At 48.9% G+C, this 132635-nt stretch overlaps 3 protein-coding genes across 5 annotated transcripts; 2 read left to right on the top strand and 1 right to left on the bottom strand.

The window, feature by feature from the left end:
* The first annotated feature begins 46671 nt into the window (after positions 1 to 46671).
* EDEM2 (ER degradation enhancing alpha-mannosidase like protein 2) lies at positions 46672 to 55697 on the top strand. Its single transcript, XM_031047648.2, has 11 exons — positions 46672 to 46799; positions 46877 to 46987; positions 47084 to 47123; positions 47915 to 48020; positions 49174 to 49299; positions 49994 to 50205; positions 51279 to 51420; positions 51825 to 51949; positions 52624 to 52768; positions 54128 to 54249; positions 55043 to 55697. Exons 1-11 carry the CDS (start codon positions 46681 to 46683, stop codon positions 55532 to 55534), a joined length of 1740 nt encoding a protein of 579 aa, XP_030903508.2. The 5' UTR covers positions 46672 to 46680; the 3' UTR covers positions 55535 to 55697.
* Positions 55698 to 59354: 3657 nt separating this feature from the next.
* Positions 59355 to 96017, top strand: TRPC4AP (transient receptor potential cation channel subfamily C member 4 associated protein). 3 transcript variants are annotated; one of them, XM_034066685.1, is made up of 19 exons: positions 59355 to 59543; positions 70378 to 70506; positions 70741 to 70857; positions 73863 to 73920; positions 74999 to 75054; positions 76475 to 76603; positions 77085 to 77286; positions 79230 to 79304; positions 81930 to 82072; positions 85288 to 85419; positions 85953 to 86011; positions 88249 to 88350; positions 90188 to 90271; positions 90582 to 90672; positions 91082 to 91222; positions 92773 to 92881; positions 93380 to 93492; positions 93733 to 93939; positions 94863 to 95259. In XM_034066685.1, exons 1-19 carry the CDS (start codon positions 59415 to 59417, stop codon positions 94998 to 95000), a joined length of 2214 nt encoding a protein of 737 aa, XP_033922576.1. In that variant the 5' UTR covers positions 59355 to 59414; the 3' UTR covers positions 95001 to 95259. The 3 variants fall into 3 exon arrangements, with proteins under 3 accessions (XP_033922576.1, XP_033922575.1, XP_033922577.1); XM_034066684.1 differs by having other exon boundaries at positions 59356 to 59543; positions 79230 to 79424; positions 94863 to 96017; XM_034066686.1 differs by having other exon boundaries at positions 59404 to 59500; positions 79230 to 79424.
* Positions 96018 to 97920: 1903 nt separating this feature from the next.
* MYH7B (myosin heavy chain 7B) lies at positions 97921 to 124279 on the bottom strand. Its single transcript, XM_005147581.3, has 42 exons — positions 124183 to 124279; positions 123424 to 123527; positions 121655 to 121798; positions 121396 to 121552; positions 121268 to 121295; positions 120212 to 120308; positions 119328 to 119351; positions 117467 to 117559; positions 116363 to 116426; positions 116147 to 116245; positions 115064 to 115167; positions 114407 to 114545; positions 113131 to 113249; positions 112846 to 112995; positions 112361 to 112531; positions 111490 to 111669; positions 111274 to 111406; positions 110730 to 110806; positions 109258 to 109345; positions 108679 to 108796; positions 108009 to 108132; positions 107128 to 107264; positions 106460 to 106715; positions 105669 to 105911; positions 105317 to 105493; positions 104844 to 104989; positions 104435 to 104525; positions 103359 to 103748; positions 102667 to 102793; positions 102097 to 102215; positions 101693 to 101889; positions 101201 to 101550; positions 100606 to 100730; positions 100266 to 100381; positions 99984 to 100176; positions 99706 to 99909; positions 99482 to 99607; positions 99203 to 99373; positions 98862 to 98966; positions 98394 to 98489; positions 98143 to 98280; positions 97921 to 98025 (listed from the first exon to the last, which is right to left on the bottom strand). Exons 1-42 carry the CDS (start codon positions 124277 to 124279, stop codon positions 98017 to 98019), a joined length of 5826 nt encoding a protein of 1941 aa, XP_005147638.2. The 3' UTR covers positions 97921 to 98016.
* Positions 124280 to 132635: the final 8356 nt, after the last annotated feature.

The following is a 132635-nucleotide window of genomic DNA, read 5'->3' as shown; positions in this document are numbered from 1 at the left end:
GGGTTCCTGTGCATGCTCACACCAGCTGGTGAAGCCACAGGGCAGGAACTGTGGCTGCCCAGAGGAAGTTGTGCCTTTCCCTCCAGCCTCATGGCATGAGCCAAGGGCCAGGCCACACCACTGCCATGGTACCTGGGAGCAGCCCTGCATGAGGAGGGTCTGTAGGGCCCAGGCTGGGGAACAGGACCAGCTGCACCCCACAACAGCCCCACAGCATGTCCAGAGGAAGGAGGCAAAAGGGTTGTGACTTGCAGATGCCCAACCACAAAGGGGTTGCCAGCTCCATGGAGAACTGGGGAAGGGGCTTGGCAGGGAGAGGGCCTGAGCTGGAGGAAGCCGACAGGATGTGGGAACCTCGAGCTGGCAGGATAATTACTTTTTTAATCAAGTCTTTTCAAAACATCTAATTTTATTACTTTATTCTTCCATTTCAATAGCAGGACGATTAAGATGGAATCTTCAAGGAATTCTTCACAACAGTAATAATGTCTCTTATCGCAAGAGGCAGTCTGTGCTCTGTCCTGCAAATTCTCAGCATTTGAATATTAAATATATTCAATATATCAAAAAACTCCATTTCATTCCAGAAAAATAATAATCAAAAAACCCTACATATGACATCAATTTTCCTTTCTTTCTGCTCAAAAATAAATATTTAACTAATACCCAACTCTTTTACTCTCTTCCTGGGGAGGGAGCCAGGATAGTTGGGGGAAAATCCTTGCTAGCCTCCAGGCCAGGCACTAGCTCAGATGGAAAACTGAGCTTCCCAGGGCTCTGATGCTACAGATCCCACTCAAGATGAGCTGCTTGGTCTGGAGGAGGTGTGGGCTGGGCTGGTGACTCCCAGCGTGGTTGCTTAGAGGAAGCATCTCCATCAGATTTGGAGGCTGATGAAGGGAGGAAGATGCCAGCCCTGGTCCCCAGCACAGTGCTGGGACCCCAGCTGGGCTGCACTATCCCTGCCTGCAGTGCTTCAGCCCATTTCAGTAATGCCCATGTGAATGCTTGTTTTGATCACAAGAAGAGACAATGTCACCTAAATTTGGGGGTCATCAGAGTGCTCCCAAACAGCACAGCCTGTGTTTCATCCATGTTCTTTTCCAGGACTGTAAATGGTGAAAGAGAAAGTCATTGTGGAAGGGGACAGGAGAAGAGAGCGGCAGTGGCAGAGAGGGAGGAATGCGTTTGCTGTGTGATTCGGGTTGTTTACGACAGCTCAATGCTAAGCCTCCCTTGCAGAGCTCAGGCTGCTGGGCATGCAGGCTGAATGAAAGGGAAAGGAAAAAACCCAAAAGCCTTGTTTTGAAAAAGTGCACAAGGAAATAAGATAAAATGTTGGAAATAAACACAGATGACCCTGAGCTACTGTCTCATTCCAAAAGCATGCATGTAATTTCCTAGCTTGTTTTGCTTTGCTTTGCTTTGCTTTTTAAAGGAAAGAGGTAAAAACAAATTGCACTGTGTCAAACATCCTTTGGATTATTTCCCTTCCTGCCCTGATTCTGTCTGGATCTGCCACAGAAGCTGCTGTGTAACAGACCTGAGTCTTCCTCAGGACAAAGCCCAGATCTCCATTGTCTGGTGCCTGTGATTAAGGATCTAAGGCTCTTGAAGGGTGAAGGATAACACAGGTGTTGGGCTGCAGGAGCAATCCTTAGGACAGGTGTGTTTATTCCTGTGGTCTCCCACAGATAGGTTAACCTCGGGGATTTTGCTCTGCCTCAGTTTCCCTATTAGCAGGATGGCATCTTCATTCCTCCCTTGGGTACCACTTCCCTGGACTGGCTGCAAAACCAGCTGTGGGGAGCATAGAGGTGCACATCTGGTCTGTGGATGCCCATTTGCCATCAGGCTCCCAAACTCATCCCCATATACAGAATTAACTTTCAAGGCATGATGACCTGGACAGAAATACCCTGCTTTCAGCAGTTAACACAAGAAGGAGTATGCAATACCATTTAGTTTTTAAGGTGAGCCCTGAACTGGGATCAGTTATCTAATGACATGCTTCTCTACTCTGTAATGGTTTCTCCTCTGCATTGATACTCCCTTAAGATGAGTAATGTCAAATTGATGTCTATCTCTAACAGACTTTCCTCAGGCTCTCCTCACACTTGCTGCCTGAGCTGCTGGTTAAAGATGAGAAACTACCCAAGCCTGCCCAGAACCAGCAGTTCATCAGCAACAGTTATTTCATTAGTTGATGCAAACCCACTCAAAATACATTCTAATTAAACCAGAAACTGAAAACCATACATTTTTGGAGCACTCCTATGCTGGTGGCACACTCTCCTCTGCGCTTTGCTTCCAGACCTGTTATTACTCAGTCCCCCGCCTTGTCACTGTAGATGTGGCATCAGACGACGCTAAATAAATAGCATTTTCATTAAAGTCTTTGGCAATCTAGCAGCAGATTGGATTAGCTGTTCCTCGAGGTTCTCTGTGCACATGAATAAGAGGGGAAAAGGGAAAAGAGGGAAAAAGCTGTGACCTGCTCCTCTGCCATGGATGGTGTGTTCCCATCCTGACAAAGCTGGAGCCAGGATCTCTCCTCTCCCAGCTGGGTGCAGACTGGGATGCCTGAAAAAGGGATTTAGAGGGATCAGGGCCCTTGGGGAGCTGCTGGTGATGGAGAATGTGTGCTGCTGGCACCGCTCCTCTGCTGGCTTCTTCTCCCAGGAAGGGTTGGCACTTGAGGGCTCACTGCCTCGAGCCAAGCAAGCTTTTTGCAAGCAGATATCTTACAGCTCCTATTCAAACAATGCAGGCTTGAGGCAGAAAAGTGGTAGAAACAACAAAATAAACTCCCCAGGGAGAAAATCTTTCCTGATCCAGCTCCCGTGCTGTTCCCAGTTTTCTGATCCCAATTTCTTCCCCTTGTTCCCCAGGTTTTCCTCTGGGCTGAGGCAAGGCTCATGTGAGTGGGGCTTGTTCCTCAGGTGTCCCCATCCCACAGGAAATACTGCAGAGGTTGGATGAGAGGCCACTTTCACACAACACATCCAAGTACCTGCCATTGCCAGAAATTCCCTTTGAGGTTCACTCCTATTGATGGATTTGTTTGTACCACACAAGTAAAAGGCAGCTCTTCAGCTGTTAGTCCATGCAAACAGCTGGGCACCCCCAAACACCCTTGGGCTAATGGTGAGTGATCTCTAAAGTGGGTCAGGCCTGCCCAATGTTCCTGCAGGGCCCCTGCTATTGCCTCCAATTTGGGATGCTCCAGATGTCCAAGAGCATCTACAGGCAGTGGCTTGGAGGTTACAGGGATCACATGGAGTTTAGCAGTAAAGAAATCAGTGCTGCCTGATGTGGAAGGACTGATGGTACCAGTGTCCGGTGGCAGGGGTGGCAATAGGGGACCCGCAGGGTGCTGCCAGGGTGGCTTGTGTGTCCTTCATCCACCACCTCCACTTTGATCAGCTCCTGTGCCTTCTTTCCCTTGCCAGCCCCAAAGTCCTCACTTCATTCATCCCCTGCCACGTAACACTGCAGCAAGGACCTGAGACACAGCCTCGACACCCTGTTATTTTATTTTTCCTTTAGGAATAGTTCCACAGCACAGGATTTTAGAAATGCAAATGGAGTTGCAGATTTTGAGGCAGGTGCCAGGGAAGGAAAGAGACAGAGAGGAATGCTCTGATTTTATCAAAATCACTTTTCCTGCCCAGGGGAGGATGGAAAGCAGCTACTCTACCTTAGGAAGATGATTCTATTTAAACCACAGGATCATGTTGTAGCTACTTCTTATTTACCAGACTGGAAAGTTACATTAAGAAGTTATCACTTATCTTGCAGGAGAACCGATTAAGAGTGAAGGACCGTTCCCTGGTTTGCATACAGCTGCACTTCACAGGTTACTAAAAAGACAATTGATGTACCAGTTCAGGAAGAAATATGATTTTCATTATGATACGCAGGCATCAGGGATTGTATTTTAATGGTCCCCTGTCACCAGTGAAGAGCAAAATGGCCTGTGACCACTGTAATGGAAAAAAGGTTTCTGTGATATTTTGCATACCATGGAGGGCTTTTTGTGTTTGGGGTCGGGTTTGGTGTGGTTTTGTTCTGGCTTGTGTCATCGTGATGGCAGTCTTAAAGGGAACGACACCTATTTTTTCTAGACAGATAATTTTTGGTTTTACAGTGAGAAATTTTTCCCCCACTCCTGGAAGAATATTTGTATTTGAAATGAACCTTTAAGTTATCTCTAAGGAAAACAGTGGGTTGTACTTTAGTGGTTTAGGGCATCACCTGGCCTCCTGCTCTCCACACACACCTATTTGGGCAGGTAAAATAAGATGATTGTATGGAGTTACCTGATGGTACACCTCTCTTTTGGGGTCCCTTCAAGCGTTTCTCACAATGTTTTGATGCTTTGAGCCTGTAGGAAGCATCAAGGAGCAAAAAATGATGGTTGGGATTTAACCAGTGTCTGCCTTCCCTGTGAAACATGCTTGGTTGGCAGGAATTCCATCCAAGACGTGTGAGCACCACAACCGGTCCCACTACTCCACTGACCCTTTCCTCTTCTTTTGCTACAATGCTCAGTCACTTAACAGTAAGAAAATATGAGAAGGGACACTTCACCAGGAGCAGAGATGTGTTTTATCACGCTAAGTGGAATGCTCCATCCCAATCTTCACGCCTCATTGGCTGGGTACCAGAACCAGCCAGTCTAGAGGCAGGAACACACAGATGGCTCACACCACCCATGTGAACCAATAGCAATACCAGAATATCAGCTATTCCACACAAACTACTCAGGAATCATTCCCAGGGTGAGGGGAGGGAAGAATTCCTAACTGCATTTGTGAATCACAGAAATCCTTAAGTATTTTACTATTAACTTCAGCATCACCAAAAGGAAGATGTGGAGGATGCAGCAGTAAGTGGTTCGCTGAGATTTTCTTCCTCCTGTTTAATTACTTGACTGGTGTAAAAACTAAGACAAGTTTCAAAGGTAACTCCAGTTCCTCCAGCACTAGACAGCACAGAGCCCTTCCCATCCTGTGAACTTCCAGACAGCTGGGCTGAGCAGCTTCCCTTTAAACCCACCTCAGTTAAAGACAAACAATTTAGGGCCATTGATCTGTAGCTGCGGAGCCTCCTGTTTAAACTCAGGGAGATGGAAGAAGCATAAAGCTAGTGCATAGGGTTTTCTTTGCATTGCTTAGATTAAAGGATATCAGGATGAGTGGTTTGTGTGATGATCAAAAGATTTAACACACTCCACACCTGTCACAGGTACAAGCTCAATTCCTTATAGATAAAACCAGAGTGGAGCTGGCAGAGCATGAGAGACTTACAGAAAAGGATGTGTAGGGAGTATATTTAAAGCAAGCTGCATGAATGTAGAATTAAATGTTAGTATTATATAATAAAATGTTAATTTTGCTTAATTAGGCCATCCCTAGCATGGAGTTCCTCTAGATCAGAGCACTCCCGAGCAGATAAGTAGGGTGATAAATTGTCTTCATAGAAATAGGGAAAGTTTCTGAATTGTGAGAGAAAAACCCCAGTAAATGTCTGCAAGGATTGATGCCATTTGCAGTCAGGCTCCATGGCCTGACTAGGATGGAGTAGATAGAAAACTCTGACCTCAGTTTGATAATTTACTCTCTCTCCAGAGGTGCTGTCTTGCCAATGGGAATGTGGAGTCCCTCCACCTTCACCAGTCCTAAAATCAGGTTTGGAATCTCGAGACTGTAGGGACTCAAACAGTGCTGATAGTCCTGGGATAAAGGTTGGACTGGATGATATTAAAGTTCTTTCCCAGCCTGGTTGATTTTGTCATTCTATGACTCTATGACGTGCCCTCCCTGGGGCTGGTGGGGACGTGTGCTTGCATGGGCAGAGATCGATACCCCACAAGAGCTGAACTCAGCTCAAGAGGTTGACATGATGTTCCTCGAGGATTCTGTTTTAGTTTTTATCAATCAAACAAGCTGGGGCCGCAGAGTCCCCCTCCACAGCCTGGGCTGCTCTCTGATGCTTGGCTCTTCCCACTCTTGTATCTGCAAGCAGCCCCAAGCTGAGCAATGGTGCATACAGGGGAGGGAGAGGAGCCTGATGCCTACCCCCATGTACGAGACCCACTCCAACCACCATTCTTGCTGCACAGTTTTAACCACCATCTGCCAGGGGCTGGCTGGAATTGACACAGCTGGAACCTAAAATGTTCACATCCAGGCAAAAGATATGAGAAGTGAACCCCTCTGAAAAGGCTTCCTTTGTAAGTGATCTAATGCTACATCTACAGTTCTACATGCTCACAGCAAGTTAGAAAAAAGAAATAAAGTACAACAATTAGGCAATTAAACACTGCCCAGATAAAGACGGAACCCGGCAGGATGCCAAGGAACAGGCAGTTGGGTGATGTTAATTTTGTGATACATTGCAGTTTATACTAATTCTTTGTCATTACACATGTCACATCAGTCTCACTGGCCTGCCGTATCACCAGCTCCCATATGCATCAAAAAGTGCTAGGGGAGAGGAGAAGGAAGAGCTGACAAGGAGACAAGGTGTAGTGCCTTGTCCTTAGACTATGGCTAGTGGTTTTCTTTTCTACTCAAGGACACTAAGATCATCTCCAAAGTTTTTGTTTCTCTAAGAATTACCTCCTTAACTTCCAAATCCTTTACTTGACATAAAACCTATCTCAAGAGCCAGGGAGATTTCAGCAGGAAGGTGCAGAAAGAGCTGCGTGAAACACAGGCATGAAGCAGAGGTCTCAGGCTGACCTGGCATCCTGTGGACCAAGCAGACATGCTTCTTGAGCTTTCACCTGCATGGAGCATCCCATGTCATTGCCACTCTGTGCACCTACCCAACCACCCCTGCTGCCATGGGGGTGTCACATGGTCCTGAAGGCAATGCCCACACTTGGATTTTCAAGTTATCCAAGTTATCCAAAAGGATAAATGGCTCAATGACACCTTTTGGAAAACCCAGCACCAACCTCGGAGGAGACTGTGGCTACTAAGCAGTTTGACTCTTTGTCTAGAGTTCTGAACTGCCTCAGATAATCAAGTATCCTGAATTCAGGACCAACTCAGCATTCAGAGAATTCAGTTTGCCCTGAATGTAACTTGTCCTTTCATGGTATTTACGAAGCTGCATTTAAATCCACTCTGCCAGTCAGTCATCCTCTGCTATATATCCCTCCTGTGATCATTGCTGGTTGTACCAAGCCAGCCTGGCACAGCAAGCACAGTGCCATAAGAACCTCAAGAAGGGGATCAAGGCAGCAACACCTTGCTCACCCCGTACAGAGGGTTGTTTCCCACCCAGGGGTAAAGGCAACCTCTGTCTATAACAGCACGCACTGATCCCTTTTCTGCAGCAGCCAAAGATGCTATTTCTGGTCCCAGGCTGTGGACCTCTGTTGAAGAGGTGGCTGAGCCATAACTCACTGCAATGAGCAGGTTTCTCTGTTCTGATTTCACCAGTGCTTCACTGAAGAAACAAAGTTCAAGCAGAAATTCTGCCCCTGCACAACTCCGACTTATAGCATCAGATAATCTGATCAACATTCCCAGAAGTGTCTCTTTAAACCTCTCCAGTGGCCAGATAATCTCTTCCTGGGTCTAGCCCTCTGCAAAAGCATCTCTCATTCCCAATGGCTGACATTCAGAGGTGACATGGAAACAGCCACTCCTCTGCCCCACTGCAAGCACCAGAACATGGCACTGAGCTGGCTGGTAGGCATGGGTAGCCCTCACTCATCACTGGGAAATAAAACCATCCCAATACTGAGTGTGGAAAGGGTTATTTTTCTTACAAGAATATTTAAGACTGCAAAACTTCTTTTGACAGGGTTGTCTTTTAATTACCCTGTGGAATGATAAAATCCCAGCACTGAAAATGTGTCTTTACAAATCTCTAGCTGGAGTAATTAGTCCCATGCCTGGCTCTCCTGAGAGATTATTGCTGCCTTCCTTCCAGATTACATACCCAAATAGAAGTGGAATCGTTGCTATGTTTGACAGTGAGATATAAAATATCAGATAAAGCTGTTAAAATACTGTTTCACACGCTGTGTTTCTGCAGAGTAAGGAAGCATCTGCTCTCCCGGTATCAGCAGCAAAGCTGAGCAGAACATTCACAGCCCAGGGCTGAGACGATGAATCTCACTTCTTTTTTTGTTCCTGGTCATTCCTGGAGAGATACAAGTATTTAGTCATTAAAATGACTCAAACAATGTTGTTTGCAGCTTGTGTCCATTTTAAAGCTTGAATGTGCTCATAGGGTTTTAAGTCTGGTGGGTCCCCTGCTATGGTCTGAGGAATTCAACTGGAATACACATGTGACAAAAGCAATGATATTCAGTAGTGGTAGCGCTTAACCCAGAAACATCCAAGTCCTGTTACACCGCGCAGATATTCTAGGTGGACTCTTCTAAAGGTCTCTCTATAGGGGATGCAAAATGTAGGTAACATCCCTTGTAGGTAACATCCTTCCTCTTCTATACTTACAGTATGAGCTCATAAGGAAGTTTCCTATTAGATACAGCATGGATCTGTGGTGAAATTACCCTCAAAGAAGTTATGTTGTTATTTATTGCTTTCTAGGGAGGGAAATACCTTTCTCTGGGAATTAAAGTACTTGCTCCATGTCAGGCTGTTAAGCTTACAGTGTTCAAAAAATGCATTACTGACAATCCTCATCAGTTGCCGAGCTGTTGTACAGATCACACCCTGGTTATTTCATTCTTTTCTTATCCACAGGACAAATTTATCCCCCTGCATGAGCATTTCCCAGGCCTGGTGTAACTGATGCTGCAGGGGCAGGGAGCGCACTGTTGAAGCAGCAGCTCCACCAGGAAGCAGTGTCCCAGTCTTGAGTCCTTGATAGTCTGTTCCTTGCCATCTCAAATACATGTTTTGGTGTAATTCTCACTCCATTCAAGGCAGATTTTGCATCTCACTGTCTTCTAATGTAACCCAGCATCACAACAGAGCCATCCCCTGGGTCACCAGAGAGATAAAGAGAACTCAGGCTAGGATGAGGAACCACCACATATCTTGTCCCCAGGAAAATGAAAACCATCCTAACATCTTCCAAGAATGCACCTCATGGGTCAGAAGTGTGCTCTGAAGGTTTTTAGTCCAGCCTATATGATCCAGTAAGTTCAGCTGCAGCAAGTCCTTCAGGGCCTTGTCCAGTCAAGTTCCAAATACCTCTGGGAACAGAGACTCCACAGTGTTCTTGAGCCCCACTTCCAGTGTTTCATCACCATATGGAGATAAAATCATTCTTCGTATCTAAAGAGAATTTCCCTTGTTCCAGCTGGTGCCTTTCATCTTCCCACTGTGTGCCATTGGGAAGAGCCTGGGCCTGTCTTCCATGTGCATTTTCATCAAGCAGCAATGAAATCTTCCCCTCACCTTCCTCGTGGGCTGAACAGACCCAGATCTGTCCCTCAGCCTCCCTTCATCTGCCCCATGCTCCAGCAGCCCAGCCTCTCCCTTGTCCTGGAGAGCCCCAAACCAGACACAATGTGAAATACCACTGTCTTCCCACACCAGGAGTGAAGCCTGGGCTGCCTAGGTGAAAACCAGGAATTCTGACCACTAGACCATGTGGGACCACAGCTGCCTCTGCCACCTGCCTGGCTCTGGACCCACAGGGACAGCTAGACCTGGGCTCACAGACCCACAGCCATCCCTAGCACAGAATCATCAAATCCCAGAGTCGTTTGGGTTAAAGGGATCTTAAAGCTCATCCAGCTCCAACCCCTGCCACAGGCAGGGACACCTTCCACTGGAGCAACTTGCTCCAAGCTCCTGTGTCCAACCTGGCCTTCAACACTGCCAGGGATGGGGCAGCCACAGCTTCTCTGGGCACCCTGTGCCAGCGACTCAGCACCCTCACAGGGAAGAGCTTCTTCCTTATCTCTAACCTGAACTTCCCCTGTTTCAGTTTGAACCTTGTCCTGTTGCTACAATCCTGAGTGAAGAGTCCCTCCCGACATCCCCATCTTTTTATTTCCTGGTGCATCTCACAGCATGGAGGGGGAAAACACAGCAACATAAGAAAGGCAACAGCCTGAGCCCTTTGCTCCAGCTGGGGCTCTGCTGGGATTCTCTTGAAGCTCCATTTCAGAGCTCATGGTGGACAGGCAGAGTTCATGCCAGCCCAGCCCCACAGGAGTATTGCAGGACTGAGCATCCCTGATCACAATCCCACACATCTGCCCCCATACAACCCTTGCACCCATCTCTCAGGCAGTTGTGCTGCTGTGGAGCTGATGGCAAGGTCACACATGGGGCCACACAGCATTATCAACGATAATTGGTGGCAGAGCATTGTAGGAGCTAATTCCACCCAGCATGAAGGCGAGTGCATAAGCTGCTTCCCCTTTATTTCATTTGATCACCTTTTTTTGCCTTTCACAGAATCCCAAGGGTTCGAAGGGACCTTGAAAGATCATCTAGTCCAATCCCCCTGCAAGAGCAGGGTAACCTAGAGTACATCACACAGGAACTTGTCCAGGCAGACCTTGAATATCTCCAACGTAGGAGACCTTGAATATCTCCAACCCCCCTGGGAAACCTGTCCCAGTGCTCTGTCACTCTTACAGTAAAGAAGTTCTTCCTGATGTTAACATGGAACCTCCTATGCTCCAGTTTACACCCATTGTCCCTTCTCCTGTCACTGGATATCACTGAAAAAAGCCTAGCTCCATCATCCTGACACCCACCCTTTACATATTTGTAAACACTGATGAGGTCACCCCTCAGACTCCTCCAAGCTAAAGAGGCCCAGCTCCCTCAGCCTCTCCTCATAAGGGAGGTGTTCCACTCCCTTAATCATCTTTGGCTCTGCGCTGGACTCTTTCAAGCAATTCCCTGTCCTTCTTGAACTGAGGGGCCCAGAACTGGATGCAATATTCCAGATGCGGCCTCACGAAGGCAGAGTAGAGGGGGAGGAGAACCTCTCTTGCCCTACTAACCACACCCTTTCTAATGCATCCTAGGATGCCATTTGCCTTCTTGGCCACAAGGGCACATTGCTGGCTCATGGTCATCCTCCTATCCACCAGGACCCCCAGGTCCCTTTCCCCTTCACTCCTTTCCAGCAGGTCAACCCCCAACCTGTACTGGTACATGGGGTTGTTCTTCCCCAGACGCAAGACTCTACACTTGCCCTTGTTGAATTTCATCAAGTTTCTCCCTGCCCAACTCTCCAGCCCGTCCAGGTCTCGCTGAATGGCAACACAGCCTTTTGGTTTGTCAGCCACTCCTCCCAGTTCAGTGTCATCAGTGAACTTGCTGAGGGTACACTCAGTTCCCTCATCCAGGTCATTGATGAAAATATTAAACAGCACTGGTCCCAGCACTGACCCCTGAGGGACTCCACTAGTCACAGACCTCCAGCTAGATTCTGTGCCATTGACCACAACTCTCTGCCTTCTTCCTTTTAACCAGTTCTTGATCCACCTCACTACCTGATCGTCAAGCCCACACTTCCTTAGCTTATCTATGAGAATGCTGTGGGAGACAGTATCAAATGCCTTACTGAAATCAAGAAAAAACACATCTACCTCTCTACCATCATCCCTCCACCTAGTCACTTCCTCATAGAAGGCTATAAGTCTTTGCATGATTCCCTGCAGTAGGTAGCTCATAATTAACAGAGGATGAAGAACATTTCTGCCACTCTGCCCATTGAGTTTCCTCACAACACACAAAAACATAATTGCCATTACACAGCACCCTTATCTGAGGGAACATGCTGCTGCTGGGGTGATGGAGATTCGCTGATAGGCACACACTTCTTCAGCTACTTAGAGATGAAAACAAAACGGCTGTGGCTGAGGGGCTGGAGCTGCTCAAACACTGAATCGGCTTCACCTCCACCACAGGCTCACAGCCAGGCCCTCAGGAGACAGCTCAATGGGCTTCTGTGGAGCAAAGGACAGCACAATGATGCATGGGTGATGCATGGGACATGGTCCCTCCTTCCCCTGCCCAAGGAAACTCCCCAAACCAATGGGGTGAGGCAGGTCTGAATGGTTTATGGGGAACTCTGAGTAGCCACTAAGGGTGGTAAGTGCAGACACTCCTTAGGGCAATGATAATCTGTCTAATGAGCCAGAGGTGCTGCTTCAAAGCATGGTCACCATAGGGCTCTGCACCAGGCTGGAGATTTCTATAGCAATATTAATGCTCCATCTCCTGCACACAGCCAGCAGCTCACTGTGGACGCCAGAAAACATGACTAGAAAACCTTTCTTCTCCCATCAGAATATTCTTAGTTATCAGGAAAAAGTAACAGCTAACCCCCCTGGCATTAACCCCACAAGCTTCTCTAAAGCTGCCAAAGCATGAGGAAAGAGGCTCTTCTAGTGCCTGGGGATGACACTGCAGAGACATCTGCCCAGATTAGGGACATTTCCTAAGGACATGGTATAGGGATGTCCAGGCAGGCCTTGCTCCAGGGGAGGTCAGTAGGTGTGAAGACACACATACCTAAAAGGACCATGGCTTGCCCAGACAGGGATCAAAACCTGTGGTCTCCAGCTCTGAAGCTCCAGCTCCTGATGAGCACAGGGAAGCACCTTTCAGGGCCACAGAGGAACCCTTCTGGGGTTCTCCTGGGCTGTATGGCTGCACAACTGGGATGTGCAACGACCACCACTTGTGTGCAGATGGGCAGGACAAGTGCTGTGTGCCTCTTCCCACCACACACGGGAGAAGATGCTGAGTAGGGCTGGACCTGAAGACCTTGAGCTGCCTTCTTCGGCCTTCAAAGTGAAGCCAGGTTTGCCAATCCCTCCCTATCTGGAAGCATGGAAGAGTACATGATTCAGGTGTATGATGCTCACAGCATGCTCCTATTGCTCTTCTAGAGCTCTTGTCCAGCATTGGAAGAGCAGGATTCTCCATAATTATTCTCAGACATCACACAGTATTGCCTTGCTCTGTGCAGTTTCTTCTTCCTCCTCCTCTTCTCCTGCTGCTGCTGTGATGCTTTCTTGGAAAGGCTGGTGTGGTTTGTGTTCTTGCTTCTTCAGTAGGTTCATGTAAAATTCAGACTCTCCAGCTATGTCAGTTCTGCTTTGCCCAAACCTCAGCTCTCTTTAAGTACATTTGGAAAGTGATAGTTTTCTCTCAGAGAGAACAACCTGGAGCACTCCATGCTGTGCCATTCTGGTTTGCTCATGTAAAAACCTCAGCTTCTTGGTCATTGTCATGATGCTGTTGTACCATGGCAGACAACATGTTTAGGGAGGATATAATTGCTTGTTGCTTCATGCGTTGCCTCCCAGCATCTTATCTGAAGCCTTTGAAAATGAGTTCTTATCACAGAATAAGAGAAATAATGAGTTTCTGAGAAGAGACGATGACCTGGCTCTACTTTCCAAGAAAAGAGGGGGCACAGAACACAGCCAGGGCAGAAAACACTGAACTGTACTGATGCGCTTCAGGCAAGAGCCTCATTACCCATGTGCTGGGTGTAATTAGTACTCATTAGAGCTGCTCATTACACAGACACTCCCAGAGGCCCTGCCAGGATTTCTGCTGGGCACTGAGCATATCCAGAGAGACTTTCCCTGCTCCCAAGCCCCCATACCTGAAAAGCAAATCTCCCAAGGCCAAGGAATTAAACACATTTTGAGGAGGAGCTTGATCACCGAAGTGACGCACAACAGGGTTCCCTGCACAATGGAGGGCAGGACTGGGTGTCCCAGGAGCTCCTTTGTTCCAGTCCTCCTCCATACCCAATAGATTGATCACTTGGTTGGGTACTTTCCTACATCCAGGCCAAAAGATATTCCTTTTCACAAGAGCTGCTGCCCAATGCATCCAGCTCCAAGTGCTCCATAAGAGTAAAGCTGGGCTCTGATGTCTCACCCTTGGAGCAGTGTTACTGGAGATCCTGCACTCATGGAGGATGTACCATTGCATCCATGGCTGCAGTGAGCCCCCCCCACCATGCTCTATGTGCAGGGCTTCCCTGCTCCTGCTGTTTCCTTGCAATTACAGGAAAATAACCATTCATTTGACATTCTGGAAGCTTTGCTGGAATCCCATTGACATCTCTCAAGCAGAGCCAGCTGCACGCTTATATACTCACAAGTTTTAGGCTGGATTAGAAATAAACAGCAAGTTATCAAAATAAACTTGAGGGCTCTCAGCACGTTACTCCAGTGTGATCTACATACTCCTGGTGATGCCCGTATATAACTACACCAGCTCAGCCAAACACACTGGATTAGGAGGTGCCAGCCCCCTACCAAAGGCTATTTCATTTTTATTTGTCAACCACAAGTGATGAGCTGGAATCCAAATAAGACACAAATGAAAACCATTCCTCCCAAGGGGATTTGCAGCCTTTCAAAGATTTAAACCAGACCTTCCAAAACATTTCCAGGGCTGGGAGCTGAATGGTTTCCTTCTCACACAAACTCTGAGGATTAACACAGTATTATCATGGGCTGCAGAGGGAGCAGCAGATCTTTGGCAAGAGCCTTTCAAATGATGCTGGGGTACACCCTGTTCCCTGCAACTTGCATGTGGATGTCACAGAAAGGCTGTCACCACACGTCAGTGATGTAACAGCCTCAATATGTTGAGCACGTCACAATCAAGTCGTTTTTCTAATTAAAAAATAGATCTCTCTATGTTTTCTGAATGTTACAGGAGTACCTACAAGCCAGAAGCAAAAAAGACACCCAAGATCTTTTGAAAAGGAAGAATTCTCTTGCTAAATACATCTCTAAATGAAACACAAGCAATTAAACTAAAAGCCCTATCAAATGCTGCTTGTCACTCCACACATTGACATTTAATTGAATTTTTTTTCCCTTCCCTGGTCCCTTTTCCCTGATAAACAAATTCATTCACAACGGATGAGGTTTCACTAACCCAGAAACCAGATGATAGTCAATCAACTAATTGACACAACAAAGACTTTTGTATGAGGAAAAAAACTGTCTAATGAAAGCTCAAATGCAATTTAATGATACACAGACATCTTATAGTAATGAACAGCCTTACGTGAATTACTCTGGCTTTAACCCTTTCCTTTCTTCCAGTGACCTAAATTGTGAAAGGTTGATGGGAGCAGAGGCAGTGCCCACCGGAGCTGATGCGTCTGTCCAAGTGATCGCACCATCTCCGCTGGAGATGATCCAGATGGAGCCCGGTGTGCACAGGTGACCCAAGGGCCTTTTGGCTGCTCCAGGTTAAATCGGCTGTTGCCATTTCTACCACGTTGAGAGGAACTGTCCCCTGCTTGCGCCATGCAACCAGGGTGTTCAAGGCTGTGTAGGGAAGGACTCTGAAGAGGGTGGCCCAGGGTGGATGGATGGATGGATTCATGGATGAATGGGTGGACTGGCAGACTCTGCTCTCTCACTGTGGGACATCACCACCACAGTGCCCTTGGGAACTGCACCCAGCACCACAAAAAAACATGGTCAGAGACACTGCCCCCCATCATGCCTTCAGTGACAGCTTTGCTGAGAGTTTGGGCAGGACAAAGGAGCAGCCCACCCCCTGGCCTTGAGATTTACCAAATTACTGGGAACTCTTGGGATCCTATTTGATGCTTAAGAGTTTTCCTGAGTAAAGCTAAGGTTAAGGATGTGGTTAAAGCTCATCAGGTGACCGAATGTTTTATTGAATCAGTGCTTTGGTCCATCACAAACCTGAGCCAACTCAGAGAAAAACTGAAAACCTTTCCCCATGCCTTTCAGTGTCTAAAGTGAAAACTGCAGAAGCCAAACACATGAAGTGAAGCACAGCAGATGCTTTATACCTACTGCACTTAAAATGTTAAATACATTTGTAAAATCATGGAGAGGTCAAGGAGAGATTCTCAGAGTGAATATCTCAGTGACTGCGGCAGAGCAGTGGCACATACCCCAGGGAAGGCTTCATCCACACTGACTCAGTGCTCCCATGCTATCTATAATCAGACCTGATCAAAGGAGGATGGAAAAACATTCCAAAAATAACTACCAATTTGAGCCAAGCAGAAGGACAAGAGAAAAGCTCACCAAAGGGAATAGGAGTTAAGTTTCTAAAATGTTTAATTGTTCATGCAAGCTGAACTAAAAGAGATGTCAAGTGCCTTTTCCATCCAGCTCCCCTTGCACACAGCGCTCTGGCCCGTGCTGGCTGCTCTTTGCTCCTTCATTAACAAGTAGCTCTTCCTTTCACAATGATTTTGTAGTGCAGTTTATGCCATGAACAGAGCAAGCTGTGGTGAATGGTCATTTTGTTTCCAAGCAAGTTTGGACACAAACAGCATAGAGCTCTTTCACCAGCTCAAAATACCCCGGGCTCCTCTCCCTGGGCGAGGGGTTGGATACCCATGGAGCTTGTCAAGTACCCAGGGCAATCCTGAAGCACGCTGCTCGCTGGGGCATGCCAGTGCAGTGAGAACTCAATTGTGCTAAACAAAAGCTAATAGAGCACCAGAGGAAAGAGGGAAGGGGAATTAGCCCCCCTGTCAGACTCCTTCAGGTAATGATGGGGTTTCTATCTAAAAATTACAACTGCTTTGGGAACGCTGTTTCATTTTGCTGGAGCATTTGGCATAAACATGAATGGAAAAGGCAGAAAACTTTTCAAACAGGTTTTTCACAGGTGAAATTACTGCAGAATTGGTTGTGATCAGGAAGAAATCAGCTTCTGGGTACTGCCAGACTCAAGAGATTTAAAGATGTGCAAGCACACAAAGGGTTTGAACAGCCAGAGGAAATCCTCCCCCATCATCCCAAAGGGGAGATCCCCCATCTGCACTCCCTGAGGAGCTCAAAGCCATGTAGTTTGTATAGGAGGTAACTGGGAAAGAAATGAGACTGCTGGAGAGGAGGAAGACCTGATGCAGGGAGAGCATCCCCTGAAAGAGGCTTCTTTCACAGAGCTCTCAGGAATGGAGACAGCTTGTCCTGGGACCACGTGCTCCCAGCCCTCTCCCACACATAGCCCACCAAAGTGCCCTCCCTACCAGAGTTTTCTGAGCCTGACCATCACCCTTCTAAAGGCAGAGAGACCAAGGTGTCACTGGGACATGTCAGGAGAGGGATGCTGCAGGGCCCCATCCCACAGAGCAGAGACGTGCAGCCAAGGCGAGAGTCTGAGCACAGTGGGACCAAAAAGGACCCCAGACACATACAGCACTGGGGGACCCTCAGGGGCTGTTTCTGCCTTCCATGGGAGGGGGAAACCCCAGGGAGAGGGGCTGCAGGGCTTGTCTGCAATGCAGTTGAATTTTCCCTGGTATACTGAAACATATTCTTGGCATTCGCAGAGGTGGCAGTCCGACAAGTGCCAGTACTTGAAGGGTTAAGCTCTTTTAAATGTCTTGGGAGTTATTTGTAAAGCTATTACTTCTAAGTTTGTTAATAAATCAGGATTTAATACACCTGAGTTATATTATCTCCCTGTTCTAATGTATAAATCCTGTCACTAAACCTTCAGGCCCAAGAGCTGAGTGCTTTTAGTCTAAGGTTTAGCTACCTGGTTTCTGAAAGGTTAGATTGTCTTGCAAGTCAAGAGATAGATTTTTAAAGCCCCCCAGTCTCACTGGCAGTGTACAAATCTGTTACAAATCCCATCAGGAGCTTTGTAAATCCTACAAAAGATTTATTTGAAGAAGTTTTCATTTACAAATTCTCACTTTGCCCTTGGGACATGTGAGTGACTTATTTGCAAAGGAGGATTCAGCAGACCTGGGTTAGATTGAGAAATCCTTCCCTTCACTCGTCACACACAACACAAGATAAATCGCCCACCTCATGAAGTTTAACCATGCCAAGTGCAAGGTCCTACACCTGGGTCAGAGCAATCCCAGGCACAGCTACAGGTTGGGCAAAAAGGAAATTCAGTGCAGCCCTGCAGAGAAGGACTTGGGAGTGTTGGTCAATGAGAAAATGAACATGAGCCAGCAGTGTGCACTCACAGCCCAGAAAGCCAAATGTGTCCTGGGCTGCATCAAGAGGAGCGTGACCAGCAGGTCAAAAGAGGTGATCCTGCCCCTCTACTCTGCTCTTGTGAGACCTCACCTGGAGTATTGTGTGCAGTTCTGGTGTCCTCAGCATAAAAAGGACACAGAGTTGTTGGAGCAAGTCCAGAGGAGGCCACGAGGATGATCAGGGGACTGGAGCACCTCCCATATGAAGACAGGCTGAGAAAGTTGGGGCTGTTCAGCCTGGAGAAGAGAAGGCTGCATGGAGACCTCAGAGCAGCCTTCCAGTATCTGAAGGGGGCCTACAGGGATGCTGGTGAGGGACTCTTCATTAGAGACTGTAGTGATAGGACAAGGGGTAACGGGTTGAAACTTAAACAGCAGAGGTTTAGATTGGATATAAGGAAGAAATTCTTTACTGTTAGGGTGGTGAGGCACTGGAATGGGTTGCCCAGGGAGGTAGTGAATGCTCCATCCCTGGCAGTGTTCAAGACCAGGTTGGATGAAGCCTTGGGTGATATGGTTTAGTGTGAGGTGTCCCTGCCCATGGCAGGGGGGTTGGAACTAGATGATCTTGAGGTCCTTTCCAATCCTAACTATTCTATGATTCTATAAATCCTCATCCAGTCTGTGTCTGTCTCCCAAATGAAGGTTGAGGTTAGTAGGGAGCTCCAGAAAAGTCAATGGGGAGGAGTGGATGCTCTGAGGGGTGTCAACCTCTCTGTTTTCACACTGTCTTAGGATCCTTGTGCTCCTCCTCTCCCCAGTGAGCACAGAGAGGGGGACACAGCTCAGAGGAAAGGCTCCACAGTGAAAGAGCTTGGGTGAGGTGCACCCTGGCCTAGGATCACCAGCACCTTCAGACGTTTGGTCTGAGGAGGCCAGTGAGGGGCAGGAGTGGTAAAGCCATGTGAGGCCACCCCCACTTGTCCCAGTCCTTTTGCTGCTCTTCCTCCCAGTGGTGGGTCTAGTTGGGTCCCACCAGCCATGGGTACACTTGGCATCACTAAACAGAAGATGCCACCACTGGTAATGACTTCACCATCCCTGGATGCTTCAGGACAGTGAGGGCAGCAGCAGCTGGCCACAGCCAGCACCGCTCCAGCAAGATCCCATCCTAGATCCTACTCAGGTCCAGCCAAGGCAGGACAAAGCTGGAACAAAGTTGGGCAAGGCCACCAGGTTTTCCCCTGGAAAGTAAGGCTTCCAGCATGGTTCGTCTTCTGCCAGGAAGACGCAGCCGTGCAGGTAACGTAAGGATGGGTATGGATGTGCAGGGAAAGCAGCTGAGCTGCAGCAACACAGGAGGTTACTGCTCCAGAACTTACTGCACCTCGACTGCAAAGTCAAAATCTTCAGCCTAAAGCACTAACACACTTTGAGTCAGTCCCTGTGGCCCTATCATTTCTACAGGTGCTCTGATAAGCACTAACAGGACAGTTAAAGAAATCAGGCAGATCAGTTTAGGTTGTCTGAAATACTAGAGGATTTGGGGAGTGTGTGTTTATAGTTGTTTTCTAAGCTGCTTCACCTTCTGATTTCAGGCCCTTCCATTCATCTCATTTTACTGAGAGAAAGACCTCTGAGGACATGGAGGCAAATAAAAAATGGGAAGAAAAAAGTCAGCAAGGTTTTATCAAAAGTAGATCACATTAGGCCAATTTAGTATCATTTTAATAGGAAAACAGAGAGGAGCAGAGGAACTAATCTATCTAGGTTTAAACAAAAGATTGCATTCAGAGCCTGATGGGAAATCAGTCTTCCTGGAAGAACCTTTGTTGAAGGAGTTACAAAGAGGATGTGGATCCAGTTAAAGGGAAGGTTGTACAGAGCACTAGAGAGCAGGGCTGAACGGTGCTGCTCGGGCAGCAGCCTTGCTGTCTTCATGCAAAAGTTTGGTGTATGCTAACGGAATAAGGGCTATCAGGAGGTTAGAAGGTATTGACAGTGCTGAGGGAGTCCAGATTTCTATGCTGGAAATGCTGAAATGGATACATAGATAAAGCAAGGTCTGGCCACACCAGCTTCTGCCTCGCTTGCTTGTTCTGGTCTAAACCCATGATTAGATTTGGGATCAGGAATGAGAAACCCAGAGGGGTTTTCTCTGTAGCATGGGAAATGGTCTGGTCTCCAGACTATGTGGACGTGATGGGACAAGACACCAGCAATGCCAAGGGCAGTCAATGCTTTGGGATTCTCTGCTTCTCCCACAGTGCTTTGGACTCATCTGCTGGGTGATGGCTGCACAGACCTGTGTGGTTGAGCACAGAAGGATACACCGCCCTGCAGTGGCCCACCAGGCAAGAATCCCAGGTCCATGGGCTCTGAGCTATAGGAGACTGGATCCATCCGTCCCAGGGATGCTGGAGATGCAGCTTGCCCTGGGGTACTGGCTCCCCATGCTCTGGGCTGGGTGTGCTGTTTGAATCCAGCTTGACTGCACCCCATCCCTTGCACCACAACAGTAAAGGTGGACTAACATGATATGGCACTTTTTAATTATGACCTCAAATAAAAGACATATTAAACCTTCCAGGAACAGACCCAGCTTTAAACTCTGCCTGTAAATAAAGACGAAAACAAAAAATCCCCCAAACCAGTTCAGTGCTGCTTCTCTGTGCGCTCGAAAATCAGAAATGGCTTTGCCATCTCATACTGCTTCTGTTTGTCCATTCTTCCTGTCTCTGTTTTCATGTTTTCATTTTTCTATGGCTATGTGGAACACATTTCTCAGTTAAGTACTTGCTTTTGAGAGTTGTTGCCATAACAACCGTTTCATTCCATGATATGCACACTATCTCTGAAATACAGAATTTCTCCTTAAAGGAGCATGTGCCACACACATCAAAGAGGGATATGGACTCATTATTTTTACATTATTTTGTGGGCAAATAGATGTTTTCCAATGCAGTTTTTTTCTAACTGGATTTTCTTGTTCAGTGGAACTATGTTTTTTTAAGCATTCCTATCTTACAGTATAATTTTTGCCTGAAACCCAGAACATTAGGAGACAAGAATCTTTATTGTAGTTTCTTTTCTCCAAAGGTCTGAGAGAACTATGCTGCAGTTAATGCATTTAAACCCCATCTTATTAGACAGAAAAATTATGTAAATAAAATCTATTAAAAATGCATACTTTTTGAAGTAAAACCTCTATTTTACTGTAGAAATTGGTGGTGGAAGGAGGGAGTAAGCCAAGAATAGTCAGGTTGCTTTGTTTTCTTCACTATCATTCTTCACTATGAGGGTGCTGAGGCGCTGGCACAGGGTGCCCAGAGAAGCTGTGGCTGCCCCATCCCTGGCAGTGTTCAAGGCCAGGTTGGACACAGGGGCTTGGAGCAAGCTGCTCCAGTGGAAGGTGTCCCTGCCTGTGGCAGGGACTGGATGAGCTTTAAGGTCCCTTCCAACACAAATCAGGGCTGGGATTCTGTGACTTTTTAGTATGTTGCTTTTTGTGAATTCACCAAAGGGAATTTTAATTTGCATATTAATTTCTAGGTTCTTTAGACTACAAACTCAGAGATATCACAGCCATAAGAGCTCTGCAGGGCACACATGCCATGTCTTGTGCTGGAGAGCTGGTGTTAGTGGATAGCCCAAGCTCCTCCAAGTAAACTCAGTATGGATGTTGTCCTATGGCCCCACCACTTGCTGGCCACTGGAACCATGCCCATGGTTGCAGTGAGGTCATTGATGGAGGGGATTGGTCCCCACAACTCAATATACCTGTTAAATCCATTCCTTCACCCACCACAGATGGCAGACACTGCTTGGCACCGCACTGCCATCACACTCATGTGGCAGAGCTCTCCAGTCACTGCTGCCAGACCCTGTGAAGGAGCCATCACAGCCCATCACCTTGTTGCCACAATGATCTCATGTCCCACAGCATCACCGTCATGATGCAGTGAGGCCTCTGACCCAGTGCACACCCACTGCATGGTTACACCCCCGAGGCCAAGTCACAGTCACAGCCTCTTGCCATGACAGGGCCATCAGCCTGCATTACAATCAGTGGGGGGAAAGCTTGATTGCAGCTCATGCTCCATGACCCAGCACCATGGAGAAAGCAGCATTTCCCAGGATCCTGAAGCCATTTACCTTGCTGTGGCACTGAAACCTCTCTCAAGCCACGAGCACAGCCTGTTCCCAGCCTTGTTCCGCCTTGGAGCGGAGCATTCAGAAGATGCAGGCAGGAAGGAACAGGGAGCTGCAGCTCACACGAGTGCATACTTGAACTCACATTTACAGGCTGCAAATCCCAGGAGTGGAAAGATGCAGTAGGTAAAAGTGCTGCCAGGACAGGAGCTCTTCAGCAGCACAGAGACATGCTTTAAAGGTTCCTTGCTCTGCAAGTGGTGCATCTTGTGGGTGAGAGGGCAGCCAAAACACCTTTATTTCTGACCTTGTCTGGTGCTGCTTCCTGCTCATGCATGCACAGATCCATGGATCAGTACCCCATGCTACTGCCCTGTAGAACGAGTTGGTCCTTTCACCACTTATGGTCTCTCCCTCCAAAAGCAGCTCTAGACAGAGATACTGGATTTTACATAAATCTCTTATTACAAAAGAGGCTGGACTGGAGACCTCTGTAAGAGGCCGGTGGAGATCTCCTTTGCAACGGATACAGGATGGAAGAGATGGATTTACTCTTTGAAATCACTTACGGGGTGCAAGGTCCAACAGTGCAGCAATGAGCCCCAGCCCTGCAGGTAGATCCCTCGCTACACAATTAGGACTCTGCAGCATCTTGCCCCTGACAGACCCCAGCACCACCATCCTGTGTGACTGCTTCTCACTGGAGACTCTGTTGTTCTTGAGCATCCATTGGTCACTACCCCTGTGGAGGCACAGCCACCTCCTCCAGCACACGGATACAGCACTGGGATACAGCTGCCTCCTCCAGCACACGGATACAGCACTGGGATACAGCTGCCTCCTCCAGCACAGGGATACAGCACTGGGATACAGCTGCCTCCTCCAGCACAGGGATACAGCACTGGGATACAGCTGCCTCCTCCAGCACAGGGATACAGCACTGGGATACAGCTGCCTCCTCCAGCACTGGGGTACAGCACTGGGGTACAGCTGCCTCCTCCAGCACTGGGATACAGCAATGGGATAGAGCCACTTCCTCCAGCAGCTCACCAAAAGCTGCTTTGAACCCTCTGCCAACATGAGCATCTCATTGATTTATTAATGAAGGGTGTTCAAAAACACATGTTCATGAGCTCTATGAAATAGCCTTTAGCTTCTGCTGATTACTCATGTTTTACATCAGGCTGATGTTTTCTAGATGCATTTCAATCAATACAATAGCTTTTTAGCACACATTACTGCTCGCCTTTGGCCAACCAACCATCACAGCTCTTTTCAAGTGCCCATTTGCATCAAACTAACCCCAAAGATGCATCACATCTCCTTTGACTGTCACCTGAGCTTACACCAACGTTCCCATTTAGGTTTCAAAATGCCTTGCACACTCAAGCTTCATTTCTGAGTGCTTCAGACAAGATGCTGGATGTGTTGTGTCATTCATGTCAGTTATTCTGTCGCAAGCACAGCATCAATATTCAGGCTTACTCTTTTCCCCAGCCTCGGTGCAAGCCTACGCTACAAGTCCAGCATTAAGGCAGCTCAACAAGGTAAACACAAGCAGTAAGCTGGAAGCAGAGGAAATGTTTCGGGTGAGCACATGTGCGGCTGTGCACTGCTGTGGTTTCACTGCTGCTGTGGTCTTACATGGTGGCTGTTTCCAGGTCAGCTCAAATTTGGCCCCAAGACCTACTTTCATCTCCTTCCCTCAGCACAGGCATGCTAACCTATGCTCATCTATTGCATGCAAGGTTTCCACTGTGAAGTAACTGTTATGGTATCTACATGACCTTTAGAAAAACAGTAGCAGTAGAGATATGTTATTTCACTGTGGATCACTTCTTTAGATATCCACCAGTCCTTACGTTTTGCATTACAGTGATATGTGGCAAATGGCTCTGCTCCTGAAGCAGCATAATCGCCCTTTGGATCATCATGCCAATTAGTCAAGCCAAACCCAGCCATCCTTGCCACCAACTGTGGTTTTAATGCTCCAGCTGCACTTTTAGTATGTAGGTCATCCTGTCCAAACCTGCAATTCCACTTCTCACTGGAAGGGCACCCAGCGTTCTGCACGTTTTAAAGGACCATTCTTTGTTGGTAGTAAAACACACACTGTTAAATAACACAGCTGTTGTCTTCATTTGTTCAGTAGTAAAATGAAAGCGAATGTTAATGTTAAGAAGGGAGGGGGAAGGGACCTTCTTCTGCTGACGTTGCTTCCACTCACATACTACGAACCAGCTTTCCAAGTCCAGTATTTCTGTGTTCAGATGCTGACTTGGGTGAATTCCTCTGGGCATACCCCAGCCACAGCTTTGGAGCCTGTTGGCACATATTCAAATACAGCAACCCACTCTGACAGAGTGATGACAGTCCAAGGCCAGGGGCATTCCTCCTTCTCCCATACATCCTTACCCACACAGGCCAGCCCAGCCCACACGGATTTTCCCACCAAGCTGCTTTGCTGCACCCTCTGGTCCCAGCCAGGTGGGACACATGGACCCTCCACATCTAAGTGCCTTTGAGCCTTGCTGAGCTCTCGATGTAAAGGACCAGGGATGAGATGGAAGGGTGCTTTGCCAGCAGGAACAGCTTAGTGAGATCTGGTGCTTTCAACCAGTACCTGTGCCACCAGGTCTTATGACACAGAGGGAAGAAGACCTTCTACCTTTGCACAGCACATGGACAATATGGGGGATATTTTAACTATACCTTTACTCCATGAAGACAGTGGAAAGCAAATCCATCTCCATTGTTGCTGGGGGGCTCTCAGCGTGGGGGAAGCTCCATTGCCCCAGACCTGCTGAGGGTGTGAGCTGCAGCATGCGGTACTTGCCTTTACCCATCCCTGTGTTCTGCTCAGCGGCTGCCTGTGCCTGCTGCAGTGAAGCAGCAGGCTCCTATGGGCCTTTTCTCCTGCATTTGTTCTGCTCTCCATGCAGGCTCTGGCTTCATTTCCTTGGTCGGTGCTGTACAAGGCTCCTCGCTGGGACAGCAATAGCTGTGCATTAGCAGCTCCTACCTCCCAGCCAGGACTACCTGCTGCCACCATCATTGCTCACCTGGCCTGGGAGAGGGTTTGAGGGGGGATGTAAGAGGGGAGAGGAGAGGGTCAAAGGTAGTGTCTGTGCTTAACACAAGACATCTCTTCTTTCTAGAGGCAACACGTCAAGCTAAATTGAAGATACTACATGTAATTGCAGTTTGCTTTAGCAAAACACACTCTCAGGTGTCTGTGAGAGACATTTAAGCACTGAGTGTTCCTGATCCAAAGATTAGCACATCTGTGGGATTAGAGCTTCATCCCACCCCTGATGTGAGCTTTTCCACTAGCTTCAATGGGCACTCCAGGGCTGGGAACTGGATCCATAACCTGGAATCCCCATGGTGGGGTTAACCCATTTTTGGAGACGCAGGTGAACAGAATGGCAGCACAGTCCCTCCAAGGGGAACAGGGTGATCAAGAAGGTCTCTCCAAGACACGAGCACTTGCTGTTAGCCTCTGCACCACACAAACCATTGGCTTCAATGGGAATGACCTGGTCAGTTAAATGGTCAGATCTCCTGCAAACCCAACCAGAGTCTCTGTCAGCAGGGAGGAAAGAGATGGCTGCCAGAAAATGGGTTGGAGGTGAGGTGAAATTAAGAAACAGAAAGCACAAAATGAGTAGCAGGAAGCATTTTCCAGGGTGAGATCTGTCTGGAATAATCCCTCCAGGTCCAACCCCTCAGAAATGTAGACTAAATAAAGCACAAGACAATGCAGAGGAATGTATCTGCAGTGCCTTTTCCAGCGTGATGAGGAAGGGAGCCTGGAGGAGGACATTTCTCCTCCACTGCCTTCTGCAACACTGAAGGAAACCTGCGGTTCAGATTTGCACTAGACTGCCACAGGTCAAGAGGGAATTGGAGCTGATGGCTGTGTTGGGACACAGATCTGTCCCCTGTGTGGGACACAGGGTGCTCTGTCCCTACAGTGTCCATGCACAGGCTGGGCTTTGCCTCTTTCTTCACCTCAGCTCCAGAGGCGTCCGATGGTCTCCAGCACAGTGTGAGGAGCCAGGGAGCAGGGTCCAAGCACAGCAGGGAGCCCATGGTGCAGAGGCAGCAAGGGGACACAGGGTCACCAACACCGGTGAACTGCTGACCTGGAGGGTACGGACTCACCAGGGGGGATCACTTATGGGCCCTGAGAAGCTTATGAACATGGCAGAGACCCAGCCTGGCCTGGTGGCATGGAGTGTGATGGGCAGACAGAAACCAGCTCAGATTTTAGCACAGACGGATGAGGTGCTGAGGGAGCAAGGAAATGGTGGCATGAGCAGGAACCAGGACCACGAGTGTGCCTCAGCTGTGGTGATCTACAGGCTGGCAATGCAGGCAAGGGCCAAAGGAAACTGCCTGGTCTCTGCCCAGATCTGCAGTCCTGGGAAGAGAGAGGATCCAGCCTGTTTCACCAGCCAGTCCTTGTGCTGGTTTGAGGCTCTGGGCCCAGAAGGAGCAGAACTGAAGCACCAGCGATGGCTGGCACAGCTTCTTGATCTTTCCCACTTCTATTCCAGCTCTTCTTGTCGAGGGAGAGTGAAAAGACATCAAGATGAGCATTGCTGAACTTTCAAACTCTTAGGGGCCTTAACACAAACTGTTTCACCTGCCCAACATATAGCCTGAACCCATGTTTCCAGTTAGAGCAAAGAATTTACTTTGGCATTGGTTATTTGTTGAAAATAAAACTGAGCTGAGGGCAGGATGCTGTCTTTAACTAGTCTGAGATGACTAATTGTTAAACTCATTTTCTAAAGGTTACCGTACACAGAAAAGCAATTAAAGATCAAAACAAGTTCAGAAACCTGATTCATTCTGAAACTATGGCAAACCCAAATCTTGTACAATTTCTGATTTTTAATGACCGCAGGAACGTTGTATTTACTTAGATGTCAAACGCAATTCTGAAATGAAAGATTAAATAGATTCTATGTTTTTTTTTTAATTTTTATTTATGTTTTTTAGCATAGTACAATGCACAAATCTCAGTGCTGATTCCATTAGTGGAGCTGTGCATGGAGACAGGATCCTGGTTAACCACTGTGTGCCTGCGCTCCTTGGAGACACCCAGCTCCTGCCTGCAGCACTGGCACAGCCCTGGATGTGGGCAGGAACCAGAGCAGTGGTGCCCATGAGACACTGCAAGGGCACAGGGACCCTCCATGAGAACCTGCCCAGCAGCAGCTGTGCTCTGTGGTTCAGGGGCAGGTGAGGAGGGGCTGAGAGCACTGCTGCTTCTCAGGGCTGCTTGTTCTGGCCCCAGCACAACCCCGAGTCCTGCCCTGGGAGCTTTTCTCACATGGGCTGCAGGATGGGGTTACAGCTCCATTGGCTCCTGTGCTGGCCCCAGGCTCCAGTGCTCCCAGGCTAGAGGGATCCCGAGGAGTGTGGACCATGGCAGGACTCTGGAGGAGGATGAGGAGGCAATTGCCATGCTGGTTCTCCTGTGATAACGCAGCTGTTTGCTCCATCCATGTGACACAGGGATGATCAGAAGCTCTTTGCTCACAGAAGCATCACCATGACAGGTCCTGCAAGAGGATGGACATTAATTAAGGTGTTACAAGCATTCTCCATGTGCTGCTTGGGCTCCTGCCCCCCTGCCAGAGCAGCAGATGTCCCTGGGACCCAGTGGATCTCCCCCAAAGCTGTGCACTGGTCAGCACAGGAGCCCTGCGTGGTGCCCAGTAAAGCTCCATTGAGAGATAGAGCCATGGGAGGACCCAGCCATGGGGATGCCAGGATGGCCGTGCCATGTACCATGAGCTGCCCAGAGCACAGGGCAGTGGTTTTCCTTCCTCCTTGATCCTCCTCTCTTTGCACTGAATGGAAATCCCACAGAAAACAGCAGCTCATTCAGCCTCACATTCCCAGCTGAGCATCCCGGGTTAAACAAACCACCTGCTCCCATGAGGACTGACCAGCAGATCTGCAGGCACTGGCCTGGCACCGGACCTGTCCTGTTCCAACCTACATCAGACTTCAACAAGACTCAGGGTTCCAGCCAGCTCAGAGCCTGTCACCCTTCTGGTGATGGCTCAGTGCTCCAGAGACACAGCAAGGGGGGGTCTCCTGCTCAGCCCTCCTGAGTGGCTTTTTCTGCTGCTTTTCAGCAGTTTCTCTTGTCCCAGGTCACTTGGGGTGGTTCTGACCAAGTAGTGCTGGCACTGGGGTACATCAAATCCCTGGTCAGCTTTGCCAGTAGCTGCTCTGGAGAATGGGACAAGTGAAAATGTTCATCTGCAAGCAAGCAGGAGAATCCCCAGTTTGAAAACAGATGGAAGTTCCACGTGGGATATTATGCACACTTGCCTCATTCTTGATTTTTTGGTGTCTGCCTGTGACCACAGGGATGGATTCTCAGTCTCAGCCTGAAGTGAACATTCCTGGGACCTCAACCTGCTTCAGGTCATGTTGAGGGAGATCTCAGCTTCTCCACGTTGAGAACAGGAGTGCAAGTATTACCTACAGGGGAAAAAGAAAAGATTTTGGAAGGATGCTGGGGAAAACATCTCCTTGGTTTTGTTTCTTGTTTTCACTTCTTCTCCACAGGGAAAAAAAACCCAAGAAAAGAGAAAAAGAATACTTGAGACTGAGTATTTGGGTTTGGGCTTCTAACGGGACCTGAAGCCATCCCTACTCCTGAATCTCACTGCCTGCCCTGGCCCAGCCAAAGCAGGGAGGCTGTTACACCCAGGAGGAGCACTCTGCTCTCATTCTCCATCTCCAAAAGATAAAAGCAGCCAAGCAATAAACAAGGTTTTTAAAAACATCACCTGTACAAGAAGAGATCCAAAACACAGCTGCATTATCGAGGAGCTCTCACAGCAAAGCGCTCCCTCCTCACTGCTCTTCCAGACTCCTCCAACCCAGAGCCCTCCCCAGCTCTACCCCATTTCTCCCCTCATCTCCCTGTTGCTACCCTGATTGATCTGGTGCTTGCAAACAATTGGAGCTAAAATGGACCCATTTCAGAACTGATTTCAACTTCATTTTGACATGCACCAAGCAAAGGTACTGCTGTTATTGAACCAAAATGATCTGGAATGGTCAAAGGTGTCTCAATCTGCTGCTGCTACGGTAGACATCAAGGTGAAAACTTCTGCACAATACCAAGCACTCCATCTTTAGTTAAACGAAGCATTGCAATGGTCTATTTTGCTCAGAAATTGATTTTACTTTCCAGGGCCATCCCAAACTCACCATCTGCAGCTCAGACAGAGGAGCAGGCAGGCAGCTGTTCGCCATTCCCAGCCTGCAGCTCTGCTGCTGCATCAGCCTGGTGTCCAGTGGCAGTGGCATGGGGAGGAGAAGCTGTGGGACCTGCTCTGCCACCGCAGTGTCCCAGCAGTCCCCTAGGACAGGGCTGGCTCCCGGTGGGTGGGAGGGATGTGCTTCCTGGAGAAGCTGCACTGCACCCTGGACACACAACAGGTCCCAGGCAGGACCATGTCCAATCCATCACAGTGCAGCAGGATTTGGGAAGAAGTTGACAGGATTGCGCAGGACCCCTCCCTGGAAAGGGTTCACCCATCCCTGCGGGATGCCAGCAGTGAGCAGCCGTCCCCCTGCCCTGGCCAGCATCCTCTGTGCATCCAGACCTGATCCCACGGGAAGCGTTGTGCTCCCAACAGGCGGTTATCAATCAGCGCACCGGCCTCTTTAATTCAAGGTGCACACTGGCCTCTAGTGGTGCACGACCAAATCCTTGTGACATGAACTCGAGCTGACACACAGGAATGGGTGACAGCATGGACGTTATAGGTGATACCTATATATATATACACACATATATATGTCTGTTTGTCATGTACTTATATATACACACATATATATGACCTGCTATTCTACATATGTCATACTTAACACCCTCGCGTGCAATCTCTCATCACTTCAAGTGCCTGAGTTTCCTCATTGCTCCTATCTGGCAGAAACAAAACAGTTCCCTGTGAAATGGAGCAGTGGAAGAAAAAGGAAAAGAAAAAGGAAAATTAGAAAAAGAAAAAGAAAAAGGAAAAAAGAAAAGAAGAAAAGAAAAGATAAAAGAAAAAAAAAGAGAAAAAAAGGAAAAGAAAAGAAGATAAAAAGGGCAAAAAAAAGAAAAAGGAAAAAAGAAGAAAGAAAAGGAAAAAGAGATAAAAAAGAGATAAAAAGGGATAAAAAGAAGAGGAAAAGAACCTTTAAGGTCCCTTCAGCCCAAACTACTCTGGGATTCTGTGCTTCCCTTTCCACCCACCCTTCAAGGGCTCTGTGCAAGGGTTGGGTTGTCACTCCAAAACAAAGCTGAGTCACTGCAGCTGTGCACACATCCAGCCCAGGGCTGGGGGGCTCAGCCAGGGACACCCCACGGCTGCTGATTTCCACCTTTCCACCATGCAGTGAATTAGGAACAGAAACACAGCCCTGGCCCTTCTGCTATGCAGGCACCACAGACCCACCAGCCTGGCTTACTTAGGGCTCATGTCTGCAGCACCGTTGTACTGAGCATGGACAGTTTACACAGCCAAAAACATTGGTCTTGGAATAGTTCTGTTTCATCTCCATGTGAGCAGGACCAGAAGAGCCACAAAGCCTTGGAGGTGCCACCAAGAGGCACAACACCAGAGATGCCCCTGGCCCCGCTCCCAGCTGCTGTTGTGCTTGTAGGCACTTCCCACCTTGGAGCCTTTGGGCAAGTGTGCTTGAAATTAGTTCTCAGCTCTCACAGCTCTGTGGGGGCTCACAGGCAGGTAGCACAAACAGGCAGCTGGCATGACTGCAGCACGAAACCAGGCAAGAATGGGATGTGTGGTGCCTGAGAGCTTTACAGAAGGGGCTCAGTGCAGCCACACTAAGGAGAGACATGGACCATGGCCCCAGGCTGGTCTCCTACCAGTGGTGTTCAGGATGGGCTGATGGAGATGAGAGGACAGGAGGACTAGGGCCAGGCAGACAGATACATCAGGAAATAGGCCCTGGAAAACACAAAGAAATTATAGCTTCACTGCAGAGAGCCATTGGGTCTTCAGAGCAGGGCATGGGCTGGAGCAGACACAGGGAAGAGATTTTCTCTGGCCCTGGAAGCATAGGGGCTTAGAAACCGAAGTGGCAGAGAGAGGGTCACCATGGAGGATCTGACCCCACCATTCATTCGCTTTCTTATGCAAGAAGCAGATTTGAGCTCCCACCAGCCACATGTTGTCATAAACATTTCTACTTAGCAGCCAACACAAAGTCCTTGCTCCAGGCTCACAAGAACACGTTTCCCCCCACTCCAAATGAAACAGGGTCAAAAAATCCAATCAGAAAATGTTTTGACTCCCTTTGAAACACTTTGACTTCCACTGCAGAAACTCCCACGGGTGGCTGGCCAGTATTTGCTATTGTAAACAGCTTCTGTGCCTTTGTAGTTTGAATTCTGGCAGGCAGGTGCTATCTCAGAACAGCAATGGGAAGGTTTTGCTTTGGAGATTCTGAACTGATTTTTTCCCCCTCTTTCTTTTCTCTTTTTTTGTCAACCACCAAGTGAAGCATTTTGTTTAAAAAATGCCTAAACAAAATATTTTGACATTTTCAAAATGTTCTCCTGTTCCCTTTAGCCAAAACATGTTGCTATATTCAAAGTAAATTCACAGATCCCTCCAGCCCTTCCAAAACACCCTGGGTTTGCTGAATTCCATGTGAATGAACGGATGCTCATCCAGCCACACAGGTTGAATGAGGGGTAGGGAGGAAGGGGGGAATCGAGATGGGGTTTCAGGAGTAAGAGAGGGAAAAGTGAGGAGGGCAGAGACTTGTGGAGTACCAGGAGGATGGGGAGAAGCTGAGAGAGGGCGATGGATTCCTGGCATGGAGAGGAGCTGGGGAGCTGGGGAGCTGAGCAGCTTCATGGATGCAGGTGATGGGTACCAAAAGGGAGCACAGAGGGAGCATCGTGGATGCTGTTGGGCAGAGAAACATGTCCAAAACAGGACCAGACACCGCTTTTGTGCCCATTGCCTACTGGATGGCTGCTGGGTGGCAGAGGAAGGCCCATCTCTATTGCCTACTGTGCCATGCAGACACTAGGATGCACGCCATGGGCTGTGAGCCCCTTTCTCCTGACACATCAACACCACTGGCAGGGAGCTCTGTGGAGAAGATGGGAGAAAAACAAACTACCCACATCTGGGAGGCTGCAGGTACACTGTCGGTAAGACAGCATGCCCTGTGCTGGCACAGGAGCCATGTCAGCAGCAGCAGCCAGGCAGGGAACAGGACCTGGCCACCAGCACTGTTGGAAGCTGCTCCCACTCCTCACCATGCCTATGGGGGTACAAGTGGGGCTGGAGGGAGGTTTTCTGCTCACGGCAAGCAGAGGTGCAGCAGGCTGCAAGCTGTGGGGCTGCTGGTGTGGGGCCCAGAGGAGGCAAAGCTGCAGCCTGAATTCAACAGAGAGGCAGCTGCAATGCATTTACCCTTCTGGGTCCGATCCAAACCTGCTTCAGCAAAGGCACAGGCACGGTACATATTATTGGCATAGCCAGCAGTGGGGTGATGGCTCATTTTGCCTGTATTTCCTGTTGTTTTACTGGAGTTACCTGTGGATTTATAGGTGATTCACAGGGCTTATGGCCTTCTCGGACACTGCATTACTGGGGACACCAGGTGGCTGCTATAATTAGTGATTAATTTCTTGAATCCAGTAGCACAACCATCATGTTACTCTGCCAAACTAGGTTCCAGCCAGCCATGAACAGACCATGGTTGGCCAGAGGAAAAGATGCATCTTTCACATTCCCTTGCAAGTGTCCCTGGTTTGCAGAACACTGTAAAGACACATGATGGGAGGCTGCTGGAGGACCACCAGATGCCCCATGTTCAAACCCATGACAGTCTTTCCAAGCTGTACCATAGCTGATGGTATCCTGCCCCAACACACAGCACACAGCACACTCCTCCTCCCAGAAGAGGCCACGAGGATGCTCAGGAGCTGGAGCAGCTCCTGTATGGAGACAGGCTGAGAACACTGGGGCTGTTCAGCCTGGAGAAGAGAAGCTTCGTGGAGACCTCAGAGCAGCTTCCAGTGTCTGAAGGGGTCTACAAGGATGCTGGAGAGGGACTCTTCATCAGGGACTGTAGCGATGGGACAAGGGGTGATGGGTACAAACTGAAACAGGGGAAGTTCAAGTTAGATATAGAAGCTCTTCTCTGTGAGGGTGCTGAGGGCCCACAGGGTGCCCAGAGAAGCTGTGGCTGCCCCATCCCTGGCAGTGTTCAAGGCCAGGTTGGACACAGGGGCTTGGAGCAAGCTGCTCCAGTGGAAGATGTCCCTGCCCGTGGCAGGGGTTGGATCTGGATGATCTTAAGGTCCTTTCCAACCCAAACCATTCTCTGATTCTATGACTCTGTAACAACCTACATGTGACCAACATCCCCCACAAAAAATCAGTCCCTGGATCCCCATGACAGAGAAAACCCTGTGTGAACAGCAGAAAAAAGAGGATGCTGAGAGGAAGGCAGACAAAGGACTTTGATGTTTTCAGCATCACCAGCAGCAGATGATTTGGAAGCCCAGCATTTGGGGCTGACCTCATCTCAGGATGGCTACAAGGATAACCCAGACTGACAGTAACCAAGAAAAGATTTGGAGAAACATGATGACATGCCTCAGACTGTTACCATCTCCTGAAGCATGGGGAAAGCTCCCTGGTGCCTAAACTAGATAAAGGCTCTGCAGAAAGCTCTTGGCCTTCCTCTGAGACTGATCATGAAGGAAGACACAACCAGGTGCTCACCCTCAGAGACTTTAAATGGACCGAGGTTTCAAACCCATGCAGAACATCCTCTACCCCCTTCTTCAACCACCTTTCTGGGGTTATCTGGCATTATTGGTGCCTTCCATGTAACCTAACATGGTGTGGGATCTGCTGGGGAGAACTCCGCAGCTCTCCATCTCGGCCATGCCATCACAACACCAGTTCCCCAACAGTTTATCCTCACATCGACAGCCCAAAGCTGTACAGATGGAAGATTTCAAGGGGAAATGATTTAGATAAGAGATTATCAGGTATACTTGGATGCCAGCTGAGCTTATGGGCTTAATGCAGAATGATGAATCACCCATCCAAATACATATCATTTTCCCTGGAGGCACTGTCCTGTGAAATTTATTTCCCTCTGAAGGGCCTTGTAAATCATTTGTAACAAATAATCCACAGTATTGCCAACCGCACGTGTGCTGAAGTCTGGAGTCGTGTCAGGAGATGGCCTAAAAGTCACGAGAGCTTTCCTTTCTGGCAGTTTGAGGTGGATCTTTGCTTTCTGACCCTTGCTTGTTCACTCACCCATTTCCAAGCTTCTCCCCACTCCTGCTCTGTGTTGTACACACACATTGTAAAAGGGAGCTGGTGTTCCCCTGACATCTCTTGACTCCCACACCTGAACCTTCCAACCATGAGCAGCAAGCTGATTATCTGCTTCTCCTGCTCTCATGGTGCTGGAGAACACAGCCTGACCCATGGATGACATTTGCCATCCAAACCCAGGCATCAAACTCCCTCACTGTATCTCTCCCACTCACTACACTGCTCCTTCTCACCCAAAACTTGGTGGTCCCCTCTCTTTCTGCCTCTCCCAGCTTCATTGCTGGGCAGCCCCTTTCCGTGCTCTCTTCAGTTGTCTGCACCAGACGCATCTTCCCCCCCACCTCAGAGACAACCATGAACAAAGCCTGATAGGCAGAAGATTAGAGACTGGACTGACAGTCACCAGAGGTGCCTTCCAGTGCAACAGATCCTTTGGCCATGTCCATGGCCAGCCCATGCTTTTGGAGCATCAACATCCATCTGTCCTTGAAACCAGGTTGATAGAGGAGACTCTCGTCAGCAGCTCTCTCTGGAGCAAGACAAGCTGAAGCAGCAGGAGCTGTCATGGGAAGTGGGCCAAGTGTGGAACAGGACAAAACTCTGTACTTTCACTATGACACCTTCTGGTAATGAGCTATTTATTAAGGTTCATTTCTCCTTAAAGGAAACAAACCAAACCCAATCCCTTATCTCTCCCTCAGTGTTTAAGTTATGAGTAACACAGGAAGCTATTAGGCCATGAGACAGCAAATACACCCTGCTCAGGAGCCTGTGGGAGTAGGAGATACAGTGATAAAACCAAGATAGATCAAATCACTCCCATTTACCTAGAGCTTTCTGCAACTCTTGAAATGATGTAGGGATCTAAAGCTGCTTTGTCTTTTTTTATGAGAAAAGCAGCTATGATTTAGCAGTTTAATCACTTTTGTCACAAAGAAATGCAAAACAAAGCCCATCACCAGGATACAGATTTTTCAAAGCGGTGTTTTTTTCTCAGCAGTAAGGAATGATTTTATCTCTAATGGCAGGCTGAGATAGACATTGCTGATACAGTGGCCAGGCTTCCGTCAGCTCTCTGTCCCACTAAAGGCTTAGCAATGGTGCTCATGGCCAAAACCTGCTGACTTTGGATGCTCAGCAGGTCTTCATAGGCAGCTTGGCTTGACAGTGGTTTGGGATTAGCCATGTAACAAAGAGCTGCTTTAGCAGCAGGCAGGGTTTGGCTCACAGGGTTTTGTCTACAGTGAATTCTGAATGACCATGTTCAACCTGGAGGACTCGAGCCCTGGCTGCTGTAGCTCTCCTGCTCTTCTGCACTCCCAAGCAGCACAGAGGACCTGGCAGTTGGGATTCACCCCCATGTTCTGGCCTTGCAGACTCTTCACTGCTCTGCTCACAGGCACTGGGCTGCAATGAATTTCTTAGGAAGAAAATGCAATGAAGTGATTATTTCCTTTGTCATTACAACCACAGCCCTGATTAAGCTCCTCACAAACTTCAGGATCTTTGTCTTAGACCCTTTCCCGTGCCTCTTCCTTGCTGGTTCCCCTCAGCACTTGAGAAAAGGCCATGGAACACATAGGGGAATCCACCTTCTGGCCTTGGCCAGTGTGGATGGGAGGTGCAAAGCTATTACTGAGTGTATGTTGAGATTTCTCCAACAGTTGTGATACAGCTAAACTGGAACAAAAACCTCCTCATGGCAAAATGGCCATCCCTTCCCAGGCTCCAAAGCCTTCCCAAAGAAAGGGCCACCAGTTCATTATGATTTCCAAATGCATCTTTCTATCCTATGCCTTGAAAATTGTAGTCACAGGATTCAAATGCTGCCAGCCCAGGTCAGAGGGGTTATACCAGACCTGGAAGCTTTGTTTCCTCAGTAGCCTTTTTAAGCCCCATTTTTCACATCAGATTTGCTGGCTTTGACGTATGACCACATTCCCCAGTGTCAGGCCACGGCAGGGCGCTAAAAGCTCTTGCTATGCTGGATGCTGGACTCATGGCCAGCAAGACTCAAGACAAAGACTGAAAAGGAAAAGGCCTTCACTGGGCTTTTGAGACAAAGTCTCCCTCTGCCACTCCTCCTTAGGGAGCAATGGGGTTTCCCACCTGGGCACTGGCTTGGGTGGTCATCAGCTCCCAAATCACTTAGGTAGAGGTCTGCATAGTCCTCAGGAGACTATAGACTATGGAAAGAGGCCCTTTCACAGAGCCTGCACTAGCATCCAGCCAGCCTTCACCAGGACACATGCAGGTGCAGTGTCCCCATGTCCTACAATGGCTGCACACCTTCCCCTGCTCCTGAGGTGGGGAAGGAGAGGCTGCTAAAAAACATATGCAGGAGCCAGGGAGCTGATGAAAGTTCTCCAAAACCTTTTTTTGGTGTATCCCACACCTCCCTCAATGACAGCAGAGTAATCTGGTTGTCATTTCCACTGAAAATCCATAGAAACCCATGGGAAATCCCACCCTCTGGTACCAGTGTGGCAGAATGAACATCTCTGCCATCCTGTCACACCCTGTATCTACTGAGGGTACAAGTATATGGCTTGTTCATGGGCTGGTGGTGTCCGTAGCCAAGGGGACTTCTGCCCTGCCCTCTGCCCCATGTCCCAAAACACCCCTGATCTCACAGGAGCAGAGCTCTCACAGACCATAGCAAAGTCTGGAAATCACAGAATCCCAGCCTGGTTTGTGTTGGCAGGGACCTTAAAGCTCATCCAGCTCCAACCCCTGCCACAGGCAGGGACACCTTCCACTGGAGCAGCTTGCTCCAAGCCCCTGTGTCCAACCTGGCCTTGAACACTGTCACGGATGGGGCAGCCACAGCTTCAAATGAGCCCCAAAGGCAGGTTTCTGTAGCCATGAAGAGCTTACGAACATGTCATGTGAATGAAGAGGTGCTTCACTGCAGACAAGACATCCCTTTCTTCTTCCCTAACCTCTTCTGTCCTCTTTTGACGGTAATCAGTGACATTGATTATATGTACCTTGGTATGTACAGCAAGATCCACAGGGCCTGATCATATGTCACATTGAGACAGGAAAACAAGAGTGGTTGATTGTACCGTTAAAAATGAAGCTCAGCAGTGGGTCATGGCATCAGGCCCTGCATCACCATCATCCAGAGACAGCTGGTGGCACAGCAGCAAACTGAGGTTGGAGGAGCCTGGCAGCAGCCATGCTTTTGATGAGGGAAGCATGCAGAATCAGGGCTATTTTAGTCAGATCAGGCCAGGTGGAGCCAAATAAAAAGTCCTAATTCCTCTGGTTTGGCACCAACATGTCAAACTTGGCAACTTTCCTGTACTTTAAAAAGTGCAGATTTGTCAAAACTGGAATTTTTCCCTGCAATGTGCTAGGTTTTCTGAAATTTGGGTTGAAAAAGGTTTCTCTGGTCTGGGAAGAAGAGCTGGTTAAAATTGGAGATGAAACAAAACCACCAGTGCTCAGGGACTCCTAGTAAGGAGGCTGAAGGAGGCCTACAAGGATGCAGGAGAGTTTCTCATCAGAGACTGTAGTGACAGGACAAGGGGTGATGGGTTCAAATTGAAACAGGGGAAGTTCAAGTTAGATCTAAGGAAGTTCTTCCCTGGGAGGATGCTGAGGCACTGGCACAGGGTGCCCAGAGAAGCTGTGGCTGCCCCATCCCTGGCAGTGTTCAAGGCCAGGCTGGGCAAAGCCTTGGGTGACGTGGTCTAGTATGAGGTGTCCCTGGTCAAGGTAGGGGTAGGAACTGGATGATCTTAAGGTCCTTTCCAACCCAAACCAGTCTATGATTCTATGATGACCAAGCTTGAGTTGGCTGCTCCAGTAAATGAGCATTTACTCCCTCTAGTCACTCAGATAGAGACCAGTGAGAGACTGGGAGATCCTCACCACCATGTGGGCTGGATGGGAGTGAGTTCCCCAGGGATGTGGGGAAGGACCACAGGTGGGTCTGGAAGGAGGCAGGACACAGCATGGGTGTGAAGGGAAGAGCTGGCCTGGCTACCGGCTGTGCTCAGGATTGAGAGAGACAAGTCTCACTTCTCATGAGAAATGTCATGAAGCCGCATTTCCATCGCAGCCCATAGCAGGAACGTGGCTGTGCTCACAACCAGCACTGCCGAGCAGAGGAACCGCTCCTCACCCACTGCTGGTGGTGTGTGCCTGGAGCATGAGCACCTCTGATCGCTATCGCTGCATGCTCCGCTTCTCAACAGCACACTGCGATGACAGCAGTTACGAGATGAGCTGGCCCATTCCCCTCCATGGCACCCACAGCAGCTCCTGCAAGCACCCTAGAGAGCCACAGGGCACTTCAGGGGCAAGGTGGGTGCTCAGGTGATGCCAGCAGCCACCTTGAAGTTGAGACTGCAGCTCCCTTGTGGTGGCCAGATCCACAAGGCATGGCAAGACTCCAGGCTGGGCTGCTGCTCCCTTCAGCTGGTGCTCCCTGCCTGTAATGCTGCTCTACATCCACCCCGACAAGCCCCAGCTGGTGTGCAGGCAGTGCAGGCAGCACGGGTGTTCATGCCCATGATGCTCAAGCACAACCAACCTTGTCCAAAAAGAAGAGCTAAGCACCATGGCAGTGCCTGGAGAAGGCTATGATGTAACCTCAGTTCCATTTGGCCAATCCTGAATTTGGCCAAGACACAAGAGATTTGCTTTGCTTCTTAAAACCTCAGCTTGACACAATGCAGATCAGTTAAAAATCTCAGCTCTGAGCAAGAAAAATGTTGTGTTTTGAACACCAAGGTAGCAAGAGGAAGTTTGAAAAGGTCTTTGACCCACTAACTCCCTGAACTAAGGAGGCAAACAGGTGGAGATAACACATTTTAAACCTCCTAATTTTGCAACACGGATTGCAGAGTCCTGCTGAGTCTTCAAACCTAATACAGGAATCATTTGTCATCTGCTCTAGGGACTAGTAAGGACTTTGGGTAGGGACTAGTGAGGACTCTTGCAGAAGCCAGTTTGATCTTCTCTTGACTGTAGGTTAAAAGATCCCTCCCTAATGTGCAAAAGAAATCTCTGAGTGTTTCTCACTGGATTTTTTTCTATATTCAGAGAGCAGGGGGAAGTTTCATATTTTCCCTTTCCAGCTATGAAAATAGCCCTTTCACCTGTACATGTGTACAAATGCAGAAAGTTATTACCCACAAGGACCTGTTAGATTAAAATCTATATAAGCTCCATCACCTGAATTTTACCTACATTTTACTTGGGTCTCTACGTTTTTTGAGGGAGTGATACAAGAAGATGTTTTCAAAATGCCTTTAAAACATCACGCATGGTTCAGTAAAGTCCTAACCCATTTCTAATGCTTACCTCACAATGTTGTGCTACACCACAAAAAGAAAACAAGAAAGGGGAAAAGACAGGAAACGAGCCCCAACAACCAGGTCTCACAATGAGCAAAAGTCAGCTCAGATCTGTTGGCAGAATCCCATCAAACCCGGTCCCAAAGCTGCAGTGTGGTTCTGTGGCAGGGTGGGACCTTGTTGTCGTTATTTGCTGGTTGGTACTCATCCAATTTTTGAGAAATCACAACTGAAAACATGAGATGCCCAAGCCACAGCACTGCTACGTTTGACACTGAAAAGGAGATGGGGCACAAGCTGAAATGAGGACTCGTGAGGACAACAACAAACCCGTTACAAATGCACTGCACCCTCAAAATTCTGTAGGAAGGATACAAGAGAAGGTTCTGTCTATCTGTGGCATCCCCTGTGGACTGTGGCATCCCCTACCCACTCTGAGCTGCAGGTAACCATGCCCTGATGGATGAGTGGCTGGGGTGTCCCATTGCACCACTGCTGGTTTCTTCTTTGTACACCACCAAACAAACCAGTTGGGTTTACCAAGGACAAGAAGCTTGGAGGTAGGAGGTGTTTTTGTCCTCTCAGTCACTCCCAGAGTGGATGTCCACCTCTGGAGCTCAGCTCTCCTGCCATGCTGACATCAGTGAGAACCTGCTTTTGTTTTGGTGGATCTGGAAGGTCATTGGAGGGAGTTTTGCACTGCTGGCCCATTGTCTTCCCACCTGGAAGCCTGTCCTTTCGGAGTCATTGCCACTGTGTCACCTCGCTGCCTTAAAGGAGCTTCCCAGCTGGAGCAGTGAAGATTGCCTCAATACATGCATTTTGCCCCATGAAAGCAGAGCCAGCACTTGTCTTCCAGGCTCTCTAAAACATTAACAGAGGAGAAATAAATATCATCTTCAAATAGGGGAGGAAGGAGCCCTGCAGCCTGACTGATGCTGACATTTGAGGGTTCAGACAGCAGCAGCAGAACTGCCAGGAAAACAGTCCTCTGGTGACAGATGCTGTTTGACCACTCAGAATAATTGTTAACAAAAAAGACACGGAGATTTCCTTAAGAGTAATTCCCATGTTGGCAGCTTTCTCACCTGCCTGACTCCTCTGCAGTGCTGTGGTCACTCACCTGCCTTCAGCCAGCAGCAGAATGGGTTTTTCCCTGTAAAGAGAGAAGACCAGAACATCACAAGGGCACAGTGAAAGCAGTTGCCCTGCAGGGGCTCCCATGGAGCTACCTGGGTCTCACAGCACTGTCCACAGGGATAGGAGCTTTCTGGAGACACAGACCAGCAACTCGGGTGCAAAACTGGTCTCTTCTCCCAAGTAACAAGTGACAGGACAAGAGGAAACAGCCTCAAGCTGCACCAAGGAAGGTTTAGACTGGATATTAGGAACAATTCCTTCCCCAAAGGGTGCTCAGGCATTGGAACAGGCTGCCCAGGGCAGCGCTGGATTCACAATCCCTGCAAGTGTTCACACGCCGTGGAGACAAGGCCCTCAGGGCCGTGGGTCAGTGGTGGCCTTGGAAGGGCTTGAGAATGGCTGGATTTGATGATCTTAAAGGTCTTTTCTAGCCTGGTTCATTCTATGATTCTAAAACTACCTTCGAAACAGCTCTGGTTGACCGCGGTGGTTAGCCACCAAACCCTGCTCTGAAAACTCAATGCCACTGAAAACATGCTTGATTTTTATCAATAATCCCAAACAACTGAAAACTGAAAGTTTAGTTTTTAAAGCAAAGTTTTCATTCTTTCTGTTCTCTACAAACCACCAAATGTTTGCCAGAGAGGTTTCAACACAAAGATCTTTGCCAGCCCCTCGCTTTCTGTCTGGCATCTCTGTCCAGGCTGCCGCAGAAGTGGCCAGCTCCAGGCTGGTTCTCCCCATCAAAAGCTGTCCTTGTTCATGGCTTTGCCAGGCAGCAAAGGGGATGTTAAAACATCCCTATGGTCCTGCTGGGAGCTGCAGAGCTGAGGCCTTACAGAAGTCCTTCAGGTGACAGCCTGTGAATGTGGAAACAGCACGCAGATGCCACAGGGTGCTGGGATGCAGGATGCTAGCCCCTGCCAGCTTGCTCCCCCTCACAGATCACCACAGTCCATAGGAGACTATTCTTTAGTGACTAAAGGAGTTATATAGGAGCAGCCTCCAGCCAGCACAGCACCAAGCCCCAGAGAGCAGCCACAGCCTTACCAGAGACCTTTGAGCAAGTTTCGGGCACTGGGTTTCTTTTCTCCTTAAAGACTCATTCCTTGAATCTGTGGGTCTCCACGAATAGGCTGGGCTGTTTTCATGGTGATTTCTGTGTCAGAAATTAGTATTATCAAATATCAGTGTAATTTCTACGGAGTCTTTGAGAGTTTGCCAATTACACCAAGCAGATTGAAACAACACTACCAGGGAGCAGCTTACTACTTACCCCTGTCAAAAAGTAAGTCTAGGGACAGAAGGTAGCCACCAGGGCTGTCACCTGCCTGCCTTAATGCATAGCATATATATGACATACTTTGTGTAGCAGCAGTAAAATAGCTTTAGGTTGAAAGCAAACAGAAAAAGGCAAAAAGGAGGTGAATGCTGGAGAGAACCAGAATCACAGAACCACAGAATCAACCGGGTTGGAAAAGGTCTTTAAGATCCCCAGCACTGCCAAGGCCACCACTAAAAAGTGACTTCTCAGATCTGCTCTGATGCATCTCTGCATAGTTCAAAATTCCCTTTTCCCAAACACAAGGGAAATCCCTACAGAAGATCCAAAACCCACCGGCCCCTATTCCTGCACCCCTCTGGCAGTGGTTACCAGTGCAGTTACACTCTCCTGGTCTCCTGCTTTGAGAAACAAACTCATCTCTGCTCTGACCTTTACTAACAGCAGGAGATCCTTGTGCAGTGGCAAGTTTCAGTGAATTTGTTTTACATGATCATGAACTAAGGAATAAAGTGTCTCTGCCTCCTCTGTTTCCAGAGGGAGAGATTTCTCCTTGTTTCTCCCCAGCTGTAAAACCAGACCTTCTCACCACATTCACTGTGAGTGTGAAAGATGGGGATTCTCCCAGACATACAAGTGTTTTGAACATTGTCCTGGGTTCAGCAGTAGCAGTTAATTTTTCTCCTTCTTAGTAGCTGGTGCAGCACTGTTTTGACTTTCAGCCTGGGAACAGAGCTGATAGCACCGATGTTTTTAGTTACTGCTCAGTAATGTTTACTCTGACCAAGAACCTCGTGAGTCTCATGTTCTGCCAGGAAGGAGGGGAGGCCAGGAGGAAGCAGAGACAGGACACCTGACCCAAACTAGCCAAAGAGGTATTCCATACCATAGCACATCATGCCCGGGGAAGTAACTGGGGTTACCCGGAAGGGCTAGCTCTCTTCGGGGTTGGGCTCATTTTGGCGGGTGGTATTGTATTCTCTTCCCTTGTTATTTCCCTTATCATCATTAGTATTGGTGGTAGCAGCAGTGATTTGTGTTATACCTTAGTTACGGGGCTGTTCTTATCTCAACCCGTGGGAGTTACATTCTTTCCATTCTCCTCCCCATCCCTCCAGGAATGTGTGCTACTAAAATTAAGAATGGATGTTGGGCTCCAAAGTAAAATGATTTCAAGAGAACCACCTTAGCAACAGTTTTCAGTGTTCATAAACCGCCTGCTCACGGTTCCTCGCATCACAAACTCTCACGTTCCACCCCAAATTAGAAATATTAATGGGCAATCCTCATTTACATACAGTTTCCATCTTAATGGCCATCAAAACTGCAAGCAGGGACACAGAACCACTTATGGCAATAGCAAGTAGTAAACAAGTCCTCAGCCTAAAGATGTCATAAACCAAGTGTTGAACGCCTCTGTAATTACAACCTCTCCCACAACCAAATGAAACTTCCTATTATTCTGCCAGTACAGACACCCTGATAAGCTGGAGTGAGGCAGATAAAGCTGCACTTGATTCTGATGCAGCCTAAAACATGCTCTGTCCCTGCATCTTCCATGATTTATTGCATCAAAGCCTATGTAACTTGTATATTATATGCACACCACAGTAATATTCCTCTAGTATGTGCCACAGCCACACTGAGAACCACCCTTTCTCCCAAACAATTTCCATGCCACCAGTTGTATTTGTGTTTATTAATGAACACACAGGTGGTTACCACACCACTACCTGGAAGCTGCTGCATCTCCTATGCTTAGGGACCTTGTAGCAGCCGCGGCAGCACAGACAGGGTGCTCTCCCCTGTGGACACAGGACAGACAGTTCCCCAGCCCTTAGTGATGGGGCTTCTGGTGGCAACACAAAGTTACCTTGTTTCAGTGGGGCTTGCAATAAACCTGTGGCTATGTCAGGAGGCAGAGCAGCCTTGATTGGGAGGAGGCAGCCCCGGCTGCCTCCCCAGTCCAGCCCAGGGTGCTCAACAAGAGCTGCCTGAAGTGCTCTCACAAACTGCACCCAGAAACTGCACCAAACACAACCAACACAGTTCTGATCCTCTTGGCTATCCCAGGCACTGCTCACTCCCTGCAGAAACAATTCCTAGAATCCCAGCCTGGTTTGTGTTGGAAATGACCCTAAAGCTCATCCAGCTCCAACCCCTGCCACAGGCAGGGACACCTTCCACTAGAGCAGCTTGCTCCAAGCCCCTGTGTCCAACCTGGCCTTGAACACTGCCAGGGATGGGGCAGCCACAGCTTCTCTGGGCACCCTGTGCCAGTGCCTCGGCACCCTCACAGGGAAGAGCTTCTGCCTAAGAGCTCATCTCAGTCTCCCCTGTTCTGGCAGGTTAAAACCATTCCCTTTGGCCCATCCCTACAGGCCCTTGTCCCAAGCCCCTCTCCAGGTTTCCTGCAGCCCCTTTAGGCACTGGACTTGCTCTAAGGTCTCCCCTTAAGGAGCCTTCTCTTCTGCAGGCTGAACCAGCCCAGTTCTCTCAGCCTGGCTCCATAGGAGATAAACAATATTAAGAAAGATAAAAAGATAAATTCAGTTCCATTTACATCATCCTCTGCTCATCCCTTGGTTTGGTCTTTGCTATTCCTGTCCCTTGCAGGCTGACAAGAAGCTGTTTCATGATGAACAGCTGATTCTGTTACACTTTCCTACATTCTTCTACATGAAAATGTTTTTCAAATGCTTAGAGGGTGCAGGCACTAATGACCGTGCTTCAATTAGTGCAGTTCGTGTCTGTGATGTTGCCTCTGTGGAGTCCCCTTCCTCCAATGCCATGATGCCAGGGAACAGACACTGTAGGGCTCTGTCTCTGTCTTGTCCTGGGTTTCTTTCCACTCATGCACTTTATCTGGTTAAAAATACTTGAGTCAACTTTTAGAATGCAGTAAGTGACTTTGATGGAGCAGTTGCTGTTCCAGCCAATGGTAAATGACAGTGGTCTAGAACACCGTTAAATATCAGTCTGGAAAATAAACTTTCATAAAAAGCACTCCAGTAATGTACTGTGACAGCTTTTAATGAAATCAGCTTCAAGAGGCTGATTTTCCTAGGAACACAGTGAGATATACTCCAGCAGCCTTGAGCCATGGAATAAGCAAGCAGATAGCCTTATGACATATGGCCCCAGGAACCTAAATTACAGCTGCAGCAAACGAACAATATGCTGAAATTACTCGGTGGTTGTTTATTGCTGCACGGAGCAGAGCTGTGGGCACACACGGGAACACGAGTGTGCACTGACACCTAGTGGGACAGCCCCGGGAGAGGAGCCGTGGGGCAAAAAGTAGGTTTTATCATTAAAGAACATCAACAGCCAGCCCTCCCAGTGCCAAATGCCAGCATGAAATGACAAAGCATTGGGTTATTTGGATCCCTTCCTCACCTGTGAGCGAGCTGCTTTAGTACTGATTTCTATAAGCTGCACCTTTGCCACACAAGAGGACTGGCTTATTACTTCTTGTTTCTGCTCTCCATGATTCAGTCCCACCTCACTCTTCTTCCCCTACAGGCATGCATGGAGAGAAAAGAAAGGATTCACTGTGGATCAGTTGAAGTCTATAGGTGCAGGTGTAGCAAGGGATGGGCCAATCACTCTGATGTTAAAACGGGACCTGCTGGTTCAAGAGCAGGGTGCTAAAATCAGTGTAATCACATGGGGAGTGTGAGCACGGAAATCCTCCCTGGTCTGAGTCACAGCACTGATATCCCTGTGAACTCACTGCTTTTACAGGGAACAGGGCTGTTGCGAGCCAGGCAGCCTTAGAGCCTGTCCTGCTGTGACACTGAGGATGTGCAGCTCACCAGCGCTGCAGAGGGTGACAGCACCGCACACCTCCATGGGGCAGGCTCACTGTGTTTTCTAAAGCAGGTCTGGATGCACCACACAAAACTGGATTTAAGAGCGGAAAAAGACCACGAGGATGGTTTGTCAGGAGGGCAACCCACAGGCCAGAAACCTCCCAGCTGCTCCTCCAATATCCTGTGCCCTTTCCTGCCCCACTGCCCCAGAGGAATGCACAGGGATGGTGCCAGGAACCATCTCCTCTTCCCTGGCAGCAGGCACCACCTCTGGTACCATGTCATTACCACATACATCACAGCTACAAGAGCTCAGGTACTTGTTGTATCTACTCCCAGGTCCCGGAGCTGCTGTCACCTCCGCTGCTGCCAGCGCCTCAACGCCCGCGCAGGATGCCCCTTGCTGCCCCTTGCTGCCCACTGCTGCCTACTGCTGCCCATTGCTGCCCATTGCTGCCCATTGCTGCTCACTGCTGCCCACTGCTGCCCATTACTGCCCACTGCTGCCCATTGCTGCCCACTGCTGCCCACTGCTGTTCGCAGGCGCTCCCCGTGCCTGCGATGGGGAGTCCCGGCCGTGCGCATCCGGTAACACCGACACCACAACCGCTCCACCTCCTACAGCTCGGGACGCGCCGGAAGAGGGCTCCCTACGTGAAGGTACTTCCGGCGGCGTGCGCACGCGCTGCCTGTCCCTAGCGCTGCCATTGGCTGCGGCCGGCGGTGCCGTCATGGCGGCGCCTGTGCTGCGCTCGCTCGGGTCCCTGCTGTGTCTGTGGGCGCTGCGGCTCCCGGGGCCGTCGGCGGGGCCCGGCGCGGCCGCTCGCGGGCTGGATGTGGCGTCCTACCGGTGAGTGCGGGGCCGGGAGATGAGGCCGGGCGGCACCGAGCCGCAGCGGGGCTGAGCGCTCTGTGCTTGCGCCGCAGGGAGCGGGTGCGCGCCATGTTCTACCACGCCTACGAGCACTACCTGGAGAGCGCCTTCCCCTACGACGAGCTGCGGCCGCTCACCTGCGATGGGCAGGACACCTGGGGCAGGTAGGGGCCGGGCCGGGGCATCCCCCACGGCCGCCCGCCGCGGGGCGGGGCCTGGGCGCTGCCGCCGGGCCTCACCGCTCCTCTCTCCTCGCGCAGCTTCTCCCTCACGCTGATCGATGCCCTGGATACGCTGCTGGTGAGTGCGGGCTGTGCCCAGCCCCGGGGCCCAGCCTTGTGCGTGCCGGTGGCTCCGCCCGGGCCTTCAGCCGCTCAAGGCCTCTGTCAGTCTCCTTCACACCTGTGTTTCACACGGTAGCACCAGGTCAGTCACTGATTGACCAGGGAGCCTTCACATCTCACTGTGCTCTGGCCCTGGGCCCCACACCTTCAGACTCAGGGATAAAGACCTACAGTGTGTGTGGAGAAAGCGTTTTGGAATGAGATCAAAGAATCAGCTGGGTTGGAAAAGACCTTTAAGATCATGAAGTCCGACTCTTCCCCAGCACTGTCAAAGCCACCAGTAAACCATGGCACTGAGGGCCTCATCCGCATAGTTTGTGAACCAGGGACGGTGACTGCAGTCCTGCCCTGGGCAGCCTGTTCCAATGCCTGAGCACCCTTTGGGGAAGGAATTGTTCCTCAGCTCCATCTAAACCTGCCCTGGTGCAGCTTGAAGCTGTTTCTTCTTGTCCCATCCGTTGTCCCATCCCAGCACCTCAAGGTCTCTCTTGTAGTGAGGGGCCCAGAGCTGAGCACAGGATTTGAGGTGCAGCAGTGCCCAGTACAGGGGGTCAGTCACTGCCCTGGTCCTGCTGCCACACTGGTGTTGGTACCGGCCAGATGAGGCTGATTATTACTTTTTAAAATACTCTTTGTAATTAATGTTTTCACAAAATTATCAAAGAAACAAACAATTAGTCCCTAACACTGACTTGCACCTTTGTTTTCCTGTGAGCTCTAAGCCTTGTTCCCTGTTATTCCCTGCAGATCTTGGGAAATGTTTCTGAGTTCCAGCGAGTTGTTGGTGTGCTGCAGGAAGGGGTGGATTTTGATATTGATGTCAATGCATCTGTCTTTGAAACTAACATTCGAGGTGAGGTGGCCTTTTTCCACAGTGTTCCTGTAGGAGCCTCTGAACTGTACCCAGAGGTCATGTGAGGTAGGGGACAGAGTGAGTTTGTAAATGCAGTGTAAGAGGACACATACACCAACAGAAAAATTCCAAACAGATGTCACTTCCTTTTGGTCTTTGCACATCAGCTCTTTGCTTCCTGCCTCAGTGCAAACAGAAGCAAGCGTGCGGATCTCGGTGTGCTGGTGCCAGGTCTGCAGCTCTGAAATAAACATCCACTGAAACGCTGCAAATTACGTGAGGATTTTCCATACTGATTTGAAATAGAGGTTATTAATGCTTTAGTGTCATACCTGAAACTTGACTGTCTTTATTGAAAATCACAGGTCTTGTACCCAGTTGAATGCTGAACTCCTTCAGGGCCATCCAACTAAAAGATACTGTCAGGGAGCAAAACTGTTGGTTCTGCTTTTTGTGTTACTCCTGTCAAATATTGCTGAGGCGGTTTTTGCAACAGTGTGATTTCTCTGTGCTAACTCTGGCCTGGATACTTTCCTCCAAGGAATTTAAGATTGTATTACATAAGATGTAAAGTAATACAGGGCACTGTGTCACTTTACACATAGTATTAAACTGTCTGGAAGAAATTAAATTCCTCTCTTAGAGGTTCATGCTCATTATACTGTTAGCTCTCTGATGGTCTGCAGGGCAGTGCAGGTATAGTAGGGCTAGAAGGATCTGATGCTTCTAAACTAATGGAAGAAATAAATCTGCTACCTGTTGTAAACAGGCAGGAAGAAGCAAGCCACTCTTTTGTGGCAAGTTGAATCAGGCTGTGTCCTGGCTGTTAGCGATGAGCCATCTCATTTTTCTTCTCCCAAACACTGCCCCTGCATCGTGATAAATACAGTGGGTACCAGATTTGACTCCTGTCCCAGCTTCTTTAATGGGATTCTTCACCATGAGGGTGGTGAGACAATGAAACAGATTGCCCAGAGAAATGGTAAATATTCCATTCCTGGCAGTGATCAAGGCCAGGCTGGACAGAGGCTTGGGCAGCATGGTCTTGGGGGAGGTGTGCCTCCTCGTGGCAGGGGATTGGAACTGGATGGTCTTAAGGTACTTTCCAACCCAAACCACTCTGATTTTGTGATTGTTACTGTGCTTCTTCCAGTGGTGGGTGGCCTCCTCTCAGCTCACATGCTGTCCAAGAAGGCTGGTGTTGAGGTGGAAGTGGGCTGGCCATGCTCTGGGCCTCTCCTGAGGATGGCAGAGGAAGCAGCTCGCAAGCTCCTACCAGGTGAGAACTCCTGTGTCTGTGTCAGTGTGCCGTGGCTCATGAGGTGATTGGTGTGTTTGGTGAAGGTGGTGCTGCTTGATGAGCATACTCAAAGGGTTGTGTTCCCTGAGCTCAAAGCAAGTTTAGTTTTCTGGGAGAACATTGTGAAGTGCAGGATACCAGTTGGATAAATGCATGCCAAGTGTTACATGTGCTTAAAACACCAGTTTGTTGCTTGTTGAGGGAAAATATATTAAGGATAAATAATAAATAAAGGCTGTGAAACAGCAGCTTGTAAAGACAATAAGATGCAGCCTTATCTACCCCTTTTTGAGCTGCTGCTGGGATGTGTCCCTGATAGCATGGCACTGTTTCCTTGTGTGGTGGGCACCTGGGGCTACCACTCAGCAATCACAAGCTCAGTGTTTGCACTTTGCTTTCCAGTGGGTTTAGTTCATTTTGACTACCCTGCTTGTGCTGTAAGCAGTAAAGGTAGGGATGCAGTCTGCTGCTCTGGGCAGGCTGGAAGGGATCTGCAGTACCTTCCCAGGGGAGCCCCCTCTGCCCCTCCCAGGATCACATCCTACTTCTCGTTTCATTCTTTGCAGTTACTGCAGTTGCTGCAGTTGCTGCTTCTTGCCTGCGTGCAGTGGAATGTGAGTCACATGATTGAGAGTGTCAGACATAAGAGGGAACCACAAATCTTATGTTTCAGCTTTTCAGACTCCAACTGGGATGCCATATGGAACAGTGAACTTGCTGCATGGTGTAAACCCTGGGGAGACCCCAGTTACCTGTACTGCTGGAATTGGGACATTTATAGTGGAATTTGCCACTTTAAGCCACCTCACTGGTGATCCAGTGTTTGAGGATGTTGCCAGGAAGGCTTTGAAGGCACTGTGGAAGAATCGCTCTGATATTGGGCTGGTGAGTGAAGAATGGACTTTGAATTTGCTGGCTTCCTTTTTGTGTAGCTTTGTGGATGCAGCTCTAAGCATAAAAAAAAGGCATAAAGAGAGAGGAGATGGAACTAGATAAATAATCAGTGCTAGGAACTGGGTGGAAGTCTTGCATTTCACATTGTTCCTGAACACCTGCAGCATCCACATCTCTGCCCAACATTATGTCATTGTTCTGCTCCAGAACAGATCAACACCTCCCACTGGGTGTTGCTGTTTTGTAACAGCAGCTCTAAGAGATTAAATGAAAGGTCTGTGTGATGCCTGCTGGGACAGTGGCCTACAGAAGAGAATACAAGTATGGGAAGTGCAACGGGATGTTACCAGCCTCTACAGCTTTGGTTGTTTAGGATTAGCCAGAGCTAGAAGTGTTATCTCTGTGTTCAGTCTTCAGCTAATTCTGTAGCTGCTTTTTGAAGCCATGTGAACTCCTAGTGTTGTGTATGTAAAGAGGAACAGATTTGTTACATACTGTATGAAGAAGTGTTTCCTTCTGCTTGCTTTAGCATCTGTTTAGTTTTGGTTTATACCCCTAAACCTTGTTCAGGAAAGAAACTCAGTAGCTGGTTTTTTTCATGCCAAGCAAGTCATGATTGTGTATTTTATACTGCATCAGCTGGGTCTGTTTCTACGCTGAAGAGTCCCAGGTTTGAAGGATCTTTTTAAATATCAGCATGGTAGCTCTCTTGCCTTTGACATCCTTGTTTTCTGTTTCTGGACCTCTTCATCCTTCTTTACTCTCTTGTAAGATCAGAATTAGGACCAGTCACATCATGTTGAAATTGTGCCTTTTTACAGTAGCATAATGGTGCTTTGGTTTGGCCAGTGCAGTGTTCATACTGGAAGCTTGAAATGGTAAAATAACATTTTCTACAGTTTGTACTTCTCTGATATTGATAAATCCATCTTGCAATGGAGAAAATTCTAGTTGGAATGGACACTGAATCTGTGAAATAGACAGTGTAAAGAAAGCTCAAAGGTGTCTTGTGTGGTGGTGGTGTGGGCACTTTTAACTCCTGTTTTTGTCCTTCCTTCTTCCAGGTTGGCAACCACATTGATGTGATAACTGCCAAGTGGGTGGCCCAAGATGCTGGCATTGGGGCAGGAGTGGACTCCTACTTTGAATACCTTGTCAAAGGAGCCATTCTCCTGCAGGACGAGGAGCTGATGTCTATGTTTCTCGGTGAGCAGTTTGAGGCCTGAGTGAAAAGTCCCAGGAATGGCTCATTGTACAAACTTTGCATGTGGGATTATGGAAGATGTAGACTCTAATAGGGTACATTGCCAAGTTGGACAGGGCCTTGGGTGACATGGTCTGGTATAAGGCGTCCCTGCCCATGGCAGGGGGTTTGGAACTGAATTGTCTTGAGGTTCTTTCCAATCCAAACCATTCAGTGATTCTATGATTCAAAACTGTTCCTGAAGCCTTTGTTGTAATAATTTTGAACAGTCTGTGATGACAAAGAGTAACCAAAGGGAGCATCCTGAGAAGTCAGTCATTTATCATGGTTCAAGTGAAAAAGGGGCTTCTCTTGCTCTTAAGAGTTTTTTTGTTGTTGTTACCAACCCCTCTGTGTTTCTCTGTAGAATATAACAAAGCTATCAAAAATTACACAAAGTTTGATGACTGGTACCTCTGGGTTCAGATGTACAAAGGAACAGTGTCCATGCCTGTGTTTCAGTCCCTAGAGGCCTACTGGCCAGGCCTACAGGTAGGAGCTATAATACCATGTGGTGATTTTGTTCATATGTTTTTAATACAGAAGTTCTGAATAGAACCCTCATCTGTGCTGCTTTAAAAGTTTGGTTTGCTCTCTGGTGAAATCTGCTCTAGTCTGAGCCTGTGGAAGAGCAGATGTTGACTTTATGGTCTATAAAAACTCCCATTAAGCATGACAGAGTAGTTTTGTTGTAGCAAACTCCACTGACAGTGGGCTCACAATCTAGGTGGGAATGTAATGAAAAAGAAAATCACACCTCTTTTTCCACCACCTCATAAATACTTTATTTGTATGAATCCTTTCCTGTTCATGGTTTGCTTTCTGATCAGACCAAAGGTCTGGGACTTTATCCCCACTGAAATAGACTGGATGCTGTGATTGACTAAAAGAAATGTTGACTGAATAAACACAACCTTCTAGAACTGAAAATCATAGAGACTTCCTATAGTTTCAGGTGTGTGGATTGTGATCCAACAGAAAAGCAACATCTGTCTCCTCGTCAGTTTCAAGACATCATGCCCAAGTATTAGTTACACCCGTCAGACCTGAACAACCTATTTCTGTCACTATCTCTTGCTTTGACTCTAGCAGTGTTATTGCATTGCTTCCTGTGCTGTTTCTTCTTAACCCAGATGTTGCTTTGCTAATTGTTCCCTCTCTCTCAGAGCCTAATTGGGGATGTAGATAATGCCATGAGAACTTTCCTCAACTACTACACTGTCTGGAAGCAGTTTGGTGGGCTGCCAGAGTTCTACAACATTCCCCAGGGCTACACAGTGGACAAGAGGGAAGGATATCCACTCAGGCCTGGTAAGCAGAAGTGAAATCAAAAGGAACATAGAATGCTGCTCTTGCTCTGGTGGTACAATCAAATGTTACCTACCCCCTAAACATTCCTCCCTAGTTTTGCTTTGACTTAGCTCCTGCATGTGTTTTACCAGTGATCTCCATAGTCAAAGCCCTTCACACCTTTAGAGGAAACAAACCCCATAGTGTTACTATATAAATGGGGCATGTTAATGAGCTGGGTTCCCAATGTAGGTTTTGACATGTATAAGTGTTAGACTGTCCAACATGGGTTGTTTTAAAGTCATGCAAAATGTTGATGTGACTGCTTGTGTTCTTTATATTTAGGAAGTGAAAGCGAGTATGGACAGACCACTAGTTCTGCTCAGTTCCTGAAATAGACCAATTCTACTTGCATCAGTAAAGCTCAGCTTAATATATATATAGTTAATATATATTACATTATTAATAAAACTAATTATAATTATATATTATACTATATTAATATATGGTATGAAATATTATTAATGTATTTTATATATATGTTAATATCTATAATAGGATTGTATGTTGTCTGTGATACTACAGTGACATAATCTGAATAATTAGAATAATTAATTTCCTTTAGAGCTGAGTGTTCAGGTGGCATCTACATTCATGGAATCACAGACTGGTTTGTGTTAGAAGGGTCCTCGAAGCTCATGCAGTTCCAACCCCCTGCCACAGGCAGGGACTCCTCCACTAGGCCAGGTTGCTCCAAGCCCCTTCCAGCCTGGCCTTGAACACTGTCAGAGATCAGGCATTCACCCTCCTTTAAACAAAGATGTTTTTTAATTGAACACCTGTACCAAAAATACTCATCAGCATTAACGTTTAATGTCTTATAGCATCCCAAAATGTCTTAAAGCATCCCAGTTTCCTTAGTAAATAAACTCATCACAGTGCGTACATTGCGTATAATAGAGTATTTCCACAGTGCTTGCTCAGTGGTGGTTTAGATACCCCAGTTTGAAGCTTACAGTATTAAAAATTGCATTTTGGGGGTTGAATTTCTTCGTAATTCTTTCTAGAAGCATCCTTCTTTTCTTCCTTTGTCATCTGAGTTCTAATCTTACTCTCTTTTACTAGCCTCCCACTCCCTGCATGTGGGAGGGGAGCATTATTCGCTCTTACCTGAGCTGATGCAGTCTGGTTACAGTGAATTTCTCTGTAGCACATCCTCAGGAGAAGCAAATGCTTTGAGCCAGGGGAGACATAAGGCAAGCTGCACTGTTCATCTCAGCATCCTGAAGCAGTGTTTAGAAAGTAAAGGAATATCTCTTCTTCCCTGTGTCCATGGCTTCCTAATCTTGATGCTTGCATACATCTGGGGTTTTTTTGCAGAGCTGATTGAGAGTGCAATGTATCTGTACCGTGCTACAAGAGATCCCACGCTCTTGGAACTGGGAAGAGATGCAGTGGAGTCAATAGAGAAAATCAGCAAGGTGGACTGTGGATTTGCAACTGTAAGTGTTAAATCAACTGCTGAATGGCTGCTAAACATCAGCTTTCAGAAAGTTTTCTCAGAAATGATACTTTGCCATTGAGGCAAGTGATTGCTTTAGTTGGAACATGATTTTCTTTTCAAACAAGAACCTTGTATTTCTCTGAAGCTGACCTGGTTATGGCTGCTCATGTTTCTGGTGGTAACTTTCCTCACATCCCAAACAGTGGCTGAATTCTGGCATGGGCAGCAGAGCCCAAGCATAGGAAAACATCAGCAGCTTCTCACGCCCCTTTATCTTTCTAGCTACTCTGTGCTGCACCCAGCAGGAAGGCTCATGTGCAGGCTCTGCCTGCCAGTTGTGTGGTTGTGATTTCCCACTGTGCCTTGAAAACCTGATAAAACACGAGAACTGCAGGGTGTGATTTCTCTAAAATCATTCAGTGGATGATTTCAAGCTCTATTTTACAAAAAACTCCATATAAATATTTGGTATTAAGCTTTGTGATTGGGAAGAAGGTAAAAGCCTTATGTTGCAGGCTTTTTTGGTAGAGAAAATGGTGGGAAGCTTCTTACCTCTTCTCCTCCTTGTCCAATTAGGAAATGCGTTTCTCCTGCTTGCTTCTTTCCTGTTCCTTATCACTACACTGTGCTAATTCCAAACATCTGGAACCTTGTTGCTGTATTTGTGTACATCTGTTTAACATACATGGTGAATTGGTGCCATCCATAATTGCTGGTTTTACTTTTCCCCGTCAGTTCATGGCTTACTGAATTTAATATTACTGTAACCCACTGTATTTCTTCTCTTGTAGATCAAAGACTTGCGGGATCACAGGCTGGATAATCGCATGGAATCCTTCTTTTTGGCTGAGACAATCAAATACTTGTACCTGCTCTTTGACCCAGACAACTTCATTCACAATGACGGATCAGACTTTGATGTGGTGATTACACCATATGGGGAATGTGTCTTGAATGCTGGAGGATACATCTTCAACACTGAAGCTCATCCCATCGACCCTGCTGCTCTGCACTGCTGTAGGAAGCGTAAGGAAGAGCAGTGGGAGGTGGAGGATTTGATGCGAGAATTCTACTCACTGAAGAAACCCAAGAAATTTACTTTAAAAAGAGCTTCCACCCATGGTGAAGGGAAAGATGCAAAAGACCCTGAAGATGCTTCATCAGAGAAAAGTGGAGAGAAGAGGAACTCCAAGAAGAGCTCACATTCCCTTCTGAGTTGCCCCAGTCAGTCTTTTAACTCTAAGCTTGCAGTACTGGGACAGGTCTTCCTGGATAACACCTGATTCTGTTTTCCTCATCAATTTAAATTATTGAACTTGAGTCAGACTCTGGGAATGTATTTTTTTAATTTCATAATGGAAAGTGTTGTACCTCACAATGTGAATTTTATTAGGAAGTGAAGCAGCTTCCCATTAAATTCTGCTACTGCTCATTCATCACATGTGATTCAGATACTCAGCTGTTACTGCCTATCTCAAACCAATTAGTTGCCTGAATTGCAAGTTCAATAAGGCCAAGTGCAAGGTCCTGCCCCTGGGTCAGGGCAGTCCCCAGCACAAACACGGGCTGGGAGAAACTGGATTGAACAGCCCTGAGGAGAAGCTCCCCATGATCTGGCTTCAGTGTGTGCTTGAGCCCAGAACCCCACGTGTGCTGGGCTGCACCCCCAGAGCACAAGCAGCAGCTCAGGGAGGGGATTAGATAATAGGCAGAAGCTCTTCCCCGTGAGGGTGCTGAGGCGCTGGCACAGGGTGCCCAGAGAAGCTGTGGCTGCCCCATTCCTGGCAGTGTTCAAGGGCAGGTTGGACACAGGGGCTTGGAGCAAGCTGCTCCAGTGGAAGGTGTCCCTGCCTGTGGCAGGGGTTGGAACTGGAGGAGCTTTGAGGTCCCTTCCAATACAAATCAGGCTGGGATTCATTCCATTCTATGATGATTCCATTGTGAGTTTGGTTTGAGGTTTTACAGGCTTATGCAGAGCAGACACTTTGCTCTATAAAAAGGAGCCTGAGCAGTTGCCTGTTATAAGGGGAAAAGCAGGGATTACAAGGTGTATCTTCACCTTTGAGCCCTGAAGTCTCTTCTGTGATGTGCTTCACCTTTGGCCTCTTCAGGAACATGTGATTTACCTGAGAGATTGATGCCCAGTTGAGAAAACTTGTTGGGTTTGAGGTGGTTCCTGTCTGTCAAGCTGAAGGATGCTGTGGGGGAAGGAGAACACTGGCAGCATAGCAGAGTTCTTGGTTCTTCCATGTCTAGAACCAGCGTGGGTCAGTGCTAACTGCCTGAAACCAGTTTAAGAAATGTCTAGGTAGTGTCATCTGGAAACTGGGGTGGAGTGTGGACTAGCAGAGGTTTGGTTTACCCTGCAGTGGAGCTTGCTTTCTTCTTACAGAATCTAACACACTTTTCCTATGACATTTCCCCATTTCCTTCCTCTTTCGAACTTCCCTTTGGACCTCACTTGTGTAACTCCGAATCAGCCAGCTCTGTGGGTAAAGTTGGCCTCAGGGTGGACCAGCTGTATGCGTGGTGTGCATAAGGGTGGGATGGAAGGTTCAGACTGAAGTGCAGCTCTCCCTTTGGTGCTGGAGAAAGCTGGAAATGTTCATAAGCTCTGCAGCAGGCAGTGAGAGAGCTCCTGTGACCCTTCCTCTTATGGAAACTTCTTTGTTAAGAGGTGAAATGTATGAAACCTCTTGGATTTCAGCTGAACTGACAAATCCAAACCTTTAAATGTGATATTAGTGTCTTTTTGACAGATGTATGCAAGGATCCACCACTGGTGTTACAAAGAGGTTTTATTTCTAAAGAGAGGGGGGAAAAAAAGGGGGGCAGAAAAGTGATGAACTTTCTTCAAACCTGCTGGGAAGTGAAGAGTTGGAGCATGCACAAACAAGCTACATTCAGTAGCAGAACCAAAGGGCCTTAGAAGGTAAGACCTCTCCTTAGCACAGCTGGAGTTGAAAGAACTCATCTCTCCACAGTTACTGCCTGCTGTGAGTAATCAGATGGACCTTGGTGCTATGGGATGGGTGAGTCAGAATAACACAAGACAGCCTTAATTTTGGTTTGTTCCAGTATCTGGGAGCAACTACCACCTTACTAAGACTTTCTTTTCACAAAAATGACTTTCTTAGGATCCTTAGTAAGCCTTTTCTGTAAATGGAAAACTGACTCTGTCATGTTAACAGAACGTAGAGGAGCTTTGTCAGGAACCCAAGATGAGAGGTGTGTTAAACACCGATGAGTAGTGGCAGCTTTGAATGGCTTCCAAATGAGGCAGGTCAGGGCTCAGGAGGTCCCACCTCCAGTGCATACTTGTGGCATCTGTCAGAGGCTGGAAGGAAACCACAGTCTTTGCTTGGGTGGAGAAAGATAGAAGACAAAACCCAAATTTAGCATGTACTGTTGATGCCATACTTGAAACTGTGGTGGTGTTTTTCTCCACCCTCAGCAGCCTGCAAAGGCCAAAACTTCAGGCTGGATTTTCTGAGGTATTTCAAAAGCAATTGTTGGGATGTGGAGAGGCTGTGGCTTGGTGAAAGGTCAAACCAGCATCTTGTGAAATACTATTTTAATGGAGCTAACAAAGGAAAAAAATAAAAAGTCAGACCTTTGTATGAATTGCTGGCAATGGCCAAAATCCCATACCAAAAAGCTTAAGGGGGGAAGCGTGACAGGAGAAGCCCTAGGAGAAGGGACTGAGAGCAGCCGTTCGAGGCAGCATGAGCAGGCAAGTGGACAGATTGCCATGTGTGCATTTCTTCAGCTGCAGTGCTTAGTGGCCCTCTGTGAGCAGCAGTTTACCCAAAGAGCAAGTCATCCCTTAGCACATCTTGCTTTTTACAATTAAAACTGTGATCATCATCAGGCCCACACATTATTCATGGTGGGGAGAAGGGCTGGAAGACAGGATACTGTAAAACTCTCAAGTACATAACCTGAGAGTCACTGCATCAGCACAGGCTAGAGGGTGCTCTAAAGCATCATGTTAATTGCTAGTGTCATTATTGACTTCTGTTGTCCCTTGTACAAAAAAAGGGATAATAAAATGGGATATAAATCAAGGTCTGCGCTTTAAGTGATTTTGAGTGCTCACATTGTATGTTCCCTGTTGTCTCACCAAGTACCAGAGCTGGGCTGGCAACAGCAGCCCGAAGCCTCTAGAGCCAGCCAGCAGCAGTGAGGGAGGAGAGTGGCTGCTGGTGACCATTGTGTCTTTGGGACCATCATCACCTTTTGGGTCCCTGGGAGCTGCTGCCTGCGTGTTAGTCAAGAACTTGGAACCCAGACCCCACCCCCATGTGCTGGGCTGCACCCCCAGAGCATGAGCAGCAGCTCAGGGAGGGGATCCTGCCCCTCTGCTGTGCTCTGGGGAGACCCCCCTGCAGCCCTGATCCAGCTCTGGGGCAGCAGCACAAGAGGGACTGGAGCTGTTGGGGCGAGGCCAGAGGAGGCCATGGAGATGCTGCCAGGGCTGGAGCAGCTCTGCTCTGGAGCCAGGCTGAGAGAGCTGGGCTGGGGCAGCCTGGACAAGAGAAGGCTCCTGAAGGGGAGACCTCAGAGCAGCTCCAGTGCCTAAAAGGGCTGCAAGAAACCTGGAGAGGGGCTTGGGACTAGGGCCTACAGGGACAGGCCAAGGGGAATGGCTTGAACCTGCCAGAACAGGGGAGACTGAGATGAGCTCTTAGGCAGAAGCTCTTCCCTGTGAGGGTGCTGAGGCGCTGGCACAGGGTGCCCAGAGAAGCTGTGGCTGCCCCATCCCTGGCAGTGTTGAAGGCCAGGTTGGACACAGGGGCTTGGAGCAAGCTGCTCCAGTGGAAGGTGTCCCTGCCTGTGGCAGGGATTGGGGCTGGGTGAGCTTTAAGGTCCCTTCCAACACAAACCAGGCTGGGATTCTGTGACCATGCTCCACAGTGTCTATTCCCCCGGTGATGTGTTTCCCGTTGGGGTTTATTTACCCCCCGGTCCCATTTACACCTCTCTGCTCCCCCCGTGCTGCCCTCCCCTTCCCGGCATCCCCGCGCCCTCATTGGGACCACATTTCCCAGCATCCCGCGCAGCGCTCCGCCGGGGCTGGGTCCCTGCTCCCGCCCCGTACAAAGCACCTCCCGGTGGGGGGGAACGCTTCATGTTTGTGTGCGCCCGAGCACCGCGGCGGCCATGGCGGAGGCGGCGGGGGGCCCCAGGCCCGGCAGAGCCAGGCGAGGAGCCCGTGCGGCGCCCACCAACATCCTGCAGCAGCTGCGGTACGGGCAGCTCAGCGGCTGCGGCCTGACGCGGGGGACGCAGGTACGGGGGGTGTGGGGGGGCGGCACCGGGGCCTGGCGGGGGGGTCCGGAGCGTGGCGGAGGATCCGCGGGGCCGACGCGGCCGGGGGCTCCCGCGGGGCTGGCCGAGGTCTGGCGCACCCCGCGCACGCGGCCGGCCTGGGGCAGGGCCTGCAGAGCCGCCTGCTCCGGCCCGCAGGGCCCCGCTCCGTCTGCGGTTGGGAGCCGGTGTTCGGCGGCCTCTCGGCGGCGCTGAGCCCCAGCCCGGCGCTGTCAGGGCTCCGCTGGAGCTCGGAGGCCGGGAGGAGCCCGGCGGGGCCTGCTGCCGAGCCTGTTCGGAGCCCAGCCCTGGCCGTGCTGCCCCGCCGCGGTCCTGGCCGAGTCCTCACCCTGCAGCCTGGTGTGGTGGGGAGGAGGAGGATGCCCCTGTGCCTTCGTGCCCCTTATTCCCCCTTCCCATCTTTGGTCTCGCTATAAGAGAGGCTGTGGAGCAGGGGAGGCCTATGCCATGCTACAACAGAGTCGGCCTCCCTTGTTGCTTTGGTTGGTGATAGAGGTTGTGGCTTCCCCCTGAAAAGAAGCTTTGCCCAGACCCGTGATAACCCTGCATCAGAATTAAGGTGTGTTTGATGTTTAGAGGCATCCTGATGGTACTAGAGCTGAGGAAGCACTTTAGCTCTGAAATGGGGTAGGCTTTATGCTGGTGGTTTTCCATAAAACTGTTCAGGTCTGTTTCAAATTTGTCATCTTTCCCAGTTGGTGATGCTGGGGAATTACCAAGAAATGAAAACTTGCTGCCGAGGCTTGTGCTGCCATGTGCTTGTGCTGGCTCTTTTAAGAAGCTGCTCATGGGTAATGGAGTATTCATTTCGTTTTGTGAAGAGTAATTGCCATTTGTTTTAGAGATTAATTGTGAAATGGTGCAGAGACTTGGGAAGTGAAGTGTGGGATAAAGAGCTTGCATTCGGGTGGTGATTTATTGAGTTAAAGGATCTTCAGAGAGTTGAAATGGAATTAAAAATGGGTTACCACTCTCTAAATGCTTTTCACTAGTGCAGGCAATAGTATGTTCCTTGATTAACAAGGAGGGTGAGCAATTGCAAAGGGGAGACTTGGTCAGCGTGAGTACCCACACCTCCTTCTGTAGCTGAGGAGGTGAAAGAGCTTTTAGCTGCTCTTTTGTCCTCACTCTGCTGCTTGCTCAGGTTGTTTGAGTAAAGCTTAAGAGAAAGCAAGCCATTTGCATGAACTTAAACCTGATGAAGTGTCCTTTGGAGGAAGTTATTTCAGTGGGGTTGTTCTGCAGGGCATGCAGGCAGAGCAGCATGTTGTCTCACCAGCTCACTTCTATGCTCTTTCTCACTCCCCCCATAGCAGCAGTAATTTCAGTCAGATAAACCTGTAGCAATGTTGTGCACCAACCTCTCTGTTAGGATGGTGCCTCCACTCTTTAGTTTGCTTGAGAAATGCAGTATGGTCCCCTGTTTTAGTTGGGGGGTTTATTAAATCTTGGGAATCACTGCCAAAGCAGTGAGCAGGCTTAACCAGAAGTTTCCTCACTTCCTGTTAATCTCCTCCTTCTCATAATGTCCAAGTTTGGGATGGGGTTTTCTTGTTGCAGGGGGTTGGTTTGTTTTACTTTATAGATTTCAGTATCAATGTGCTGCTCTCAAAGACTTCAAGCTTGGACACTGAGGGCTCCCAGTGCTTCATAAATGCTGTTTTCAAATCACTTAAACAAAGAGGGAATGACAAGAACTCCCTGAATGATTTTGAGCTTAGTAAATGACATGTCTCTGTACTTCTGCCTTGAAGCAGTTTTTTGTTTGTAGGTGATCTAAATATAAAACATTTTAATGTAACTTTTAAAGAAGTAGGAGGCAGTTTTGGGTGCTTATCTTTATTAAGTTCTATTTTTGATCAGAATGTTCACAGTTTTCCTGCAGTTGGCTCCTCAGCAGCGGTGTTGTAGCTTGTGCTTCAGTTTATCAACTCACTTGCTCCAGAAAAGCATGAGAACAGATCAGGTTTCCAAGGTGCTGCGTTGGGGTTTAGAACAAGTTGGGTGAATGTTGTTTGGGCTCTGTCTTCCTGTTCTTTCCGAGGAAGTTCTGGGACATACACTGCATGGACTGCATACACTGCTGGTATTCCAAGAGGATAAGAAAGCATTTTCAGGCTGTTAATTCAGAGAGATTAGGAAGCATGGTTTCTTGCTGAAGTGCCTGCCAGCTGAGTAGTGTTTTCCCACAGTGTTCATAGAATAGAATGATTTGTGTTGGAAGGGACCTTAAAGCTCATCCAGTTCCAATCCCCTGCCATGGTTAGGGACACCTTCCACTAGAGCAGCTTTCTCCAAGCCCCATGTGGTGACTGTGTATTTCAGCATCTGATCTCTGGGGGACAGTCAGAACCCTTCTGTGGCCAGCAGTGGCATTTGTTCTTAAGCAAGACTTTGTGTACTGTTTTTAGGTGAACTCAAGATCAATTTTTGTGTGAGGAAAGCAGAGGCTTATCTCTGAATGGTTGAGGTTTGTTGCTGGCAGGCCTGCATCTGAAAGTCCCATCAGTCTGTTCATACGGGGACATAATAGTATTTTTGACAGCACCAGCCACCTGAATATCTGGCAGTTTTGAGGCCAGCTAAGTCTCCAAAATCTGGATCCTTGTGTGTTCCTGCTGTACTCGCCTACCAGGAGCCAGAGCTTTCTTGCTGGTTGGTCTTTTTGCTCTGTTGTTAATAATGAGGTTGATGGATGAGGCAGATTTCAGCAGATATTGTCCTTGCCTGTTCATAGAGGCATTTGATCCCAGTTGCTTCCCTGGGTACAAGCCTCAATCAGTGATACCAGACTGCAAAACTTTGTGTCAGGGTTTGCCCTGAGTCCAGAGCAAGTGAAAGGAGCTTTTCTGATACTGGTAAACTAGAACAGACCAACTTTCCAGAAGTGACACACATTTTCTAACAAGGAAAAACACTGCCTGGGACCTGGCTGGTTTGAGTTCCTGTGCTGGCACAGCAGTGCTCTCTGCACACAGGCGCTGTAAATAAGACCTGATGGGGTTTACGCTGTGGTTCCTTGAAGGCAACAGAACGTTTTGGCTTGGCTGATCAAGCTCAAATCCCTTTGCAAGACAGCACATACTTCATCTGCTGCAAGCCAACTGTGAAAAGCATGTGTATAACATGAAACTAGAAGATATTTAGGTGCAGCTATGTGGGTTGCTGTAGACAGAGCAGTATAATAATGGGCTAACCAGTGATCTGTTGGCAAATCAGTGTGCTGCTGGTGCAGCCCCAAGAGCACATTGTCAGTGCTGCTCTCAGGATTGCCAAGGCTTAGCTGAAACAATCAGAATGGAAAAACAGAGTCCATCTTTCCAGCTGTGTTTCATCCCTAGGAATAGATGCTTCCTTTACCAAGGTAGCCCCTATCCACTCTGAAAAACATCTCTGTGGAAGGAAAGCATTTGCCTCAGACATGCCAAATTCCAGCTCCCACTGCTCCAGGTTGTCTGTCTGGAGTAGTTTCCTAACTCTAAGGAAATATTTTGGCTTCTAATCAGTTTTGTTCCCTCACACCACTGCCACCAAAAAAGCATTCTGGTGAATATAAGCCACTTGAGTAGTTCTAATTGTTTGTGCCTTAGCAGGCTTATGCTTCTCACTAGAGGACAGCTAGGTAGTATTGAAGACCCTGACATGCTTTTTATGTAACAGGGACCAGAGCTCTGTCATCCGTAAGAAACACTCAGAAATGGTTGGACTTCACTGTTTTTATTTTGTTGTATGAGTGGGAAGAAAACTGTTGTAGATGTGATTCCCTGCTGTTGGCAGGGGGTTGGAACTGGATGAGCTTTAAGGTCTCTTCCACCCCAAACCATTTCATGGTTCTGTGATATTCCTTTTCCTTTTTCCTAGATATCCCCATGGATCTTGCTTTTGTTCAAAATGAGTTAAAGAGGAGACATAGGGTTCCAAGCAAAAAGTAATCCCTGTGAAGTTAATATAGTTTTACATAATCATTGAAGTATTATTTTCTGAGAGTAAGATCATCAAAGCAAACATCTGTAGTTGTTCTTGCTATCTGGTGGATTTTGTAGTGGTTTTAAGGGCTGCTGGGGTTAAAGATCTGCATTGGAGTTGTTATACTCTTAGAAGCACTGTAGGGTTTGGATTCTCAAGCCCTGCTCTTCGTCTTGGTAGATAGCTCTTCTTCCAGGGATGGGGACTGGGGGGTAGAGCAGTAGTTTGGAGTTGTGGGGATGGTTAGACCTGGCTAGAAGCCACAGCAAGTTGTAGGCTCAGACACCATGCTTCTGGGTTCACGCCTGGCTTTTGGGTTGGCAGGAGAAAGGGTAGTGGCTCCATCCAGGTTTGTGGAGGGGCATTGGTTTTGGGAAACTGGATCCATGCTTTGAAGAATCTAGAGCTGGAGAGAGGCTGGAGATGGGTGCTCTTACTAAGCTGGGAAAGTCAACATCTCACCACTGGAGTTTCTTTGTATGAACAAAATTGGGATCTCTGGCATGTTGCCTTATGGCCGCAAGTTGTTTCTGGATATGCTGTTGTGTTAAACTGGAAACTTGAATCTGAGGGGGTCGTTTACCTTGGTTGTAGGTTTTCTGCGAGAAGGTGTGTGAGGAACGGGATGGCTTCACAAGGCCGATGCATGTTTGTTAGCGACTGAAAAGGGAGCTATGATCAAGAGCTGGGCTGGCAGGGCACTCCCCTAACTCTGAATACCCATTCTCCTGGCAGTGTGTCAGAGATGGCTTCCTCAGTTATTGCTGAATATTTAATTGCACACATACTGGTTGCCTGGGTTTTAAAGGTACAGCCTAAAAGGTTGGAAGGAAAGGATATGAAAATGATCCAGAGCCCCTGTGCTTGCATCTGTTTCTTGATAATCTCATGCTTCTTTTTCCTTTTAAACATTCAGAACGTTTGAATGTATACTTCAGAAGTGGTCGTGGGAAATGAGAATGGAAATTCTGGTTTTCTTATAGCATTTCCAATCCTAACTTACTGCATGATAGGGACTGTAGTGATAGGACAAGGGGTAACGGGTTAAAACTTAAACAGGGGAGGTTTGGATTGGGTATAAGGAGGAAGTTCTTTACTGTGGGGGTGGAGGCTGACTGGAATGTGTTGCCCAAGGAGGTTGTGAATGCTCCATCCCTGGCAGTGTTCAAGGCTGGGTTGGACAGAGGTAACATGATTTAGTGTGAGATGCCCCAGCCCATGGTGGGGGGTTGGAACTGGATGATCTTAAGGTCCTTTCCAACCCTAACTGTTCTATGATGGCAACAAAACCAACAGAATCAAGTAGGATGACAGCAGATGTGTCATAGCTGTGAAGTCTATCGCAGCATGAATCCTTCTGTAGATGGTGATTGGGCACCTGAGTCACTATTATTTTGCTTTTGAAAGATGACAGAAACCAGGCTCCTGTAGTGAGTGTTCAGCAAGACAGGGAAATGTTTGAAGGGTAAATGTGAACTAGAGACACAATTTTGTTAGAAAACTGCTTACTCTGGAGAGCAAAGGGGAGTTTTAGCTCATGGTGTTTCTCCTGCTGTCATGTGCTTATGGGCCTCCAGTTCGTCAGCAACTATGGGAAGACTTGGAAATGTGTCACTGACCACAGCTTGGAAAAGTGATGGAGACAAGGTTGGGAAAATAAGAGGTTTACTTTGTAGGGCAATGAAAATCTTTGCAATGCAGGAACACAGCTGGAAAGGCAAATCCTTGCTGGAAGGGGAAGGGATTTTAAAGCAATCGTAACTACAGGAGGTCTCAGGTCAGTAACAAGTATTTAGTGCTGCCCACAAAGCAGCTGGGAGGATGAGCTGCTTCTGTTGGAGAAGCTGTGCCTAGAGAATAGTGGTCATGGGCAGGAACATCAGCAACAAATCCCATAGCAAAGTGAGGGGGAGAAAGGAAAGGGAAACTAAGCTGATCCAGGGATGGATTTAGGTAGTTATTAATATATAACTCAATATACCTCAACAAAGATTAAAGTATTATAATTAGTTATATTAGACTGTTATGCTAATGGATACTAGGGTGTTCTAAAAGGATTTATATCACAGGAGGGTTAGAAATTTGAAAGAAATACTAAGATTATGCACAGAAGTTTGTTATTTAAACTCTGTAGTAGTGAATTATTCCTATGGTGGTTACCTGTCCTTAGAGTCATCTCCTGGGAAATCCTGGACTCCAGTCCTTTGAGAGACTTTAATTTAAGCTCAACATAAGCTACCAGTGTGCACTTGAGGCCAGACCCTCCCTGTGTGCTTGGTTGCAATCCTAGAGGTTGAGGGAGGGGATTCTGCCCCTTTGCTGTGCTCTGGGGAGAACCCCCCTGCAGTCCTGATCCAGCTCTGGGGCAGCAGCACAAGAGGGATGTGGAGCTGCTGGAGGGAGTGCAGAGGAGGCCATGGAGATGCTGCGAGGGCTGGAGCAGCTCTGCTCTGGAGCCAGGCTGAGAGAGCTGGGCTGGGGCAGCCTGGACAAGAGAAGGCCCCTGAAGGGGAGACCTGAGAAGCAGCTCCAGGCCCTAAAGGAAACCTAGAGAGGGGCTTGGGACAAGGGCCTGTAGGGACAGGCCAAGGGGAATGGCTTTAACCTGCCAGAACAGGGGAGACTGAGATGAGCTCTTAGGCAGAAGCTCTTCCCTGTGAGGGTGCTGAGGCGCTGGCACAGGGTGCCCAGAGAAGCTGTGGCTGCCCCATCCCTGGCAGTGTTCAAGGCCAGGTTGGACACAGGGGCTTGGAGCAAGCTGCTCCAGTGGAAGGTGTCCCTGCCTGTGGCAGGGGTTGGAACTGGGTGGGTTGTAAGGTCCTTTCAATCCCAAACCAGTCTGGGATTACAAATGAACCACTCTGTCTGCTCCACTTGCTGTCATGGCTGGACTCCGTGACACATTTATAACTCTGTACTTAAATCCTCCAGGAAATTTTTGATTGCCTTTGCAGCAAATCCACAGTGCTGTGGCTTCAGCAGCACACCTGGAGCCAGCCAGGATGGGACTAGTCAGGTACCTGATCCCCTGGCTGGTGAAGAGCATTCAGTGAACTGCTGGTGTAAAACTGACTTTAATCAGACCACTTTGGCTGGTGACATAGCTGTGGAGCTCTGTGGTGGGCTTGAGGTGGTGTGTGCTGCCTTGTTTCAGAGACTTGCTGGAAGGTCTGCTTCTGGAGAGCCACAGCGTGCTGTTCCCCAGGTTTCTCAGTTTGTGATTTAAGACTTGGATGTGTTACTGCAAACTTCTGAGAAATGACTGTGTGGAGCTTGGTGTTTGTACCAGTTTGGTTGCTGTGTTAGGGTGTAGAGAAGTTCTGACGCTGGTCCTTTTGTTTTCCCAGTAATTGGTACTTACTCTGTCATCTCCTAATGCCAGGAATGTGTGATGGTTCCTAACCCCAGCAACCACTGGTTAGACTGGCCTCTGTCTTTTAATTGATGCCATTTCCAGCTGGGCTTTTGCAGCTTTTCCTAATTGATAGAGAGTATCTGACTTCTCAAGCTTCGTATGCAAGATTTCAGCTATTTTATCCAGAGCTATTCAGTGAATGAAGAAAATGTGTGGGAAATGAGTGCTGAACCAAAGAATTCTAGCAGGAAAGGGGCCCCCAAAGACCCAGAGCTAATTTTGATGACTGTTCAATAATGTCTGCCCAAAAAGAGCAAGAGGGAAACCCACTTAGCATCTAGTGAACAGTTTTCATTTATATGCTATTCCAGAAATCAGGAGATGCAGTTTTTAACCAAAATGGTTGTAAAGACATTCAGCTCCATACAATCCAGTTGAATTTTTATCCCTCCACAGAATCTAAAATCTTTGCACTGGCAGATACCACCCTGCCACAATGGAAATATTCAGAGCCAGGCTAGCCTCATAAATGCCGAACAGGGACCACAAGCTGGAGCTTGCAAGGAAACCAAAGGCATGTATTAAATAAGAGAAAGAAAACTTTGTTTTGAAAGCAGTTAAAGGAAGATGAGAGCAAGGAAACATTTGCTTCATTCTGTCAGAATTTCAGTTCTGAAAGGTTTCTGCAGATCAGCACAAGTGGCTGTGTTGGAGTCCAGCACAGGGAAAAGGAAGACCTACTGGTACAGAGATGGGAATAGAGATGGATCCTGTCCAAATCAAGAAGCATACATGTGATTAACAAATGTAGTATTAAACCCAGGGCAAGCTTTTAACACTGGTAAGGAGCTTTTGGCTGTTTCTGAGAGCACTTGGATGCTGAATTCTCCATTGTGCTACTGGAAGCAGAGATTGCAGCCCGTGCATGTCATCTTTGCCTGTGATATCTTGCACATCAGTTGGAGCTTTAGAGTTGGATTCTTTCCCTGGCATTTTGCTGCACATTCTTTGCACTTTACCCAGCAATGAATCCAGTTTCTGCTGCTCGTGGGGCTGTGTGCTTCTGCCACACCTGAAATGGGCAGTGCTGGAGCTCCTCTTCATCTCTGTGCTGGGTGTTACAAGGAGTGATGGAAATTTGTGACCTCAAAGGAGCTTGAGCCATTGCCCACAGGACAAACAGTGAGAAGCCCTTTGATTTATGGGTTTGTCCTGCATCTGAATGGCCTCCTCAGAAGGAACTGTGTCATTCTCCAGTGACATGACTCATTCAGAAGTCAAAGCAGGGAAGAGTTAAAAACTGGAGAGTTTTGCGTCCCAGGTTTGCTTGTGCTGCTTCTGTCAGCCCCTGTAGCAAGAAAGCCTGATACTTCAAGAGCCTTGAAGTTCTCATCAGGAAAAGAACCTTAGCTGTCTGGAAAGCTTAGAGGAAGGGTGAGGACCCATAGCAGCTAACATTGATGGTTTGAGGTTTCATGTGCTTGCCTCAGTTTTCTGGTCTTCCTGTATGGTGTCTAGCAAGCAGAGAAAAGAGGTAAATTCTCAGTCAGAAACTGGAGTATATTTGCATATAATTGTCTAATATGGAATGCAGTGACCTTTTATAATTGTACACAGAGGTGTATCTGAGGAGGATGTCTTAACTGAAACAATAAGAAGAAATCTTTCCTGGCTGTTAACTATTAACAGTGAACATCTAGGGAGGCTGAAGGGAAACAATGCAAGTTAGAAGCATGACAGCAGGTTGAAGGAAGAGAACCTGCCCTTCTACTCTGCTCTTGTGAGACCCCACTTGCAGCACTGTGTGCAGTTCTGGTGTCCTCAACGTAAAAAGGACACAGAGTTGTTGGAGCAAGTCCAGAGGAGGCCATGAGGATGATCAGGGACTGGAGCACCTCCCATATGAAGACAGGCTGAGAAAGTTGGGCCTGTTCAGCCTGGAGAAGAGAAGGCTGCGTGGAGACCTCATAGCAGCTTCTGGTGTCTGAAGGGGCCTACAAGGTTGCTGGAGAGGGACTCTTCATCTGGGACTGTAGCAATAGGACAAGGGGTGATGGGTTTGAACTGGAACAGGGGAAGTTCAGGTTGGATCTAAGGAAGAAGTTCTTTATTGTGAGGTGCTGACACAGGGTGCCAAAAGAAGTGGTAAATGCTCCATCCCTAGCAGTGCTCAAGGCCAGGTTGTACAGAGCCTTGGGTGACATGGCAGGGGGTTAGAACTGGATGATCCTAAAGTCTTTTCCAACCCAAACCATTCTACGAAGTTAGCCATGGAAAGGCTGGCAGTAAGTTACCCAGAATGAGAGCAGCTTAGAGTTTTAGGCCTGGAGTAGAAGAAGGTCCCCAACTGTTGCATTGAGATGCAGTCTGGCTGACCTGAGGATTGCAGTTTCTTTTGGGTTTGTTTGTTATTTGGTGGGCATACAAAAATTATGTCACAGCAGCCAGAAATCCTGCTCTAACTCTTGTTGCCAGTCTGAGCTTTCTGTACAAGGGCAAGGCCCTCTTCTGGGATTGGCCTAGTTACCTCTGAGGTACTGTTAAGGAAGGGAGTTAAATGCGGGTCAGCATTGGCTGCATGGTGAACTTTAATGAAGAGCTCCTCCTTCACAGCAGCTGCAGGCAGTAACCTGCAGGAAGTGGTTAAGTTTTCAAACAGCTTTTGTGGGTTCTAAGCAGAATATTTGTAAGTTTTGTGCTGCTATTATTTTTTTTTCTTCCCACGTTTAAAACATAGTGGTGAATATTTTTTTAATATATATATTTTGGGGAGAAGAGGGAAAATTAGAGAAAGTTTGCACAAATGTGGTAGCAAATACAAAGGGGTGGTTGCAGACTGCTTCCCAGAGAGTAATGCCAGCGGTGTTCTGCTGATTTGGCTGTTGGTCTTTGTTTATAACCAGACCACAGAGGAAGCTTTTGCTAGATCTTTGGTATGTTCTTCTGGAGCCTGCTTGTAAATCTTCACGTTTGGGGTCATTGTTATGACCAATAATGGCTTCAGGGGTTCGGCTGAGGAAATACGCATTACAAGCTGAATGTGATGAGTAATGAAACCTTTCCTTCTTCAGTGTTCTGTCCATCTTAGAGTATCTTGATAGCATCAAGGGCGCACATTTCCTCTTCCACTGACCTGTCAAATGGAGTTCTACTAATGGAGTTAATCAGACACTAATGTGTTCCCATTTTAAAATCTATCATCAATATAAAAATATGGCATATGATGAAATACTCTCAATGATACCATCTGCTTTAAGCCCCCTCCTGCTCAAAATACTTACATCATCTCTAAAATTTTGCAGCTCTCAGTCCTGAATAAATGCTGCATGGAAAAAGGTACTGGATTTGTAATGCTACTCATCACACAAAGTAATTTATTGTACTATTCTGATGCTGACGTTTTGGGGAGGTGATAAGGTGGTTTTCCTGGTTATGAAGCATTTGTCACGTGGAAATTGTATTCTTTTGTTGCAGATCACAGAGGCCTTGTTAAAGGAAAGAGATAAACAAGCAAAATGGAGTGGGATTCCCTTGCTGCTGCAGAAGCTCTATCAACAAAGCCACCCAAACAGCGATTTCTCCCAGTGCCAAAGTATCTTAAAGGTACTGTTTATCCTGTTCTTCCTGAAAGCTAGGGATTATTTTGTTGTTGCTTTCTTTAAAGTCTACTGTGACCATATCCTAGAGTATTTACTGTTTGTATGATAACATCTGTCAGTTGGCTGGTAGATAAGAACTGGGAATATGTCACTGATCAGTAGGTAGATCACACGGGTAGTTGAAGACATTTGTGTTATACGGATGAACAGTTCTCTTTGAACCTTCTTTTGCATACAGGAAATTTCCCCACTTCTTTCAATGGAGGCAGTGGCATCTGTTACAGAAGATAAAAAAGCTGCTCAAGAGTCCACTTTCCCAAATACATACACGTTTGACTTATTTGGAGGAGTCGATGTAAGTGTTTGTTTTCAACAATATCAAAAGATTTCTCTATGATAGTTGTACCACTGAGAAATCTGTGAGGTCCTTGAGACCTTTGAAGCTTCTAAACAAACGCTACAAAATTACTTTACTAATTTGACGTTAAATGTTAGAATTGTGCCTGTTTCTGTTGATCAGAATGTGAAAGTGGTGTATTTTCTGAGGTATTCCATCATCAAAAGTGAGGTGCTTTTTCATATATGATATAGAAGACTTGGCTGTTTCTGAAGGCAGTCTGGTTTTAAGGTGAAAAAGGTGAGGTGTCTATGTTCTCAATGTAAACAGTTTCAAGTGCTTTCTAGTTGTGAGATTACTACAGTTGCTGTGAGAGCACTGAGCTTGTCCCTTACCCCTGAAGGATGTGTGGTGGTTCTTTAAGCACACTAGTGCACTCCTTTAGCCAGGTTGTCTGTGTTTGTAGCTGGCATGCAAAAAGGACTGCTTCCTTAATGGAAAAGTTTTTAAACAGATCTCCAAGGTTTCTGGAGACACTTATCTTTATTGAATATTCCACAAATACCCATTTGCTCAGTTGAATGGTGACAGACTCTGGGATTTCAGCTTTCATTAGATATGTATGATTTGTGTTTTCTGGTAAACGAATTCACAGAATCATAGAATAGTTAGGGTTGGAAAGGGCCCGAAGATCATCAAGTTCTAACCCGCTTGCCATGGGCAGGGACACCTCACACTAAATCGATGCCCCTTTTTTAGTTTTTCAGTCTAACTAAGCATTGTCTTTACTAATTCTCTCTTAGCGTGCCTTTACTTAGGCGAAACTTTTATTTAGGTTATGTTTTGAAATCAGTACTGGTTTAGTCACTGGTGTCCTCCCAGCTAGTTTTGGTTTGGTTTTTTAACTTGGGCTGGTGATGGTAAATATCAGCTACACTTGAATTACCTGGTACTATGGCCAGAGATTTGGCCGACACCAGTGGGTTTAATGTGGTTAAAGGCAGCTGTAGAAGCCTGCTCTGTGTGTTTTAAAAGGGAAGGAGTGTAATCTGCTGGTTCTCTGTATGCCATGTGCTGACTCCACATTGCAGTTGCACTTTGAGCTGTGAAGCACGAGTAACTTTGAAGGACACTAAATCTGCAGTGTGCTCTGTATGTATAATGTGTGACAGGAGACTCTTTAAGATATTTTTGGATTCTGATAGCCTTTACATCAAGAAAGAACAAAAGCACATTTGTGTGTCCTGCCTTTATATGAATGCACACAAAATATTACCCAAAAGTACACAGGAGCATCATGGACCTTGGATCTGAATGCAACCACATTCCAAGAAATAAGGTCTTGTAACTCCCTTTCTGCTCCTTCTGCCTCTGGTGAGGCCCTGGTGCAGGTTGCCCAGAGAAGCTGTGGGTGTCCCATTCCTGGCAATGTTCAAGGCCAGGTTGGACAGGGTCTTGGGTGACACGGTCTAGTGGAAGGTGTCCATGGCAGAAGGTTGAATCTGGATGATCTTAAGGTCCTTTCCAACCCAAACCAGTCTTAGATTCTGTAAAATATATATTCCTCTTTTGTTTTGGTTTAAACCCAGCCAGTATCTCAGCACCTCACAGCCATTACTCACCTTCCCCTTTTCTCCCAGGGGGAAAACCATGGCAGGGTGGGGAGGAGAATCAAATGAATATTGAGATATGAACTGTTTAATAACTAAAATGAAGTAAAATATCCTGATAATAGAAAGAATGCCAACGATAATAATAGGAAACAACAAGAGAAGAAGTGAAAGCTCAGAACACAAGTGCTGCACAATACAATTGCTCAGCAGCCACTGACCAATACCCAGCCTGACCCAAGCATTGATCTGGGCCTTCCAGGTAACTCCCCCCAGTTTTTCTACGGGGCATGGTGTGCTGTGGTATGGAATACCTGTTTGGGTCAGGTGTCCTGTCTCTGCTTCCTCCCAGCTTCTTGTGCCCCTCCTCACTGTCAAAGCATGAGAGAATGAAAAGTCCTTGATCAAGGCAAGCTACTGAGCATCAACTGAAACATCAGTGTGTTATCAACATTATTCTCAGAGGGAAGCCAAAACACAGCATTGCACCAGCTACTGGGAAGAAAATCAATTGTTACAGCTGAACCCAGGACATTCTTAAAGTTGCCTGTTTACTTATCAGTGGTTAAAATGGGCAGTGCCTCCAGTGCTATTGGATGTTTGCTTCTGTGTCTGGGTAGATGGTTCATTAAAAGACCAAGTTAAATTGGGACAAGTAGAGAGAGTAGGTTGTAAAATAGAAATATATTCCTAGTTGGCATGACTCAGTCAGGTGATGTCTATGTTGCACTTAATGATTTTAAACTGAACTTTAAAGTTAGGGGCTTTTTGCCATGCTTCCTGCAGAAGTCACCAGTTCCTTCCAGTGGTTAACTCTCATTTTAAAATAAACTGCTAGAGCCATAGCCCTAGTCTTGGGAAGTTGACTGTTACATTCCCGACATAGAAATGAAGACAACATTTCACCTATGTGTAAAGGTGGATGTTCAGCACACACAAGGTGCATGCACAGAAGCAGTGGCTTGCTCTTTGGTGGCAAGTTTAAAATTGGGAGCAACTAAGTTCAGTTATATCTGGACCAGGAATGTATTCTGAAGCCCAGCAACACTTAGGGATGCTAAATTTGCATCTCTTGCAGATGATTGCTAAAGGCTTATTATTCTGGGAAGTGTGTGACAGCCATCTTTGATGTTACTTGGACACATGTGAAATGACACTCTGTAAAGGCTCAAATGCTTTAAAACTTGCCAGTGGAAGATTGTCTTATGCAACTGTTGTTATTTCTTTAGGGTAAATGAAACTATTTTTTGTGATGGTAACTTTGCCACCAGTGGGGTTTGACTGTGGAGCTGCCAGTAATCACCTCTGTGACTTCAGCAGAGACAGGACTAAGTTTGGATTTATCACTGACAAATGAATTGGTTATTTGTATCTCAATGATTATTCCCTTAATACTTTATCTTGTTACTACAGCTTTTAGTAGAAATTCTCATGAGACCAACTCTTATCACACAGAAGAAGAAACAGAAAAGTAAGTAAATGGGTGGGTTTTCTTCTTACTCGTGTCTTGTGTTCTTACTCACGTAGAAATTCTTCTATTTCTCTGTTCCCATACCTGTGATTTCCTGTTCCTAAATGAATCATTGGTTTCTTTGTTCCCTCTGGTATTGATTCATGATGGGATTTAGGATAGTCACCTGTTGCAAAGCACAGCTCAGTGCATTCGTGCACTCAGCATAACATCCCTCAGTGCAGCTAATCTGCAGTCAGTGAAAACTTTCATTGTTACTGCCACTGTAGCTGCTGTTAACAATTATTAATAATCCACAAAACATCCTTGATGTAATAGGAGTTACAGAGATTGTGAGATAATGTAAATGATGCTGTTTTCCTGGTCTAGCCATAGTAACCAGCTTCCAGATTGCTGGAAGGAGAACTTGCAGGCGGGGTGCAGTAGCTTCAGCACAACTTCCCTGCTGGAGCAGCTTTGGTTTAGTGTTTTCATTTCTCCTGTCTGTCATTCTGGTTCCCTGAACCCTTCTGAGCAATAGAAATGTCATGGTACACTCCATGCCTGGCAGCCAGGGAGCTTCAAAGGTGTAACTTGAATTTGAACTGGAGGCAGCTGTTGTATATCTGTTCTGAAAACATTCTTTGAATATTAAAATGCTGGAGTAAATGAGATTGAAAGGTTTGCTATGAATTCCTGATGCAGTATGGAGAAAACTCCCTCCATGTTTAACAGTTGGAACTAATATGTATCTCGAGAGTTTCTCTTAGTGACAGATTTTGAATTGATCTATGATGTGGGTGTAAAGAGTATTTTAGGAAACACATCATTTTGTTTTGTGTGTCACTAAGACGTGTCCTAGGCCACAAACACATCTTCGTGGTCCTAGGCAGTGCTGAGGGGAGTTTGGAAGAAACCATGTGAAGTGGTCAGGTATAGAGTGTTTCTGTTTTCCATCTTCCAAACCATTTGCACTTGTGGTCTGAGCTAGGAGTTAGCCTGAAATTCTCACTGTTGTATAGCTGTTGATGTCACTATGGTGGATGTTGGTGCTCCTCAGCAGCATGTAGCTATTGAGTGTCTGTATTTTTCTTTGCAGTAAGCGATGACCTGATCAAGGACTGTTTAAGCATACTGTACAACACATGTATATGTGTAAGTACCACTGCTGTGGAAGTGTGTTTTCTGGGCCACCCTGTAATTTGATGTGTTACTCAAATAATTTGTTTTCTTAGCCACATTGTCAAGCCTAAACCCTCTTGTTTGGCAGTTTGTGCCCGTGTTTCCGTAGGAAAGCCATGTTGTATTCAAACCTCAACTTCGCAGCTGGGAGTGGATGCCTTCTAACCCATGCTACAGCTCATCTAGTTCACTGATAGTGCTGGCAAAGTGTTTTAAGTTGGATTCTGCAACTCCTTCACGTGCTGAATATTCCATTTGGATGTGGCAAATCAGTGTTAGGGAAGATACGTGGTTAAAGGCCTATTGCAACTCCTTGCCTTTAAAATGCTGCAGCTAAAAGCGCATGCCTTGGAAGATGCATGCAGGGAATGTCCTCAGGATTAAGATAATCCCACATTTCATTATGGCACAACCCAGGGAGCACTGTGGAACAGAAACTTAAGTAAAAGGCAGTTACTGGCTTGGAGCTCTTCCAAAGACATCAACTCGATCTCAGGAGTTGGAGTCTTAATAGATCATGTTCTCACTATGTGCTCACATGGGAGCAGGGAGAGAGGGAATGCTCTTTTCCTGACTAACATGATGATTATTTAACTGCATACAGTGCAACTTTTGGAAACTGTGAATGGCATAATATGCTAAGAAACAAGTTTGCAGTGTATAGAATAGCTGGTTTATTTCAGTATAACTGCTCTCTTGAATGAGAAGCATTCAGGATTACAAAAATGTTATTGCAATATTAAGGGTTCTTAGGCTTATGTGTAAATATTCAGGAAGTATCTAGTTCTGTGAGCACCGGTAATGTGTCAGTTATATATAATAAACAGCTTTGCAAGTGGTAAGGATGTAGTTTTAAGTTACGTTTAGTACCAGAAAGGACTGGCTGTGCTTTCAGCAGAGATCAGAGCATGAAAGCTGACCTTAATGAACTCAGTGATGAACCCAGAAGTCATGGGAAAGCATGAAGTTGGGTTCATCACTGAGTTCAGTAAGGCCAGTGCTTAATCCTGGTTGCTCTGCCAAGCTGGGAGCGATGCTGACAGGCGTCTGGGGTGTGCTTACATACCATGGAATGGAGCTGGTTACAGTTTGCATGGGGAGCCAGAGGTCTCTCTGAGGTATTTCTATGCATGCAGTGTTTCCTTTTGATTCGGGCAAGTAAACAACTGCCTTGAGATGAAGCCTCTCCTAGAGCCTGTTGTTTTTGCATGTTAACTTCAGGCAAGGGCTGTTTGTGGTGTTTTAGTCACCATAAACACAATGTTTCCTGGCTTCAGGGGTAGCAGATTCAACAACACGTCTGTAAAATTGTCCTGCATGTGCCTGTAACTTGTGGCTTCTTAAGGTGGGCTCTGACTTTGGGTCCATGTGTTGTGCATTTGATCCTCTCTAGACGGAAGGAGTCACAAGACGACTGGCGGAAAGAAACGACTTTGTGTTGTTCCTGTTTACACTGATGACAAACAAAAAGACATTCCTACAGACTGCGACACTCATTGAAGATATCCTGGGAGTGAAAAAGGTCAGTTGTTGCTTTCTTTCTTTGTTTGTATGGCTTTTCAGGCCAGGAAGGACAGCTGTCTCTTAAGCTGCTGAAGAATAACCCTCTGAGCAGGCATCCTCACCTCTTACAGCTTATTTGAAACCTGCATGTTAACAGTGATCATCAGTCACATTTCCTACAGCAGCCAAGTGATGCATGTGGTCTCATAATTTTGTTGCAGAGCTTGCAGAGGATGGTGTGGGGTGAGTGTAAGCCTGGCAAAACCCTGACTGAAATGTCCACATACGTTCTGTGGAGAGGGTCAGACACTGGAAGCTGCTCTGAAGTCTCCATGCAGCATTTCTTCTCCAGGCTTAATAGCCCCAGTGTTCTCGGCCTGTCTCCATATGGGAGGTGCTCTAGTCCCTGATAAACCTTGTGGCCTCCTCTGGCCTTGCTCCAACAACTCCATGTCCTTATCATCACGTGTGACTTACTCTTCTGATGTTGCCTTCTCTAGGAAATGATCCAACTGGATGATATTCCCAATCTGGGGAGCTTGGTGTCCAGTTTTGATCAGCAGCAACTTGCGAACTTCTGCAGGATCCTTGCTGTCACCATTTCAGAACTTGACCCAGGCAGTGATGACAAGCATACGCTGCTTGCCAAAAATGCCCAGCAGAAAAAAAACTTGGGTCCTTCTCGAGCTGAAATTAATCAAGGTAATTGTTCATTGGGAACAAACACAAAACTATCTCAGCAGTGTCAGGTTTCCCTCTGCTCAATGTCCCGTTTGTAGCGTGTGTTTCCAGAGGATACCGTAAGTAGTCTGTCTCGCAAAGCATTTCTCTTCATTCACTTTCTTCAAGCAGTTTCCTGGAAGCAGTCTTTTCTGGTAATGAAACTTCCTTTGTAGCTTTTGGTTTTATACAGGGTTGGTGGATAGGTGAATTAGTTTCTGAGATATCAGCCTTCTCTGATGAACTGAGTGGCTTAAAATAATTTGGTTTTGTCTTCTATCCCTCATGGCCTTCCCTTTAGCAACTCCCAATAGTTCCATGTCTTCCTTAAAATAGGAATTCCTGAACTAAACTGCATGCAGCATGGTTGCTGTTGGAGCAATTCCTTCTCTGCTTTTATCTGGCCTTATCCTGAGCAGGATGTCTGTTTTTATCAGCAAGGAAAGTATGCTTAATACTAATCATGTTGCCCTCCTTTAGCACACCAGACTTGGAAATCTGTGGGCCTAATACCAGTTTAACTTAGGGCACAGGGCTGATTTCCTTATTTTGCTGAGTACTTCAGATGTGAAAGTCTTGCCCAGAAGGATGAGTGTGAATTTAAGCAATCTAAATTAAAGTACCCTCAAACGTAGAATCTGTTTTTTTCAACTCTTCTTTTGTGCTTCTTAAGCAGATGTTTGCATAGGCCCATGGCAAGCAATTTTGAGAAGTGGAAAAAGGGGTTTTGGAGCTGGTTCTCCTGTTTTCCAATGTTTTGTGTTAGGTATGAACAGGAAAACTCCATTTGTAACTGCTGCCACCTCTACAGCATCCAGGGAAAGGCAGACACATAATAGAACAGGCAGAAGCTGCAAGAAGCTTCAAAGGGCTTGTATTGTCTTCTGCCCTGTGATCACTAGAGGTTGCTTGTAAAGAGCAGTGGACAGGTACATAGAGATGTGGGTACAAAGTTTAGTTTAATTGAATAAGCTTGAATCCTGCAGAGCTGAATTTAGCCAAACAAGTATTTAACTAATCAGTTTTTGTTTGCCAGTTAGACACTGTATCTAGGACTGTAAATCATATTCCATGTTAAGTTATCAGGAAGCTGCTTCTTTCAGAGGTGGTACGAGCAGGCAGAATCTCAACTCTTCCACATAGTCCTTCTCTAGTCACACCCGCAGTCTGAAGGCTTAGCCATGTGGCTAAAAGAAACAGGGCTGTAATTCAGTGATTCTGTGAAATCTTTAGGCCAAAATGCACCTCCCCAGGCATTTTGCAGACCTGTTATTTCTGCCCTTGAGTTGCTGTTTCTGAGGGTGCAGTTCCACAATTCAAACCCTCTGACTTGGGGCTGCTGTTACGTGTTTCCCTTCTGTTTTGCTCCATGAAGAATTAATTCAAAGAAACCGTACTTAAAAAGCTAGCAGCTTTCTACCCAGCTTCTGAAGTGAGCTGGTTCAGTGTGCAGTGAGACACACCACAGGAGGTGAAGGAGGTAGCATCACACAACAGAGTCAAGAGGAGGTGGAGCTGCCCCTTCCAAGGGCTGCTTCTTTATTTCTGCCAGCTTGATTTTTCTTTTTTTTTTTTTTTTTTTAGCCAGATCAGTTCCTTGGTATTGACTAATTATGGACTGGAAACCAGCAGTGCCAGCAGAGGGAATTGACTGGAAACAAGCAGAGTAGGGTAGAACTAGTTACACAGACCAGTTTAACACTGATTGAATTACCTCTAGGGTGTGTACACTCTATGCCAGTCCTTAACAGGAGAGTGCACTGACTTCTTCCATCTTTGTTTCTTTTTAACCAGATGGAATTAGTTTCTGTGCACTCTTCTGTACCACTAATGGAGGTGGTTTGGTACCCTGTGGTGTAGAGGATGTGATGAGTGTTGTGTTGGTTATTTTCAATCATAATAAATACTTTGATTTCCTTTTTCAGCTACACTTCTGAATATTCCAGGCTTCATTGAGCGCTTGTGCAAACTGGCAACACGGAAGGTGTCTGAAACAACAGGTACTTCTAGCTTCCTCCAGGAGTTGGAAGAATGGTACACCTGGCTGGGGCTGGACAATGCACTAGTGCTTGATACACTGATGAGAGTGGCAAATGAAGAGGCAGAGCAGAGCAGTACAGGTATCTGGCTTGCATTCCTCTAGCCACCATTAGCTGCTGCATACCTTGACCATCTACAGTGTTTGACATGTGTTGCTTTTCTTTCCCGTTTCTTTCTTGGAAAACCACCAGCTCAGCATTTAGGTCTGACTGCTGTTTTCTTGTCATGTAGCACTGATTGTTCTTTCTCATGAACTAAAATTAGCAGAAGGAAATGTGCCCTTTGCATGCCTAAATAGCACTAACACTGTAACACTGTACATCCTCAGCACTGATCTCCCCTGGAGTGACAAAAATAACACATACCTGAGGTAAGTGATCTCACCAGCATTTTGCTCTAAAACTTAAGGTGAAGGCTCTAGGTCCAAATACTTGGTCTCAAGCAAGGCATCCCTCCTTTTAAAAGAAAAAGTAGTGCCAGGGAAATTAAGTAGTTAATTGGGAAATAATTGTTCCAGGTTGAGTGTGTGGAAGTGTTAATACAACCTTAAATGCTTTGAAGGAAACATGGGGTTTGTTTCTTCATGCTTACAAAAATGCATTGTATGTCTTGGAGAACTCAAAGTACTTGGTAATGTCATGAAAATTAGCCCCAAATTTTAATACCTAAATCTTTGCTTCTGTGCTGCTTTAGAAAACTTTTTTCTTACCCAGCTTCGGTAGTTTTGTAGCAATTATTAGAACTTCTGAAAATACACAAAAACCCCCATGAAATATGTGAATAGCAGCATTTTTCATGTAGCTTTATACACACCAACATGGTGGAAAGGACAGGGGGGAATGGCTTTAACCTACCAGAGGGGAGACTGAGATGAGCTCTTAGGCAGAAGCTCTTCCCTGTGAGGGTGCTGAGGCGCTGGCACAGGGTGCCCAGAGAAGCTGTGGCTGCCCCATCCCTGGCAGTGTTCAAGGCCAGGTTGGACACAGGGGCTTGGAGCAAGCTGCTCCAGTGGAAGGTGTTCCTGCCCATGGCAGGGAGTTGGAGCTGGATGAGCTTGCAGGTCCCTTCCAACCCAAACCAGGCTGGGATTTTGTGAAGCCAGAGAGCATTTGGTGTTCTGGAGCAGAATTCTCAAGGCTGAGGTGGAATATGTCAAGTCACAGCTTTTGACCCACAACATCAGTCAGCAAGCAAACTGCTGGTTTAAGCCCAGCTGGTAACTGAGAACCACACAGCTGCTTTCTCACTTCCTGCCCCCACTTCTTCCTCCCCCTGCTCCTGGATGGATGGGGAGGAGAATCGAAAGAATGTAACTCCCACAGGTTGAGATAAGAACAGTCCAGTAACTAAGGTATAACACAAACCTGCTGCTGCCACCAGTAATAATGATAAGGGAAATAACAAGGGAAGAGAATACAACCGCTCACCACCCGCTGACTGATACGCAGCCCTACCCGAGCAGTGATCTAACCATTCTGGGTAACTGTCCCCAGTTTCTATACTGCACATGATGTGCTGTGGTATGCAATACCTCTTTGGCTAGTTTGGGTCAGGTTTCCTGTCTCTGCTTCCTCCCGGCTTCCCTTCCTCCCTGGCAGAGCATGAGGCTCAGAAAGTCCTTGGTCAGAGTAAACATTACTGAACAGCTACTAAAGCCATCGGTGTTATCAGTGCTGTTCTCAGGCTGAAAGTCAAAAACACAGCACTGCAGCCAGTACTAAGAAGGAGGAAGATGATTGCTACTGCTGAACCCAGGACACAAACCCAGATGCACATTCCCAGAACACTTCATCAGTCTCCAGTAGCTTGTGTCTTGGGGATTCTGAGTCAGAGATTTTGTCTGTGCTTTTGTGGTTTCCTTCTTTTGTGTGTTTGCGTAGTTACTGTTTCTTCACATGGGTTCAACAAGCATCCGTGCTGTCCTGTGGCAAGCAGGGACAGTTCTGCCCTTAGATATGTTTTGTGTGAGCTAACTCCTTTTTGAACTGCAGCCTACAAGTTTCACTGTGTTTTTACTGACTTTCTCCGTGTCACTCATGATTTCTGTCTTGCAAACATAGAATGGTGTGGGTTGGAAAGGACCTTAAGATCATCTAGTTCCAACTCCCCTGGCATGGTTTGTTATATCCTGTTTCTGCCCTTAGCAGTATAATTCTAGACGGGACTATGAAAATTATTTACCTGTGGCCTAAGTATACTGGTACTGAGGTATGAAATGAGAACAGGTGAATAGTAAATGCTTCTGATAATCTCATCCCTACTTTTATTACCTTTTCTGCCATGTCCTTTCTGGTGCAGTAATCTGTTAGTTCATAGAGATGATCCTACTTATTTTAGGTAGAAGATGCCCTTCATCCATAGAAAAAATTAATAATTCTAAGAAATCTCATTTTATTTTATTGCAACTCTGTTTTTCTCTTTAACATTTAATGTAAGTTGGTTTAGCTGCATGACACTATTTTTGGTTAAGATTCAAGCAGACATGCTGGATTTACACCTGAGGTGTTTCAGTGTACAAGTAATAGCTGCTGAAAATCCTTTCCTGCTGAAGTTGCCTCAGGCTTACATCTTTGCCATCTTTTCAGAATCTTCAGATGAGAGTGGCTTAGCCAACACGTCGACACGAGCACAGCTTCCACAGCCCATGAAGATCATGCACGAGATCATGTATAAGCTGGAGGTGTTGTATGTTCTCTGCGTGCTGCTCATGGGGAGACAGAGGAATCAGGTGAGCGCTTGAAAAGGGTCACTTATACAGAAGGTAATGTCTGTTTAAACCTAAATACTCATGAATTAGGTCATGGGCACAAAAACATGAAGGACAAAGCTCAAGGTGTAAAGCTGGGCAAATCCTGTTATCACAGGGTTGCACAAACAAACGTCATTGAGAGCCAGCATGAGCCATTGAGCAAGGCTTGACACAGGTCGTGCTGACCTGGGGGGGGGGGGGGTGTCAGTCTGCAGAGCTCTGGATAGGTGCAGGAGGATACTCCTGGATGAGGCATCCTGTCTGTGTGTGCGGAAAGGTGTGGGTGTACCTGGATGCTTCAGGAGCTGCAGTTATGTGTTCTTCTTGGGGCACTGGTGATCTGCTCAGAGTCCATTCATTCTTCCCCTTCCCTGGTTGCTTTCACTTCTGGAAGATCCTCTGGGGTGACTGGGTGGTTTTTGCTGTTTGTTCCTGTGTCTCAGCTGAGTGTGGTGTTAAACTCTCAGCTGGGAGGATACACTTTAGGGCTGTCTGCTCTAGGTGCTGCCTAGAATCTCACTCATTCACTTTTGTATTTCTTGCTTTCAGAATGAAAAATAACTTGTTCCCTGCCTTCCATAGGCTTGTGGAGAACCAGTCACTGCAGCTTGGCTGTATTTTGCTAGAAACTGGTCAAAAGCATATTGTGAAGGGAAAAGAAAAGCAATCTGTTGGTGCAGCTTTGACAGATTTCCAGCACTGGCAGCCTGCTCAGCTCAACAGAGCAGCTTGGAATAGCAGGGGCATTTGGATGCCCTAGAGACTGGGAGGATCAGATTGTTCTGAACTGTTGAAGGGCTCTTGTATTAGGCAAGAATAGCTTTATTGGGCTGTTGCTTGAGCACACTTTGAGTATTTTGTTCTTTACTTGTAACCTCCTGCTATTTAGGAGTCACAAATATGCAGAGTCTCTGAATTTGAAATAGAAGTGCTTCTGTAGTACAGTCACAAACCTAACTCACCTGGTCAGTCTGAACTCTCATACTCAGCACTGAAAATAAATAGGTTCAGTATAACGGTAACCAGAAGAAACTAGCAATTCTTGCAGTAACCACATTCAATACCATAAGAAACTCGTAATCCTGTTGTAATTCACTGTTTTTAAAAGCACTTCATTGCTTTTAGAAGTACTGTTTCTGGTGAGCATAAAACCACCAGAGCATGGATCTGTTGGGAGGAGGTTTTTTCCCATTGTATGGAGTCAGATAACTGATCCCTGCCTGATTTCACCACAAGAATGCAGCTTTATAGATACTCTAGAAAATACTTGTAGCTTGCGCTCATCGTGCTGCTGCCTGTCCTGGGAGGTGGACGGGCTGGCTTCCTGGGTTACTTCTAGGATGGTGCTCTCAAATCAGACAAGGTGGATGGTTTGCTGCTGGAATAGCCAGCTTTAAATTTGACCTTTTTTTTCAATTTCCTGGGAAAAACATCTCTTTATTCCTCCTCTGCTACTTCTGCCCCCATGCAAACAGGGAAAGTGGCTAAGGATAAAGCTGGCGGCTCAGTTTGCAGGGCTAGTTCAAGACTGAAATTGTATTCTTGAAAGACTTGAGTTACTTCATTCCCAAACACTTTTTGTCCAGAGCTAGGTCTTTCAGTAAAATCCACTGCCTTTGAAACGGATGTGAATCCATTGCCCTTCCTGAGAGGCAGCTGGTTGAAGAACTGGATCTGAGCTGTTCCGTGTGGAAGGCTCCAATAAGCAGGAAGCTCAGTGTCTGCAACAGCACTCTCACTGACAAGCACTTCAGTTGCTTTATGGGATCTCTTTTCCTGTGAGGGAATAAAAGCACTGATCTATGCTATCACTCATCCAGTCTGAGCAGCCAAAGTTCTTATGGGTTTTATATTGGACTAATTTTGCATAGGATTTCTGCAGGACATCACAAACCTGCCTCAGTCCACTGTGATAATCAATATAATAGTCTGGCATTTGCTTGAAGCATGATGCAGCTTCCTGACAAACTCAGCCTGTTGCTGATGGTTACTCTAAATCCTTGGTTTAAACCTGACTGCTGGCTAATGTGCATGAATCAGCAGCTGTGATAGCAGTGGCCTGGCTCGTACCTGTTGTATGTTAGGGATGATCATGCTCTTGGGGATAAGTGGTGTTTCACAGCAGATCTGTGCCTTTGCTTCCTTCTTACTATGGTCACACTCTAAATTACTCTCCTTATATATGTATAAGGAGATATATGTACTGTGGTGGAAGAGTCAGCTAAGTTACTTGTTCCTGCTACAGGGAGCCCAGCTGCTTGCAGCAGAAGCTCTTAGTAGTGTTAGTGGTGAGAAGGAAATAGAGCAACTCGTATGAAGCTGGGCAGGAACAGGAAAAGCTCACAGGAGTTTGAGGAATGAATATAGAGCATGGATTGTCTTGGCATCCCTGGGCCGAGTAGTTGTGAGGAGTTTGGAATCTGAGGGGAGTGCATGACCCAAAGACAGTGGCTGTGACTCAGGAGCTTTGGCATGCAGCCATCTGTCAGGTGGGAACTTGTGAGTTAAGTAAACTGAATGCATCTGAGATTAGGGAGGAGTCATTTGGAATAAGCAGTTATGCTGTTTGTATAAAAGAGCAGATCCAGGAGTTAAAATGATGAGCACAGAGAGCTCCTCCTTTAGTGAGGGACTGAGGCTCTTGCAAGCAGCTTATGTACTTGGTTTAATCCATTGTGCTTGTGCTGTTCTGGCCACTGAGAGACTACAGGGAGTGCTTTGTTCAGAGAGATTGCTCAGAGCTGCTGTTGTTGGAGGCTTGTGACTAGACCAAAGTGTCTGAGAGCATTTTAAAGTGAGGGAGCACCAAAGGACTCCAAGCTTTGCAGTCTTGTTAGGGTGGTGTGGGTGAGGTGGGAAGGAGCTGCATGCTTCCTCAAGTGTGATATTCAGAGATGTCCAGCAGCAGGAATGTGATTTCTGTATAGATGGGAATGAAAACCTGTGCTTCCAGAGGCAGGGTTGTTAACTGAAGCATTGGCTAACAGCGTTCTCCCAAAATGTCTGGTTTTTATCCATTTCCACCAAATGGAAACTGCTGTATTGATACACCATAGTCAGTGTGCATGTAGCCACAAAGGCATGCTGTTTGCTAAAGGAATTCACTCTTTCTGTTGTCAGAGGATGACATAATTGTGCCCATCTGTTTACCAGACTTCTGTCCAGATTGGGTATGTGCTTCTCTTGCTTTCCAGGTTCATAAAATGATAGCAGAGTTCAAACTGATTCCTGGCCTCAATAACTTGTTTGACAAACTGATCTGGAGAAAACATTCAGCATCAGCCCTGGTTCTGCATGGACACAACCAGAATTGTGATTGTAGCCCAGTGAGTAATTGGATTTTTATCCTATCATTTAATTCTGGGTGGGTGTATTGATTAACTGGGTGCTTGGATAAGAAAGGGAGATGTGCATTCATATATTTTGGTGAGTTAACTGCTTAAGTCTTTATCTTTGGTTCATGCTGGCAGTTTAGTTCTCCACACTCTCTTAGTTTGGGAACTGGGAAAGGGTTCTGTGGTCCCTGGAGGCCAGAGGTGGAAGATGACCAAAATTAAGGACATGATAGCTAGTTGGTCTAGCAAGGAGAGGCACAGAACACAAACAGATCACAGCCAGGTCCTTTGATGGGAGTGGAAAATTATTAACCATTACATGCACAGGCTTGGGGGCAGTCTCCACTTCTGTTCTATTTTGGGAAGCCTGCAAAGTGCAGCCTCCTCCATTTACGCAAGTCACTTGCTCTGCTGCCCAGATGTGTTTGGTTTGGATAGGTTTTCAGTTGTTTCGTGTCAGCTTTGGTAACTAATGATATCCACAAATAAAGCAAAATCTGTTTACCTTTCTTGTCTCTTTTTAGGACATTACTTTAAAGATCCAGTTCTTGAGGCTTCTTCAGAGCTTTAGTGATCACCATGAGTGAGTATGGAAAGCTGTGGGTGACTGGGGTTCGGTGTGTTTGGTTGCAATTACAGTGGGTGTCCCACGCATGGTGCAGGATCCACGTGAATGGAACATTGTACTGCCCTTAAATTTGATTCCATGCTCATGTGCCTTTCAGCTCCTGCTGTGAAGACGTTATGGACATGCTCTGCAGTGGGCATGTTGTAACATGTCTGTTGATGATTTAAAATAGCCCATTTTGCTTTGTGTTGCAATGAACTGAAACGTTTATATGATGAGTGAGCACTTTCTGGCTGAAGGAATGAGGAGGCAGCTTTCATGCTGCTCTTTATCTGTCTTTTCTCTTGAGAGTTGGTAGTGAGCCAGTGTGCTCACAAGAGCACATGTACCCTGTGAGGACATGTTCAGGTTGGAAGATCAAGGTGAAAGGCAATCTCTGAAGAGGTTAATCAAGACTCCTTTGCCTTTTTAAAAGACTGGGAAGACAGGATTGCTGTCTGAATGCCAGCAACAGAGAAGACCTGATGAAACTGGATAGGAAAATGTTAAGGGAACAGTTATCTGGCAGCTAGCTGTTGGGGAGCTAGGTTGGAAATAGGAAGAAAGCTTGTTTGCCTTCAGAAGGCAGACTTGCAAATACTGAGTCTGTTGGAATAGTGATCTGTCAATGCTGTACTGCTGCTACAAAGGTACTTGTTGCTCTGTTCTGACATGTAGAATCATATCTTGCCGTACAGTGTCCTGTTGCTCTAATTCAGTCCTGCAAGGTGGTGTTCCTCTTGCTTACAAACGTTTGCCTTTGAGGCATATGGCACTGCTTGCCTGGCTGCTCAGATGTGCAGCCAGTGATACTGTGTGTAGGTTTGATCTGGTACTGGATGGAAATATCAACATTTTTGATTGTGCAGGATTAGCTTAAAGACTGGGGAGCTGGACATACTGTAAGCAGAAGGGTAAGGTTGACCTATTGTAAATCCTCCATGCAAGACATTGTTTGACCAGGAATCACTCCAGGTTTTGCAATAAAATCTCTTTAGATGATATTCCCACTTGAGTGACCACTACAAAGATCTCAGGCTTGTTTAAACAGAGCTTTCAGCTGTAACATTTGAGCAAGTGGAATGTGTGGAATCTGGTTCAGGGTTTTAAATAAAGAGTTGCATGAACTCACAGATATGCTGAGTTAGCTGAGGACAAGATGAGAGCAAGTACTTCTGTTCTAATATTCAGTAAAACTGTGTATAAACCCACACTTGTGGGACTGTCTATTGTCTGGAGAGAGAGGCTGTATTTTCATTACAGAAACCTGTTGATACAGATCAAAAGAAGCTCCATGTGACAGCCTCATTGGGCACTTATCTGGAAGCCAGTGTTTGAAGCAAGAAGGCATCCCCATCACCTTTCTGGTCTAACAGTTTATCTTCTGTATGGTTGTTATGTATGATGAATAGATTCTCTTTGCACACCTTCACAGTCGTCACTGCATCCTGTGTTTCTTTAGGGCTCCTGAAAATACAGCTTTGCAGTTGGTTCTGAGCATTTTGAAGTTGGAGGGCTCTAAGGGAGCACACTGGCATTGGGCAGGGAGTCTCTCAAAAGGAGCCTCTGGATTACATTTCTACTCTATCAGTCTTGTTCTGCATTTAATTTACTTTACAGCTAAACTAATTGATTTTCATTAGGAAAAGTTTAGTATTTGATAATGAATTCCATGCAAATTCCTGGGACTTTTATCCATCCCTCTTCTATTTTCTACATTTCGTGAAGTGTATTAATCTATCCAGAGTAAACAGTTTGCTCAGAGTAGTAAAATACCAGGATGATTGAGGACTTTTCTTGCAGTGTCTCCTCTCTGAGATTTACTACTGTCAGAGCATGGTCACTGTAGGGCAGAGAGAAACTGTAGGAAGCTGTGAAAAAAAAATGATTTAAGTCTTCTGAAATTCAGCAAAATGTTGCTGAGCTTTTAAAAACCAAACCATAAGATCCTGAAGAGTAAAGAACCACCATCTCCAAGGTGGTCGGTGTCGAAACTGGCATTTGATGCTTTGGGGGCTGATTCACAATACAGCAGGTAGCTGGCCTGCCCTGGGAGTATGCTGTGGTGAGGGAAGCAGAGTCAGAGAGGTAGAAGCTGCTTGCCTGGTCCTGCAGCCCTCATATGTGTGTAGCTTTACTCTTCATGGGATTGCACATTTGCCTCTTGAATTCATTGCATTTTTCTCCCCAACTCCCCAAATGTCTTGCTGTAGGAACAAGTATCTGCTTTTAAACAGCCAAGAACTCAATGAGCTGAGTGCAATCTCCCATAAAGCCAACATCCCTGAAGTTGATGCAGTTGTCAACACAGACAGGTGAGTAAGGATAAAGGGTTTATTGCAGCAGCTCCTAGAGTTTTGCAAGCACTTACATTGGAGGTTTGATGTCACCTGGTTTATTTGAGGTCCTTCTGTCCAAGACATTTGCTTTAGTTCCAGTGTTTCAGCAGGAAGTAGCTGGGTTTGTATGATACTCATGGTCTTTAGCAAAGCTTAGAATGTGTTTGTGCTCAGAGTAAGGCTCTTTACTAAACAAAGCAACCTGAAAGAAGGAGTTTGAGTTCATGGGCCAAACTCCATCATCATATGCTTTCCAAAGACCTGTTTGGCCCTTCTCACTATGGGCACTACAGACAGACCTGGTGAGTAAACTGGCATCCCCCCCAGTGCATGAATTGCTGCTACTAATAAATCTCAGAGATTGAGGAGCAGTCTGTGCACACACAACATTCATTTCCAGTCTGCACAAACAGATCTATGTGTGTCTACTCAGAGTCCTTATTTTAAGAGCAGCTAATAACTAGAATAAGCTAAATTAGATTAACATGTTAAACCACTTATGAATCTCTAGTGTTAGATTTGAATACCTGTTAAATTGACTATTTTGATGTAATCTCCTTAATACATGATTCTGATGCACAAGCCTCCCAAGGTGAAATATTTGCAGAATTCAGTTGTCAGGATACTCCCAAAGCAGATTTACCTCACTTCTAAGGGAATTCTCTAGGAGGTTTCCTAGATTAGAATTATTATAATACTGTGCCTAATTGGGAAGAAATGGTGTCTGTATTACTCAGATCCTTCCTTTCTAAGCACAAGTACCTTGGTCAAAAAGGAGTGAGTATTTAGGAGGAAGATTTCACCCAGTTAGGAGCACACTAAAGGAGGTGGATCAAGGGGTGTAAACAGCTTTTTCCAGCCTGCAAGGTTTCTCATCTCTCTCAAGTGCTAGTGAGAACAGACACACTGCAAAACAGCTGCTTCCCACAAGGGCTTTGTCAGATGGCTCTTGACTGCCCAGCAAGGGTACTGATGCAGTACATGGCAGTTAACCTGGGTGTATCTGCTGAGCCTGCATCCTGGGGCATTTTGAGTAGGAGGGTGCGGCTTGAAACCCTTCATTCTGCCTCTGCAGGGTGGCTTGTGTCGTCTGATAGGCAGCATTGCTCAGTTTCTGACCTAAACTTGGTATGTTTTTCACTCTTAGCATTTTGTTTCCATATTGATTTTCCTGATACATGAGATCATGTAATGGTTTGGGTTAGAGCTCATCCAGTTCCAACCCCCACCTGGCCTGTATGCCAGGGATGGATCAAGGCCTTGCTTCTGTGCAAGGTTGCTGTAGGTAGATGCTTCACTGAAGATGACATTTAATACAAATAGTATTGCAGTTCTACAGCCTTGGTCCTTTTAGTGCTACACACATGAAGGCTACTTCATGTAGTGTCTGGGTTTCCATATTCTGTCTCCTTACCAGAACTTGGAGCTTCCTTTATGTTTATTGAGCAAAAAAGGCCTGTGTGTCTTTCATTCCTAAGCATAAATGCGGTGGTAGCAGTTCTTTTTCTAACTCTTAAACCCTACAAGCTGTGAATTGGTATTTTTGAAATCATTACAGTTTTGAGAGGAAATGAATCTTTTACTTTAGGGTTTGTTTGGAAGTCATGTTGCAGCTTTTTATTGTAGATGTTCATCAAAGGCAGTGAGGAGAATTCTTCCAGTGGTAGAACTAGCAATGAATATTTGTACTATGTATTTAATACCAGGATTTTGATTATTCAAAGCTCTGGAGAAGAGACTGGATTCAGTCTTCTACAACGTACAGAGCTTGCCAGCCCTTCCACTCATGCTGTCATTTCCTCATGCACTTTAGGAGTCTTGTCTGCGATGGGAAAAGGGGTTTGTTGACCAGACTGCTTCAGGTGATGAAGAAGGAACCGGCTGAATCCTCCTTCAGGTGGGTTCACTTGCACTGGAGCTTTTTTGGGTTGACTGGGAAGCTAGTTTGTTTTCATGCAGCTTATAGCCATTGAAAATGATAAGCTGTGAAAAGATCCTTGCACTTGCCTGCTGTGGTAGTGCTGGTGAGGAAGAATGCCAGAGCTTGTGTTGGACCTCACACCCAGCACAGTGACTTCTGCAGGATCAACAGGTCTGACTCCAGCTTTAGATTGGAACGAAACAGCTCAGGAAATTTGCTTTAAATTATAGATGTGATAAATACCCCCTTGCTCTGAAATGAAAACCTCATTTCTTGTTTCTCTCAGGTTTTGGCAAGCAAGAGCAGTTGAAAGTTTTCTGCGGGGCACCACCTCTTATGCAGACCAGATCTTCCTGCTGAAGAGAGGACTCCTGGAGGTAATGAAGTATATCATAGAATGGTTTGGGTTGGAAAGAACCTTAAGATCATCCAGCTCCAACCCCCTACCATGGGCAGCGGCACCTCACACTAAACCGTGTAGCCCAAGGCTCTGTCCAGCCTGGCCTTGAACACTGTCAGGGATGGAGCATTTACCACTACTTTGGGAAATTTGTGTCAGCGCCTCAGCACCCTCACAGTAAAGAACTTCTTTGTTATATCTAACCTGAACTTCCCCTGTTTAAATTAATCACTGGGATTAATTTAGCAGAACTCTCATCTGCATTGTAGTTGTTAGTTCTGTCTTCTCAGAACTAAACCTGGAGATAGCTGTTTTAGTGGTTATTTCAGAACCTGTGCTGTACTTGGGCTAAACTCTGGCAATAACGTGTTTTCCTCCCATGCCAGCATATCCTCTACTGCATTGTTGATAGTGAGTGCAAATCACGAGATGTGCTTCAGAGTTACTTTGACCTTCTGGGAGAACTGATGAAATTCAATATTGATGCATTCAAGAGGTTCAACAGGTACATCAACACAGATGAGAAGGTAAATACTTGCAGAAGCTGTGCCGAGTGGGTCACATTACACACATTACAATACAGCTAAACGTAGCACTAAAGCTCAGATGCATTTGATTTTGGTGTGATTGTTGAGCTTGGTGCACCATTAACACTAAGGAGTGAGCTGCCAAAGACTCTTCACAGGCATGTATGTTGCTGCATACACTTATGTTCTCAGAAGTGTCCCAGCTCTTGTGAGTCAGCAGGCACTGGGTTGCTCAAAAAATTCTGCCCTGTTGCATGATCAGGCAGGGCTAAGGTCAGGGTTTATGGTAGAACATTTCCTGTGAAGTCACTGGGCTTTGGGTTGCTCGTTGTGGACATTAAGACAGGCTCAAAAAAATCTTTTACTGGAGCTTTAAGGGTTGTTCATGGGGATGACGTTAAGTACTCAATATTTGATGCTGTAGAAAGACATATATTGATGTTATGTGAATTTACAGGCAGTTACATACAAGGCTGATGTAATAACCTATAAAACTTAGTTGTATATGTAGATCAGGAATGGGCAACTCTATGCAGAGTGGTTGCATGCTCTTGTGCACTTTGTGCATGTAACATCAGCTGTTGGATAGGCTTTGAGTCACCTCATACTCTTGCTTCTGTTACTGAAATGTTTCTCTGGTTGCTGTTAAGTCTGAAGGACCAGGGAGGATAGAAGCAGAGGTGCATTTAAAAGAAAGATGGATTTAATTTCAGGTGGTTTTCTGGTAAATTAATTCAATCCTTCTAGAGAATCTGTCCTTACACTTTGTGTGTGCTTCCTATTTATCAAGCTATAATTTCTTTAATTGTCATTCTGTATTTCTCCACATTATTCCTCCCTACCACCGTCCGTTTGTACAAAGTAAATGTGGGAAAACATGGAGCTGGAGGAGCTAGAGAGCCCAGCAGCTATGCTGACTCATTTCTCACTCTCAAAACCAACCGTGTATGAAATCTTGGCTTCATTGAAGTGACCTAGCTTCAAAAGAAATTTGAGTGGTGCCAGGACTTTGGCATTTTCCTTTGCTATAATGTTTTTAAGGTCCTTGCTGTAGGCATCCTTTGGTCAGCCTTCAGTGCTGGAGTTGGCTTGGGCTGGATGAGGCAAGCCCTGGAGTATGGATCTCCTTTTATTCTTGTTGAGGATAACAAAAAAGGAAATGACCCTGAGCATTTGGGCATTCAGAACTGACCTTTCTGAAGGGAAGGGGAAATTGTCCATGTCTGAAGCCTTACATTGAAGTGCACATTTTGGGTGCTTGTGCTCAGAATTTCAGATGGTTTCTCCAGTGTCCTTCAAGAACTGTTCTATTTCAGTGTTAAACACCTGGAGAACACTTAATGTTGCTCTACTTGCCAAACCCTGTTTGTAGGTTTTCCTAACTGACCTGTTCCCCTTCTGCCACAGAGTAACTGCTTTAGCACACTCCTTGGCTATACCCGTTCTGAAGATGTGGAATGCTGTTCTCAGACCTCCTCTGTGGATGTGCATGCAGGATGGTGGTTTTGTTGGGTTTTTTTTATGCAATACTAAAAAATATTTCTCTTTAGTTCCAGATATTTTTAAATCAGATCAACAGTTCACTGGTTGACTCAAACATGCTTGTTCGCTGCATTACCCTGTCCCTGGATCGATTTGAGAATCAGTCTGATGCTAAAGGTAAAGAATCACAGAATCCCAGACTGGTTTGGGTTGCAGGGGACCTGAAAGCTCATCCAGTTCCAACCCCTGCCATGGGCAGGGACACCTTCCACTGGAGCAGCTTGCTCCAAGCCCCTGTGTCCAACCTGGCCTTGAACACTGCCAGGGATGGGGCAGCCACAGCTTCTCTGGGCACCCTGTGCTAGCGCCTCAACACCCTCCCAGGGAAGAGCTTCTGCCTAAGAGCTCATCTCAGTCTCCCCTGTTCTGGCAGGTTCAAGCCATTCCCCTTGGCCTGTCCCTACAGGCCCTTGAATAAGAAGTGGTGTTCGGGGTGTTTGGTAGTGGCAGTGGTTATTTAAAGTCTGGGGTTTGAAAACTTTTGTTTTAGACTGAGAAGCACCACTCTGCGTGTTTGTTGCTACAGTCTGAGCACCAGCCCTTACTGCCATGTTGCTTGGACCAACCTGCCTGAACTTCAAGCACCTGATGACTGTCTCTTTCTTCTTGCTGCAGTTGCAGAAGTCCTGTCAGAGTGCCGCCTGTTGTCATATATGTCCCAGATGTCCATGAGAATGTCCTTTCTTTTCCGTCTCATTAATATTATTCATGTACAGACACTTACACAGGTAAAGAGCTGACAGTAACCTTGCAGACTGCTGATATTGTGTGGTGATGAACTGGGCTGGGAGTAGGGAGGAACCTGCCTTCTCTTCAGGAGATGCATGTGCCTTCTTGATTCACATAGGAGCTCCTCTTGCTTACCATAAACAATGATTTGTAAGAATGTGTGCAGCTGATACCTCAGTGGGATTTATGGTTGGTTTGCGGTTTTCTTGTCTTACCTACTGTGTCATTTTTACCTTTAGGAAAATGTCAGTTGTTTGAACACAAGTTTAGTTATCCTAATGCTGGCTCGAAGGAAAGAAAAGCTGCCTTTTTATCTGCACACTTTGCAACAGATGGAATACACAGAAAAATACCCAGGCTTCATCCTGAACAACTTCCACAGTCTCCTGCGATTCTGGCAGCAGCATTACCTCAACAAGGATAAAGACAGCACCTGCTTAGAAAATGTATGTGAGCCTCTTAGCATAGCAAGAATCAGTCATAGCAGTTTGTCTGCTAGTCACCTGGCAAAAATGGGAAGTGAGAGGTTGTGACGGGCAAGAAAGGAGTAAGCTGTGCCTCCAGGGTGTAACTTCGTGTACTGCTTTTCACACCATCTTCCCAGTCAGGTCCCTTCCACAAACAGTCAAACCTCACAAGGTAGATGCTAGGTTTTCCTGCCAAGTAGGCCCTTAGGTCTTGCTCTGGCACACAGAGAAACTGGGTGGGTTTGAGAGGCAGGGGTGGTGAACAGCCTTGCACAGGGGTGTGGAGGCAGGACAGAATCCACCTTTCACATTAGTTAGCACCTTAACCAGACTGTCCCCTCTCTTCTGGTGTGGCACAGTGCAGGAAAACAGTCTGGTGTAGCTGCTCCAGTACAAGGCAGCTGCTCTGTTTACAAGGGGCCATACAAGGAAAGCAGCCCACTCTTTTCCACTTGAGCTGGTCTGTCTTGGGCACTAAGAAGAGGAAGAAATTACCTGTGATAAGAAGACAACTCCCTTGTACATTCCCTAGAAAGCTGAAGGGAGGTTGCACAGGTTCCTTCCTTGACTTTTCAGTGATTGAGTGGCAGCTTTAACAGATTTTAATGTGTTTAAGAAAGCCTTTCTTTGGTGCGTATGTAACTGCAGAACACCCCCATATGCCTGTCATGAGTGACGTGCAGGCAGTCTCCTATAGATTAGGTACCTGAAGAGGAGCCCCTTCTGCTCCTTGTCCTGGTGAGGAAGGGCTGAACAGTAACCCAAAGGTGTGGGGCTGGGCAAATCAGGCTGAAGAAGAAGCAATTTTTAGTTCTCTCCACTGAATGCCTTTGGGATGTGCCTTCTGCTGCATGTCAGTGACTGTGGACCTCACTAACCAACCTCTTCATCTCTTCCCACAGAGCTCATGTATTAGTTTTGCCTACTGGAAAGAGACTGTATCTATACTGCTCAGTCCAGACCGGACATCCCCCTGTGCCATAGTTAGCTACATCGACGAGGCGTATATGGACATTGACAGAGACTTTGCTGAGGAGTAACTCTTCACTCCGGCTTCTGATGGACAGCGCTTGGAGGGTCCCTCACAGCCCATGGATTTTCAGGGATATGCTGTGGAGTGTGTGTGTGTGTGCACGGCTTGGAACCGTGGAGCATTGTCCCAACCCCAGCCCCCCCCATCCCCATCTCTGATCTCTAACAGATGAGACTCTGAGAGCTCTGGGCAACACATTCAGGGATGTATCTTCCAGCTGTTCTGGGATAAAAACCATTACCTGCAAAAAACAGCCTCTTTCTTTTCTCTTTTCCCAGCCCAGTGGGGCTGGTCAGAGATCGTTCTTTACAGACCCTTGAGGATGCTCTATATGTGCCAGTTGAGTTGTGGCTCTTACAGAATGAGCAAGTCAAAAAGCACAGAATTGTCCTCCAGATGTGAGGTCCAAGGAGCCAGTGTAACCAGGACCCAGCCACCAGCCACGTGCGGAGCCACCACAAGGGCTCCCTTGGGTGCATCTCTTCTGTTGGGGTTTGGAATTGGGGTTCTGGGTTGGTTAGAGTGCATGTGTGTGTGTGTGTGTGTGTGTGTGCGTGTGCTTTTAATTCCTGAGAGCCCCAGCTCCAGTCACCTCTTTACCATCTCCTTTTGGATCATTTGTTACTAAATCTGTGCATTAGGAGAGAACCTCTGCTCCTGCTGTCTTCTCCTTCCCACCTGAAGGTGTTACAGTGCTGTGCAGAATAGAGACAGCACTGGGACAGTTGCAGCAGGGGTTGGCTCTTTCACAGAGCATTAAAATGTACTAATTTTGGTAAACTTGCAGCTTGTCCCTTCTTGGGGAACTAATGTGGTTTTAAAATCCTCTTCAGGACCATTGCTCTTGATGCTGACCTGCTATGCCTGAAGTCTTATGTCAGTCTCTGCTTTCAGTCCTTAAGCAAAACCCACACACTAATCTTGAAGTGCAATATTTACTGGAGATGTCAGTTGTTTTCCTTGGATCTGTTTTAATCAGAATGTGTTAAATGCTGGGAAAATAAACACTCCTGGTTGAAAGGGACGTTGTGGGATATGTTGGAAAAGGGGGAATTGGCATTTGGCAGTCCTGATTGCCAAACCTGCACCTGCCCTGCCTCCTCACCAGTGGTAATTGTGTTGCTCCAAGACAGATTTCCAGGAATGAGATAACAGCCTGAAGTCCTGAGCCACTGCATTTGAATCAAAAACTCTGTCTCACAGCTCCAGCTAAAGGAAACCTGTCCTCTTTGAAACACTTCTTTTCTGATTTGATGAGGTGACTTGGCTTCAGCTCTGTCCTGGCTCCGGGGACCTACTGGCGAAAAGATGTCCCAGTATTGAAGCATTGTGTCTTATCATTGCCAGCACAATGCAGCCCACGCTGAGGGTCCTGTGCTGGGGCCCTGGGTGTGGAGCAAGGCTCCAACTCTCCCCGTTGCAGGGCTTGCTCTCCCCATCCACCTCTCTTCTGTCCTCTGTGTCCTGCTCTGGACTTGCAGTTGGTGCTTTGCTTGCGGGGGACTCAGAGCTGCTGAGCTTGTGCTGGATTCATGCAGGAGCTCCCAGGATCCTTGTGTCCCACCTGGGGCACTGAAGGCCTGGGGGAGACCCTACCCTGGTTCCTTACTGCAGAGCTGTAGCATCAGGTCCCCCCCTCCCTGCCCCTTCCCTCCCTTGAGCTCATTTCTTTCTCCTCTGTACACTTTTTGTTCTTGGGTACTTGTGGCTTTGGTGTATCTTTGCTTCTTAACTGTAATAGATGTACACGTAAAATAAATGCTTCAAATTAAAAAGGCTTTTAACATAAGGGATGCCTTTTATTGGTGCATCCAGTGATTGCTGCTCTAAGCCTCCAGAGTCTCATTCACATCTGGATTGATGACTGGGACCAAAGTCTGTCTGGCCTTAGCTATCTGGCTGTGTGGCTGAACCAAACTCCCTTTGACCACCCAAGGTCCTAGTGCTTGTGGGGTCCACACATCCTAGAGGCAGATTGGCTTTGCCTTGGCCTATAGGCTGGTGCAGAAGCCCAGGTTGGCCATCAGCAGAGAAGGAAAAGGAACCCAGAGCAGCTCCTCCAAGGAGGGAACATGGTGGGTGTTGGGGCATGAGCATGCAGAGGGGCACAGGCACATTATGACTGGGTGTCACATCTGTGAGCTCATCTGTCCATGCAGATGCTTCAACATCTCAGTTTGAGAGGGATCAGCTCTCTCCTTCATCCTTTTACTGTCTATCTTATGGAGACCATGGGGAGGAGGTGTCCTGCATGGTGCCAGGCAGAGCGCCTGGACTCTGGAATGGAGGTGGGACACCCTGTCCCTAAGAAGTACTGCTGGAAGCCTGCACTGTCCCCATCAATTGCTAAGGTTTGTGCTGCCTGGATTAATGCCAATTCACTAACTGCAAACTAACGTATTAAATGGAAACTATTAAAGAACTCTATTTTAAAGAATCAAGTGGAGATGTCTTTCTTTGCAGGACTGAAGTTGGGGTTTTTCATGTTCTCCCCAGGAGTAGTGGTTTTGGTGAGGCTGCCCAGGGCAGTGATGAAATCACTCTTCCTGGAAACGTTTGCACACTGTGTAGCTGAGGCCCTCAGTGCTATGGGTTAGTGGGGGCCTGGGCAGTGCTGGGGTAAGGGTTGGACTTGATGAATTTAGTGGTCCTTTCCACCTAAATTCATTCTGTGTTTTGCCTGACACCCTCAGCTCTTGCTGCTGCTGCTGAGATGGCTGAAGTGGGTTGGTGGAGAGGGATGAGGACAGGGCTCTTTTCCAAAACCCCACCACAAGCTTGGAGCAAGCCAGAACGTAGAGCGGAGAGTCCTTTCCCTACCTCCTGCCTGGCTGTGCAGGACACCCCTGGAGCCCCCAGCTTGCCCTCGACAGCAGCAGAGGCCAAGGCCCCAGTTACCCTGTGACAGACACAAGGGAGCAAGTCCTGGCACATCTACGTTTATTCACACAGTGCAAAGCTGGCAGCAGCCGTTCAGCTCCAAGCTACAGCGGGCAGCGGGGCAGGGTGGGCACCAGCGCCTGCTACTCGTGCTGGGGAAGAACCACAACAAAGCTTTGGTGAGAGCCCAGACCTGGTGCTGGGCAGGACGGGGCCATGGGCTGTGCTGCAGGGATGCTGCAGCCCTGTCCCCATGCTGGTGCCCTTACCTTGGAGGCAATGACCTCCCTGGTGCGGGCGCGCAGTTTGTTGACCTGCGTCTCGGCGATGTCCGCCCGCTCCTCGGCATCGTCCAGCTCGTGCTGCACCTTGCGGTACTTCACCAGGTTGGAGTTGGCCTGCTGCTCCTGCATGGGGAGGAGGGTATGAGCACCGCATCAGCATCATGGCCCCTTCCTCCTGTGGCCGTCCCGGGGTGCTCTGCCCCAGGACAGCAGCAGCGGTGGGGACAGGCACTTACCGCCTCCTCGAACTGGCGTTTGTAGCTCTTGACCTTGCTCTGCAGCTTGTCAATGAGGTCCTGCATCCGTGCCAGGTTCTTCCGGTCTTCCTCAGCCTGCGAGTGCCCCAGCTCTGTTAGCAGGACCCAAAACCAACCCCAACTCGAGGTCCAGCTGCCCCACACCTTCAGCCAACAGTCCCAGTAGTGCCAGGGCCCCTCACGCACACACACGCAGCACGAGGGTCTATTCCCCATTTGTCATCTGTGTGTGTGTGTGTTTGTCCCCAGACCCCTTTGTGCTTCAGCACCCAGCTCAGGAGGTGCTGGCCCACGGGCAGGGGTGGATGCTGTGGCCGCAGCCTGTCCTGCCCCTTTTCCCTGCACAGAGCCAAGGACAAGGTGGGGACTGGGCTAATGGCAGAGGCTGAGCACAGGGAGGGTTGAGCTGGGTCCTGCAGGCTGGAGCTGGGACCAGTGCTGCCGTACCTGGTAGCTCAGCTCCTTGATCCTCCGCTCGTACTTGCGGATGCCCTTCTGGGCCTCAGCCATCTTCTTCTGCTCTGTATCCAGCTCTCCCTCCAGCTCCCGCACCTGCAGAGGACAGAGGCCAGCTCAGCACCAGTCCCAGATGAGGCCAAGACACCTTCCCAGCTCAGAGAAGCCACAGCTGAGACTAAACAACCCCTAGGAAAGGCTTTCAGGTGCTCAGGGACCATCCGTCACTGCCCATTGATCCCATGTGTACAGTCTGGCTCCAGAAGGATGAAGCAGTGCTGGGGCCCTGCAGAGCCTGATGCACCATGAGGGGCTTGCCCCTGCCTTCTCACCCTGGCCTCCAGCTTCTGGATCTGCTTCTTGCCCCCCTTGAGAGCAATCTGCTCTGCTTCATCCAGGCGCATCTGCAGGTCCTTGATGGTCTGCTCCATGTTCTTCTTCATCCGCTCCAGGTGCGCACTCGTGTCCTGCTCCTTCTTCAGCTCCTCTGCCATCATGGCAGCCTGCAAGGCCAAGAGGCATCACCACAAGCCCAGGCAGGCCTGGAGGCTCAATGAAGATGTTCTGAGACCTTCCCCTCTCCTCTCACCCACCAGCCCCACCGCTCTTACATCCGTTATGGCCTTCTTTGCCTTGTCCTCAGCATTGCGGCACTCCTGCACTGCATCCTCCACCTCACTGCTCAGCTGTGAGATGTCTGCTTCCAGCTTCTTCTTCTGGTTGATCAGGCCCGTGTTCTGCAGGCAGAGCAGGGTCAGTTCACCATGGCCCCGCTCCTGTGTGGGCTCCTGGTTCTCCAGTGCCAGCAGAGATGCAGGACACGGCGGTCCCTCACCTGGGAATGGAGCAGGTTGACCCTCTCGGTGGCCTCCAGCAGCTCCTGCTCTGCCAGCTTCCTGCTCCGCTCCGCCTGCTCCAGCGCCGCCCGCAGCTCCTCCACCTCGGCCAGCAGCAGGTTGTTGCGGCGCTCCAGGGCGGCCGCCTGCTCCTTCAGGTCATCGTTGTGGCGCTGGGTGTCATCCAGCTCGATCTGCAGGTCCTGCGCGGCACCACGGGGTCAGCGGGGCTGGCAGCAGGGACAGCCCTGCCCCGGTCCCACCGCCGTCACCCAACCTTGATCTGGGCCTGGAGCTGCCGGACCAGCTTCTGGAACTCGGCGGCCTGGCGGTTGGCGTGGCTCAGCTGGATCTCCATCTCGTTCAGGTCTCCCTCCATCTTCTTCCTCAGCCGCACCGCCTCATTCTTGGCCCGTGCCTCTGCATCCAGGGTGGCCTGCATGGAGTCCATGGCGCGCTGGTGGTTGCGCCTGTGGGAGATGATGCATCAGCCCCATCCCTGACAGAGCCAGGGCCACGGAGCCAGCGATGGCCCAGCCCGGCCCCTCTGCACACACACCTCAGGTTCTCAAACTCCTCGTCCTTCTCCGCCAGCTTCCTGTCCACATCAGCCTTGATCTGGTTCAGCTCCAGCTGGATGCGCAGAGTCTTGCTTTCCTCGTGCTCCAGGGCACCCTGGAGAGACAATGGCAGCCTTGGGGAGATGGCCCCTGGGGGTGCTCCATCAGCCTGGCCTTGTCCCCACTCCAGAGCTATGGGGAGCAGGGGAAGCCACTCCCGTGCCTTGCTTGGCTGCACGAGCCCCATGAGCCCAGGGGCTGCAGCTCAGCTCAGCCCTGTCACCTTGGAGTGGACTGCTGCCCTCGAGGGGCAAGCACCAGTGGGAAACGAGGACCCACCTCAGCCTCCTCCAGTGCTGCCTGGATATCACTCTTCTCACTCTCCAGGGCTTTCTTCAGCTTCTCCAGCTCATGAATGGTTTTCCCGCTCATGCTGATCTGGTCGGTCAGGTCAGCAATTTCCTCTGGCAGGGGTGGAAGGGTGTTTGGTCAGGAATGAGAATGGGACATCCCCATCCCCCTGCCCAGGCTGGCTGATGATCCCCAGCCCTTAGAGAGCAGCTGAGTTGTGCTTGGGGCCATTGCTGCGGTCTGGGTGAGGGAGAGGGCACAGAAGAGGCACTATGGACACATGGAGACTTGCTTGTCCACTGCAACAGCCCCAAACCAGGGTCATGGCTCTGCCTGCCATGCACCATTTGCTAACAAGGGCCAAGCGGCGCTGCCTGCTTGCCTGCCCATAGTGCCCAGCACAAGGACAGAGCAATGGTGGCTTCCTGGCTGGGCTGTTGCATTCCTTGTCTTGGCTGAGCAGCAAGGTCTGATCCCTGCCTACAGGGAGCCCCCATCCCACCACATGGCTGAGGACAGGGGACCCCATGAGAGCAGGAGTCTGGGCAAGGAGTTCAGGGGGAGAGCTTGAGCCCAGTCCTACCCTGCAGGTTCTTGTTCTCCCTCTTGAGGGTCTCCAGGTTGTCCAGGGACTCCTCGTAGGCATTCTTGAGCTTGAAGAGCTCCGTGCTCAGGCTGCGCGACTCCTTCTGCGATGCCTCCAGCTCCGCCTGCGTCTCCTCGTACTTCTGCTTCCACTCGGCCAGGATCCTGTCGAAGTTGCGCTGCTTCTTGTCCAGGGCAGCACAGGCGGAGTTGGCGCGTTCCAGGTCCACCGAGAGGTCCTCGATCTCTGTCTGCAGCCGATGCTTGGTCTTCTCCAGCGAGGAGCACTTGGCATGGGCGGCCTCCACCGCTTCCTCCGCCTCCTGCAGCCGGGTGGCCAGCTTCTTCCTGCCGATGGCAGCGAGGGGGGAGTGCTCCCAGCCCATGTCCTCGCACCCCACTGCCCCCACAGCCTGCCCAAACAACCTCAGCCCATCACCGAGCAGAAACCTGCCACCCGCAAGGAACCCACTTCCACCATCAGGCTTACTTGGCTTCCTCCAGCTCCTCCGTCCGTTGGATGGCATCTGTCTCGTACTTGGTTCTCCACTGGGCCACCTCGGCATTGGCCTTGGACAAGTTCCTCTGGAGCTCGCTCTTGGCCTCCACCTCCTCCTCGTACTGCTCCCGCAGGAGGTCGCAGTCATGCCTTGAGGCTTGCAGGGCATGGGCCAGGGCGTTCTTGCTCTGAGGAAGGGAAGAGCTGATGAGAGGAGTGCTGGCCCCAGGACACCGGCCATGGGGGCAGCAGGGGGGGACTCCTGGTTTTCCCAGGTTAAGAAGATGCCCTTGGGCCCTGTGTGCAGGGAATGTCCCCCCTCCCCACTCCATGTGGAACACATGGCCCATTCCCTGAGATCTGTGCCATGCCGAGAGCAGCCATAGAAGCTTCACCTTGGTCTCTTCATCCAGCTGCCTCTTGAGTTCCTCAATGTTCTGTGTGAATGAGGTCTTGCCACGGCTCAGCTGGTTGATGAAGGACTCCTTCTCCTCCAGCAGCCGACTGAGCTCCCCTGGGGTCAAACACAGCCAAAACAGCTATTCTGGGGCTGAAGGGCTGCAACCTGCCTTAGCTCACACTCCTGCAGACCCTGTGGCCTTCAGCTGCATGGAGACTTCCAGCAGCATCCCCACCCAGCCAAGCTGGGGCCCATGGGCAGAGATACAAGCAGCTAAAGGCAAAATGAAAGGAAATCCCTCCTGCTGATGCTGGAGCTCATAGAACATACCCCAGCACAACCACCATCACCACAGAGGTCCTTTTCCTTGGCCTATAGTCAAGCTATACAGCAGCTTTCCAAGGCCTGAATGGAGGCACAACATGGACATCCCACCCCCTGCACTCCACATGGAGCTCCTGCTGTTTTCCTTTAGTCCATGGGAGAATGGGGATACTCTGCCTGGCTGGACCTTGTCCCACATATCCCACTGCCCCGTGGCAGCCATGTGTCCCCTGTCACGCACCGTTCTCAGTCTGCAGCCTGCCCCGCTGCGCGCTCACGTCGTTGAGCTGCCGCTGCAGCTCGTCCACTTTGGACTTGGCCTCGTTGAGCTGGTCCTCATAGGTGCGACACAGCTTCTCAGCATTGGCCTGTGTGCCCCAAGCAGAGCCTGAGTGAGACCCAGCCCTAGCCACAGAGCACCATCCTCCCCAAAGAGACTTGCAAACATTGCCATAGGGATACAGGGACAAGCCATACTCAGTGCAAAAGAGGGACTAAAGGGACTGCAGGAAAGCTGGAGAGGGGCTTGGGACAAGATCCTGTAGGGACAGGCCAAGGGGAATGGCTTTAACCTGCCAGAACAGGGGAGACTGAGATGAGCTCTTAGGCAGAAGCTCTTCCCTGTGAGGGTGCTGAGGCACTGGCACAGGGTGCCCAGAGAAGCTGTGGCTGCCCCATCCCTGGCAGTGTTCAAGGCCAGGTTGGACACAGGGGCTTGGAGCAAGCTGCTGCAGTGGAAGGTGTCCCTGCCCGTGGCAGGGGTTGGAGCTAGGTGAGCTTTGAGGTCCCTTCCAACACAAACCAGGCTGGGATTCTATGAGTCTTGACTTGGCCATGGCAAAGAGCTACCTAGGACAACATCCCATTGGCATGGCTGTGCTGAACACACCAGTTGCACTGATGTTCACTGCCCTGTAGAGGAGCAGTGCCCACCTTGTTCTTGGTGAGGTACTCGATGTTGGATGACAGGTCATCCACCTCCATCTTCAACTCGCTCTTCTCCTTCTCCAGCTTCTGCTTGACACGCTGCAGGTTGTCGATCTGCTCGCCCAGCTCAGCCACGCTGTCCGCATGCTTCTTGCGCAGGGCAGCGGCTGTGGACTCGTGCTGCAGCGTCGCCTCCTCCAGGTCCCGCCGCAGTTTCAGGAACTCTGCTTCTCGCTTCTTGTTCATCTCCAGCTGTGTGGCCGTGGCTCCGCCGGCCTCCTCCAGCCGCTCGCTCAGCTCCTCCAGCTCCCGGGACACTTCTGCCCGCTGCTTCTCCACCTTGGCTCTGGCAGCACGCTCAGCCTCCAGCTCCTCCTCCAGCTCCTCAATGCGGGCCTGGCAGAGACAGAATCATGGAATGGTGTGGGCTGGGAAGGACCTTAAGAACATCCAGTTCCAACCCCTGCCATCGGCAGACATGCTCTAAGGGGACCTACAAGGATGCTGGAGAGGGACTCTTCATCAGGGACTGTACCAATAGGACAAGGAGCAATAAGGCAGTTGCTCCAACCACCAGGTTTCACCAGCATCTTTGCTCTCCACAGTGGAGCACTGCTGCTGGGGAACAAATCTGGAGCAAAGGCCTGGGCTGAGCTGGGGTTCTCTGAAGCTGGTGCACCCTGGCTGTCTGTTTTGCAGAACTCCTGCTCTCCTCTATACCCTGACATCAGGATCCAGGCTGATACTTGCTTCTTTTCAGTGGGAACCTCCATGCTTTAATGTGAGGCCTGTCTGATAGAAGCCTAACATGTAAGTTTGGACCTTTAGAGTTTGGGCACTGGATTTAAGGTTTTAATCTGAATAGAGAACTACTTCCGAGAAGCTGTTCCTCATGCTGGTAGTTCATTCTTTCATTAACTTCTTTTCAGCCCACCACATTTTGGCAGAGGCTTTGCTTTTTTCATCACTCTTCTGCCTAGGAGATCTGTTCAGAGGGTCTGGACCATACAGATTCCCCATCACATTACACGTGATGGAAACTGAGAACTCCTAGGCTGTGAGAACAGTTCTGCCCACCATACCTGGAGCTCCTTGATCTTTTTCTGCAGCTGAGCCTCAGTCACTTGCCCATCTTCAATCCTTGAATTCAGCTGACTCATTTCAAAGTCTTTCCTGTACAGAAAGAAGGCAGAGCTTGTGGTCAGACAAGCACTGTTCTCCCAAGGACATCTGGCTCCTGAAGCCGGAGGAAGATTGCTCCCTGCAGTGTAACACCCAGCTCCAGAGGACAAACAAACCCCCATAGGAAAGGTACCACAGGGGTAAGAAGCAGCTCATGGACTACTCTAAGTGAGTGTTGGAGTGGCCAAACTGGCACATTCAAAGCCCCATCCCAGCAGCTCCTGCAGAGGCCACACATCCACTTGATCTAGAGGTGGGCCCTGGCCTGGCAGAGTGAGCACAGAGCCCAGGCACAGATCACACACTCACTTCTTGAGTTTCTCCTCCAGCTGCTGTTTGTCATTCTCCAGATCCATTACAGACTCCTGGGTCAACTTCAGGTCTCCTTCAAGTTTCCTCTTTGCTCTTTCCAGGTCCATGCGGACTTTCTTCTCTTGTTCAAGAGAGCTTTCCAGCTGGAGAATGAAGGGCAACAGGGTAGGGAGGGAAAGGATTCTTTGCAGCCCTAAACTTCCTCATGGCCATTGCTATGGGAACTTCATCCAGCCCTGGGAGCCAGAGCTCTTTCCTGTTTGGTGTCCAGTCCCATTCTCCCAGTCCAGAACTGCTCTCCATGAGGTACTCAGGATCACCTCTCGGTCCAGGGGCAGTTTGCCAATGAGGTTATTCATCAACTGGCCATATTAAATGGGGATCTGATAATGATCCCACCCTCCAGATCCCATCAGGGACAACGTGTAGATGTGACTCAAACCTCTCTCACTTCACTGTCTATGACTCACATCATCCACTTGCTGCTCCAGCTTGACCTTGGCTTTTGTCAGTGTGTTGACTTTGTCTTCCTCGGCCTGCAGGTCATCCAGGGCCTGCTGATGGGCCTCTTGCAGTGCTTTCTTCTCCTTTGTCAGCTTCGCAATGATCTCATCCAGAGCAGCCATCTCTTCAATCAGGTTTTTCACCTAGAACAGGGAGTCAGCAACTGAGCACATCTTCTCAGGGAGAGGGATGCTGAGCTAATACCTATGAAGGGCTCCCACAAACCAGCAACCTTGTCCCTGATGCTTCTCTTTGGTGCCTCCATAAGCTTTGAGGCCCCAGGGCAATGAGGCTGTGTTCTCAGGGAGGGTCGCTTACCTTGTTCTCTGTGGCATGCTTCTCCTTCTCCACCTTGGCCAGTGTGATCTCCAGATCATCAATGTCCTTCTTCAGCTCTGCACACTCATCCTCCAGCTTGCGCTTCTTGGCGGTGAGGTCTGAATTCATCTCCTCCTCATCCTCCAGGCGCTCTGTCAGCTCTTTCACCTTGGCCTCCAGCTGGATCTTGGATTTGATCAGCAGGTCACAGCGCTCCTCTGCATCTGCCAGGTTGTCTTGCTCCTGGGACAGGCACAGGAGAGCAGTGCTCACCCACTGCCCCAGGAGCAGGCTCTCAGCCATGGTTCCCTGGCCATAGCTGAAGCAATCCTTGTGGAAGGGGTAGAGCAAGCCTGAGTTGCTCAGGTGGACAAAACCAGACAGGTCTGTTTGCAAGATCCATGGAACAACCACTGACACTAAGCAGAGCCAAAGAGCTAACAGCAACTGAATCTTTCCAGAGGACGGAAACACTGGAAAGACACTTCCTGGAACAGGAACAGCACTGATCAGCCACAGCCAGCCAGCAAACACTGTCATCTCCCCATGCTCCTGGTGAGATCATCCTTCCCAAGCCAGGAGAGCACAAAACCCTGTGGCAGCTCTAAGATGGCAAATCTGTGATAATGCTTCAGGTTTGCACCAAGTCTAACACTGCATTTCAGATTGTGGCAACAAGGGGATCTCGAACTGCAAGAGGCTGGAGGAAGGATCTACTGTGCTCTGCTGCTTCTCCTGCCCATGGACCCTGCATTATCTTTAGACTTCCATGGAGGGGGTGAGGCACTCACTGCCTGCAGCTGGAGAGTCAGGTCATTCTTCTCCTGGATCATGGAGACCTGTTTCTCTTCCAGTTCCTTCCTCTTAGCCTCAGATTTCTCCAGAGCCTCCTTCAGCTTCTGGAACTCCTCCTTCAGATTGGACATTTCCTTCTCAGTCTGAGCAGACTTGAGCAAAGGCTTGATCTTGAAGAACAGCTTCATCCAGGACCAGTTCTTGACAGCATTGAAGGCCCGGATGTTCCACTGGATGGTATAGAGGGCTTCCCTGGAGGGACACAAGCAGAGCATAATCATGGGTGTAGATTCCCCACATCCCACCCCCACTGCAATAGAGACCAGGCTTTTGTAGGCCTGAACACAGCTCTATTCTCCACCAGTATGAAAGTATGCTGAATGAATGGCATATTGTCTGCACACATAATGGTCCTAGTGGGATGAGTGGTGTGGGCTGGCTTCAAGTCACTCTGCATCCCTCTGAATCTTCCAGTGGAAACCAAAGGCTTTCCCTACCCAGATACACTGAGCCTCCCTACCAAGCCCGTGCCTGACCTCTCACAGATCTGCCTCCAGCCATTCATGAGAGAACTTTACCCAACCACTGCCCCAAACCCACTCAAATGTGCAAAGGAACAGGGAGACACACAATGTTCTGCCTTTCCCCCCACCCCCAGCTCTACCTCCTGCTGATGATCTTCTGATACTCAATGCGCATGAGGTGCCCGCGGATTCTGGCCTGCAGCATGGTCAGGATCTTGGCCAGGCGCTCATCCCGCATCTCCTCCAGCAAGCCCAGCAAACCAGCCTTGAAAAACACCTGCAGGATCAGAGGGAGAACAGAGTCAGAGCAGAGAGCAGAGTGGGCTCAGGGCTAACATCACCCATGAGGCAGAGCTGACTTGTGCCCAAGCAGGGGCACACAAAGCAGTGAGGGTTGCACACTGCAGGTTCAGTGCCCTCCCTGCACTGCACTGATTGGAGGGGCACCTACACAAGGCACAAGGGGACACCAGAGCTCCCTGCTCTGAGTGGACACAAGCTGCTATCTTGGGTGGTATGAGGTCAGGCAGCAGAGATGTTCTGCTCAGACATGTTTCTTCCCAGCTTTCATCTTCATCAGGAACTGTAGCAATAGGACAAGGGGTAATGGGTTCAAACTTAAACAGGGGAAGTTCAGGTTAGATACTAGGCAGAAGTTCTTTGCTGTGAGGGTGGTGAGGCACTGGAACAGGGTGCTTAGAGAAGTGGTAAACGTTCCATCCTTAGCAGTGTTCAAGGCCGGGTTGGACAGAGCCTTGGGCATCATGGTCTAGTGTGAGGCATCCCTGCCCATGGCAGAGGGTTGGAAATGAGTGATCTTGAGTTCCTTTCCAACACAAACCATTCTGTGGTTCTAGGATTCCACTGCCCTTCTCAGCCCCTTCAAGGGCCACACACAACCTGCAGAGTGCAGGGCTCTGGCAGGGCTGTGGCCAGGCAGAGAGCAAGCTGGGCACAGGGAGCACACTGGGACTGCAGAGACAGGAGGGACAGCATCCCTGGACCAGCTGCCTGCTCTCACCTTGGTATGACCGAACTTGTACTGCGAGTGGTCCAGTTCCAGGGAGCTCAGCAGCTTCTCTGTGGCCTTTCTGCTGTCCACAAACTTGTCATCTGGAATGGCTGTTGGATTCAGGATACGGTAGCTGCAGGGACAAAGCAGAGGAGGACATGCAGGAGAACTTGAGAACAGAGTCCGTGGTTCTATCATCATCCCTGTACCCCAGTCATGCCAATTCCCTCTAGTACTTCTAGACAGTGCTGCTACACAGGCTGCACCCAGTTGCTCCAGGGCACTGAATGGGCTCTGCTGCAGAGCAGACACCAGGGAACCCTGCCAGATCTTAGTCCCTGAACACAAGGAAGACTGTGCAGGAAGAGGCCACTGGTTGGATGGGGCCAACTACAGAGCAGTAAGAATCCCAAGGGCAGAGAGAAATGGAGCTGAGCCTCGCCATCATCTCCCTGTACCAGCCCTGCATTCCAAACATCACCAGTCTCATCATGCCTGGCACCAAACTCTCCGTGTCTGGCAGCACATAGCAGCAGCAGTACTATCCCATGCATGCACTGGAAGCATGGTTGTGGTTCACACCAGCCCCACACAAGTAGGGGAGCAGGTCAGATCCAGGGCAAGCTTGTCTCCCCTAGAACATGTGTGGGCTGCTGGGCAAGGAAGAGGAGAGAGTTACCGCTGCTTGAAGTCTGCGTAGAGGATCCTGTTGGGGAAGCCTTTACGGCAGATGCGGATGCCTTCAAGGACACCGTTACAGCGCAGCTGGTGCAGGACCAGGAAGGCATCCATGGCTCCTGTGGGTGAGAACAGAGGTGGAGCAGACACTCAGCCCAAGAGGACAGAGGAAATGGAGCTGCAGCGTGGCTCTGAACCCTGGAAATGACACTGCCCATGGTTTTGAATATGGGTGTTAACACATCCTGCAGGCCTATGCTGAGCACGAGTGCTGCAGCCTCGGCCTCAGGTGGTGGAAGTCAGTGAGCCTGAAAGACTGCTGTGCCTGCTGTCATACACAAGGCAGCCCAACCATCAATGCACAGCCAAAATGGGAGCCTGGCAGAGCTCATTCTCCCCAGTAGAGGAGGCTGGTGTGGGTCACAGGGGTTTCCACACTGAGATGGGGCTTGGTGTGAGTGGCAGCAGAACTGCTGCAAGACAAAGGCTGGAGAGAAGGTGGGTGCCAGAGTCCTGCCAGCTCCCACATGTGGATGTCACACAAGGGAACCCCCTGGGTGCTGTCTCAGTTCACACATACCTGGGGTCTTTGTCTCATTGGGGATGATGCAGCGGACAAAGTGGGGCTGAGTGGAGCGCAGGTTGGTCATCAGCTTGTTGAGGTTTTCCTGTGGGACAGAGACAGGGGATGAGGCACAGGGGGACACCTCTGCTCCCCTACAACACATCTCTGCAGCCCCTTCCTTCCCCCCACAGGCAGGGAGAGGGCAGACACTGAGAGCCCTCTACCACTCTTCATGGGAAAGAGGGAATTCTTCCTAATACCTGTGCTATCCTGCAACTGGACACCCCAGCCCTGCAAGCAGGACCACTGCCTTCTGCCAGGGTGGGAGCAATGGCAGAGGGGATTGGGTGCTTCTCAAGTGTTTGCAGGTAAAGGTTTGCTGCAGGGGACAGCCAGGAGCACAGCACTGAGCTTATCCTGGAAAACAGCTCTTCTGGTGCCACCAGCATCCTCCTGCTGCCATCCACACTGCCTGCAGTCCTCAGCTCACCAGGTTTCCCCTGCACTTCCACAGTGCTTCCCATACCCTTTGTCCATGACAGAGAGCCCTGCCAATCCAGCCTGGGCCTCCTTTCCTGTCCAAGGCAGGGCTCAAGCCAACACATGGCCCTGCCTTTTCCTATGGGAAAGGCATCTGCACCCTCGATCTTTGCAGGCTGCTTTCCCCTGCTCGTACAGGCTCAGCCTGCCTGGGAACACCTTCCCGCAGCTCCACCTCACCACGGGCCCTACTCCTTGCCACAAACACCTCTCCCTAAGGCCTGTGACTTGTCCAGGAGGAAGAAAGTCACTCATGTCCCTGTGGGGGCTCTGACAGCAGCACTGTCCTCTGCAAGCACCCTGTCACCACAGGGCTGTCATGGCAGGACACAGCTTTGGGCTCACCCCCCCCCCAGCCCCTGTGCTGTTTTCCAGTGGCTTAAGCTCTGGGGTGGACAAATAACTTCTGTGGTGAGCATGGGGTGTCACCCTGAGCTGGGACAGAGCTCAGGTCACCTCCCTGCACAGGACAGCAGCGAGCTGCCTGCTCAGAAATCTGCAAGTTCCTCCTCCATTTTCTTCTGCCCAAAGGCTGTCCTTCCCGCTGACCAGAATGAGGAGAGAAGTAGCACAGACTTAAAGTGATGTTCATGTAATACATCACCTAAACATCACTACAAGTCTTAACTGCCGCTCTCTCAAAGGCGAAGGAGCTGTGAGCAGCGCAAGCATCAGCCGGGCGAAAGCAGCACAAGCCAAAGGGAACCATCGCTTTCCCAGCCTGGAGCCCCACGTCCTTCCCTAGGGCATGGGGACAGGGCTGGGACTCTGCCAGGCACCGGCCCCTTGCACACAGACAAAAGGGTGTCGGGAGCTTTTGCTCCTTCAGGAGCTCTGGTGGTCCCTCAGGTGCAAGATACCCCAGAGTCTTGGCAGGGGAGTGGGATGACACTGGGACACCCTGAGCATGCTTCCCTATGGACCTCGGATGAGGGGCTGGCTCTTACCTTGTGCAGCTGAGACACTGTTTGGAAAGAAGCTGCCTTTTTACGTTTCTCCTTGGTCCCTGGCTTGTGAGGTTCCTCTGTTGGGTTGAAATATTGATTCATTACATCAGCACAACATCTGCTTGGCTTGGAGGACACAGGAGCACCCCAAACACCCTCGAAACACCCACAGCCCCTGCTCTCTCTAGTAGTGCCCTGCTGCAGAGCAAAGCCATAGAGCATCCAACTCCGGGTGCTGCTCCTCAGATCTCATACCAACAGACTCCTTTACACATCTTAGGTCACAGAGGGCCACCAGTACAGTTCTTTCAGAACCACACAAGCTCAGCCTGGTCCTAACCCGCCTCTATAGCCCCTAGGTCAGCACTGCATGGCCAGAGCACCCACCTACCCAGGTCAGAGGTTTTTAGGGGTCAATGTGGCTCTTCCCCTTGCCTGGGCTGCTAGGTGCAGGAATACTACACCAACAGGGTGTGAGGGTGAGGAGGTTTTCCTGCAAAGGGAGGGGAAGTCGAGGTCAAGAAAAGATGAGGTTGCTCCTCACCTGAAGATGAGCCCACATAGTTCTCATAGAGGGAAGCCAGGAGCTTATTTTGGGACTTCTGGAAGACAGACACCACTGTCTCATTCAGGGGGTCCTTGTTCTTGTCCAGCCACCCAACGATGTTGTACGGCACCTTTGAGCAGAGACAAGAGGCAAAGGTAAGGTCGGTGCTCCAAGGGGATGGTGTGGGTGCTGTGCAGGGTGCCCGGGACGTACCACGCCAGCATAGTGCACCAGCTCAAAGTGTGCCTCGTACTTCCTCTTCTTATCCGGCCGGGGCTTCTGGAAGTTGGGCGACTTCCCAAGGTGGTTGTCATAGAGCTTAGCTTTGAAGGACATGTCGGAGGCTTTCGGGAACATGCACTCCTCTTCGAGGATGGACAGGATTCCCATTGGCTGCAGGGGGAATGTGATATAAAGAAGTCTGAGCTCAGCCTTGCCATAGCCCATTCCAGAATGGGGGATTCCCTGTGCCACTGAGCAGAGCTTGACTTGGGAGACCTCATCCTCTTAGAGGCAAATGGTGCAAGACATTGACTACAGGACGAACTATCACTGGTGTATTCCAGGCTGCATCTGACCTCCAGCCAGTCAGAGTGGGACTGGCCAAGCCTGCAAGACTTGGGGGCTTGTCCAGGTCCATCAGGCTGTGGGAAGGGGAGATCCTCTCCAGTATCCTGATAGGTGAGCTCCTTCCCACTGAAAGAGGTGAGTTTCCACCATGCAGTGGTGGAAACCTTTTGTACAAGCTGCTCTGAATCAGTAAGTAATTAGTAAGAGGCTTTGAGGAACAGCAGGCGGGTAGGAAAAGGGGGCAGAGATTGGTGCTCTCCGGAGGGAAAGGCTGCACCAGGTTTTGTGGTTCAGCAGTGGGTAGGAACAGAATGTCTGTGGTTTCAGAAAGTCAAGATTTGTGCCAAAGGGACTCATTGGGCTGGAGGCTCTGGGGTAAGTGTGGGGAAAACAAAGGTGGGCACTTCCCACTCACTGGGGGGATCATTCCAACCCTGGTAGCAGAGCACCTCCAGTCTTTGCAAAGAAGCCACCTACCAGCAGTACCATTCCCATGCCCTGACTCATGCTTTACCTTCTCAATCAGGTCAATGCAAGCCTGCAGGTCCAGGCCAAAGTCAATGAAGACCCATTCGATGCCTTCCTTCTTATATTCTTCTTGCTCCAGGACAAACATGTGGTGGTTGAAGAACTGCTGCAGCTTCTCATTGGTGAAGTTGATGCAGAGCTGCTCAAAGCTGTTGAACTGCCAGAAGAAAACAATTCTGCATTAGGAGGAGCCCAGACATGAAGGGCTTCACTCTTCTGTTTTGTCTGGGTGTGAGGAGTGATCTCTGCTAGGCTCAGCTGGACTGCTACCAGAGCAGGTAGCCAGGGATCACTGGAGTTGTGCCCACAGCAGTGTGAGCTGCCTGTTAGCTCCAGAGGGACTCATCCAGACAAGAGCTCATTTCCCTGTCAAGGCAGTTTCTTGGAGGAGAAGGAGCTGTCAAACACCAGGAGACTGAGCTGTCTGGCTACATTCCCCCAGTCCCATTGCAGGGGGCCTGCAGAACTCACATCAAAGATCTCGAAGCCTGCAATGTCCAGTACTCCAATGAAGAACTGCCTGGCCAGCTTGGTGTCCAGGGTCTTATTGATGCGAGTCACCAGCCACTTGAACATGCGGTCATAGGTGGCTTTAGCCAGGGCTCCCACCGCATAGACAACCTGCCAAAGCACATCACAGAGCAGGCCATGAGCACTGATCCTTCTCCCTGCTTTTGTAGGAGCTAGAGGCTGGAGAGCTCCTCTTGGCACACCAAGGACAGACGCAGGGGCTCAGGGTTACTGAGGCAAACTCACCTGCTCCACGTTCTGACCTTTGGTCACGTACTCATTGCCCACTTTCACACGAGGATGGAGCAAGCCCTTGATGAGGTCAGCTGAGCTGATTCCCATCAGGTAGGCAGCTTTGTCAGCACCTGTAAAGCAGCACAAAGGCATGAGGACCGGGGAGGAAGGAAAAAAGACAATAACTAAAACTTCTCAGGTCTCCTGCTGTGCAGTTGCTCACTATACACGTTTTTCCACCTTCTCCAGAGTCTGGTGTGTTTTCCCATCCTGGGTATCATATGATGCTTTCAAAGTCTGACCTCCTGCCTGAGAAGTTATTGTTTGGAGATGGTTGTAGCAGACCTGCTGCACATTACCAGGTTTTCAGGCCTTATCTGGGAATTTCTATGCATTTTCCAGTGGGAGCCTGAATTCCCACAGTGAATTTAAAGTGACCAGAAGAGAGGTGATTTTCTTTCTTATTTTTCATAGACTGCTAACAGCAGACTGCAGCTGGAAAATCACCTCTGTGGGGAAATCACTGTTGAAGCAAAATCTTCAGTAATGGCCAGGTAGCAGCTGAATTCTGTGCTGACATTCCTCAGGCAGGGGGAACTCTTCCTTCATGAACGTGAGCAGGAAGGTCTGATCCAGGTAGTCACTCAACTGAAGTATAGTGACTGCTGAAGCCTTCCACTTAAGTGATAGGGTTCCCCCTTCTCATCCTGCCTTGGAGCTTGCTGTTATATGGGAGCCAGGCATAATGCAGCAGTGCAAAAGCCATACAAAATACCTGAGCTCTGTTTGAATTTCCAGGTTTGCTTTGCAGCCTGACCTCTGATTTGTATTGGATTTTCATAAGCAACAAACAAGGAGAAGTATTAGACAGTGACTGTATCCTACTCTAACTACTCTGCAGGAGGCTGCGTCTTGAGCAGGTCCCTGAAGTCCTGACCATGTCCTGGCTCATGCTGTGTGGCTGACCTGCTCTGGGGGGCTGTCAGTGCCAGAGGAGAGGAGATGAAGGGCAGCAGAAGACTGAACAAGGTGAAGCACAGCCAGCGGGTGAGAGCCTATGATGCTACAGAGGCAAGTCTGATGCAGATGAGACCACCCACTGCTTGTAGAAAAGGCTGCCCTAAGTGTGCCGACTTAAAGACAAATCCCTTTGTGCACCTACAGACCATGTGGTTGCTTGGGATGGCAGCCACTGACCGGGCCAGGGAAGTTACCACACTCTGCCCTTGGAGGGGTCTGCATGCCCAGGCCAGGCTGGGCAGAGCTGGCAGCATGGAGCCAAACTCACTTTCAGTGCCGTCAGCCTCTGCCTGCTCTTCTCGCTGCTTCTGCTTGAACTTCATGTTGCCAAAGTGCATGATAGCACCCACTATTTTATAGGAGCCGTATTTCTCATCATTGCTGAAGCCCAAGATGTCCATGGCATGCTGAGGAGAGACAAAGCAGTGTAGATAGAACAACATCACCACTCTGAGGTGAGGTCTCCTAACGTGCTCTCCCTATCCTGGGGCTCTGGGCAGGGTGCTCTGTTCAGTGCACACCTAGCTGAGGAATCCTGTCCATGGGATTTTGAATGTGAGGCCAGCTTCCAACACACACATCTGAAAGCAGAAGGACTAGCCTAGCATCCACAAGCAGGAGGGGCTGAACTCTCTCATCTTTTCCTGGGAGCATGGGAAGTGCTCATGTGCTACAGAGCCTTCCTAATGCAGGGAATTACTCTGCCTTCTCTGCCTGGATGAGGCTGTTGATGGAGATCAGAGTCACTTTGCTCTTTCTTTGTAAGCTCAAAGCATGTGCCAATAAACCAGAGGGAACACACAGCTAATTTAGAGAGGGACCCAGAAAAGCCAGGACATGTCCCCACATCTCCCCATGGGAGATGGAGGTTGTGCCCTCCCCCAGGCCCACTTCACGCTGTGCAGTGGGAAGGAAGTTCACATACATCTGTTGCCATGAGTTCCTCTCCATCATCCATGTTGTCCACAGTAGTTACACCCTGAGAGCAGAAGTGGTAGTCATAGGGGTTGAGGGAGAGCAGCAGCATATCTGTTGGGGGAAGACATATGGAGGGTGAGGCCAGTTTGACAGAGACCAAGCTGGAGCAGAGGGGCACAGATGAACAGGTAAGGATTCACCAGCCTCAACTACTAGAGGGCACCAGCTGGTGGGAGAAGAACCCTCCTCAAGCCCAGGCAGGTCCACACATGGGTCCATCTCCTCTGTGATGTGCCTCCTGCTTGCTATCTTGGGACATGGCTTGGCTGCAGACTGATTTAGAAGTGGCCATCCATGTCCTCGTGACCACCAGATAAGATTACTGCTCTGCACAGTGCTCCAGGCCTGCCTAATAAGGTCTTGTCCTTGAGCTCAATGAGCCTGCAGCCGAGGGGCTGACCACCCTGGGGGACTGTGCCAGCATCTTCCTGCACTGTGGAGAGGGTTCTGTGCACTCCATGGGGCCTGGGACCTGAGAGCAGGGGGCTCCTCAGAGCACAGGACTACCCCAGGGCAAGCTTGGATCTTCTGAGACTATCTAGGATGTGTCTAACACCAGCAAGTGAGCTGTGTAGCTGTTTCCAAGCCTACCTGAAACACATCACCTCACTCGGGTGGCTGAAGGAGCTCAGAGCAGGCTGCAAAACACTTCCCCTTACCCCAAAAGGAGTAAGAATCTACCCTGCACATGCTGAGGTCAGTGCTGTACCCACCATACGACAAGGACCTATGCAAGGCAGCTTGGGGGGACCCTGCAGATAGACCCAGCACAACCTCTGCTCCTAGGCAGTTGCAGAAAGGGCTTTGGTCTGGTTTCTCTCTCTGGGAGGATACAGGAGGCTGGAGTAGGCGAAATCCCTTCTACCCTGAATTATTCACCAATCCTCTGATCCTGCGCAGCTAACAAAGCATCTGAGGGCAGTACTTGCACGTGAGCTGGGTTTGCTCTTTCCCTGCAGACCCCAGAGATAACAGAGCCCTTTCTGGCCATTTTCAGGCCACCGTGCTAGAAAAGCCTTGGCTGCCTTACCTTGCAGCTCTGGTTTCTTCCCAGAGAGGATCTGGTAGTATATGTGGTAGCTCCGCTCTTTGGGCTGCTGGAAAATCACTCTTGATTTTTCCAGAAGATCTAGAGCCAGGGCAGAGGGGTCAGAGGAGGGGTTGTTCACTCCCAGAGCTGACCCAGCATCAGCACACATGGGGAGGTGCAATCGCTCTCCACTGCAGCGGGCAGAGCTCTACTCACAGATGTCAATGTCTGCAGAGGCCAGCTTCCCTGAGGGACCAAAATGGATCCGGATGAACTTGCCCTGGAAACATGCACAGGAGGTGAGTGCTGGGCTTGGCTACACACTTAAACAGCTCCCAGAAACATCAGACAACTACAAGCACTGGTGATTTCCCACTTCTTAGGCTTCTGATGATGCCAGGAAAGTTACTGGGCTCTGTGAGGGGTGGGTGAAGTTCTCTGGTTTGTATCACCAGCATCACCAGGCTTTGAACACCAGGCAGGCAGAGATTTCACTCACAGCAGATAAATCCCTCTCATAGAATCATCACAGAATCCCAGACTTGTTTGTGTTGGAAGGGACCTCAAAGCTCATCCAGCTCCAATCCCTGCCACGGGCAGGGACACCTTCCACTGGAGCAGCTTGCTCCAAGCCCCTGTGTCCAACCTGGCCTTGAACACTGCCAGGGATGGGGCAGCCACAGCTTCTCTGGGCACCCTGTGCCAGCGCCTCAGCACCCTCCCAGGGAAGAGCTTCTGCCTAAGAGCTCATCTCAGTCTCCCCTGTTCTGGCAGGTTAAAGCCATTCCCCTTGGCCTGTCCCTTCAGACCCTTGTCCAAAGCCCCTCTCCAGGTTTAAGTACAGACCTACTCTTAACGCTGAGTAGTTCTGTGAGGCAGTGTGATATTGAGTCTGCTCCAGCCTCCTGCTCTGTGGTGTGCTGAGGAATCTCACCCTGGAGTGTCTCCCATCCAAGGCACAGGAACAGGCATCACAGTATCCCACAGCAGACCAAGGCTGCGCTTAGCAAAAGAGGTGCTGCTCCCTGGAAGGGGCACACAGAACTCCAGCCTGTGCTTACTGCCCCTCAGCTTTGGTCCTCTAAGGGATGTCTCTTCAGCCACAGGCTGTGACAACAAGGCATTCATTCTGCACACCATTTACTGCACTGATGTAACCAGAAGCAGCCTGGCTTCAGCAGTCTAATCCCACCAGGAAGCAGAGCCTCCTTCCTGCTGCGTGCCTTTGCCTCACACCATAGAGAACACAACAGCACAAGTGATGCATTCAGCTTGCATAAACACAGCACTTCAACTCTCTGTCTTGCTCAAGACACTTACAAAACGCGAGGAGTTGTCATTCCTTATGGTTTTGGCATTGCCAAAAGCTTCCATGGCTGGGTTAGCCTCAATGATTTGATCTTCGAGGGTGCCCTGCAAAACAAACCCAAAGGATGCGTCAGTTCCCACCCAGCCGGAGGGGATCTGTTACCAACAACACAGGGAAACATTGAGTGGGGCTCCTTGCACCATCTCCCTTCTCTGCCCTTCAGAAGAGCCTGCTGCTCCTCTGGCATCTCCTTGTCTCGCAAAGCAATGCAGCTTGGTTTAAGGGTCAGCAGCGTTCGGCTTTGCAGCAATGCTCTCTGTGGGCTTCTCCTTGCCTAAACTCTGAAGACCCAGGCTACTCTCCTGTCTGCACACAGCAGCCCTCAGCCCCTTTCTCAGGCTGCTACAATACGAAACCAAGAGCAAGCACACGCTGTCACCATAGCAGTCTGAAACATTCCAGGCTCTGACTGACAGGAGTTTCCTCTTCCACCAAACATAGTCTGGGACAGTTTAAATCACAGAACATTGCAGAAATGACCCAGAAAGCAGGCTTGATCCATGACTCTCTACACTAACAACATGCACAGCAGGGTCACAGTGTGATGGGAACACATCACCAGTCCCAGCCAATGTGATCTGCTGAGCTCACCAGAGCTTTTCCTGAGCAAGCCCCAGAGTTAACCTCATTTTTCCATTTGTTTCACACACACAGTTCAAAGATAAAGAGACAACCTCCACCTAATGCGGGCAAAGCAGGACAAGAAACCAAGGAGAGAAGCAAGAGACTCACTCCAAGCCACACAAAGAACAGTGGAGGCTGACAACAGTAGTACAGTTTGATGGCACAGGCTCCTGCAGGATCTTTCATGAGAGCTTTATGCCCATGCTCTGACACATTCCAGCCGATAGGGCTTTCCCTGCATAGGAAATCTCTGAGCTCTGCCCACCAAGAGCTGTACTGTGCCCACCACCACTCCCCAGCTCAGCAGCTCCAGCTGTGTGGAGGGTAAAGGGATGGGGAGCAGCCGTGAATCACAGCTTTAACCAACTGCACTTTGGGATAGCCTCTGATCTGTTATCCTTAAACCCAGCCTGATCTAAGCTGTCTGGCCTGTGAGACTCAATGTGGGCTGCCCTGGACCCACAGCTCCAGCCCTCCAGCAATTGCATGTGTTAATGAGCCTCCCTTTAGTGTGCACCAGCTAAAGGCTGTCCCTCAGTGCTCAGAGATACTGAGGACCAAGGACACAGGGCTGAGCCCTGGAGGTGCTGGCAGTGCCAGGGACTGAACCTGTGCTGGATTTCCAAAGGAGCCCAGTTGTTTCCTTGGAGCTAAGCAAGCACCTCAGAAACGCACCCCTAGAAGGACATGAACTGCCTGCAACATGGAGGGCTGAGCCTGTTCACGTCTTTGCAGAGCATGGCATGTCCAGGCATTATGAGAACCCAGATCTGAAGCCAAAGCACGATGCTGCCCATGGCAAAGGGGCTCTTCCCCTGCTCCTCAGCTGGGCTTTGAGGCTTGGGGGAACACTGACAGCTTGGATTGTGGGGGCTTCATCTTCTCTTTGGATGAGCCCACATCCCCCCCAAGGCAACACAAGGTGCTGGCTAAAAACAGTGTTTGAAGACCAACGATCCCTTGAAGGAGAGCTTGGAGCCAAAAAGTTAGAAAGTCACTAAGAGATGAAACACCAAAGCTCCAAACTATGCAAAGGTGGGAGATACAAAGTGGAATGGAGAACTAAACACTGCTCCTGCTCCCAGACCCAAAGCAGAGGCCCCACACAGGCATTCCTCATCACCCCATTGCTCTGTGGTGCACCAGAACTGTCCTCAGCATTAAAGATTAGGAGTCTACAACACTTACCCCAGTTTTAGTGGCAAGAGCTGCCTAGAGAAAGGAAAGAAAATGGTCTTTAGCAATCCAGAAAAGGCAGGCAAGAACCACAAGAAGCATGGTCAGAAAAGCAGGGCATGACCATTTAGTGCCAAAAAAACCGTCCAAGAAGAAAAATGGGAGGATTAAACTCTACAAGAGATGCCAAAAAGTTGTTAAATAGATTAGCTCAAGAAAATAAAGAAATGCATCAAAAAGCAAGAACGGTTAAATCCAAACCCAAAGAAGAGTAAAGAAAATAATGCTGAGGTATTGCTTGACTGATACCTAAAGCAGCCAGTTTGCTTCTACAGGGGAAAAGCAGGCTGGAGCCTCAACGTATCAAGAAGAAATAAGCACTTGCAAAGGCAGCTCAAAAATAACCAGCACCAAAGAAATGCAAGAATCAAAACAAGAGCAAGAAAAGCACAAGGTAGAAGAGGATCAAAATGAACAAGGGGAAAAAGAAAAAGGAGAAAAGGATGAAAAGCAAGGCTTAAAAGAGGCCAGGTGGGAAATGGCAGGTTTACTGCGTTCTTTTAATACTCCTTAAGAAGAAGCTCTATGGGGTGTTGAAGGAGGAAGAGAAGATAAAGAGGGTACATAAGGCACCTCTTCCAGGCTGCACAGATTGAGCAGCCACATGAAAAAAGTCCATTTCCCCTTGAGCAAAGTAATTTCAAGCCTTGCTTGTTCAAAAGGCGAGGAAAAGCCAAGCCCTGGGTGGGTCAGACCAAAACACGCTTCCAAATGCAAAAAGATGGGGGAAGAAAAAAAGAAGTAAAAAGAAGAAAAAGGGGAGGGAAGGGAAAGAAGAAAAAAACACCAAAGAAAGGAAGAAAACAGCACGAGCTTGTTTCAAAAGATGGTCTTACTAATTTCTTGCCCGGTGTGTCGCCCAAGGCTGCGACAATGGCAAAGTACTGAATGACCCGCTTGGTGTTTACAGTCTTACCAGCACCAGATTCTCCGCTTAGAGCAACAGAAATACACAGATCAAGGGCATGAGGCAAAGAACAGGCAAAACTTCACACAGAGACCCTGCCACCCTGCTCATTGCGCCAGGAAGGAGAAGCAGTCTCGGAGGGGTGGCACTGTCAATGCCCTCCAGCCTGCGGGTGTGCGTGCTTGTCTTTGGGGCTTGTCTTAGGAGTGAAATCCAGCTCCATCCTCACCGTGTCCTGCTGGGGGTGCCGCAGGGGGTCAGCTGCCCACTGCAGCTATGGCAGGAGGTGCCGGCACCCACCACGGCCGTACAGCCCCAGCCCCGGGGCTTCAGCTGTGCAGGATCAGGCAGGACCCAGGTCCGCTGCTCCTGCTCCGGTGGTTTCAGCACGCTCTGCTTTGCTGGGGGGTCTTGGAGCCACCACACCGGGTGGATCCTGCACCAGGCGCAGCCGGTGGGCTGGCTGAGCTCATCCCTATAGTTAGCTGCTCTCCCATTGTAATCCCAGATCACAAAGAGCCCGGGGGGAGCAGAGCTGCCACCGGACACACGCCAAGCATCTCTCTGCAGCCCCTGCCTTTCCTAATTAGGCTATGGCCAAGGCTAAAAATGTCCACGGCTCCTGGCAGCGGCATAGGGTCCTTTAGAGTCCTTTATATAGCCCTTATCTATATGTCACTTGAAATCAACCTGGCCTACACCCTCCCACGTCACCTTCCTCCCCCACCACTGCCCCTCTGGCCACCTCTGTCACCATCTTCCTCTGGCCTTGGCCTCCAACTCTCCTTTCCCCTTGCTTCTTGGAGGCAGTTGGGGTGTGCCATGGCAGCTTTGGGGTGCAGGGGAGCCTGCTTGTCACCTCACATGGTGGCTGCATGTGAGGTTGGGTGGGAAGGAATGGGGGACATGGCCGAGGGGCTCCCCTGGGGCACGGGGTGCTGCCCAGGCACCTAGCATCAGAGTGAGCAGGGCAAGGGGCACTTACGTGATGAGCATGGACTGGTTTTCACGGTCTGGAAGAGAAGGAGGAGGTATTAGGACAGTGCCACCCACCTCACACACAATCCCCGGAGCTCAGACCCCCAGGATGGGGGGCCCAAAGCGAGGGCTTACTGCGCAGCATGTCGTTGTAGGCATTGTCGGCAATGGAGTAGATGTGTGGAGGAGCCTCTGTGCGCCGCTTGCCCTTATAGGCAGCCACCACCGGTGCCGTGTAGACAGGCAGCCACTTGTAGGGGTTGATGGTGACACAGAAGAGCCCCGAGTAGGTCTGCAAAGGGAAAAAGAGTGGTGAGGGATGGGGGTGCCCCGATGCCCCTTCATCTCCCCACCCCACCAGGTGACCCCCGTCTGCTGGGTGCCAGTGGCTTACATAGATCATCCAGTGGGAGTAACGGCGCTTCAGGTTGTAGAGCACAGAGGCCTCGTTGAGGTGGGTCAGCATGGCCATGTCCTCGATCATGTCAAACTTGGGTGGGTTCATGGGCTGCAGCTCATCCTCCTTCACCACCCGTGTCTGCCAGAGGAGGGGGACAGGTCAGATGGACCCCAGCCCCCAGTGAACACTCTCTAACCTGCTGCATGGATGGACATGACATCCCCATGCTGGGCACCCTGCCCCATGCCTGCTGTTTTCCCATGTGGGCTGGTGGGGTTAGCAGAGCCCCAGCCACAAAGCCCTGCTGGGACAAGCAAGCTCCAGACCTCTTCTCTCCCAGCAGATGGGCTGTGGCTGAGACCAACAGAGGGGATGCAAGCTGGGGGACACCATGATATCAGCCCACAATGTGCTCAACATCCCTGTCCTGTGCCCTTCTTCACAGCCTAAAACCCTGCAGGAAACATGGATTATTGCTTAGAGAGATCCCTGGTTATTTGGGCAAACAGCTGAAGCCTGCACCCCATCACTGATAACTGTGTTTATTTAATCCCAAGCGTTGGGAAGCTATCACATTACGGGAGAAGCTGCATTTAGCAAATGGTCTTGTTAATAAAGATGAAATGAAACCTTTCAAAGAGGTTTTTTACAGGGGGTATGAAGTGTGTGGTGTTAGAAGGTGTTAGGTATTAGAAGCGGGAGCTAGAAATGCTGATCCAGGGAAAGCAGATGCACTTTCAGAAGTCAGAAATCTGTGACATTGTTAAACAAAACAGTTTCAAGAAGGAACAGCAAAAGAGGTTTGAAATCTGCTTTGTTCACAGAAGCTGAAGAGCTTTCAAATATCAGAATAATTTTTAAAAGTTATACCCCCCTCCCCAATACATTTTATTTTGGGGAGGGCAAATTTCTTTCCTTTTTTCTCCCAGTTTCAAACAAAAATGTTTTCAAAGCCTTGACACTTTCATAGACAGTTACATGCATTTCTCCTAAACCTGGCAGACACAAGCACTTCTCAGTGCCACGCTGACCAGCTGAGGAATAGCTATAATGAAGTCTGTGATTTACTGCCCGGGCAGGTCCTTGGGTTTCTTCCCCAGTCTGAGTCTCTGCATTGCTATGAAGTGGGGCCATGAGACTCCCAGAGCCAAGAGAGGAATATTCATTGTTCCATTTGCAGCTATTGGCACTGGATATTACATTAACAAATATCAACTGATCCTTGTTTGCTTATTATCCTGATAAATACCAGCTGATCCTGCCTTGCTTTGCCTCCCTCCCGCTGCTGGCAGGCTGGAGCCTCACCACAAGGTGTAGCTGGTGCTGCCCCTTTCCTAGTGCCTGCTCTCTCAAGAGCACCACAGTCCACTGCAAATCCCGGCTAAAACGAGCAGGAATTGGCCAGCTGGCCCCTTACCTCTGGTCTGAACCTCGGAGAGGAGCCGGGCAGTGGGTTCAGCATTGCAAAGAGCTGTGCTGGGGCAGCCTTTCCATCCACAGGCTGGAGCTGTGCTGGGCCAGGGCTGTCCCCTTGGGTCTGCCCCACACAGGAACTGTGTTTGAAAGCCAGCGTTCTATGGGGGGATGCTGAACCACTGCCACTCTTGGCAGGTCATCGGTGTCCTGACACCACGTCCCCTCGGGGCACCACTGATCACCCGGGTTATCAGCAGGAGCTCAGCTAGCTTCAGACCTGAGCCTGTCATGTATATCAACACACACACACTTGCTCCCCCTTGGTAAAGGAAAGGCATTTTGCTTACTTCCTTATTTTTGGTTTCCACAGTGACTTTGCCACCAGTGCTTTCTTTGATTTCCACTTCTATATAAGCTTCTTTCTCATCTGGGATCCAAGCACGCTTCTTTCCTGGAGAAGGAAGGAGAGGAGAGGAGAGGAGAGGAGAGGAAAAGACACAAACCAGCTTGAAATGTAGGAAACCATTTGACATTGTCAACTGAAAGCCTCACAAATGCAGTCAGGTAAAGTGGAAGGACAGCGATTCTTCCTTCCTATGTTCTTGGTCATAGGAGCTGGGGTTTCTTTGCCTTCTTTGTGTTTGGCAGCTTCTTATTTTGCCAGGATCGACTTTTAGCCTGACCCAAGTCTGCTGTTCTTGTGCGCTTGCACTGGGACCATCATGAAGAAAGCATGGTGAGAGGAAGCAAAGTTCTCCTCTTTTGCTGAACCAAGAGGAGCATGTTGGGCCCTGGAGCCCAAGCTGCAGTACAGCCGGGTGGCTGGGACAGTGCAGACACCTCCAAACTGGAGCTGGAGAAGGCTTTGACCTCCCTCAGCCCATCTCCCTCAAAGGCCACCTCTACAAACGAGGGGAAAGTTAAAAACCTGCTTTTCCTGCTTGTGAGATCTTCCTCCAGGGTGGTGGGGGCAGCTCTGTAACACCCGCTCCATGAGGAGCAGCACTGGGAAAGGGACGGGGATGGTCTCCAAAGAGAGCCATGGCCAAGGGGCTGGCATGGGGCACACATATGGGGCTGTACCAAGAGCTGCCTCAGGGTCTTACCATCGAAGGGGATTGTCTGCAGCTTCAGCTGCTCTGTGTAGCTCTTCCGGAGGTACTCAGCCGCCTCCCCAAACTCGCTCATGTCCAGCATAGACATCTTGCCTGGCTGGAGGAAGACCTGACAGCAGTGAAGGAAGAGTGCAGGACACCTGAACACTGCAAGGAGGGAAAGGACAGTGAATCAGTGCATGGGGAAAGTGCCCGCCGCTGGGCTGCTTACCCAGAGCAACACGCTCACCAAAAGAGCTTTTAACTTTAGAGAGAAAATAGCAAACAACAACAGTAGCTAATAATAACCATAATAACAAGACAATTATCAACCACCTTCCCTTCTGCTGCTATCCAGTCCCAGCTGGGTGAGCCAGCACCACTTTGGTGTCAAAACCATCATTCACATTATAGGTGTCACCAGAGATAGTCAACAACACTCTTTTTCTTGATAAACTCAGCTAAGCCTATTCCAGCTCTACAGACCTGCTGGAGCCCTGGTACACTGCACAAAACCTCTGCATAGACGCGGATCTGCTGGAAGATAAAAGCAAGGCTGGAGGTATTATCCCTGGGAAGACCCCTTCTAGAGAATCGCCAAGAGAGTGGCTGGAGAAGATGGTGCTTTCCAATATCCATCTACTGCAGTATCACACAGCAGAGCACCAGGACATGGCAGCGACCACAACCATGGCCACTGCTGGTAGCCAGGAGCACGGCACAGCACACAGCCCTTAGCAGAAGAGCTCCTGGTGCAGGTCTGTCCCACCCTCCCCTGTACCACCACAGTCAGCCCCTGTCCTGTGGGATCACCCACCCTGCAGAGGTGAAGCGGGTTAGTAGCAGAGGACAAGCGCACAACACAGACATGCTCTTTCTTACTAACCTTGGTGATAGGACTGAGTGGCTGAGTGCGTGCAGCAAAGCCCCTTTTTATTGTGTCTGTCAAGGTCAGAGTGGGAAAAGATATGTCAGAAATTCCCATGTGTCATGTCCACACAGCTCCATTGGTGCTGCTGTCCCACTGCCCAGAGAGACACAAAAGGCAAACCTCGCTTTTATCTCTCTGCAAGTGCAGCCTGGTTATTTTTATTCCTGTATTGTCAGGCGAGTACAAAGGCAGAGACTCCAGCTCGGGAAGGCAGCGCAGCTCTCCCAGCCTGCCTGTGCTGCCTGCTTGGTGGGGAGCAGAGGGATGGGAGCTTCCCCATTCCCTCCTGCACCTGGGCATTCCCTCTTGCTTCTTCCCCACACCCTGCCAGGGGAGCTGCTGCCTGGCAGGATGTGTGTGGCCACCCGCTTTCCGAACTGGAGCATCCCAACCTCCTGCTCAGCTCCAGTTCAGCTTCTCCCTGGACAGACTGCCCAGGACCTCCGGGCTTGGTCTCTGCTACCCCACTGTCATCTTCTCAGGGGGCTTGGCTTGTTCCTGTGGCACAGCAGCCACTGTCTGTTTTAACACCGACCACCACAAGCACCAGGACTGACTTTTCCAGTTACATGCATGAAACTCAGTTTTGTCAGAGGGGCCTGATGCTCCCCTGAGCTGCAGTGGCCTGTGGGCAGCCCCCAGGGCAAGCTCGAGCCCCCTGCTCTGCCTCACTGCATGGATGGGCTCTGCTTTGGCAAGCTCTGCCTAACAGTAACCCCCAGGTCCTGCTCCCATGAGCTTGGTCCATGGCTAGGCCAGATTCAGAATCTCTCAGCAGAGAGGGTACTGGGTTTCTCCACACCATTTTACTGGGTACAACATGATAGTCACAGCCTGGAGCACCATGGGCTGCCCAAAAAGGGAATGGGACCCCACTGGGGCACCCAGACCCACAGACATGCCATAGGCTGTTTTAGTTGCTGGTATCCAAAGGTTGAGGTTTCTACCCATGTTGCTGAAGGACATCCATGCCTGCCCACCAAGCACTCTGCTCCTCTTGGCCTTTGCTTTGGTGCATTCAAAAAGCAAAGCAAGGCTGGGTGCTTTATTGCACCCCATCTCCCTCCTGCCAGCATCAGCCCGGGAGATGCTGGTGTCAAAGGCAGGACCAGCACACAACCTCCCCAAGGCAAAGGGCTTTGGTGCCAAGCCACTTCTTGGCTCCTCACTCCTGTGGTCATGTCCTGGGGACATAGAAATAACCCCAAGAGGTGATAATGGAAAACCCAGGCTCGTGGCTGCAGGGTTTTGCTGTTCCCCATACAGCACCCCTCACACCCCACAGTGACTTGGGGCTGTAGAGTAAGGAAAACCGAGGCACGGGGTGATGAAGGATTAGTTGCACAGTGCTGTGCTCAGACTGGATGTGGGGTGGCCTCTTCCACAGCCAGAATAGCAACATTATGCTTAGGGCATGCGGCTTCAGGCTGGGCACACAGCCCAGGGTGCACAGAGATTTCTGCAGCCCCAGAACCTGCCCTGACCCTGAGCCAGGCACTGCAGGGGGGTTCTGCTGAAGCCCAGCAGTGGCCAGGCTTCCATCCAATGCACAGGCATGGTTTGCTGCTGCGCTCCAGGCTGGGTGCCCAGTGCCATTTCTTCCACTGACAGGCAGGTCCTCTGGCCTCCCATCCTGCTGTGGAGTGAAGCCTGGGACATTCATGGGATGGAGGACTGCAGACCGGTCCTCCTGAGCCCCACAGAGAGGATGGCTGGGCTCAGGGATGGGTGGATGTTGCCTTCATTGGCTGCACTGTGCAGTGTAAGGGCATCACATGGTGCCAGTGTTCCCATGAATTACAATGGTCCCATGGAGGGGAGCCTGTAGCCTGAACAAGCTGACTCTGAGCACATCAGCAAGCCCTCACCTCCATGTCCCCACATGTGGGCATTGTCTCACTAGGCTCAGTTCAGAGGCTCAGGTCCTCACCAGGACTGGACTCCATGAATGAGGACACTGCAACCACCCTGAGGACACCATTCTGGGGACACGAGAGCTGGGATCTCCATTGAGAGCCAATGGCAGAGGTGTCCAACCTTGCCAAGGCGGCAGTGCCAGTGTCCTGAAGAGCCAGGGGCACCGGAGGACCAGGGGTCCCTTGAGGTTACCCCCATGGCCTCCTGCCTCTTCCCTGGGCTCTGTGTCAGGTTTCCACCCACAGCCTGGAGGGACCCAAGGCTCTGGTGGGTCCAGTGCCAAGCACCTTTGCTTGCAGCACCCAGCAGTGGGCTGAGCCCAGCCCCAGCAGCTGGCCCAGCCCCGCACATTCTTACCAGGGCTCCGCTCACCCCCTCCCGGCCTTGTCTTTAAAGAGGTTTTATGTTCAGAGATTCCTTCGGCAGCTCCTTCTGCTCGCCCTGGTTTCTGTCCCTCTTTGAAGAGGTTCCAGCAGGGTCCATCAAAGGCTGAGCAGATCTGTAAAGGAGGAACGTGGAAGGGTTGCTCCGGCAGCTGCTGAAGTGCAGTTCCGCCGGGTTCGGGCGCCTTTGGCACTGGTGTTTGTGATGTGGTTTTCAGGGCGGTAGGAAGCTCATCCTCACATTGCTGGCAAGGCCTGAGCTGGGCCCTGCTCACATGCCCACGACATCCTCACAGCTCCTATGGACCTCCCATAAAACCCCATGGGCACAACAAGGAGCCTGACAGGAGTTTGCTTTAGGTGACCATTGCCCAAAACAGGCTGCCCCAATGTCCCACCAGCCCTACACACCCATCCTCAATAGTGGGAGCATTGCCCCCGACCATTGAGGCACCCCTGTTCTTCCCTCCATAGATCTGTACTTGATGCTGCTGTCCCATGATACAGAGGGCATAAGGATGGGGTATATGGGAGAGGATGGAGCCCCTCAGATGTACCCCCAAGGGCTGGACAAGCCTCTCCCCATGGGACAGGGCACTGCAGAGCTGCTCTTTCAATGAGCATCTGGTGGTCAGATCAGCTCCAACCCATCCCTGGGGAGGCAGGAGGGTGCCAGGGGCTCAGCCATCCTCTCCAGTGAGATCCCCCGCCTGCTCCCTGACCCCCAAGAGGAATGTTTCCCATTAGCAGGCTCTGATAAGTGCAGGAAGGAGAATTACTCTCCGTGTCAGGCAGTTTGCTGGAGGTTTCCACACTTCACATATCACCACTATCAGCTCCCTGAAATGCACTGGAGGGGAGTGCTGATTAGATAAAGACAATCTGCAGAGGGGCTATTTCGGGCATATTTCCATCCAGCGGGAATGTCTGTGCACAGTGGGACAGGCGCAGGTGACAGGACAGCGCTGCCAGTCCCATAGCACCCCATAGCCCAGCCTGGCCATGCAAGGTTCTCTCCAAAGCAAACCCCCAAAGCCCCACAGCCCTGTCCCACCACAGCAAGTGAGGCAGCAGCCACCACTGCAGCACAGACCACCATGCACCCCTCACACCAACAGGAGATGGGTGCAGCATCAGTGCCACTGCAGGGACCTCAGAGAGACTCCTGCGAGGCTCAGGATGGGGTTAGCACTGGATCCCTTCATCTCACAACTCCATGGGGACTTCCCAGCATGAGTGCTCTGCTGCCTGGATGTCCCATCCAGTGCTGGTCACCATGTCCTGAGCTGGCCAGCGGTGAAGTGCTGCCTTTAGAACCCTTCATGAACATGCATGAATCTGCTGCTGCCATGAGCACCTTGGTGCAGTGTTGAGGTGCAGCTCACCATAGTATGAGGCTTGAGAAGCATGAAGTTGACTCTCAGTACATCATGGTTGCATTGCATGCAGGATGTCTCCAAAATTAGTATCAGGATTGAGAAGGTACCTGGAAGAGACATGATATGCAAAATCAGTGTCCAGAGTTAGCAAGTACAGTCACATGTAGGCATGGAGACAGTGAGGTCACCTGAAGACTGGGACCATTGGAGAGGTTTTGTTTGTTTGCTTTGAATTTAGCAGCTTTGAGGTTTAAGGAGGTTTGTTCTGGGCATTGCCACTGCAAAGGAATGAAGGTTGTACCAAACACAGCCAAATGTCACAGGAATGTCTGAGCCTTCAGTGAAGATACTTGAGGTTTTGGCAATGTACTTCAAAACAGTGAGAGCAAAGAGAATCTGTTTATTTGAATACTTAATAGCACCTTAACTGCAGCTGGCCTGCCAGGACAGACCCTGGCATAGAGCAGCCATGGGGAATTATGACCAAGAGCTGCCTTGGAGGCTGCAAGGGCAGTGCAGAGCCTGACCAGAACCAGAGCTGGGATGCAGTTCTGCCAGTAACTGTGCAGGATCTGTCCTTGCAGTGCCCTACCTGGTCTGGTTTCAATAGCTGCTCACAGAGCATTGGTCCTTGGAGTGATCTCATCACAGCCCCCTGCTCTCTCCATCCCTCATGTACCTTTTCCTTTACTCCATGGGAAACTAGACTAGGGTGGCATGTAGGACATAAGCTGATGGAATTGGCTGCTCTGGGCTGGGACCTGCTTGGCTTTAGCAATGTTTTTGTGGCTTGATGAAGGCCATGGCTCAGCTCTCCTGGCCCATTGACCCAGCATTCTGCTCACCCCAGGCTCAGACACTTTGCCTTGTGCTCCCCACTGTGCTTGGTCATCAAGCCTCACACTAGATCGAGCTCAGTCTATCTCATGGCAAGGAACCATTTTTCACAACGAAGTAGCAACAGACATGGGAGTTCTTCATGGAAGTTCTTCTGGTAGGCTTAGACCTTTCTCAAGACTGGCTGTCATGCAGGAGGGAGCAATGTCCCTGCATGTCATCATGTTATGGCATGACACCTCACTATGGCCCATCAAACAACACAGGCTTTTCCTTCTCCAAACTTCAGCGAATGAATCCAGGTTTCCAGCCTCTAGTTTAGATGCATCCTGGTGGGATCCTACCTTGCAGGCTTTGGCTTTCCCCTACAAGATATCCCTGTCCCTAAGCAAAGTCTGTCCCCTGTGTTTGGGCTCAAGGGTTACCCCAGCAGAGCAGCTGAGCTGGACACACACACAGAGCCCATGCTACCACTCTTTGTTGGCCACAGGATGAAATAAACCCCCTTTAAAGCTCCCCCAGAAAGCAAGTCCTGGTGTTGGTGGGACTGTGGCCCAGGGGATGAGCTGCCAGGTCGATGCATGGCCAGCATGGTGCTGCTGGGGCTGCTGCAGGGACCCGCTCCGATGGCAGAAGGGATCAGAAGGGATCAGCATCCATGGCCAGCTCAGCTCGGCAGCTCCTGTCTGCCTCTCTCCCAGCACGGTGCTATTTATACCTCTCTCCACAGCACTTCACGGTGCAGAAAGGCCTGGTGGAAGAGCTAAGGAAGTGAAATTACTTTGGGGAAGAAATGACACTACCCATTTATAAATAACTCGGGTTTCATTGATCTTTTAGATGCTCTCTTGGCAGAGAGTCCAATGTCATCGCTCCAGCAATGCAGACAATACTTGGGCATTGTTTTATTCTCAGTTACAGGGAAAAGGACAGCACCAGCTGCCTTTCTATCTTTAGCCCATGAGAGCACCCTTCAATTGTTCTGCACGCCAAACAATAGGCACACGTGTGGGGGGTTTAAGATTGCTGGCCTTACCAGAGCATTTCGCATCGAAATATGGCCTTAGAGACAATAGATTTCTTTCATGCCCTGCCTGAAGCTGGTATTTATCCGACAGAGAAGCCAGGGTGCAAGAGCTCTGTCTTCTCGTTCTTATGCATGCTGGGCCAATGAGAGGTTCAGCTCTCGAGGGAGCCCTCTGAACCCTCTTCCATGAAAATAGCCCTATTGTTCTCCCTTTATCTGGCTGGTACTGAACATCACATCATCCCTCCACTCCTGGAGTCAAGTTAATGGCTTTGGTATGGCTCTACTGCAAAAATGAGTTGCACTAATGCACAAAGAACCTGAGACACCACAGAGCTGCCCAAAACCTCAGGCTGGGCTCAGTTGGTTTCTTTGCAGCTGGAAGAGCAAAGGAGAATTGAGGGGTTATTTGGTTTGTCCCCCATACAGGGTGCCAGGGCAAGCGAGTGTGCCCGCGAGCAGTGGAGGAGCCACTCTGTGCAGCATGGATGGGCAGCCACCCACCCAGCTCTGCCCCAGCCTGTCAGCTGCAGTGGATCAGATGCCAGTGCATACCTCAGCAGTGCTGTGGGCAAAGCATCTGCTCACTTGCTGGTGGCTCTGCAGCGCCCTGGTGCCCATTTGATCTGCCCTGCATGGTTGGGGGTCCTGGGCTGTGCCATGGGCATCCTGGTGTGGATGTGACAGCCGGGGGGGGTGTACCTGCTGTAGAACCATTCATGTGTCAGGAGTGAGAAAAGCAGGATCATGTCAGAGCTATTTATTCCCCCCACACATCCCACTGTGGCTGATGCTGTATTGAGTTTCAATTGTCTGAGCCCTGGGCAGCCTCGGAAAGGGAACGCGACATCCCAAAGCCACAAAGCCCATCTTTAAAGGCTCTTTCACAGCCAGAGGAGAGGTTTACAAGTATAAAGTGCTTTTCTTTAAACTTTGCAGGAGTCTATTTTTAGCAAACAAAGATAATGTCCCAGTTGCTGTTGTTCATCTTTTGTTGCATGTAACATGCCAAATACTTACCGTGTCTGCCATATTCTTTTATCATGTAACCTTCTCCGAGCTGCTCTGTGGCTCTCTTACGTTGCAGCAGAGATTATGGGCTATCTGCACGTACAAATCCTCCCCAGGCTACTGGAAAAGTTCTCATTGTCCAAACTGAATTTGGGAAAGAGAAAGAAAAGGCAAATCACAGCTCTCTATAAAGACTTTTCCCAACTGAGCAGTCTTGGAACTCCCAAGGACAGGGCAGCACCATTTACCAGCCTTCTGCAATGAAACTGGATCATTTTTTGCTTAGATACTCAAGCTTTTTATGCCCTTTCTGAGACCCACAGAGCAAACATAGGAGGGGGGACTCAGGATCCTGCCAGAACTGAGGATCGAGAGGGGAAATGCTTCTGTTTGAGTAAACTCAGTCCTTTTGCATCATCATTAAAGCTCTTGGACTTTGTTTCTCACTTCCATCCCTTGACCAGCGTGTGGGTGAATCATTTGCCCTGTCATGGGGTCTGAGCAGGCTTCCAGCACAGGGCAGTTTTCCAGCAAGACAAGACTGGATCATCAGTCCACTTCCAAATTCACAGCCTGGATCTGTAAAAACTAAGGTGTGAATCCACAGCTAATGATCAAAGGGATGGCAGAGAGGAAAGAGACAAGGTGGGTATATTAAAGAGCTATAACCACAGAGCTTAATTTCAGTGACAGAGCAGAGCTAAGAGGCTTGCAAAGACTTGGACAACTGCTGGCACTGGTAATAGGATAAACAGCTGGTCATCTCCCAGCCTGTTCTGGCCACTGGTAATAATCTGCCTATGGAGGGCAATCAAGTGCCCAGTGCTTGCTGGAGAAACCTCTCCACCATGGGCAAGCCTGTCCCAGGGTCAGGAACTGCCTTTGCACCCTCTTCTTCATGCTTCTGGCTGTGGGTGCCCCTGCCTGGGGGTCTCCCTTGCTGCTACAGGGTGAGGGCATGAGCAGCACATGTGTGAGCT

The sequence above is a fragment of the Melopsittacus undulatus genome, chromosome 10, assembly GCF_012275295.1.
Source record: "Melopsittacus undulatus isolate bMelUnd1 chromosome 10, bMelUnd1.mat.Z, whole genome shotgun sequence".
NCBI lineage: Eukaryota > Metazoa > Chordata > Aves > Psittaciformes > Psittaculidae > Melopsittacus > Melopsittacus undulatus.
The sequence above is the reverse complement of the archived record's forward strand: the minus strand, read 5'-3'. Positions and strand labels throughout refer to the sequence as shown.

Excerpts from the sequence above, each read along its gene's own strand:
- EDEM2 (XM_031047648.2), top strand. The coding sequence starts at position 46,681 with ATGGCGGCGCCTGTGCTGCGCTCGCTCGGGTCCCTGCTGTGTCTGTGG. Across the intron at positions 51,421-51,824 it reads GCTGATGTCTATGTTTCTCG|AATATAACAAAGCTATCAAA; the intron begins GTGAGCAGTTTG and ends GTTTCTCTGTAG. Across the intron at positions 52,769-54,127 it reads AGGATATCCACTCAGGCCTG|AGCTGATTGAGAGTGCAATG; the intron begins GTAAGCAGAAGT and ends GTTTTTTTGCAG.
- TRPC4AP (XM_034066684.1), top strand. The coding sequence starts at position 59,415 with ATGGCGGAGGCGGCGGGGGGCCCCAGGCCCGGCAGAGCCAGGCGAGGA. Across the intron at positions 75,055-76,474 it reads TGTACAACACATGTATATGT|ACGGAAGGAGTCACAAGACG; the intron begins GTAAGTACCACT and ends GATCCTCTCTAG. Across the intron at positions 76,604-77,084 it reads ATATCCTGGGAGTGAAAAAG|GAAATGATCCAACTGGATGA; the intron begins GTCAGTTGTTGC and ends TGCCTTCTCTAG.
- MYH7B (XM_005147581.3), bottom strand. The coding sequence starts at position 124,279 with ATGTCTATGCTGGACATGAGCGAGTTTGGGGAGGCGGCTGAGTACCTC. Across the intron at positions 104,990-105,316 it reads TGGAGCAGCAAGTGGATGAT|CTGGAAAGCTCTCTTGAACA; the intron begins GTGAGTCATAGA and ends TTCATTCTCCAG. Across the intron at positions 103,749-104,434 it reads AAAAGATCAAGGAGCTCCAG|GCCCGCATTGAGGAGCTGGA; the intron begins GTATGGTGGGCA and ends TGTCTCTGCCAG.